Source organism: Macrobrachium nipponense, chromosome 3, assembly GCF_015104395.2.
Source record: "Macrobrachium nipponense isolate FS-2020 chromosome 3, ASM1510439v2, whole genome shotgun sequence".
Lineage (NCBI taxonomy): Eukaryota > Metazoa > Arthropoda > Malacostraca > Decapoda > Palaemonidae > Macrobrachium > Macrobrachium nipponense.
In genome coordinates, this window is record NC_087202.1 from 111,286,719 (window position 1) to 111,430,897 (window position 144,179).

Genomic DNA, 144,179 nt, shown 5'->3' on the forward strand with positions numbered 1-144,179 from the left:
ATTACGAGTGAATATTCTGCATTTATTTTATATTTATTTTTATATTTATTACAATTTTTTATATATCCGTATCTGTGCATGATAAAATAATAATAAGACATTTCATTGTATGCGAAAAGAGAAGTGTCACCTGCATTCCTTTTATTTATGTATTGGTACCAGAATCGAAAAATGTAATATATAATATTTTAATTTATAATATAGTATATATATATATATCATATATATAATATATATATAGATATATATATATATATATATCTATTATATTATATATATATATAGTATATATATAATATTATATATATAAACTATATATATATTATATATATATATATATATATGTATATTAATAATATTATATATATAATATATATATATATATATATATATCTATATATATATATATATATATATATAGTTAATATATATATATCTAGATTATATATTATAATATATTATATATATATATATATTATAAATATTGTTTTTTTTGGGTAAGCAAATTACTTACAGTCTAGGAATATTCAATCATTTATCTTCACTTTAAAACAAATTGCAAGTCTCTAGAACAATATCTCGATTTATGGTGAATATTTGAAAAAAATATTTTTATTCCCTCCGCGCGCCGATTCTCGGCCGAAAATCTCCGAAATGCGTAGGTCACATTCTCCTAATATTTGTGCCTTTTCATATTACGCTTTTGTTTAGAGTTTTATATATGAAAATGTGCGCAAAATCATGCACAATATAACAGAAAAATATTGGATGGTTGTAGCATTTCTCATTTCTGAAATATTTGCATATAAAGTACGATAAATAGGAAAAAAATTACGATCGGTCAACTTTGACTCAACCGAAATGGTCGAAAAACGCATTTTTAACATAAAAATCTTACAGTCTAGTAATATTCAATCATTTATCTTCACTTTAAAACAAATTGCAAGTCTCTAGAACAATATCTCGATTTATGGTGAATATTTGAAAAAAATATTATGATTCCCTCCACACGCCGATTCTCGGCCGAAAATCTCCGAAATGCGTAGGTCACATTCTCCTAATATTTGTGCCTTTTCATATTACGCTTTTTTTAGAGTTTTATATCTGAAAATGTGCGCAAGATCATGCACAATATAACAAAAAATATTGAAAGGTTGTAGCATTTCTCATTTTTAAATATTTGCATATAAAGTACGATAAATAGGAAAAAAACTACGATCGGTCAACTTTGACTCAACCGAAATGGTCGAAAAACGCATTTGTAACATAAAAATCTTACAGTCTAGTAATATTCAATCATATATCTTCACTTTAAAACAAATTGCAAGTCTCTAGAACAATATTTCGATTTATGGTGAATTTTTGAAAAAAATTATTTTATTCCGTCCTCGCGCCGATTCTCGGCAGCGAATCTCCGAAATGCGTAGGTCACATTCTCCTAATATTTGTGCCTTTTCATATTTACGCTTTTTTTTAGTTTTATATATGAAAATGTGCGCAAAAACATGCACAATATAAAAAAATATATTTGAAGGTTGTAGCATTTCTCATTATTTTTATATTTGCATATAAACAAAATTTTAAACAAAAATTTGACATTTGGTCAACTTTAACTGTCCGAAATGGTCGAAAACTGCAACTGTAAGCTAATACTCTTACAGTATCGTAACATAATTTACCTTCATTTTGAAACAAATTGCAAGTCTCTATAACAATATTTCGATTTATGGTGAATTTAAAAAAAATATATTTTTTTACGTCCGTGCGCTACGAATTCATGCATCATTTTGTGATAATATTTTCTCTGTGTTGCTTTTATCGTTTTACAATGTGTTATATACCAAAATGATTGCAATTTAGTGTACATTACAACGAAAAAAAAGTAACTTGTTACCTTTAACCGTTTTGTGCACAGCGCGATTTGAATACAATTATATATGAAATTTCGTTTTTGCACTATCATATATCGCATTATTTATATATGATAATGATAATTTTTTTCATTTCTGATGGTTGCATACTAAACTTCAAGCAATGACAAAAAAAGGAGCCAAAAATGAACTCTTAATCTTGAAAACTAAGCGCGCTGTGATTTTTTGAAAAAAATATTTTTTCCGCTTCCGCGCTCACTCCGAAACCCCTCCGGCATACGGGAGTCAATTTTTTATTTACCGCTCCGGCGTAAGAGGGTTAAAATAGTTTTATTATGAAAACTTCATGTTACATAATTTCTTTTGGCAAAACTTTTGTTTTTAGAATTTGTTTACTGGCCATAGGCTATTAGCAAGACACCAGTAAATAATTACCTTAAAGTAATTCTCAAGTGTTACACCATCCCTCTAGGCCAAAACTTTGGCATTTATGTTTTGCTTGCCGGGCTTAAGCTACGTGCAAGTCACCGGTTAATAATTGCACTAAAAACTGTTCTTGAATGTAACGCCATTCAATTATGACAGTTCTTTTGCATACATAATCACTCATGTGAAATAGAGTATTCGCAAACCAATGGTAAATGATTACCTTAAAGTAATTCTCAAATGTTATACGATTCCTTTATCCCAAAACTTTTGCGTTTACTGTCATTAGGCTACGTGTAAGTCACTGGTTAATAATTACCTTTAAAGTAATTCTTGGACGTTACATCATTCCATTAGGCCATACTTTGCTTTTGAGATTTTGTTTATCAGCCATAGGCTAGTCACAAGCAGCTGGTAAATATGATTACCTTGAAGTAATTTGTGAAAGTTAAGACATTCTTTTAAGCCAGATGTTTGCAATTAGGCCAACATATTTTGAGTTGTTTACTGTGCCTGCGATACACATCACTTTCTTTTGCAGAGACAAAGTGTGGAGGTTGAAAGAATGGTGTTAATGTTTGGCTGGGGGTGCCTTGGGTAGATATGTTAATGGTGTTAATGTTTGGTTGGGTGGGGGTGCCTTGGGTAGATATGTTCTCAACAGTCATGTATTAACACTGGGTTTTTGCTTCAGCAGTGCTTTGGAATGTTTCAGAGAAGGCTTGCAGGGCCTCAGTGTATGGGAGTTTTTTCCTGCTGTCACGCAATTTTGAACGTTCCACATCTTGGCTCCTAGCCTCCAACTCGCTTGGCGAGCTGAAGCACAAGCCACTCAAGTCAGTTAGCAGGGCAAGTAATCGGTTATTGGATTCAATTACTTTGAATTCCTGATAATTCTACTAATGATTGCTTTTATTAGTGTAACCTACCTAGAATTATATCGCTGTAGTTTCTACTCTATGGCAGCTTGAATTCCCGAGAATTTGTTGTCAAAAACATCTTCCTGTGTTCAGTAGGTGACCAGGCTCCTCCCACTACCTGGTAGAAAGAGGAACAACTACATGGAAATACATACCTTAATTTTGTTTCTGCCGTCCTAGGACTAACGTTGTAGGAGAGCTTTACCTTAATTTTTCACTGCGGTGAAGTATTTAGGTTTATAGCCTTTATTTTTTTTATTATTTTGCATCTAATTGTTGTGGTTTTTGTTAAATGTGGTCAATTGGTGTCTATTTTTGCTGATTGTTTGCTTGTTCGGCAATACTGTATTCGGTTTGTCAGCTTATGTTGGTTAATTTACTTTGAGTGGTTTATACTTACTATTACTAGAATGACTAAAGTTTCGTATGATGCGCATATTATTTGTGCTGCTTGCAGAGGTCAAGATTGTTCTATTAATAATACATGTCAAGAATGTGGAGGATGGGATGAGAAGACGTGGAAAAATTTGACTTCTTATCTTAACAAACTCGAAAGGGACTGGAAGAGGAAGTCAGCTGTTAGAGCAGAAAGTAAGGTATCTAACAATTTGACCTTGGATATGCAGATTCTGTATTCACCGCCTGCGCCGGAATCACAATCATTGGAGACAGATCGCATTAGGAGCCCAGAAAAAAGGATTGACAAGAAGTTTGGATTGATGGTGTCTACAATTACTCAATTAGGTGAGTCAGTGAGGTTCTTGATGAGTAAACTAAATAAAAGTAATGGTGAAGTGTTAGTGTAGGAGGTGGCTGCCTGGCCCGCTGACGCTTCTAGGCAAAGGTTGCTGCCAGACTTCCCTAAGTCAGGGAGGAGATATACTGGAGGCTCAAGGGAGGTTGGCGGGGTCTGCCTACTGTTAGTCGCCCCCTCAGTCAAACCTGTGCATTCCCAGATTGTGACAAAGACTGCGAGAGATGTCTATGAAGTTCATCGTCTCTCATCAAGCCCAGGAACCACCAGCCCTGATTTGGGGCGCCACCAGCATTATTCAAGGGAGTTGTGGCCATTGAAGAGACACCTCCCTTCAGTGGAGCACTCTCCTCCGCCTTTTAAAAGGCATAAGGGACCTGAGAGGAACCTTCAGCCTTCCTACAGTTTTTGGGGCAGTCCCGAATTGCTGTCTTTCGATCAAGATGATTGGGATGGTAAATTTTTTGCTCCTAAGCGACAAAGGTCGGTATTGAGGCGCCAAGTAGCGCCCAAGCGTCCAGCAGCTCCTGATCACCCATTGGCAGCATCTTCACACTATTCATACGAGCACCCAGTAGCACCCATTGGCACCATCATCCCGCTACTCTCAAGAGTGCCCGTGCCCGATAGCGCCCTTGAGCCTGCAGGCGCCCTTGCGCCAGAAAGCACCTAGGTGCCCAGCACCAGAAGAGGAAGAAGTTGATCCTTAGCTGGTACCATTTAAGAGACAGCTCGAGTATCACGGACTTGTTGAAGAAGCCTCCCATCCAGAAGTCAACTCCAGACACTACGGCCACATAGCCTTCTACTGATGATGAAGAAGCAGCGCAAGATAAGCCATGTACAACTTATGTGGTGCTCTTATCATACTTTTTAGAGGCTTATCCAGATTTTTTCTCTCTTGCGGCCCCATCTAAGCCATAATCAATATTTTCAATGGACAAAAACTCGGATTTTTCCAAGTTACCCAAGTTGGTACTTTCCTCGTCAGCCTCTTATGCTTTAGAGGAAATAGACAACTGAGCCTCTAATGCTTTAGAGGAAATAGACAACTGGCTTTCAGAGAAAATGCTTCAAGGAAAGCCTTCTTTTCACATTCCCCCATCTTGCCTTTCTAAGGTGGAGATTTCAGTCTTACTCGACTGGAGAATTTCCTTCTTTGGGATTGGCTGCCTCCTCCCAGGGGGACTTCTCAGGGTTAATTGACTAGGCTCATAGGTCTGCTTTTAATGCGGCCAAGGTTATGTTTTCGAATTCGGAGATGGATCATCTTTTGAAGAACATTTTCAAAACTAAGTAAGTAATTAGTTTATTGGATTGGTCCCTTTGGAGCTTTAGGTAAGAACATTACGGATTTCTCACCGATAGCGGAAGGTATTGCTGAAGACTACTGAAAATTATTTTTTGCTCAGACAGAGCAATTAGAGGTGCCTCCCATCAATTGGCCTCTTAGGTTTCAAATGGGAGTTTTAAGGAAGAGAGATTTGTGCTGTTCTTTTACTTCCAAGAATGTAACCTCTCATCAGAAGTCAGCTTTGCTCTTTTCACCCTTGGATAACCAACATCTCTGTCCTCGGTCAGTTCTTAATGAGATTATTGTAGAGCTTCAGAGGAATCCACTCGGTATCTGCTAGCTAATTCTGCAAGATGTCCTAGAGATTGGTCATCTTTTTTGACGAAGTCTGTTTATCCTTTACAGAGAACTCCCTTTCAAGGAAGAAACCAGAGAGCAAACAAGAGCGAGAGGCACTGTACGCTTCTTCTCTAAAGTGCTCAAGAAGTCAACTGTCAAGTCTACTCAGAAGAATTGAAAAGACAGTCCTCCATGTGCTCGTAGGCGCGAGACTCCAGTTCTTTAGGGAGATCTGGAAACAAGAAGGGCCAGAACCTTTGATAATACAGGTTCTGAAAGAAGGCCATTCTATCCTATTCACAGAGCAGCCACCGCTGTTGAACACTCCGATGAGATTAACAGCTTACTCCACAGGACCGGAGAAGTTTTTGGCCCTTGAAAGGGGCGATAGGAAAAATGCAAGATTTCAGGTCAAAGGGGTTCTACAAGCGGCTGTTTGTAGTACCAAGAGCCACAGAAGGATGGAGACCAGTTCTCGATGTAAGCACACTGCATTTCTTCATAGAAAAGACGAAATTCAAGATGGAATCAGACCACTCAGTACTAGCGGCCATCGATCAGGGAGACTAGATGATCTCCCTGGATATGCAAGATCGTATTTACACGTGCCGATTCATCCATCCTCGAGGAAATACCAGAGATTGGTTCACCAAGAAGAGGTCTTTCAATTCAAAGCGTTGCGCTTCGGCCTGCCAACTGCCCCACAGGTTTTCACCCGGGTTCTAGCTCTGTTAGCAACGTGGCTACATTTGATGGGTATAAGGATTATTCTGTACCTGGACGATTGGTTGATATGCTCTCCCACGAAGGAGAAAGGCACGGAGGACCTGCAGACACTAGAATTGACACATCATCTAGGTTTGTTGGCGAGTCTGCAGAAATTGAAATTGACCCCATCTCACAAGATTCTATATTTGGAAATTCAGATAGATTCTCTGAATTTTCAGGTTTTTCCATCCGCAAGAGAATCGAATCTTGCCTGATGAAAGTAAATAATTTTTTTTATCAATACAGAAATGTTAAGCAAACGAGTGGATGAGTGTAAACTCTGACACTATAGCTGAAATTTCGTGATACTGTACTTTCAGTATTTAGTTACTGTACTACTGCATACTACTTGGATTTAGACTTACAAAATTTAGACCTAAAAGCTAAGGACGGCGCAGGAAGCCCATCCACCAGTCAAATGTACGAGAGGAGTTCACTACCCTCAAGTCAGCAACCTCTCCCTCTGACTATATGGGACACTTTCAGAAGCCATGCAGCAATTAACACTGAAAAAAGGAAGTTGGAATGGAAGTACAAAGCTCTAAAGGTAGAACTAGGTGAAAATCCCGTTGCATTACGGATAAATAGTTGAAGAGGTTAGACAGCAAGACTGAAGAAAGGAACTGGAAATGGAGGTAAAGTAAAACAGCAAGAGGGTGTTGCAACTATGGCCCGAAGGGATGCTTCCAACACCCTTCAGTAATGCCCTACAGTGTACCGCGAGGAGCACTGACAGCAGGCACTATCTCCTATCGAGACTGGTAATGGATCATTCCTATCCCATAAGTACGATGTACAACTTAGAATATATTTCTAGAATATTTTTGTGCTCGCTTGGATAATTTCATCGTATGAATGTTTTTATTACATTATGGCAGAAGGGCTTCTAGACCATTTTTATACGGTTTATTTTTCAGAACTGTCCCTTTCTACATTGTATGCAGGATTTGTATGTAAATGTCAAAATTGTTTTCAGAGGAATATAAAAGCCTCCCACGTTACATTCCTTCAATTTGGGTTAATAAAACTGTAGACCTTTTTTGTATATGTCCTGGAGGTTTTTTTGTCATTTATTCCTTTAATTTCTTGGCTTTGTGTGGGTCATCATGATAAACTTTAGAATACTGTACTAGTTATTTCACTGTTCTGTATTTTAAGAAAACATCTGTATGCAAAGGTGATTTTAGTGCTGTAGTTAATAAATTTTGCTAGTTTTGAAGTGTTCAAGATATTTCTTCATTGAAAGACAACAGAATTAAACAGTAGTTTTCCCTACAGAATTTTTCCACAAGTTTCAAATGACAATGTTTATTGGCCCTGCCACATAGAATTACCCTTAGGCAAACTGCCAAATGTGTTTCATGTGAATAATAAAGGTTGTGGGTAAAGAATACTAAAGAAGCATTTCATAAACTTTTATTATAACATGGAATATTCACATTACATTATATACAAACTGTACAAGAGCATCATGGCAATGACATGTCATAATTGGTAGAAAGATCAGATTACAAACTATTTTCCCAAAATATACGATACCTAAACAGTGGCTTGAATACGCTAGTATTTATGATACTAAAACCTAAGAAGACCAAGTAAGCACAATTTTCAGCAAAAGAATGATCTATATAATCATTTTTAGGTATGTTACTTGATTCCTTTTTATTTTTTTATTTTTATTTTTTTCTGAAATATTGCCCATAGAGACAAATAGTTTTTGTCTGTTCCTTCAGTAAAATTTACGACACAAGCAGAGAACCCAAACTGAAATACTTGGAGAATTTAGTGAGCATTGTGTCAGCATTCTCAGAATTCCAGTCTCACACTGTCAATGAATAAATTAAGAAGATGAAAAAAGCAGACTCCAAGTCAATAGGTTCTCTAATGGTTGATACACAAGATGTTTGGTAGAAAAAAAAAGTACAAAAATGCCTTGCCAAACATACAGTACACCAAAGGATTATACCCAAAATACCTGTATTCTTTGCATGGATATGACAAGGGCTGCGCCACTCTCAAATATGCTACATACAATCATGTCAGGTTTTTTTTTTTCTTTTCTACAATCATCAAATGTGCAACACCACTAAAATTGTCAAAAAACCTATGCACAAGCTGAAGTACATTTTACACGGGGGATAGTTATAAAAAGAATCTATCAGAACATATTCTAACAAATTCACTGACATAATCACTGACCTCGTAAAAAATGCTTTAACATGTTAGCTATTTACGCGAAGAATATGATGATGTGCAAATGCATAGGTAGCTTTGGTCATGGTAATCTTCCTCAATAATCCTGAGGTTACAAATTAAGCTTAGAAACGATTATCAAGGCCGAAGATAATATGACTAAACTTAATAGTAACATGCTGATATCTAACACAACTCGAGTTTGGTTCTAGTCAGTAAGGGTTTCTGCAACAAAGCCAAGGAAACTGAACAATAATAAGCTTGACCAACTCAAAGAAAACTTAATTTGGTTTCTCGGACCTTTCTTTCCATCCACTTACCAGTTAAGAAAATGTGTACCATCTTATCATAAACGCCATCCTTTGGGGGTCAAAGAACGACCCTCTTTGAAAATAAATAATTTTTGCCTAAAACAAATTATACATAAATCACGTTACGTCAGGGGAGCACAACTTGTTTGAGTAGTTTAACTGATCATTTGTTCAACCTACTAAACTTGGCATTTCTACCTGTGTGAAGCGACTAGCACTGTAGTAAAAATGTCAACCAATACACAGTATTTGATGTAGTGCTACGATATAGGAGGACTTAGATATTGGTATGTATATATTTATTTATACGTATATATTACAAGTAACAGAGTATAAAAATAACTGACCAATCACTGTTGAAGCGTCTATCCCAACTCATTATGCATGCCCCCCCTGACAAGATCAATAACAGAAAAAAAACTAAATGACAATGCTGCTCCTTTCTTTCATCTCGCACTAAGCGTAACTATTTTGTCTCATGCCTGACGTGGAGAAGAGATGAGAAAAAAAAAAAGAAAAAAAAAAACGCCCAAAAGGGAAGATGCGTGGGAGAAGATTTGACACAATGACAATCAACCGTAGTCACTCGATGCGCGGAACAAACACACTGGGTCATTCCTTGCAGCAAACTCCTGAATAAACATGGCATGAAAGTCTCCCCTTAACTGAGTTATAATTAACCTAATTTTCCCCTATTCTTTTTAATCAAGACAAATATGGATATGTTTCAGTTAACTACCTCCTACGACAAACACTATATCGACCATGCAACCTTCTTGTGAGCAAGGAATGCCCGTAAGGTGAAAAGGAGAAAAGTTAGAAGAAGAAAAAAATTGACGTGACATCCCTATCAGGAGCAGCTCACCATACTATTTTCACTGGGTAAAATGATACATCCACAGACGCACAATCCAACGCACACTAAAGCTAATTAAATCCACAGAGGGGCTGGAATGCCCAAAAATTCCATATTGTTCCATAACAATTGATGCTTTGATCAGTAAACCAATTAATGTCATAAAGACAGGACAGACAGACGACATCGGATCCACTGGCAATGAAAATGAATAGTAGGTATAACAACAAGTGTGACTTTCACGTCAAAAGAAAAGTGCAACAAAGAAAGCTGTTAAGAGTAACTTTGCCAATCTGGAACCAATGACACCAACTCGACAAATGATTTCATGAAGACTGTTGCAATCCTAAGATGCTGTGTTTGCAATGTTAATCAACCGGTCTTCTGCATTCCTTAAGACATTTAACTAGACAATATCTGAACCACTGAAAACAATTGGAAATCCTGCAAGGGCTTTCCAGAAATGAATGATCAAACCTTTTGCATTATCCTTGAATGAACTGAATGACTGGAAATTTGTCAGAGCGTAATTAATGAGAAAGATTACATTTACGGTATTGCATTCAGCAGCTACTCTTCCTTCAAAGCCCATAATTATGCACACACAACTATATTTACATTCTACTATTTAATATTGTACTTTAACTTCATTGATAGAATAATTTATTTACTTTTTAAAGTTACAAAGAGGTACAGAACTTGTTTTGCCATTAATTCAGAGGCGAACCATAATGCTAAAAAATATCTGTAGAGATTATATTATCTTCTAAAACAAGTAACTCATCTTCAAGGTTGAAAAACGAATTGTGCGGAAAAAATAAATGAAACGAATGAAAAGTATAACAAGGAAAAGAAAAAACTAACAATTCTTTTTCAGATCAGCGTCCACCGATCGATGCCTTTGTAGCTACCACTTCAGGATAGACGCTCTGTGATATGGAATATTCTCAGTATCTAATGCACGTGTAAATGGAACCCAGAAACCTTGAAGACGTAGTTTTTTTATCACAGATTTCTACAGTGCTCCCAACTTAATTATGATGTTTGCGAGAGCATGCGTGCGCGTGTATATGCAAAAAAAAAAAAAAAAAAAAAAAAAAAAACCCGTGTACAAGTACTGTGTATGCTGATGCACGCACACAGACACGTAATAGTAAAATACACTGCAAGGATATTTTCCTTCTGTTTGTATCGAGATTAAATTCCATGAAAAATACCTGGTTTCCTTTTTTCGTTTTTTCTTTCTGATATTTTCCTAAGACTAAGGAAGGGGTAAACATTGCGTAGCAGACTATTAAACTGCCAAAAATATTTAGAAGTGAATTCTATTAGTATCATAGAAGTTGCACTGGTTTTGATATGGAAAGCACTTACAAAATATACACAGGGCACAATATGAAAAAATGTTCATGCAATTATTTCCACTTCATTTACACTTCAATATTCTTCATTCCGTATTTTAAACAAGTATACTTTATTCGAAAAGGCAAGGAAAGCACCTCCACCCATATTCTTGTGTCATTGGTGTATCAAGAATAAATTCAATGACAATTCTCATTCAACCCGGATAATTTCATCCACTTCAATTACGTTCAGCAGTTCACGATGTCGCATCTGGAGGCCCTTTGATACCCCACACAGTGACTGTACCATTGAACAACGACCAGCATGCAGGTCATGTAGGTGACCCAGCGTGAAAGACAAGAGATATAGAATGAAGTGTTTGGGACTCTTTTTAAGTGTGAAGTACGGAAAATGGTGGTTGTCAACCAAACCATAACCGCAAGGATCCCTCTCTCATCTGGCAGTCTATCGTACCAGCTCCATTTGGCTGCTGATAAGATGAAATGTAATGCAATGCATGGCACTTGTGTTTTACATCGTTCTCTTGTAACTGAAAACGAACTCTTTTTGGCATGGGAGGAACACTGCTATCAGTTGGAAGAGCTACTCGCTCTTTAACTCTCAAGAACAGGGTTGCCAACTCATAGCCTGTCTCCAATAGCTCCTCATTTAGAGAGAGAGAGAGAGAGAGAGAGAGAGAGAGAGAGAGAGAGAGAGAGAGAGAGAGAGAGAGAGAGAGAGAGAGAGAGAGAATGTCTGGCGATTTTACGAAGCAAAGGATATGCCATAGCTCTATGCAGTCTAGGAGAACTTTAATTAATATTTTACGTTTTACTTAAAGGCCAAAGAAACTTGGTGTATGGTTCATGGAAGAAGAAGAATGAGATGAAGAGGGAGAGGAGCTTAAGGATGACATTTTTTCAGGGTGACACAGATGATTTGATGGTTGAATAAACATGGTAGGGACGGTGTGATCGCTTGGGTCCCTGGGTGGATGGTCACGGGGGGGTCTGGTCAGCCAGGGATGCGACAAAACATCTTGAACAGCCAATCGGCGTGCAGGGTCTCGCCTTAATAGGGCTGTAATCAAGTGCCGTGCCCTAGAGCTTACCCATTCTGGAACTTTGAATTCACCACATCTGATTTTGGCAAACAATGATGACGTATCTGAATCATGGAATGGATACCTGAAATAAAAACGCACACATTAGGTAGGAACTTGGTATGACCAAATGCGATCTATCATTTCAGTACTCACTCTTGCTTATTAATTACTTACAAGGCGTGTAATTTTGATAAATAAAAATTCTTTCATCACTCTATCTACTACATTGCATAATTAAAAATTGTCATAACTCTATATCTATATTGCATATACAAAATGGTACACATGCATTGAATGTTGAAAATTCACACTGGAGACTTGTGTACATGGGAGGGAGAGGGACAATCTTACCTTCCCACAAGCATAGTGTAGAGCATGACTCCCAGCCCCCACATATCAGCTGCCTTTCCAGAATACGAAGATGAGGTAAGGATTTCCGGGGCGACATAGGCAGGACAACCGTGCTTATCCTGGAGCCAATCTTCATCGCCCACCAATACGCTGTCTTCTAAGCTTTCCAGCGACAACTGATGTCTGTAATGAAATGACCCTGGATTAGTACACGAAAAACAGACATCATAAATTACAAAATGCTTTTTACAAGGACATTCATAAACTGTTCTTTCATGAGTGAGTTGGGCCCATAAAATTTGACAAGAAAATGCTATTGCTATAGGCTTGTTCATATTTCTAGTATATCAATGCGAAAGGAAACCTACATAACATTCGTTTCTTATAAGGCGTTCCAGATTTACACAAGGAATCTGGTCTCTCGCTTATAGTATATATTATACACGTGCCTCAAGTCCTGCCGGCAAGACCTAACACAGGGGGGTTCTTCTAAGGGGATTCAAGAACGGCCCTGACACAATCGAAATGTTATTTAGTGATTCATGCCTTCGTTTGGCTTCCCCGATTTTTATGGTAAAAAATTAAGAGAATTACACGTCAAGTCACGGGAGTGTTTTTTTTTCCAAGATCCAAACCAAAACAAAATATTAACACTGGAATAAGTGTATGAAACACAAATGACTTGCAACCTCGGCTGTATATGGTCTGCTACTGTAGGATGTTATGTGTATCTTCGTTAAACCACACCACTGAGCTGATTACCAGCTCTCCTAGGGTTGGCCCTTAAATTTGGATATTTTTACGCGGCTAGGAACCAATTGGTTACGTAGAAACAGGACCCACAACGTATTGTGAGATCCAAACCACATATAGAGAAATTAATTTCTAATCACCATAAACGAATTCCTGATTCCACGTTGGCAAAACGGGGAAAAATGAGAGGAACCGTTCTCCTTTGCGGAGAGCATTTTTCGGTAAAGTCTTTAAAAGTTCGGCTGGTCATAAGAGACAGAAAGAAAGAAGTTAATGTATTTTATGAGTTTTTTCTGATTTGTCGGAACTCACAATGTACTCATCTATGCTTTTCTATTCAAATGAGATGCTAAATTCAACATTCGTATCCGCTGTGGCCCCTATTCCGTCATCGTCCAGCTACGTTACGCAACCTGCCTGTCACCTTGGTTCGTCGGCCCTGACATCCATATTATGCGTAATGATAATGATAATGACAGTGGTTGCGTTGCAAATTCCCATAAACAACTTCTTTCTCCGACCACAATTCCCTTCCCACCCCCCACCCCCCTCCCCGAAACGTGGGAAGCGTGAGGGTCCGACCTCTAAAAGCACTAAAAGTTGCATGCCCCACCTCACATGAGAGGTAGCCGTGACAGGTCCAAGGAAAGGATTCAAACCTCAGATATGGTAACAGATTCGGTATTAAAAATTTCTTATTAAACGTCCACTAGACATCATAAGCAGAAATTTGTGAAAATGCAGGGGAGTGATGTTCCGAGTAGTTTGGTATTCGACAGAAAGTTTCACTGTAAGACATTATTAAAACATTGCTTTTAGGGGAATTCATCTTTATTTCTGGGTATGGCATGTAGCATAAACGTACTTAATATTCAAATATTAAACTATATAAATTAACAAATAATCATTCATGCACTTGTGTCAAAATGACTATTTCGGCCGCTACAACAGAACTGCACAAGTCTACTGCCACATGAATTTCAAAGTTGTACTTTGGAACTAGAATATCTCTCTCTCTCTCTCTCTCTCTCTCTCTCTCTCTCTCTCTCTCCAGGAGCTAACGGTTTAGCGGGGGAGAAGTGACCCGAGGGAGCAATGCGGGGGGGGAAGGTGGCGCTGCCGTTAGAAGTTACACTTCTGACAATAGAAGCTCTTGATCAATACACTGAACAACCGAACGCCGATTCATCTCTCTCTCTCTCTCTCTCTCTCTCTCTCTCTCTCTATATATATATATAATATATATATAAATATACTATATATATCTATATATATCTAATATATATATAATTATATTTCTAAATATATAATATATAATCTATATTAATATATATACATATATAATAATATATTATTATATATATTATATTATTATAATTAATTTAAAAATTACTAAAATCCAGATAAACGTAATTACCATTACTTTATATAATGGCAGCTATCGCATCTCTAATAAAAATAAATAAGGCAGTGACACTTATAAAACAGTCCAAATTTTCAATGGATTCCACTCAAGTTGCCAGACGGTCGATGTTAATATAGGTTATTGTATATATTTTATCTACTGCTCCTCTTTGTCTACATTCTAGCTAATTTAAGAAAAATATTCCACGGATATCTAAAGCAGTAACCCATAACAAAATTCCATGATTTACACAAAAAAGGCAAAAACATGAAAATGAAGGCTAAGAAAGCGAAACTTAGACAAGACATCTTTGCCATCACGCAAAGAATTTGCGACAACTACCAGACTACCTTGCAACCCCCCTTCCCACGATCCCCCTCCTACCATGCACTTAACCATTCTCCACCTCCCTCCCCCCCCCCCCCACTCATTGACATTTGCTTTTCTAAGCGAGCTTTAGTGGCTACGTGTCACTATCACACAAGTCTCCCCCAGTTCCGACCTGCGAGGGAGTCTCCTCAAGGCTCAAAGGCACTTTACCTTACTGAAGGGGGAGGGGTGCTTAAAACATCCCCCTCCCCTCCTCAGGAACCCCTTCCCCGCGCTCCCGCAAAGAGCTTTCCTCTCTCAATCTACCTTGCCCTTGTCACTGCTAACTCAAGGCATTATAGCAGTCATTACACACGGGTGTGTCTTGAGGGGGAAGACCCCCCCCCCCCATCACCCGCCCCCTCCCCAGAAGGAAGGGAGGTCGCTCGATGACGCAATCGCCCAACAACACACAACACCGATTCTTCTCTACTTGACAGTACTGGGGTTGAAGTGCTATATGACAAAGAGCAATAATGCAGTCGGTATAGGGGGAGAAAGAGTTCATTTCTGCATGACTATCGGATCAATGCTATGACATTGCCACGGGCGACGTTTTCTCATGTGAGTTCTACACCACACACTGATATGTGATTTTTTTTGTATAATCTAATCTTATCGTTTTCCTGTTACTTAATCATCACCTCCCGTCTATGTGTTCGCTTGCACGACTAATTTTCTGTTACGACAAACTTATATTTCTGGCCTGACTAAAAACTATTTCACAATTCAAATATAAGTACATAACTATACGTAACTAGACAATATACACGTTTAATATATATATATATATAATATATATATATTATATATATATATATAATATATATATATATATATAATATATATATATATATATATATTATATATAAGTTGAGTGAGAGAGAACTTCTGTAGCGAGAGATAACTACTAGTATAGCAGGAACAACAACGTGATCTTATACACTACACGGCCACGGTGAATGTGAAACTACACAGTACAAGATCTTTCATTTTTACTCTTAGGCACTTAAAGAAAACAAAATTCTTGGAAATGCTTCAGAGTAAAGGCGAAAGATTTTCCTCCATTCTTTCATATCCCTCGTGGCCATATATATATATATATATATATATATATGCACACAAAGCTGAGTGTGCGTGTGCTTGAACGCAGAGAACTCCATATATAGGTGAAGGCTACATTTTCGGCCACCGAGGTCGCAAGTGTTAAACCGATACCACATAGCCATTGACACAGAAGTTTCCAGTACAATAATTATCATACACTTTCATCTGAACTGCCGTACACAGCCGAGCATAGCATGACGGTAGAGAAAGACCGACAGACCAAGAAAATAAAACCGACATTCGAATGAACACACAATCATACGAAAAGCAAAGCAATCACTGACTGAACTGATCTTGAGATGCTAAACGTCAGATGTTACAATGGCCAGAAATTTCGTGGATGGAACGAAATGGCAGCCGAGTGGCAAAAGAAATAATTAGTTTTGCTTCACATTTAAATGACACGTGGACGATGCGGCATCAGCGTTTCTCCGTAGCAATTACCGCGTACAATTTGATTTCTTGGAATGCTTTATGCATGGCATGAGTACGATTTCACGCCGATAATTGTAAAAAACATTTTTTGCCTTGACTTATATCACTACGAAAATCTTTCCCACTCTTTCGAGAAAGTTTAAATATAATGGGTCAAAGAACTAATTGCAAAATACTCCATTCTTTGAAACGGATCTTCACAAATTATTTTCAGTGCACCTTGCTAAGACATAACGCAATACAAAAACTGACTATAAATGACGCAATACAAAAACTGTCTCATGTACGTGATCCCCGTGCAAATTTGGCTGGCACTTGCTCAATATCGGGCAGACCATCAGAAAATGAGACTAAGGTGTATAAAAGAATGTGCATTTTTCCTTTCTTTAAATAATTTCATTCCTGAATTCAATAAGCAATGCACATTACACGCAACACTGTGAACCTAGCTAAATCAACTAAACCTATATACGTAACAGTTTGAGAGAGAATGAAGATGCGTTGGGTTTTTAATTTCGTAAAAATATATACCGTGTTGATGTTCAATTACACCCGTTGGCAAGAATAACTAGCAACAATACACAACTTGCTGTATATTATAGTTACTATACTATGACAACCGAATTACACCAGCAGACTGTTTATTCTGGATTCTTAAGGGTTTCATTTTCCCCTTGTCTTCTTCCAGTGTTGACCAGTGATTGCGTTGTTCTTTAATAATGCGTCAAATTATATGGGGTGGCTAACATGTAAATCTTACATCGTAATACTTGTTTTTATTATTCAATGTACTTTTTCTTTTAAACCTACACACCTTATATATATATATATAGTATATTATATAATATATTATATATATATATATATATATATATATATATAGATATATAAGATATAATATATATATATATATATATATTATATATAATATATAAGTATATATGTATAATATAACTGACAACGAAAATCATTAAGCGTATCCTCCACGAATTTCTTCCTACACGGCACATAATTCATTATGAATTCTAGCATAAACTACCTTCTTATCCATCGACCAGGCGTCGACTCAGCATCAGTTTCGTCACAAAGCCACGAGGCAATAAATACATCAGCCAGAAAAAGACCGAGAACGCACCTTACAATAACCACAAATATGAGTCTAAAAGTCAAATGTGATATTCATGTTTTTTTACCGTTAAAAACAGACAAATTCTATCTTCTGTTGACTTACACTACTATGTTAAAACGCTCATGTTTGGTAACCTTAGGTTACTTCACCTCTACAACATTAATAATTTCTGTTATATTTCAACGTCTGTCATCTCGCCTTAATGCTCTTCATAACCGGTGTAATCACCACTTTACTTTCACTGTCAAGTCGCGCCTTTTAAGGCAAGAAAACATTTCGCCATCAATAAAAAAACAAAAAAATCAAGTCACTGGCAATTTTTCAGCCTACACTAACCTATTCTCCTCCTACTCCTTCTCTACATCCTTGGAGGCCATGACAATGTGTTTATTTGCAAGTACGAAATAGATACACATTAATACCTTTCACTGCAACCTTGAATACGGCAAGTGTCAAGGGAGAGCCATGCGGGGAGTGCGTTCAGTAGAAATTGCAGAGCAACAGAAAACGATTGTCACCATTGCCTACCGTATAAAGATAAATAAACGCTTTTAATTCAAGTTAAAGTAATCCACACTTCTACCGTCACAGGAGTCTATAATGTCACTTGAAAATTACGGGATTATTCAAGAGTATCTGATAGAATTTTATGAGAGATTACTTAAGAGTATCAAGAAAGAATTTTATGTAAGGCACTAAATTAATGCTATGAGCGTGTATATAGACACAAGAAGAAACTGCTGAAGAGTGACTTGTAATTTCTAACGCAGTTCGTATTTAAAATAAAGAAGTATTGGCATAAAAAAATAACAAAAAAATAACAAAAGAAAAAAAAGTCAGTAAATGTCATCCAACTCTGGGGGATTCCTCCAAGTCGAAATAAAATCGAAAAGGCAAGAGAGAGAAAACGTTTCCTTGGAATAGGTGAAGTAATGGAGATGAACCAAGCCATGATGACGACAGCCTTTAAGAAAAAGGTCCAAGAACGCACACACAGGCGTCTGTGAAAGTCTGCTGCCTCTCATAAGGTAGGCGAGAATGCTGATGATAGGTAAGAGGGCAACTGTCCGGAGAGAGAGAGAGAGAGAGAGAGAGAGAGAGAGAGAGAGAGACGCAGATGCTACACCTGCCGACTGCCAGCACAACGCTAACGATAACAAAGGTTCTCTCTCCACTAGACTTGAGCCATGACCGAAATAATCATTAAATTGACCAATGGAATCCAGTCACGATCCATTGAATAGCAGAGTATCATTTATAGAACTCTATTTTCTTGTTCACTGCCCAGACTGATTTGCATTTCTATAGAGGCAACCCAAAACATCAAGAGCATCGATGAATGAAAAACAAGTCTATATACGGAATTAATCGAAGGATTCAAATGAGAGGAGAATTTTTATCCAGACTTTCAAGGCATAAGACCACCACCAACGCCCGACCATAATTGCAGTTGCGACAACCACACTAAGCATGTACGTGCGCTGTGCGTGTATGTATGTACGCGCGTTTCAACATCACCGTCTCCCCTCCTCCCACCCATTGCTTCCCGTTCCAATGGCCCCTGGTGAATGCGATGCCAATTCTCTCCTTACGCGCACAGGGATTAAGGGCCAAGATCCTGAGCAATTCAATATTTCTTTTAAAATTCTCATGTACGTCAAGTAAAATCTCTGGAGTACCTGGACCTATATAGAGGTCTTACCGGAATGACCACGTAACGAACGAAGAAATATTTGCAATTTTTCCAACTGAAATAATTTGCGAAATGTTGATAGTTAAGTGTGTGTGTGTGTGTGTGTGTCAGAACACAAAAGGAAAAATTTCTTCGGATGTAGAACCTACAGTAACAAGTTTTTCTTTGATGTATTTTACGTACTCAGTCAACAAGAAGTGTTCAGTTATCTTCTCTATTAAACAATAACCTTTATTCTTCTCACTCCACAAAAAAACACAAAAACAAGTTGACTATGCGAGACTGAAGGGATATAAGGCCGCTGCCAGTGGCTAGCGGAGCCTAGCTGGCTCCACGAACGCGGAATTGTTTTGGGAGCCCAAGGACGATAAAGGCGAACGGTCCGAAAATAGAAGGAAGAGAGACGAGAGGAACTGGTGCTGTGAATGTAATGAGGCAGAGCAGAAGGGAGGTCATGGTATGTAAAAACAGCAAAGAGAAACCCTGAAGGGCATGAACACTCTTCCCGCTTTTAGGAAGTGAACAGGTAAGGGGTCCCTATCTCCTTCCAGAAGGCACAAGGGACTGCAGAGGCTCCCTCCAAGGTAATGGGTCCTTCGGTCGAAGGACTTGCCTGGGTATGACTCTTCGGGGAGGGGGAGTAGCAGGAGAGATTGCACTAGTTTTAGCAGATAAACGAGAAATAGTTTCAGCAGATAAACGAGAAAAAAAAAGTCCAAAATTTTCTGATGATATTCTTGTAAGAAGCATATAACGTCACTGACATACAGTGTTTAGATCTTGTGAGTGTGTATCTAAAGACTTAAAAGCGAAGTTGGCATAGAGCCAACACGATCATCTTTGACATATCCAAATTTTTGCGCAAGGCATTTTGTTCCTGGCGCACAGGGTCAACTGGTCTATCAGGTAGTGGAATCCAAAGGTACCCGGAGGAGGAAACTCGGCCTCTTACCCGCAAGGACCCCCCCCCCCCCCCCCCTCCGTTGCTAAGCTGAACAAGGAAGGCTAGGGTACAGTTCAAAAACCGCTGCTGACAGTCCACTGAAACTTAAGTCGAACTGTTAAACCCGACTTTCCTCTGATCTGGAGGATCCTGATAAGACCAAACTGAATAATGAATATTGATTGAAAATCATGCCAAGTCCCCGAAATAGTAAAAGTCGGATGAACCACACTTAAGTCTTGAAACAGTCACAAAATTCCTGAAACTTGACACTTCACGGTTAAAACTCGCGTATGAAGGTAAGCAGGCATTCGATCAAATTCTTCCATGATTAACAGCAAAAAAGAAAAAAGAATATATATATATATATCTTATATACATATATATATATATCTATGTAATTATAATTATATGGTATATATAATATGTATGTATATATATCTATATTGCATTCTATATATATAAAGATTATTATAGTAAATTATAATATAATAATATATTTAATATATATTATTATACTATATACATATATTATATACTATATATATAATAATATTATATATAATATATATATTATATATATATATATATATATAAATTACTGCAAATCCTCCTTACAGAACTTTTTGATTACTTAAGAAAGGATAATCACAACAGCTTTTCAAAACGTCGAACAAAAAGGTTGCAATGTTTGTGGTAAAGTCTGAAAACAAATAAATATATAAATTTCATTACACATTCAATTCTGCAGTCATAAGTAGTCGTCAAATCTTTGAAACTAATCATTCTCGCCTGTAGAAGTAGAAAGAAAAATATAAGAATAATTACCGCAAAACAAGGGTACGAGTATAATATATATATATTATTATATATAATATATATATATAATATATATTATATATAATATATAATACTGTATATTAGTACACCATCTTTGAGCCAAATGGGTCCTTATAACATAAATGGAAAGCAAGCTTTCCTTATAAAAGTTAATTTAAGAACTGCTTACAGCATTAGTGCTTAAGCTTTGGTCTTTTCTATCCTGATGACGAAGTCAAAGCAAAGCATAAACGAATGAATTAATCTTACTAATGATAAGCCAAACCATTTCCAAAAGTTAACCTATCTCAGATATCACAATCAAAAACAAATTGCAGCGAGGGTCAAAGTTCTAAAGTAATCCTTTAAATATATAGAGAGCAAAGAATTGCATCTTGAATTTTATAAGGTGTTTAACACCCTAGTTCCAATTATACTTAAAAAAATAATAGTTTCTATTAAATAAATGTCAGCAAGATATCAAACGTGTAGAAACTCAAAAAACCGTTGTGGCAGAAACTAACAAAATAAAATGATGATCTAAGAGTAAAACTGGCGAAACTTAATTATACTTGTAGAGAGAAAGAGAGAGACCTGCCTTCCGACACTTTCTCTCTTTCGTATTGGCCTAAACACTTTGGTCTACGTACAACACTCGGGAATTCTCAAAATGCCAGTCCGAACTACACTCCTCGTCCTTTGTGTGCTCATAAGAGCAGATGTTGAAATTCCTGCTTTTCCGCTGCGCAAGAAATCACGAGATTACGTCAGTCCCGTACAATAATCGAGAAAGGAATATCATATCATATCTCCCGACATCAACAAGAAAATTCCTCTTCGTAGACGTCATAATCATAATGCGCTCATTTAATTGTAAAATGAACACACATAACAGCAACACAGTCCTTGCTTCTTGATGAATGGACAGACAACAGGTAAATACGAAAAACTAATGAACGCTATGACCGTGGCATTAAGCAAAAGCATGTCACACAAAGGCGTTTTCTTTCGCGTTCGTTCTCTCGACTGACGGCGCGTTTAAACAGCACGTTCTTTCTATTTTTTTTTAATCTGATTTTGCCGCGTCTTTGAACATATGGCTGTAAAACTGAGCTGCCTCTTTACTGCCACTGGCGACTAGTGCCAAATGAGGAATGAAAGGTTTGCAGGCGCTTGGGATGACGGCCACGTACTGATGAAATAGGGAGGGGGAGGGGGGGAGGAGATGATACAGTGAGGAAAACAAGTTGTGAAGTGGGCGCGAGACTAAGGGGGGAAGGGAGGAGGAGGAGGAGGAGAATAAAGAGGCTGGGCGGAGGGAGTTGCAAGGCGAGCAAGCGAGTGAAGTGAGGATGACGACACAGCAGGTGACAGGATGCGAGTTACCCAGAAGCTTCTCCTCTCTTACCTTTCCCTGCCAGCCCTGACATTCTGCTGTGACCCTCCAAAGGCTCCAGTCTGTCTTTCTCTTTCTTTTCTCTCCATTCCTCTCTTTCCCCTTCCTCTATCAAACCCTTTCGTTTTCCATCTGTGCCCCAATCCTCACTCCTTCCCCCATCCCTCCCTCCATACCCCGCCTCATCCCCAACCATGCCCAATCACCACTGCTAGCTACTCGTGCAACGACAGGTGTCATCGGTGCCACTCCTCTTCCTCCCTTCCACCATTCATGCCCATCCTATCACGTCGTCGCCTCTTCCCTTCTGTGGTCTACACAGTCCTACTGATCATCAGTAAACGATATGTTTTATTTTCCGCATAAGCGCCTCGAATAACTTTTCTTTCTTTTAAAATCTCACTTCCCATAGGAACCGGGCAGTGCCATAATAATTCCAGTAGCTGAACCTGGAAAAACCCTGCTTCCAGTGGAGACGAGTGTGAGGGCATTAAACACACTTGGAAAGATCCCCATATCGTTGACCACCTGGCACTCGTTTAATAACTTGAATCTAATATGACCATGATTTCATTAGTTTTTGGAAAGGAAGTTCCCAAAAGGATCTACACACGCTTACAGCGTCCATTGAACTTGGTTCGTAAGTTGCTCTGCTCTATCTACTGTTTCACAACTCATTAGCAAAATACTATGCACCAATAAATGCTTAACAATAATGTGGATGTGTACTTAGCAGCAAAACCCTCCAAGGGAGGAAATGCCTAAACATAAGCAATCTACGCATTAGTGTCCAACAGCTGCATTGTAACAGCCATGTACTTTTATTCCGGTTAGTGGCAAGTTGGCAACCAAGCAGAACACAAGGACAGATGGACAATTGTGACAAGCTTCGCAAATCGACACAACTGCCCATCTACCCCGAGACAGGAAATGCCCCGGGGTACACATCTGTCCGCTAGCGAGATGGCAATGACTGTGATAACACCATAAATGCTGACAACGCATTCGTTAAGAAGGTCGAATCTCAATGCAAATATTTCTTTCTGAGGACACCAGATAACACGATAGATTCCTTCAAGGAAAAAAAAACCCTGGAAACTATTGCGTCATCAAAATACATTCATACAAATTCTACCTAGCCTTTGTTTTTTCAAAATCCAAACTCATCTCTGTCTTAATCCGTTTCCTTTTATGTTTTGGCATTCTTTCAATGAAAAAAGCATAAGATCATAATCAACTGAATATAGTTTATATGAACCATGAAATAGCTTAAACTAGTCAAGCTTCAAGTGTACCTTACTGCAACGACACGCCGAAAAGGAAGAACAAGTCTATGAATAAGACACGAAATTAACTTGATAAACTCACTATACCTAAATCCTAAAAGAATATGCTGGTGTTGTCCACTTAGTAAACTAAACTGAACGAGCATATCCTGACGTGTCATGAACCCGTTCAGTATGACAAAATCGTAACTGATTTGGAAATATTCTTTAAAATAGGAATGAGCAAAACATAATAAAAAACAAAAAATCAACCTATTCAGGTCAATTTCGCTCCTGCAAGCCTATCTTTTACATGATACCAATCAGTCAAAATATTTAATTCCTCTCTGATGTTTACCATATATTTGGTTAAGCTAAGTAAATTATGAGGTTCTGTTAACACATATCTGATATGTAAACAAAATTCAAGAGTTCTTAGCAAGACAATTAAAAATTGCTTACAAATCGAAAAGACGATTCAACATTATTCAGTGAATACGGCTCTTCTCACACTGTCGTATACAAGACACCTCATCATACACGTTATGATAAAAGGGCGAACCAATATACTATACTATTCGCTGTCTATGACAAAGGGCTTGCAATGAAAACGCGGAAAACAAATTAAGATAGGATAAGAATCGGAGATACGAAACCAGTGTTGTAGTGATTCTCTAGTTCTGGTGTCAATATCAGATGCTAACACAAACTTGTATCGTGTTGTCGAGGCCAGCTGGGTTTCACAATATCACGGGATTGCTGAAGATCAGCTAAACAGTTTTCGTAACCTCACTCATCTCGATACGAGCTTACAGTGTAAACAAGAGTGAGTATTTGCAAATTAAACAAACTGCCTAATAAACTCGCTAACCCTGGCGCATTCCATACTATACAATGCTACTTTTTTATGGGCTACAATTAGTTGTCATGCCAATATGCCTTCCACTTAGATTCAAATTCAAAAGCCGAACAAGTGATGATGATGGCGACGCCATTGTTGAGAATGATATGGGGTAGCTCTCCAACGTTTCTGAATCTATGACAACGTTACATACACATCTGCAAATGTCTTAGTCAAATAATATAGCAAAATAATATATTTACAACAAACAAGGCGCTCTCTCTCTCTCTCTTCTCTCTCTCTCTCTCTCTCTCTCTCTCTCTCTGCTGCTCCTGTACACACACAATTTATATATATATATATATATATATATATATATATATATATAGATATATATATATATATACACACACGTAACCAAAAACAAAATAGCCCAACCGGGCACTGAGTCGAGTCCGTTTTAGTTTCGCTTACGCCCTGTCCACCTTAGGAAGAAGAAAGGAGCGTGGGGGCGATTAGTTCGAGTGTGAAGAAGCTTTCTATGATCCTATTGTTACCTGTATTGGTGTAACCTGTTGCTGTTACTGCTGCTATTTGTCGTGCTCATTGTTGGAGCAGCGTTCCGATTGTACTCTTTCATGCTCGAAGAAAGGACAGAGAGAGAGAGAGAGAGAGAGAGAGAGAGAGAGAGAGAGAGAGAGAGAGAGAGAGAGTCAGCACAGGAGGAGGAGGAGGACACAGCACGTGAGTTCGCCATCATGTGGTCATCATTTATCACGTGTCACTCCGTCGGTGGCTGGATGGAGGAGATGGCAAGTCACTTAAGCACCCGTCACAATCGCGCGTACACACACACACACACACGACAAACTTTCTTTCGATAGGTTGCGACACTACCAATAACATCTGGTACAAAGGCTTCATATATCTTCTTCATATGACTTGTTTTGCTTCGAGGTCAAATGTTGCGTTTTCCTGATCATTTGATCATAATTTCCCCTTTTCTTCCTGGACAAAGAAAACCAACTGCCTTCAAAGTGGTGACAAACGGAAAGCGGAGAGACTGACCTAACGTCAAAACAACCACCTAAAACAAACAGTCAAATAAATCTATGACAGGAATAGGGAACCATTAAGTAACCGCCAATCTTTGGCTACAAGATTCTAAACTCAATTATGCAATTTCACAACAGAGAAATGGAAAACGATGACATCTGCAAGTAATTTACAGAGAGAGAGAGAGAGAGAGAACGCAGGAAAAAATTAAGCGAAAGTAGTCACTGATGTAAGATGTTTACATTAACCTACAGAGAAGCGAAATGGTAGCTCACATACAGTCAAAAGACAAGAATTCACATATCTGACGTAGCAGATCTACGAAAAAAAATCGGGCGGTGAAACGTCAAGAAAGGGCGATGCCCTGGGCGAAAAACCCCGGGAGAAAGGAGGCTGGAAACAGATTATGGGGTCCAAATACAAAAAGCTGTTTTTATTGTATATAAAAAAGAACGCTGTTGTCACAATTTGACCTCTGCCTAAGGTAACGCGATTCGACTCTGGTGGGTCGAAATGACCTGAGACGAAACGCCACAGAAGCTATTGTCACAGAGTTGGCGGTCATTTGGGAGAGAAGCTCCATCGCAGCGAATGAGACGACCGGCAATTGTTACCATACACTTCTGGCGATGGAAAGAACCTTCCTCATATTAGCTCTCCACCCTTCTGCTTTCCGCTTTGGTAACACTGCTGCTGCAGCAAAATCACGGACCCTAACTTAATATAAAAGGAATTATTTCACCAATGAAATCTACCAGAAAGGAGAGGAGACGATATTATTACCGTCTACTTTCCTTTTGTTCTATTTCTATCTTATCATTAATCTTATGTTGCTCCATTTGAACGTAAGTACTCCTTTTTTTTTACGTGGAAGAATCTCATTCTCAATGAAAACGACGACAGTAACACAAGAATAAAATCTCAAGCACCTACAAATGTAAGATTCAGGGTCCTTGTAAACATCAAATGTTACATAACTCAAGACATTTAATTAGGCGTTCCTTTCGCAAGTTTTCCTATGTAGCAGGTGCCGGAGACTGTTTTCATTAAGGGACACTTGTCTCTTGAACGTCGCTTGTCCACAAAGTTAATGTTCAGCTTATGACACCTACATCAAAGAACAACTTTTCCTATGAAAAAAAAATCCAATGAAAAAAAAAAACTTTAATAAACACCAGGCTCAAACAGTTATGCGGAAATGGGTAAGTGCTCTAACCCGATCCATAAAAGCTGGAAACATTTACATACATACGTACACATATGCAGGAGTGAACGGAATGGTGTGGTATTAGATGTGAGGAAAGCATCACCAGGAGGAGGAGGAGGAGGAGGAGGAGGAGGAGGAGGAGGAGGAGGAGGAGGAGGAGGAGGAGGAGGAGGAGGAGGATCTATTAAGGGTGAAGTGCCTTTACAGCATGCCTTAAAACCTCTCTCTCTCTCTCGAGTTGCTATGGTCAGTGTTCCTGGCACTGAGTCGCCTGACCAGTGGACAGATCGCTGCACATCGCTGATGAACCTCACGACCTTTCCTAGGTAAAATTATTACAGCCACGAGATATCATTAACAACACAGGGCCTATTGATAAGAGGATGTTACCAAATGAATAGATTCTTCATCACTTCTGGCAAAGCCAAACAGGCAGGAATTCACCGATACACGTTCTCAAATTCAGACTACTTCCCTTCCTGTCAAGTCACTTCGCTTGAGGTTAGATGCAACTAATAACTGCCTACCATCTTGTCAGGTGAGAAACCTCTCAAGAAACACGTAGGGATGAGGATTACCTTATTGAAATATGGAGATGCGAGTCCGCAGACTATCAACTAATCCCGCAAAAAAAAAAATCTTAAATAGAAACTTCAGTCACCAGCTTCATGTCGAAGTAAGACTAGTCATCTTACTGACTTAATGAAGAAAAACTGAAAACAGCTTTCATTTATCTTGTAGAATCGAAAGTGCAACATATTTCACATATCTTAGTGAAACATACGACTGAGTGGACAAAAATGACAAGAGAAAAATAACTTTCTTTACCATAAAGGACGAAGAATATGAATTCCCGATATTTCCTTCAGTTATTTCCTACTCAGATTCAATTTCAGTTGCCTGACGTTGGCGATGACATTTGTGGCTTGAAAGACAAGATGGAATTTTTTGGCACGGAAGAGAACGAAGTGAAACGAGGTATCTTAACCATGTCACTCAGTTATTTTCAATGAGATAAAATAATTAAGATCACCCTAGATTCTTCAAACAAATACAATCATAAAGATAAACTAATTTTATGTTGACGCCATTATTAACAAAGAGCAAAAGAAAAATAGATAATGCGCTGTTGCGGAAGGTTTAATGTAGTTTGTCCTCGAAAAAGACGCTAAAAAGATGAGAGAGAGAGAGAGAGAGAGAGAGAGAGAGAGAGAGAGAGAGAGGGAGAGAGAGAGAGAGAGAGAGAGGCGGTGGAGTGAGTTGAGCTCATTGCGAAACAAGCTTCCAACAAAATCTATCCCCTGTTCTCCCCCCACCACGTACGTTAATGTCCCCCGTCCCTGTCCCCACCCATACCCCCTCCGCTGAATCCACTTGCGCAACGTCGACCCCGATACCACGTATATACCCGACCAAACGCCGACACTTTTCTCTCATTTGTTGGATGTACGCAATAGTCACAGTTTCGTCACAGCACATTCTTCGTCGGCTTCTTCTACTCATTCTTCTTATTCTTCTTCGACATCGACCTTTTTTATCATTTTTATTTTTATTTTAGTCTGGACGAAGGACGATCAAACTCTACTTCTAGGAATCTCTCATTTTCTGCAACAGGAGAAGATTCGCCCATTCAGAGAAAAAACGGCGAATGTGAAGACAGAGATGATGATGAAGGAGGGGTAGCAGAAGTGGCTGGACGACACACACACACACACACCCAGGTGGCGTTACGTGGGACCCACTGCAGCAGCTTTTAGTCCCGAGCTCCTCAGTTGCAACGAAATGTTTTTAGGAGAGAGAGAGAGAGAGAGAGAGAGAAGAGAGAGAGAGAATACTCAGTCAAGATAAAGGCGACATTAGCAGACTTGATACAAATGCAAGAAGTTTACTAAGGTGGAAATTACTAATCGTAAAAGGTTTATACGACCTAATTATTAGATTGCGTCATGGAATATCCAACAATAAAAGCACACACACACACATATATATATATATATATATATATATATAAATTATATATATATATATATATATATATATATATGTATATCATCCTAATAATTATATTAGATTTAATATAACAATATTATTTTAATATAATAATATAATAATATATTATATATATAGTATAGATTATTTATATCTATATACACACACACACCCATACACACTCCATCTCCTTCCACAGTTCTACGAATAATACAACCAGCAATGACCAAACTGAACTCTATCCCTTATGCACGCCTTGGGATCTTCATCTCCATCACATTTCTACCAACAGAGAAAATGATTTGTTCAATGTGAGAAAAAAAAAGCTGTCGTCAAACCAATGCAGTTTTAAACAATCATTATAAAATGGCACCCGCAAATTTACTAACAAGCGCCTTGCTATACTATTTTCAATTGTCAAACAGGCTTTACTGAGCTACTTTTTTTTTAATGAAAATACAGTATCACCTGTCACCAGAAGCTAATAAACACGAGAGAGAGAGAGAGAGAGAGAGAGAAGAGAGATGGAGAGGAGCCAGAGAGAGAGAGAGATCGAGAGAGAGGTTCAAAAGAACATTCCTGATGGACAAAAGTTTTAAGAAAATATTAAAGAGAATTTCAGATGGAAATGATCTGCCATGAAAAAAAATGGGTGTTAAGAGTTAAAGGTCTCCGACATTTACAGACACCCACGACAGCAACCAAATCAACCCATGTGAAAATGAAAGCAGTACAAATTAATACCTGTTCTATGCTTCGTGTTGATATGGACGAGCATTGCCCAAGGTAAAAGGCCTCACTCTTCGATAGAGAAAAATTCTTGGAAATATTTTGCCCTGAAAAACGTGTAGGCAATACTAGGCAGGTGGATCTCAATGACAGCGCGCTGACGAGAAAGAATGACGCATTGCTTACGGAATGAGCTCCCACGAAATTTCTCATTTCGAAATGCTGTCACAGCAGCAACAGCAGCAATGGGCTCAAGCGTCAAAATACAGTGCAAAAGTAAGAGAGTAAGGTCACTTATGAAGTACAAGTTTCACATTCGAACAATAACAAACCAAAAGGGCAGTATTGATCAAAGTTGCTTATAAATGTCATCCAATAAAAAATAAAAATAAAAATCTACTCCCCTCACTGTATCATACTAACGCTGACGCAAAGCGTAGGATGAGTAAGAGGATTCTGAAGAATATGAAATCACAAACTTTGCCCGGCTGACTTCAATAATAATAATAATAATAATAATAATTAATAATAATAATAATAAGAATAATAATAATATAATAATAATAATAATAATATAATAATAAGGAAGGAATGTCACTAAATTGGTGAAGAAATCCACAATGGTGTACATATAAATATATATTCTAAAATATATATTCACACCTACACACACCGCTGTGGCTTACTTCACCAATATAATAATAATAATAATAATAATAATAATAATAATAATAATAATAATAATAATAATAATAATAGTCACGACACCTTTCATTCGACTCGCCATGACTGAATAAGCACAGCATATCTCTGATACCCCGACGAGAGAGAGAGAGAGAGAGAGAGAGAGAGAGAGAGAGAGAGAGAGAGAGAGAGAGAGAGAGAGAGAGAGAGAGAGTTAGTTTCATTTGGACAATAGCAGCCTAAATCAGTGTCCTGAACCGCCGGTTGGATCAATACCAGACGTTATTTTGCCAGATATTTATTGCATAAGAAGGCATCTTTTCGATTTGCCAATACTCCGACCCGATAATGAATCTCTTATGACAAGCCATTATTTCTCTATACGTGTAAAAAATTAATATAAAACCGAAAACATTTAATACTCTAAGCGAATCACTGGTTTCCAGCCGCCCTAAGACCTCTCTCCGGCCTAAATTATGTAATTAAGACAGTCAGCTAACGTACAAAGAAGAATAAAAAAAAGTATAGCAACAACTCGGATGATCTTGGTGCCATTTAACATAAAAAAAAAAAACATAACCAACTGAATCATTATATGTCCTGCCCGTAGTATATAACAAGGCAATTATATACTTTTTAAGGCGAACTCCACGTAACGAAGTATATAAATAAAGTTTTTTTTCTTACCTCCAGTGAATAACATTCATGACAGCAAGATGCTACCTAACGCCGGGGTCAGCGACTAGCTGTACGGGGAATCCCATCGAACTCGAGGAAAAATTTAGAGTCGGTGTCAGCCGATGACAAGTGATGACGTTACAACTTTCTAAAGGAGCGGTTAGTCCAGGAGCATGGGATATCAATCCATATTAACAGCTTTCCCCACCCCCCAACCTCTCTCTCTCTCTCTTCTCTCTCTCTCTCTCTCTCTCTCTCAGTGCCATGAATACAACAGTGAGGCAAGATCTTCAAAAAATAATTTAGCACCGGAATGCATGATTCACAAAGGTAGGGCTTTTATCGATAGATAATCCATCTCTGACGTCTGAAGTCTGTGCCAAGAAACCGGGAATGACATCAAATTACGACGTTTCATGAATGACTAGACATTCCATGGAAAATAGAGATCTACAAAGAAGAGATGAATATTTAATTCAAGCCAGGGAAACTTCAACACTAGAGGTAACTCCGAAAAGCATTTCGTGACATTTAAACAGTCTCCGTTCGAAAGGTCACATATATATATATATATTATATATATATGTGTGTGTGTGTGTGTGTGTGTGTGAGAAATAATGTACAGACGCACAGCGGATGTACTACAAAAACAAACCATCATTATGGCCTTTTTTTTCTTAATAATCATCTGTCATTAGGTATGAATATGTTCATGTTTATTTCTTATATATAATTACAACGTGCTTCCATATTATGAGAGAGAGAGAGAGAGAGAGAGAGAGAGAGAGAGAGAGAGAGAGAGAGAGAGAGAGAGAGACTAATACTTATAGTTCGGACTCTTAACAGGATCTTCGATCCCTTAGTAAGTATTAATGGAAAATACAGATGGCGCTCAATATTTACGTGACTTAAAACATTACCTTCCCTCAAGTCTGAGTTAAAAGATCTGTCTCAACACACACTTGAAGTGAGTATTCAATGGTTAATTTCAAGTTGGAAATATAAATAAAGTTACACCGCAAAAGGCGGGCAAAACGAGTCGAACAAACAAGCAAACAACAGAAGTAAGGTACGAACTTACGTACCATCCTCGATTCGAGCTTTGCCGAGAACTCTGGTCTCAAGACTAGGAAATGCTTCTGACGTCACACGAGGACTGAACAACGACTGATATGGCTTTGTTTGGATGCGTCGCGAATCTACTCGTCCTCTTGTTCGTTGCCACACGAACCACTTTCTCGAAGGACCGGCCAGTCGATTTTATAAATTCTGAATTTTTACACATTTTTGGGTATCTCAGACAACAGAACGTCATTCCTAATGCAAGATACCAGAGAGAGAGAGAGAGAGAGAGAGAGAGAGAGAGAGAGAGAGAGAGAGACTGTCGATCGTTTTCTGAGCTAAGGATCGAATTTCATTTTCCTGCTGATCATTTACTGAGTACAGTGTAAGCTGCTACAACCAAGACGACTCCTGCGATAACTGTCTCCTTTCGTATCCTGGTCACGCCCGACAAGCTAAAGCAAAACATGTCTGTGACTAAGGGCTTCTTAAAAAAAACCATTCCCTCGTATCGAGACCCCACCTAGTCAGTCTTCCCAGAAAGTAAGAGCGATTTCTCAGAAGACGTCGTCGTGTAGTCGCGTAGGTGTCAAGTTTAAGGCGGGGAATGGCCGGGAAAGGGAGGGAGGGGGTGGCCGTGGTTAAATGGACTTGCAGCAGGGGGACTTGGGGGAATAACTAAGGATGTGGGACGAGGGGGGGTCGAGTAAATCGTGGATAGATAAAACAGCGACTCTGTAGGTCTGATCCCCAGACAGTTGATCGAGGCATCTGCAAACCCTTTGAGCTCCTTATGTTTGACGTCACTTGTTTGTTGAACACTGAGCTAAGATAAAGAAGTTCAGTCAATTGACACGAAGTGAAATTTACACGCGCATCCTCAAGGAAACTGATATAAGACTACGAGTTGGTAACGATCGCCTTATTATTCGACGATACCGCGATCTAAGTGCCAAGTATATCAATACAAAGATTGGGGGCAGTCATTAAGGAATTTGGTATATACTATTCTAACATTATTCCCAACCATTGAAGATGATCAAATCCACGGCCTAACTGAATCGCAGCGTCAATTCAGATTTTGCAATCCAAATACATGGAGGTTTTGTTCAGGGGGAGTCTCCGGTGCTTTCGTAGAAAAACTCGTCCAGGGACAAGAATTGGTTCCCAAAATATCCCACTACGTCATCATCCTTCGGCGCGACGACTCGTGGCTGTTTGCGTTTACACCCACGCTCGTCGTCTAGGTCGAGACGCACATGTGAACACTGAATTTTACTGCCGTTGCCATTATAAAGCCGAAGGCAATGCTTTTCTTCGTTTAACGTACAAAATAGCTCCCTTCATTTGATCAAAGGAATTGCCGATTCCAGTCCAAACACATCTCCGTGAACGCGTACGAGCATTTGCCATGTTTTCCATATTTCCTCCATGGTCTCCTAGCTCGCTATATCGACGCTATTGCGTAAGAAAGGAAGCGGATGCGGCCCTCAAGCGGCCCTGGAGAGAGAGAGAGAGAGAGAGAGAGAGAGAGAGAGAGAGAGAGAGAAGAAGTCAGTGGATAGGGTGTACAGAATACTACAGATTAGGGGGTAAAGACAAAAATCGTCGAACTGAAACATGCCAACCAATCTCTTCTCCGCTGGTGGAAAATACTGCTGCGTCTGCCTAACGCCTGCATTACTGTAGGGCACTGCCAGTAATCCGTGACACTGCATGAAGCAAGTGTTATGCGAACACACGCTACATTTTATCCTCGTCAAAATCCACCTCAAGCCACGCTGCCGAACGGTGGTGGAATCATTAACGTTCCTAGCCCATGCGTAAGAGTTCTTTCCCTATCCGTCTGTAAACTAAAAACATACAAAATAAATAACACCCAAGGATCGAAGGTTTGCTCTTTCTCTTTACGATTCTGATACTGATGTACTGGTAAATTAGACACTATTTATTGAAAGCAAAACACTGCGACTTGGAGAGGAGGCAGTACTTGTTAAAAATACGAGTATCATGAGAGGCGTGATGATGGGGGAACTGGCGAGCCGTTTCAGAGACAAACCCCTTTACTACTACTAAACTGGGGTGGGGATACCACATGCCACTGGGGCTAGCACCTGCGAACAACAGCTTGTCTGAACCAGGATTTCTTTTCCTACTTTAAAAAAGCGCCACGTATCCATCGACCAAGAATGTTAGACATTTAAAAACTGTGAATGTAAAATTCTCTGGACTTCATTTATGATAAATCATAAACGTTAAACATAACTGATACGCCGAATAGATATAAAGTGACAAACTTTAATGTGAAGGAGGAATTATCTTCATAATTAAGAACGTCTTTGACCAACGCACACAAACTTGTTTTGTGCAACACTCGAGTTGCGTGAACGGCTTATACTTGTGGTCGCTAGTTTTTTCTTCACTTTCTGGGTGTCCTTCAAATGATTACTGTAAAATAACTACGACAAAATGTTTTCTCCTCCATTTAAGAATGGGGCAATACAACAAGCAACACTTCCGATACAAAATTCAAATGTGATAATGATTTTCTTAATATTTTAATACTTTACACGCGAGTCCAACGTATATTTCCTGCAAGAATGACATTAGACCTTGAACCCAGACGCTAACATACTGACAAGACGAAATGCGATCTGACAAGACCAGGCATAAAGTAACTGCAAAAAACCAATTGTGAAGGAACTGGCTAAAATGATACCAAGTCATGAGGAGCGACTAACAGCAGAACGAGCCACGATTTAGGAATAATGAAACATGAACTCTCTGCACAAGGGAGAACCAAAAACTTCATTAACAAAGTAGTCGTTATTGAAGCACAATACAAAATAAGAATCTTGGAACCCCACCCCAACAAAAATGTCTGCACACTCAGGGCAAAACACAATGCAAGTACTCTGGGCGTATCCAGAGAGAGAGAGAGAGAGAGAGAGAGAGAGAGAAGAGAGAGAGAGAGAGAGAGAGAGAGGCATTGCATGGCGCCCGGGGCGTTTGGTGCTGAGCGCAACGTGGACGTATGATAGATATTCCCTTTTTAAGGACACAGGAAATGAACTCTATCTCCTAGAGCCGCGAGTCGTTCCAAGGCCTGGGGTCCGGGGACAAGGACATCAACTAACCTCAGAGATTGCACAACTTGAATGAAATTACCTTTCCACACTCGTTTACACAGACGTACACGAACATTCGACGGTGCTCCGTTAAACGAAATGACGACTATCTAAAATATATCTTTCTGACACCAACAACTAGGATATTTCTGTACTGACTCAATATTTGTATCAAACAAAATGGTGAACAACATACGGTCATTTTCTCCCTTTGTTCAGTCGTGCACTGGTAATCATTCATTTGCAAGACCCATCCGATAGTACTTTTGTTTTTTGGGAGAACATAATATGTTGTAATCATTACAAAGAGTAGACACGGTTTCCGTCGCCCCTTTGTTAGCCCATGGCAAAGGACGGGGAGAAATTTCATCAGAGAACGTTACTGGCAATACTGCAGTGAGAATGTCCTCATTTGACACCAGCCTTCATGGGAAGACCCCCCCCCCCCCCCCCCCCCCCCCCCCCCCCCCCCCCCCTTTCCTCTCTCACGTCGGTTATTGTCCTCTCTCTCTCTCTCTCTCTCTCTCTCTCTCTCCTGTGTTGAGTTTTGTCCTCAAGTTGTGCGTCTAGCCGTATACAGGTTGTATTGCATAATACACCAATTAAATTGCGTGACATTTCAGCAGAATCCTGTGTCCTGAATTATACAGCCGAAGGTCCAAAAATATTCCCAACTGGTATCAAGAAGTCAAAATACGAGAGAGAGAGAGAGAGAGAGAGAGAGAGAGAGAGAGAGAAATATCATAACAAACTGATGAAGCGAGATTTCCCATTTACCAACCGGTTTCCTCGAGTTCATGTGAAGCGAGGCTTCATGGAAGTTGAGCGAGGATTAACAAGAATATCAGAATACCCTGAAAGTTTGATGACAAAGAGGTAGATGTCCTTACAACATAACGCTTCTTCTCTTAATTAGAGTTCATCAGGCCATAACATGCAGCGTGGCATCAAATTTACAAAAACATGGATAGATCAGAGTCTTTCGACATCGGAATCCATTCGGGGTAAGGTTTGTTTCGTTGGAGCAGCAATCAAGTTGCTTACTGAAGTCGAAAGGGAACAGGAAAGGGAACTGGATAATTCAGGAGAATAAGCCTTTTTATGGATGGTTAAATGGCCCGACGGAGAAAAAGTAAAACCGTCAACATCCATTGTAAGAAACAGACAAGGAAGGAAAAGAACATTGTGCCTCTTACGTGGCAACTAGCAGTGACTTGAGGCTACGGGGCAAGGTTCCTACATTAGCAAAAGACGAAGAACGGGAATAGAGACAAAGGGAATGGAGGAGGATTCCCCGTCTACAGGGGATTCTCCGTTCAGACAACGCACTCATTATGAATGGGTGCAGATAAAGCAGCAGATGCAAAAATAACCATGGTCGTTAAACTGGAAGGAGGAAGCAAGTGGCGGCAACAACTGAAGGTCGCACTCTGAACAACTGCATGGATGGGTGAATGAGACGATTCATCAAGGTCCTCTAAAAAGAGGGTTTTCGAACGAGGGACGGGGATGGTGGTGTTGTAGTAGGGGGGGGGGGGTGATCTTGCAATTGGTGGATGGGAAGAGTTTGCCGGGTGGAGAGAGAGAGAGAGAGAGAGATTGATAAATGCAACACAGGCAGGGGGAGTAGCGGAGGCAGTGCTGCGAGTGTGAGCTGCCCTGCTATTGAGTGACCTTGGCAACTTGAGTGCAGTGCAGCCAGGGTAACAACAAGAAAAACGACAACATGAGCAGAGGAGTGCTCGTGCACCAGTGAAAGGGGCTCTTCAAAGAAGTCTCTGAATTGGGACGCATATTCTGAGGGCGTCCCTTGCAAAACGAGAGGCATTTTCGGAATTCTTGAGATGCACTTTGATAACTTCCAGATATACATTCTTCTGAAAGTTTTCCTAAGTTGTGCTTAGACGTTAAACCTGAACTCTTGAAATTTATTTCGCTAAAAGTAGCAGCTACAAAGACACTACAAATAAAAAGACTAAAACGGTAACACAAACAACCTTTGAGACATTTTAACTCATAAAAGCAAGGAAGTTTTATTTGAACCTCCCCAAAACATTTATCTCCCTCTCTCTCTCTCTCTCGTAAACATTGGTTGATAACAGCGACGAAGATTAAAGACAAGCCAATGTACAGGACAGAATAACAAAATATAGTGTAGATTCATGTACAACTAAGAATACTTGATTTAAAAGCAAAAACATCATACCATGATCCCTATATTATTTCTACGAAAACTTCAAAAACTCGAGACCAAAACCATATTGGTCTCTTTACCCACAACAGTTTGGCAATTGGTTTTCATACAGGAATGTCATGTTTATGCGATAAGTGAGATAAGGCAGACACACACGAATCTCAAAAGAGCTACAGTCACAGCAGAAGTCTGTCTGGCCCCAACCATAATAGAAACTGACGAGGGGAGCAGAAGGGCGTCGAGAAGATGATCCCAGACAAACAAGCACCACAACACTTCCAGTCACCAGGCGTCGTCCCACCCAACGAATGACTGAGAAGAAACAAAAATAGCCCAAACACGGCCATGAGACGGAAAGGCAGAATATGTATGTAGCGAATATACCTCAACTATTGAAAGATCTTTATAGAAAACATATAGAGTGAATCAGAAAACTAACAGGAACAACAGGAAACTAAGATGCGAGAGAAAACTGTGAAGAGGCGAAACCGAGTTTCGAATATGAAGGAAGAATGTTGTTGATCATCATGCCTGAAGACGGTTTGGCTCGGCCACCACTAACTCATTCTAGGAGCAAGAAGGGAGGAGGAGGAGGAGGAGGAGAGCCGAGGTGGGGGAGGGGGCGAAACGGGCAGAGGATGAGGGAGACATACCACGACGCTAAGATGCCTTTTCCTTCCCCCGAAGCAGCCTCCCTCCTCCTGAAGTAGTGAACAGACTACACACAGCAGACAGCATGTGTTCGACGAAACCGCCAGTACATACATGACTAAAGTGCTCTATTTGCCACTTGCGTTTTAGTTCCTTTAGTATATTTACCAGTTGCAATGTAACATTTGCTCTTCTTTCTCACGCAACATTCTTTCAAGAAAAAATAAAAGGGGGGAAATGTATATAATTAGATCATAGCAACGTCGTGACATTCCAAGCACTTTTACGCAATGCCACTCATCTGTAGTTATGTTGCTTGTTTTATTTCGTTGCAAAGAATGAGACAGATTTAAAACTTCAACCAGCTACGAGTGCAGAGTGTTAGAATACCTTTTCCTTGGCAGCACAGGGTCTTGTTTATTCAATAAACCCACACGTGCACAATTTTATAAACCTTTAGCACAGGACCCCTCTCTCTCTCTCTCTCTCTCTCTCTCTGTGCTTGAATAGAATGCGAAGATAAAGGAAACAAAGTAAGTGACAGATAAAGTCGTCGAAAGCTCAAGAATAAACGGCGGAGCAACGGAAACTCATTCCAGAAGTCAAAAGGTCAAACACGTCCATTTCTTTAATAAAAAGCAGCTGAGTGCGCTTGCTTGCTCGCTTCCTTTAAATGTCCCAGAACAAGAACAACTATTTTACAACCCATTCTGATGCCTGAAGTCCTATTCTTGAAAAATGTTTCAGAAAAATGGCGCAGAAGAGAGAGAGAGAGAGAGAGAGAGAGAGAGAGAGAGAGAGAGAATCGGCATCGAAACCGACCATAAACACCAGATTCAGATTAAGATATCAAGAGAAAAACGAGCCGGAAATGAAGGCGTGCCACCCTGAGCTAAATTTGCTACCGTCGAAAAGCGTTTTTCTCTCTTAACCTTTCTAATACGGGGACCAACGCCAAAACTGGCGTCCCTGGGACCCCGATTGTGTTATTTTCATCTCAAATTCAGGCCAATGACGTCATTTGCCGAGTCCCAGTCATATGGTTATCCCATCTCTCTCTCTCTGCTTCAAATGTATCCAAGAATGGCACAGAGGAAATTGATAAAACCTGGCGTAACCCATTTACGGAGAATGTGCGAGCGTGCGTTATATCATATACAGGAGGTGTATATTATACACCAAGCATAAAATATACAATACTACTTACATTAACCTAAAACATTGCCGTTAAGGTGATAAGCACAAAGTGCATGGTGTAAACAAATAAAGCAATGATATCAATCAAATATTCAATAAAGAGGAAACCGCAAGAAAAGAACAAGGAAAAAGCAGCACATAGTAAATAGTATATCTAAGGAGCTTACTCACACACCTTCGTAAATCTGCCAACAGCACACACTGAGCATTACCTGAAAAGGAAGGAAAACGGAGCTTATTTTCTTACTCAAACACTCACACACAAATGACAAAAAGTGGTTTTCCTGAATATGGAACCACATCAACTCAACCTGTGAGTTTTGGCACTTTTCTGAAAAGTGCTACAGTTGTCAAGTGTCTAATACCTTTGAAGTGTAGCCTCTGAGCACCACTCAATAATAAAGTTCCTAAACTTAGAGATAATCTCTTTCTTTGGATTCCTAAGGGCGATTACATTTATGAATGAAAATGATAAAGTTAATAAATTCGACCAGATAGTGAATCATGCAGCAAAATTATCATGAATACTCCAAGTGTCTACGAAGCGTATGTATATGGTTCCCAGTTTTCCAAATGGCCTCCGTCTGGCTCGGGAAGTTCAGAGTCACCTCAAATGTTTTAGATCATGCTGACAAGAGCCTCTGTATGATAAAACGAAGTTTTATAGCTGTTTCTGATTATGAACAAAGTACCGGGAACGAAATATATTTCACGGGATACCACTGATCTTCAGTTCACCCAGTGATGCAGAGTCCAATAGCAGACCTAATTTCAGCATGATCTAAAACATGACGACTAGGACGAAACCGATGTACGTCAGATAATTCAAGACAATTTCAACGGAGAGAGAGAGAAAGTCTCCATTTTGGAATATGGCGACGTAGGGTATTAAAAGGACCAGGCTATTTTCCTGTTACTGTGACCCTCGAAGATCATCCACGATAACAGACATGCAGGTGTGAACGTTTCAATGGCCTTATCCCCTTCTTCCAGTTAAAAACAATAATAATAATCAGCTGTTCCACTAACTGAAAGAACAACCAGTGAAAAGCAACCGAACCATTCCTAAAACATGTCAGAATACAAACCACACATAAAAGCGCTCGGCTAATTAAAATCTAAATCGACAGACAGTCATATGGCAACAAGACAGCATTGCGCATTTTATTCTTAAAAGATGCCGCTCATCAAAGACGATTCAAAAGAAAATCACAAGTCCCATATGAACCATCTCACTCCGCTTAATGCTGTTCTCAGAAATGTCTAATGAAAAACAAAACCCGCGACCCAAAGGAATATTTTTTCTTTTCACTTGGCGACATACAACACCGACGGTAACGGCATAATACTGCAAAGCATTAAAATGAAATCAAATGTGACAAGAAAAGAGCAAAATAAACTGTAAAGGCATACTTCCATAACCGCTCATAATTGCTCACAAACGCAATGCAAATGGCAAAAGAATTCTACTCAACCTCCACGATGAATAAGCTGCAGAGTAAATTTCCTCCAACATCTGAAGTCTAGCAAGTTTGAACTAGAAGTTTGCGAGGGATTCTTCAGCACCAGAGAACTTTCAATCAGTCAATCAAGCGTTTCATCAAGACAGAATTAAGGCAGTTACGTTAAAAGTCCCTTGAAATTTGCAACACTGTAATCCCCTGAGTTTGTTTCTCCTTCTCCTCCTGTTCTACTACTTCCTCCTCCTCCTTCCTCCTCCTCTTCTTCTTGCTCACTACTCCCACTTCTCCCTTCAAAGTCTATTTCCGTTCGCTTTCACCCGAGGATTTAAGGAGGGAGTGAAAAAGGGCAGTGAGGGAGAGGGGAAAGGAGGGGGGAGGGATGGTTAACTGAGTAATCCTGGGCAAGACAACCATTTCTTTTATCCTTCCTGGAAGGGGCAGGAGGGAGGGTATATGAAAGCTAAAATGAGGGAGAGGATTCACACAACACACACACACATACACACATACATATATATATATTATATATATATATATATATATATATATATATATATATATATATATATATATATATAATATATATCTATATATATAAGATATATATATATATATATATATATATACGTAATATAATGTAATCTGTATATATGATACATACATTATACACACAAATTGTGTCTAACTCCTTTTAGATTTCTGTCAGGGTAGTGTGCAACTATTTTGCTCTCATTTTTGAGAGAAATAATTGGCTTTTGAAAGTTTCGAGCCGCATTCAATAAAAGGAAGTTTGGAGCCATTCAAAGGTTTACAGCGTTAACGACGTGTGCGTGCGTGCGTGCGTGCGTGTGTGTGTGTGTGTGTGTGTGTGTGTGTGAGAGAGAGAGAGAGAGAGAGAAGAGAGAGAGAGAGAGAGAATCACCTATCAAATGTAAAAAACAATAACGTGAAAACAAGTGTGTACGGGAGAACAACGCTGAATATAATATATAATATCAGTGACAAGTGGGTAACAGAAAAACTTGGGTGCGTAAAACAGCCGTTAATTTTCCTCAACTGAATTTCGTTTCTCAAGGAAACTTGATTAACGCAAATTCTGAAATATTCTAAGTTAATAATGTTATGGCAATTTAATATAATATTTTTTTAGTTTCAGTGATATCAGCGTGACTGTATTGCTTTTAAAACTTCCATACACTTTCGCTAATTTAATCGTTATTTGCAGACAAGCAGTGGAAAACATGCTGATGACTCAGTAATAATAATAATAATAATATAATAATAATAATAATAATAATAATAATAATAATAATAATAATAATAATTAGTTAGTGTACTACACAGATGTCATAACATCACTTCCTTCTCAGCATTTAGCAAAGACATAGGAAAAAAAAAAAAAAGTCCATTTGATGCAACGTATAATTTTTTTTTTTTAACTTTTTTTGGTCGGCTTCATCATGCCCAGTAGCTTCCTAGACATTTCATAAAAGAAAAAAAAAAACCCCACTGGCGCTGAGTGATAAGCCATCTGTATTTGATGTCTGCTTATTTTCGTGTTCGTGGGAATTAATTCTGCGAGAGTGAAATGTCAAGAAGTATAAGATATTTTAGAACTTGTAGAAGAATTCACAGCTCTTTTAACAATTTTTCTTTTGGCGAGTTTTCAGGTAACCTTTCAAAGTTTAGCCTTCAAACTGCGCACCTGCGCCTCCCCACACCTGAGGAATGCTCAAGATTTGTCGATAAATTAAATCTTAGTGCAGTATGAATATAGTCTTAATCTTAAGGCCAAAGGTCAAGCGCTGGGACCTTGGAGGTCATTTAGCGATGAAACGGAAACTGAAAGTAGAAAGGTTTGAAAGGTGTAACAGAAGGAAAACCTCGTAGTTCCACTGCGAATCAATTGTTAGGAGAGGGTGGAGGGTGAGATGAAAGAGAATTGAATATGAAAGGAGGTACAGTTAAAGGAATAATAGGGTTGTTTGCTGGGGGCCGAAGGAACGGTAATAAGAACCTGAGGTAATGTCTACACTGACGGCACCACCGTCGTGTGTGTTTCATCCCAGTGCAGGAGGCGCAAATGAAATGATCGATAGATTTCTACGAGGCCTCTTCAAGTAAGCCCCTGAAATCCACCATCCCATAACAAAACTGAGGAAACGGAACTTGTCGTGTGTTGTTACCCAACACAACTGCAAACTGGACAAAAAGACTGGTAGCGAAAGACCATCCCGGGAATTGTTGCAAAAGTGCGGAAATGAAGCCGCAAGTGGTATGTTATTCACAGTCGCCTCGACTCTGAACAGACAAGACAGACAGACAGGCAAACGAGTGGATGATTGATGGTTTTAGACGAGAGCCAAAACAAGATTTTTCTTTTATTTATATACGAGTATAACCAACATGACCATGGCTATAACCAGCTGCAACATGACAGTGACCTCAACCAAACGGTGGACCAGCTGTCCTGAATTGAGCTCTTCCTGAATTATACACATTGTCTGGTGGGGTGCTCGGGGGGAAAGGAGCCGGGGATGCTGGGGGGGTTATAGCACTTCTAAAGCTGTGGTCAGGCCATCATCCGCATTCCAAAAAGCCCTCTTCAGCTGCATTCGGAAGAGGGGCAACTGCTTTGTTAATTACGTGCGATTATTTGCTAAATATCTAACTCTTCATTTTTGCTTTTCACTTTTTACATTCAGAATGGTCTATTGCCATATTTCATCAGTAGACTATTGCACTTAATTGCTTCTGATAATCAAGTTGAAAAGAAAGGAAAAGACTTTGAAAATGATGGAGGACTTCTTTACACAAACCTTTCATTTCTCGTCCTCGATATTCTGTCGAACCATCAACCCAATTATGGAAAAAATTAGTTTTACGATGCGTATGTTGTGCAATCCTCCCTCCCCCCTCCCTCCCTCACAAGGATCCTACACACCCAAGGTACAAAAAACCTCAATCCTCTTGAGAGGGGGGGGGGGGGGTGGGGTGGGGGGGGGGGGGTTGGTATCAGCTCCTTCTCTTCCTGGTTCGTAGTTCTCTACCAAATACTCTTAGTCTAGAGAAGTAGAAAGATGTTTGGGCTCCAACGAAGCACAAAACGAAGACAAGGATTCATTTATGACGAAAGGCTATCATTTGTATTTATGGAACAGGAGAAAGAGAGAGAGAAATCTCTCCGTTTCACTCATCTGTCCCACAAATTACCGAGGGCACCCAAGAGTGTTTCATTCATTCACTTTTAACTGAAGAAGTACTAATGTCTGCACAAATGTCGTAATTGCATAATGCATTTTACTTGACAAACTCAGACTACCACACCCACATTCTTGTGTGCTCAGGGTCGTGTGGGCATCTGAACTTCGTTAAGCCCACAATCTCTCTCTCTCTCTCTCTCTCTCTCTCTCCTCTCTCTCTCTCTCTCTCTCTGCACACACACACACACACACACACTTAGATGAGAGAGAGAGAGAGAGAGAGAGAGAGAGAGAGAGAGAGTGGGCCACTTGCACCCTAACGTAACCTACCCTGAGGAATGTGAACAGGTGTGGCTTACAAGGGAGGGCAAGAAAATTGCTGTAAACAAACAGTCCACAAGATGCCTCAAGTAAGTACAAGATCTATTTGAGTTCAAACATACAAGTGGGATCTGTGGAAAAATATTAAATGCTGAAAAATCGAGAACATGTAAAGAGTAAAATCACATCACTTTGAATACTAAGTGACCTAGTGAGAACTAAACATTGTGGCTTGATTTATTCAATAGGAAACCTAGAACGAAGACCAGCAGTGGTAGGTGTCCGAAATGGAATGAATGAACAGAGGTCAGTCAAATTGAGCATTGGGATCAATCTACAAACTTATCGGACGAGTCACTTCAGCAACTATCCCAAAGAAATCTCATAGTTCGCTCAATGGGATAATACTGGAAGACAAAGAATGTTCAATGGGAATAGAACGAAAACTCTCCAGCTGACCTTTTCTGGGTCACGTTAGACCTTGAAGTTCGGACAAGAGAAAAAAAAAACTTCTTGGGACCATTTATAAATTACGCTGCAACTGTGCTGAACCAGCTCAGAGAGAGAGAGAGAGAGAGAGAGAGAGAGAGAGAGAGAGAGAGAGAGAGAGAGAGAATCATGACCTGGCATAACAATGGTATCAGCGCCAAAAATACACTCCCCTCTGTCTAGACAATTCTGTAAGAATAGGCAGTAATTTAAAAGGGTACAACTGAATCTCCTAACATTGGTTAAGGTGTCTTAATTGTAATCTTTCAGTCTCCACTGGAACAAAGGAGCTATATAAAACAAAGGAGTAATCTAGAATCTAGTGGTGTGGCCAAAAATAAATATCTCATGAGTTAACGAATGGTTCTTTGACTCCCTGCAGAGCACACACCAGAGGACCAGCCATCAGCAGCCTGAAAACTGGGTCTATACCAACACAATTATCTGAGAGAAACAGGAAGGACATTCTGACGGTCCATCGGAAATAAAGCAATATGATGAAATATCCGCTCCAGGAGTAGAAAGGCTACATAGCAATAATCCTTTCTGTGACCTGTATTTCTCTCTGGTATACCTTGTCTATTGTGAATAGAACTTTTTTTCTAGTGTTGCATTTTTCTTGTTATTAAAGGTTGGTTTGTTGACTGAAGATGAGATTTTATAATAATGATGGCCTCTGCAAACTCTCTTTTATAACAAAAGGACTTGTGGACTACAGACAATGGCACCAGTTTTGCGTCAGAAAGGAACCTTAGTTCTTTAGGTCTCAATGTTAAAAAGACTTTATCAAATGAACGTCGGTGGTCTTTCTGGTCCGAGGCCCAACGTGGGCCCCTTCCTTCCTCCTACACATTTGGCAGGGTAAGGATCCTCGTCCCACTCAAGAACTCGCTCTCTTACTCAATTTACAAACACTCCCGGTACACCCTTTGCTTTCCACTGACGTGTTGTGTTTACAAGTCGAGAAATTTGGCAAAGGAAATACTAAGGGATGGGGAGGGGGGGGGGGGGCCTTAGATTTTATCCCACGATGCTGGTATTATATCTGCAAGCTTCAACACATCTCCAGTTATTATGAGAGATGGTGGAGAAGTAGAGAGATTTTCCGTTACAATTACCATCTCGACTTCAATTATAACGTAGAAAACTAGTTTGCCCTTGAAAAGGTACATCTCGACTACACTTAAAACTTTCGGGATGATTGTATGAGTTGGATTCTTTTCGAAAGTTTACTTTCACATGGTATGTGACCCAAATTCTCAACGACGTATTCAATATTGCTATCTTGCAATGATATACGTATATGAAAACTTTAAAAATAAACTGGCTCGAAAATATATATGCAGGACAGTTTCTTGACATGAATATTTATTCTATTTTCAGCATTATCAGAGATATACTATCACACGACAGTTATTAAACATTTCACACCGAATAGTAAAGCAACATCCAAGAGATCCTACCAGATATCTTTAAAATGAATTCCTAGGCGGACGATCGACATCATATTTTTCTATCTAGTTTAGTCACGATATCGATATCGAACCTACTACTGATGATGACCTTTGTTTGATAGAAATGTTTCGCGTCGGGTGTACTTGATCAAAAGGAAGGAGGAACATGATAATGGAGTATAAATTCTACCTATATCAATCGTATCAGAGCAAAGCAATGCTAGGTTCATATTCCTATTAAGTAACTACAATGCAATGCCCCTATAGGAGTCAGGCAATGCGCAAGAATACTCAATTTCACTTTCAGGTCCGAGAACATCATAAATCTAATTAGGAAATCATTTCATCTACGGTGACGGCTCCCTGCCATACCCCTTCCCCCCAACCACCCTTACAATCATCAAAGGAGGATCGTCCTCTCATGGGAATTTCATCAGCCCTTCGAAAGGTAACTAAATTACCGTCGATATCATGTGATCTCGCATAAACATGACGCCAAATAAAATGTATTTGCACAAAATATTTTCAATCCAAAGATACCACACATACTTGACAGTGTGTGTGAGAGAGAGAGAGAGAGAGAGAGAGAGAGAGAGAGAGAGAGAGAGAGAGAGAGAGAGAGAGAGTCTTCAGTGTTTGTGATTAACGCCTTCCGTCTATTTAGGATTCCTTAACATGATTTGGCCTATTGTGATACAAGGCAAAATAAGATTCATGTACTTGACTATCCGTCTCTTTACCCGAGTAGTCACAGCCTCCTGCAACACATGACCAAGGTTAAAGGGCTCTGACTAAAAGGATAATAACGTTATAAGTTAACTTATTTTAAAATCTTTACAAAATACATCATTTAAGTATATGTGGCAGACTGGTTTTCACATTTCAACTTTATACCAAAAAAAGAAAACAGGAAAAATCTTTGATAGTCTAAGTCCTTGAATCGATCAGTCTTTTTATGGCTATATTCATGGAATGGGGTTAATCAGCGAGACAACTAACATACTGGTAAAGTGTGACTATAAAACCTAAGCAAAATAGTCTGAAAAAAGCAACTCACTGAACAGGTTAAATATATAGATGAAACCATCCTACGCCTCTACAAAAACCATTTTACCCCGTGCGAAAAGAAAAAAATATCTGACGTATTTGACACCTAATTAAAGGATGATTCCTTTTTCAGGACAAAACATCCAATAATGAAGAGAGTGCGTAGTTTGTATTAGTATCAAGTCCAAGCGACGAGTCACGTTGTCAATCGAGGTATAGTCGTCACTTGATGAGGAGAAATAAACAGCTCCTCTGATGACGTCAAAGCTTCCCACTGCAATGACACTGCAGCCAAAAAGAGAATCCTCTTCTGGAAGCCTTGTCACGTCCCGGCAGCTGGCGTTAGCCACCAAAGGCGAATGGTAATAATCCAATCCTTATGCCGCCATGATATCAATAGTGATGAAACGGAGGGTGACCTGAATCATATGACGAGCAGAGCTTCCTCCTTCATTTGGCACCAGCCGGAGATAAATGAAGGCGGTCTCGCACGAAGGCCCTTCTGGGCACCTCTCACAACCCTCGCCGCCGCCAGCGTGCATGAATACATCATCTCTTCAACCAACGTAGCAAAACCTTTCATGTTTTTGCTCGGGCGACATTATTGCACTTAACTTTCCTTTTGCAGCAACAGACAAAAACGCTGTTGTTTTTCTGCAGCAACATGAAGAAAGATGTCCCGCAGACGTGCTCTTATGGCACCTACATCACCGCGTATCGTTTTCTGGCGAAAACATCGCCAGGGAAGAAGGTGGGGAAGCAACCGAGCAGGGAAAGAGCTGGAAGACGCAGCCATGTGCTCACGTGTGATTTACTTTCCCGAGAGCGTACACGCACCCACGCACGTGCCACTTCTTTTGTTGGAAATAGGTCGATGGTCAGTGCTTTTGAGAGAGAGAGAGAGAGAGAGCTGCAGATTATGTACAATTCCTGTCACACTTAGGATTAGGATATCTCATATTCTTAAGTAACGTCTTCTTGAACAAACAAACATTTTTTGCGAAAGTTCCTCTCAAATGAATAAAAATATACTTGACATGAAGGCATGCCCGAACACTAAAATGACATTTTCCCTACATACTGCTGACCTTATAATCAGGTTAGGATATTTAACCACTGGACTTTAATAATCACCGCGTTCCCTTTGCCCTTTCATCGGGATTAAATCTCGTCTCTATCAGCGTCCAAAAGAAATAATGAAATGAGCAGCAAATATGAGGATTAAGTTTAATGATAAAAATTATATCTCGTCAAGTTCCCGAGTGACAATGACGACTGAAGGGGATGGAAATACGCTAAAAGTAGGCCATACTCAAGGAAGCCAAAGCATTATCCTACTCTCACGACAGCTCGGCCGCCGGCGGCACGATGGTTGCCATGGCAACGTGACGTCACTTTGAACGGCACAACCGAGCACACGTGCGACTGGTCAATAAATAACCATATCGCCTTCTCGCTGAGAAATCTATCTTCGCCAACCATAGGGCAAAAGCACATTAAAGAGGTCTGGTTCATGAAACGAACTGATGATCAAATTTCTCTCTCTCTTATATATAATATAATATATATATAAATATAATATTATTATATAATATTATATATATATATATATATATATATATATATATATATATACACATTATGTAAATATTGGTTTTGAAAGGGTAAAAATACTTTTTATCTAACGCATTCAGCGACGAACCCGCTCACCACCTGGCACAAGTCCCACAGACGAGGGAAGAGCGATAGGCTAATACCTGAGAGCAATGATGCATCGGGTTTATTTTTAGGAAGTTGTGAAGTTATACATACTGCAAAGGCTTTCCTATTTCTACAAGCGCTCAATCACCCGCCACTTTAAGACGCATTTTTGGAGTGAAGTCATTGGCGTGCAAAGGGGTCTTTTATCAAATCTAATGATACACACACACACAGTGATGCTGCACTGCTCTCATAAAGAGCAGACAGCTTCGTCTTTTTTATTTCACATTTTTCACGAGAGAGAGAGAGAGAGGAGAGAGAGAGAGAGAGAGAGAGAGAGATTGACGCAAAGGTCACATCTGACGTCATAGACTACAGCTTCTACTCCCATCTTGCGTTTTAAGTTTTCTGACATCGAGCGTTGAAATGCACACACCATCGCTGAAAATGTTGACCCCAGAACAAAAAACAAATGACTGGGAAAGTTCGATTGGGCCAGATGCAACATTTCTGCCCTTTTCCTAATGAGGCTTTCAGTTGTCAAGCGTCTGCAAAATGGCTGATTTAAGACTCTTTACGATGGTTTTCACCGTCACAAATCATGAGTGGCTATTCCATCATAAGTTGCCTGAAAAATGGGGGGGGGGGTTGGGGGGGGTTAAAGGTCCTTCGTCATGCCCAAGCTCATCAATTATTAAATAAATACATTATCTTTTGAAATTCAAAGGTCCCTAGAAGCGGCAACTAAATCGTGACAGTGGGAGGTGATAGTCTGCTTTAATGTTGAGTGGATTAGACGACACAGTTCGCGCAATTCATTTTACAGCTAAATGTTTTTCTCGCGTCGCACAAGATCTTGTCCCTTCCACAAGAACATATTACACTATTTAGCCCACCTTTCAAAGCATTTGACCTACTCTGTCCTCTGGCGTATCGACAGTGTTACCTTCTGGATCTCACTTCTGCGTTTCTTATTTAGATCTTTACATTCACGTTTACAGGAAATCCTGACAGGAGCAAAATGTTTCGGCAACAAAAATACCAATTAGACACAATTTATACATTTCTATTTGCAAGGCAAGAAACATTATCTAATGTACTTTTCTTTCCTTCGTCTCATCTTCAAGCTGTAAACTCTTTTACTGATAGAGTCAACAGACTATAGTCAGCAAAGAGAGAAGTTGCAGGAAAAGGTGGTCAATAAATAAACAAATAAATGAATTGGGGTATAGGAAATGCAAACCACTCCCGTGAAATTGATTGAAAATCAGAAGCAGCCAGGAATGAAGTGGCTCCTCGCTTCATTATTTGGAGATCAGAAGGTTCCACATCTGCACCAGGCAAACTACAGTAAAGAAGAGCAAGCACAAATGGGAAACGGACACCGAACCGTACTAAACACAGCCATTCCACCTGCAAAGCCGGGCTAGATAACCTTCTCGCCAAACAATAACAACATCAGGGAAGCCAGGAGAGTCGTGGCACAGGTAGTGCTACGATCTCGCCCCGAGGGTACGCCACCCTTGCACGACATCCACGTCATCTCCGGATGGCTTCGGGAGACTTTCCCCAAGAGAGCCAATGCCAACGGTGCAGAGCTACTGCTGGTACACAGCGCCGAGCGGCCAGGGATCAAGTTCGCACTGGGAAGCGGCCGCAAGAACTCCCCAAGTGGAGGAGTCGACGACATCGCCGATTGTCGGGGTAAGGAGGCATCTGGTGGAGGAACGACGGAAGGAAGTGGAAGTATGGAATGAAAGAAAGAAAGATAGAAAGAAGAAGAAAGGCAGCCTTTCATCGTCCTGAAGGGATTTAATGACCCTCTTCTGCGGTGCCATGCTTTTCCCGGTCCCAAGTCACCTACCTCATCACGTAACCCCTTCGTCAGGACTTGCGTTGCGTCACGTAACGACGAGTGTGACGTCGCGTCTCTCTCTCTCTCTCTCTCTCTCTCTCTCTCCTCACACAGGGCTAAGTACAAAATAATACTGCGAACACTTGCATTTCCTAGGCGGCCTGAAAATGACATACTGGCCGGTAACGGCTGTTATCATGATAGGTACTTGATGATGACGTTAGATAGATAACCAAGCTACCGATCTTTACCTTATTCAAAGAAATTAATGGAAAATATAAACAGAAAAATCTGAGATACGTAAACCTCACAGATATATATATATATAAAACAATACGTATAAAACTGTTCCACCAAAAACAACTTTTTCTCTCATCGTGAAATTTTATATACAGCCTCATCTATTCTATATAATAAAAGCTTTCATTACAGGCTTCAAATTAAATCGAAACCGGTCAGGACCTATAACAGTCTTATTTTTCTCACCGCTGGTGACGTGTGACACATAAATCACGTGTTCATGTGAATTTTAATAATATATATATATATATAGATATATATATATATATATATATATATATATATATATATATATAAAGTTAAGATTTGTTTAATTAGCTCGCTGGCATTGCATTGTGGTATATAACACCCGAAACAGGAAATTAATGACGAAATAACATTCAAGGTGGGGTTGTGGGGGGGGGGGGTTGGGGGGGGGGGGCTAATAAGTGGGTGGAGGGTGGGGTGGAAGTAGAGAGGGGGAGGGGGGGGGGGGAGGGGAGGAGATATGATAGGGACTTTGTGTTCGGTAGACGGTGTGTTACGTTATGCTACGTGTTGTGTATTTAAGCCAAGCCACCAACTCTCCCTCGGTCGACACTTTAGAAGAGCGATTATGGGGTTTAGCAATCTAACCTTGGACTGACAGACACCGAGTTCTCTGGCTGGAAAGAAATGCAATGGTCGCCAACACATTCCTGTCGGAGACAGACAAGAGTGGGCCAACTTCTACTTGCTCCACCGATTCCTGATTTCTGAAAAGTTTCGAAATAATAGAAAATAAAAGAGTAAAAGTACGAATGGATAATCCGAACATCACCGAAAAACTAACGACTATAGGGAAGATCTAGACTATCGCCTTGAGTTTACAGCCACGACTGATCTCAGAACAGGTATGGCATAAAAATGGCATAAAAATGGGGACTTGGTGTGATGGCAACACCGAGTCCGTGACACCCTAGCCTCGTTGTGCGCGGCTGCGAGTTCAACGTACATTCCGACGACGCACGCGCACAGTCACTCGTATGAGCACACGTACACGTACGTCCACATACATCTACGAAGCACCTTCAGTCAAGAGAGGTTCCAAGGGCTTTCACACGTGCATCCAGTGACCTTCGCTGGAACCAATGACGGTTTCCTTACGCACGGTGACCTTCCCATAGCTGGCTGACCCACGAGCGAATTTCTTGCTTCTTACTTATGGTTGGGGGAACCTTCGGCCACACTCATTCATGGTTTGACACTGCAGTTTCTAACTTTCTCTTTCTGAGTATTTGACAGTTCGAGAAATTGATTTATTTGAGCTTTTTTCTGACTCCTTCATTCTTGGCGTTTTATGTACTTTTTCAAGATTATTTATTACACAATTGATTTTCTGGTGCCGATGAATTTTACTTATGGGAATATAGAGTGAAGTTTAATATTTACTAATAATTTTGGCGAACAGTTCCTTCATATGTCTACAGTCTCTCCTTGATGTAGACTATTGGTAAGAAATTTTACGTCACACTACAGAGCAGAGAAACCTCTCTTCCTTTATTTACATCAACACAATCCCTTTTTTTTTGTATGGGTATCTCTTTTGTATGTATAACATGAAAATCACCATATATGATCCTATTTATACTATATTTGAAACCTAAACTTGAAATGAAATGTAATACAATTCGACTAATATTAAATATAAAAAGAAATAAAAAGAGGCTTGTATATAAATAAGTAGAGGTTTGTATATAAATAAGTAGAAAGACAAATAAATGAGTACATAAATGAATACACAGATTCCTCTGACACCAACACATGAAACTACCGTTACCAAATGACGAGGCGGAGAACAGCCAAGGCCGTACGAGCGAACCCTCTACCTCACATCCACTTCATATGGATATCTACAGCTATTGAAGGCGGGCGCGCGCGCTCCTGTGTGTGTGTGTGTGTGTGTGTGTGTTTTGTGTGTGACCAAGGAGCTGTGTAGGCGGGCGTATACGCAAAATAAAAGAGACTTCAGTTAAAAACACATCCTCCAGACTACTACATCAAAAGGCCAGAAGATGCAGAAAAATAATTTCCCCAAAACTTTTGGTTCTACCACAACGAGGAGAAGCCAGCCAGCAGTCCTCCTCCTCCTCCAGTCCCAAAGCAGAGAGAGAGAGAGAGAGAGAGAGAGAGAGAGAGAGAGAGAGCCAGCCCATTTCAACAGCAGTGCCAACAGCAACAGCATTAGTTGCACAAATTGTGATCGGGTCCGACATGATCGCCTCAGTAATCCGTTGCAAATGTTGCCACACATCTTCCCCGGCCCCATAACCCCCACATTCTCCAGCGTTGACTCCGCCGTCTAGTAACTAAATTGTGAATACTTTTTTTTCGAGGCTGTTAAGTGTTGAGATTCTTGAGAGGAGTCAATCAAAATGTGGGTTGAAATGATAAACATTTATGATCGTGTATATGTATATATATATATATATATATATATATATATATATATATATATATATATATATATTATATATATATATATATATGTTACATACACACAAACTAAGGGTTATAAACCAAGAAACATGAATGACTAGACGAAGGACAAGAAAAAAAGAAAAATAAATTCCTTAAGTCCCCTAGACCGCACTGCGCAAGTCCTTCATGTAACATAATCTAAGCTAACCATTTATAGCTTTAATCTCCTATTGCACAACAGGAAAAATCGGTTATTAAAAAAAGGAAAAAAAACCTAGAGTATGGTTTCTAAGTATAACCTGACGCCGAGGTCAAAACTAAGAACTGCGTTTTCTCACATATTCCTAACTCCTATACTTTTAAAACCCTTTAAAGACTACGAAATTCTGCGCACGACTGCGCGTGGCAGCGGCTTTGCCATGTAGGTAGGTTGCATGGCACCATAACTCGCCCATGCTTCACGGTGGGCATCCCTGCCCCACGCAAAACTCACGCAAACTAACCATTATAGGAGGCGATTCGCCGGAGAACTGCACCTTTCTCCTTATTAACATATTCATCGCTTGCTCGTCAATTTGCATAGCTTCCCACAACGCTGACGCCTATCACTAAAAAAAAAAAAAAAAAAAAAAATCTTGTAACTAGGTATTTGCTGCCTACTCGTTTGCTGGGTATGATGGGAAGGGGAAAAAACTCAGTCATTTTTTCATTATTCTGAGATGGTAACTTCTTGGGCTGCTTCTAATTTCACATCTTATGCCAATCGCTTTTAGGTTTACACCATATTCTGTCATGTGTTTCATAACCAATCTCATACCATTTTACGAAGGAACATCTCCAGTAAAAGAACTACAGAGGTAACATACCTCCCTAAGATCTTTATGGATATGCATGCATATGTGAATGCGCCTACGTGCAGCACACTTTTATCTGAGAATGCGCATGAGAAGAGCACGTAATGAAAACGAGGGAATCATGCAGTAATAGACAATATACTAACACCTCTCCGGTTCTGTTAGGTTGAACTTTGGCACACAGGTAACAGCCTCAACACATTCATATTATAATCATGTTAGTTGTGTGTGTTACTACGAGGTAGAGCCCAGATCGTGTCTCAACGTTCAGAACCAATACGTCTTCTCGCGGTTTGTTAAAGTATGCTGTTAGTCAATCAGCTCTGTACTCGACTCACGTCGGTCAAGTTGTTTTCTTAAAATTAATATCTGAATAAAAAAAATACCTATTATTTTATCTAAACTCGAAACATGCTTTGCAGTTTCTTTGTTAGTTTTCTAGTAATAATTAAATGGAAATTACACAGGTTTCATAGGTCACGAGTTCAATGGAACGAATGCATACGAGTTAACATAAATCAGTGCATACAGATACACTTAAGTAATACATTCAAGTATTACAAGCTGCGTGTAAATGCGACTTATCGCGCCCTGTTGAGTTGACACATCGAATCATTAAGGATCCAGCACGACGCCTGGGAAGAAAGTCTGCGAACTTAATCGAAACCAGGCGGCAAGACCGAGGAAAAGTTGCGTCATCATCAACTTTAAGACTTATTTGTGAAGTAAATTCCCCCCACCTCTCTCTCTCTCTCTTAGCTCGTTTACAAGAAACAGGTGGAGTCTAGAGTTGCTAGCCAGATATCAAGTCATTTGCTTAATGCGATGCTCACCGTCAGGTTACGGAAAAATTCAGTTCAACATAAAACTTCAACTGGTTCCTCATAAAAAAAAAAAAAAAAAAAAAAAACTAAATCCAGCCAAACTACGAACACTGGTTTAACGACTAATTCCGAAAATATTAAAAGAAAGATGCTACTTTACAACCTGGACAATTTCATTCTACAAAAGTCTACAGAAAATTTCTCTTTTAGAAGGGAATTTCTTCCACCGACCTTAGACCTTGGCCCTTCAAGTTAGTTATGATTGCTATATACTAGTTTCGCTGACTGTCAGAATACTTATTGTCCAGATGACAAGATATCACACTACACAACAACATTAGTTGTTTCCTCTCGTCTCCATAAGCTACTGAGTGTATACGTCCCCAGATGATCACTAGGGTGTGTAAATGATATTTTAAAACACCAAGTACATCCACCGCTTTTGGTTTGGACGTTTTGAACTGCTGTTTACTATGAATATAAAACACACCTCATCCTTGGGGATTTGAACCGTTGACCACTGAAACAAAATGCAAACTACCCACTCAGCCACAGGCCTCTGCAAACACGACTTCTCACTGCATAAACTGCTCTGCTAAGAATGACTTTCAATGAAGACTTCCTATTGGCAACATGTTCGCAATAAGCACGGAGCGAGTATTTGCAATGAGAATCACTGCGTTGCGTTACCGCAGTAAAAACCGGACCTGTTTATGCCTTTGCTTGCTCAGTTATTGTGTCAATACACTGCAATTTCATGAGGAGGTTTAATACGGTATACCATTAGTCCATCACCAAGTCGATAACACACTGAGCGATTCTTGCCCTGTGGCAGTTGTTCTCAATCTGTGACGACGTCAAAATATGGCACACTGAGATGGCACTTGTCACAATGGATCTATCAATGCCCCAAACCAACGTCATTGCGACAAATTTGAAATGAAATAGATTTGGTTTTTGTTTCTTACGCTGGAACTTTGAAATGACTCATACTTTCGTAGACGACATCCGAGACATTAGGAATTGCTTTAAAAAATTATAATCTACTTGATAAACGGAGAGAAATTTTGCAAGAATGGATGCTTCAAGGCAAGGTAAGAGCAAAGTTCATTGGGAACAGATACACCTAAATAAGGCTAGCATTAAAATCAAGAAATGAGAGACTATACAGATATATGCACTGCAAAAAGTTGATATGATTACGAGTAGGCACGAAGAATATATTCATTTAAAAGTCGTCCCTCTGATTTCCTTATTCAGGATCCTTAGTGAGAAGGATCTTTTCCCACTGGTATTGTGAAAATACCTCTACAACAGTCCCTTAAACTGGGGCACACACAAACATACACAAACACACAATAGGGTGATGATCACTCGTGTTCCACCTCCCAGGTGAACCCTTCTCTGCCAAACTGACACAAACACACACAAAAACACACGCCCTGCGGAACATATCTGACTGGCATCGAAGCCGACAAAAACTTGCAGCAGCAGCAAAGGTTCGTCTGCAGAAGGAGGCAAACCAAGCGAGTCGTGGATGGGTGGGATGAAGAGCTTTCCTCCCTTGGATGTTAACGTGGATGTGGTGCAAATCCTTTTCATGACAATAACATCCCTCCACCCCTCACATGAACTGTTACCCCCCCACATGAAATATGGCATAAGAGCTACTTCTGTACTTAATCGTCGGCTTTTCGAATACTTGAATAATAATTTCCAGACACTGTTGAGTATATGACTCCTGGTGGTCGTTTTTGGTTATGCTGGCCTTATGCCAGGACGGGCTCTTCCTCATAGAGCCGCCCGTTAGAAAGTGACTCCTGGATGCAAGAATCTAATGAGATGGTGTAGTTAGTTTGTTCCTAATGGCAATAGTGAAAGTTTCCTTAAGAGCCCAATAAAATTGAGTGCCTGGCAACCAACCGCACTCCAAAATGATGAATATGGAGGAATGGTTACAAAAAACATTAAATTTTCGGTTTACTGAAAGTTTTTGAATGAGTCTGCGAGCCATACGCCTTCTGTCCACCCAAAAGGGGTTCTGCGGAGTCCAGCAGAACTTGCCCATAGTGTCCCAGCCCGCACGGAAATCGAACCCTTTTAGGACCTTTCGCTAGTTTTATCTCACACACACACACAATATATATATATATATATATATAATATATATATATATATATATACACAAAATTATGCATGCATGCATACATACATACACACACATGCATACATACATACATATACATATATATATATATATATAATATATATATTATATAATATATATATATATATATATATATATATATATATATATATATATATATATATATTCAATAGTCACAATCACAACAAAATAAAAATCTCTCTCTCTCCTCTCTCTCTCTCTCTCTCTCTCTCTCTCTCTCTCTCTCTTCCCGCCTGAGTTTCGCAATGGATGCATTTTGGAGAATTTCCAATTTCCCAAGCTCCATTTTATTCTTTAGCAATGAAACCTCAAATCCTACATCAATTCTCCTTCGGCCGACTCGGCCAAAATTTCACGAAATATCCTGCTTTCGCAAGAGGATCGTTATTACACGGGGCCCTTCTTCTTTGTTTGGCTGCCACGCAATTACATTCAATTCAACCGTTTCCTCCTCTGGCTGGATATGGACCAATATTGCTGTTAGCTAACAGGTGTTGTGTGCGTTGCGCTAACAATACACCGTGAACCAGAGTTAAAAATGCAAGCGAGTCATTGTAAAAGAAGGCCATAAAATGGCAGGCACAACAACGCTTCCTTTCCAAAGAGGTGTGAAAGTTATCTTTCGACAATAACAAAGAAGTCGGTCCAGAAGCCAAAAAGAATCGTTCCTCGATCGGAGGACGTTACGCAGCCGCCTGAGCGAAGTCTAATGCAATACTTTCACGAGCCAATGAAAACTCGTACCGTCGCTCTTTCGTTCCACAGAGAAAGTCAGTCTCTCTCTCTCTCTCTCTCTCTCTCTCTCTCTCTCTCTCTCTCTCTCTCTCTCTCTCTGGTTTACCGTCTCCTGCATTACGAGATATACAAGTAACTCTTCTTTAACTTCGTGTTCCCTCCCCCACCATTCTTCCCCCTATCCCTAAATCTCTCTCCCAAGGATAAATTCAATGACGAAATACGACAATACTTCAGCTGGTGCTGGTGTTCCGGTTTCCTTTCCCCGAATCCTTCAAATTGTTTACCTCCTCCTAATCCTCTTCTTGATCATCTATCTTCCTTCTCTTCTCGGTGCAAACTTGCTTTGAGTCACCTGCAACAAGTACGGTATTCCCAAACACAAAGGCCCGTGAAGAATGGGGCAGCCAATAGGCTGCTTGTTGCAAAACCGATCTTCGTTACGTATGCAAAGGCCTCAGTGTAACAAAAGGACATGATCGAAAGAACAAAACTCAAATGACACGCTTGGCGAGGAGAATAAACCTTGAGTTAATTCTCGAACAGAAGCTGGGAGTGCATACAATGACATTGCGCCATCGCGAATACCGAGTCTCTCTCTACCTGTTTGTGCGAGAGGACACTTTTTCAGTGTTGGCATGATAGAGCAACAACATAACTACACCTCTTGCCAGCCTCGGGCAGGACCAGCTTCTCCTGCTGTTGCTACTGCTGCCAGTGTTGTTTCAGCGGGGAATTTCGCAACACGACTCGGCGACTACAACTCAAGGATACCCGTTTACCAAATCACTGACGTGCTCCAATAATACTCTTGGACGAGGTCTCATGACGGCCTCTGAATCCTCTAGTGCCCAATACACCACATGTCCCCTTTCGAAAATAAATGGCAGAGGCTCTCATTCATATTTCAACTTGGGCAGCTAGCTTTTCCTCTACAGTTGTGTAACGACAATCCACTTGGACTTCAGAGCTGCTTACTCGACACTGGAAATATTTGCTTTGATGTTTAGGCCTGTGTGTGTACCTTGCATTTTAATCGAAAAGGAAGCAACGAAATTTTAATAATAATAATAATAATAATAATAATAACATCAGCTACCTTAGCAGTAATAAGTGGTACGAGCACCAACCTGAAGGAGTGATAGAAAACGATCAGGCAAAGATCCTCTGGGACTATGGTATCAGAAACAGATAGGGTGATACGTGGCAAACAGACCAGACGTGACGTTGATTGACAAAGTCAAGAAGAAAGTATCACTCATTGATGTCGCAATACCATGGGACACCAGAGTTGAAGAGAAAGAAAGGGAAAACATGGATAAGTATCAAGACCTGAAAATAGAAATAAGAAGATATAGGATATGCCAGTGGAAATCGTACCCATAATCATAGGAGCACTAGGCACGATCCCAAGATCCCTTAAAAGGAATCTAGAAAACTAGAGGCTGAAGTAGCTCCAGGACTCATGCAGAGAGTGTGATCCTAGAAACGGCACACATAGTAAGAAAAGTGATGGACTCCTAAGAGGCAGGATGCAACCCGGAACCCCACACTATAAATACCACCCAGTCGAATTGGAGGACTATGATAGAGCAAAAAAAAAAATAATAACATAACAACAACATAATAATAATAAAACCTTCAGCAATCTGGTCAAAACCGGACATATCATAACCTTCATCGATTCTTCCTCCCTGTCAACCACCAATTGCGACACCCACAGCAGTATCACATCATTAATTCTGTTCACCAATTAAGATTTTTTTCTCTTATTTGCAACTCCCCAGAAGGTGAAAAGGATTGGGAGAACTGTGACGAAATAACCAGCTTATCATCAAGGCGGCGAAAATATTCAAAATGATTAACTACCTCAACTGTACAAATAACATCAGAACAACTCCAGATGTGGCTCCCGCCACCGAGATACTATTGGTATGATGGTATCACACAGGGGACCATTTTCACGTGAGGATGATCAGGGAAGGTTTTCAACACAGACCATAATATCGTACAGAAGTCACGTATGTCAGTCAGGTTAAGTGTTACCAGAAAGTACAAGAGGATTCCTACAAAGGCAAAGGACCTTCTGCCATAAGCTGGTGATGAATGAAGCTGGCTTTCGTGGAAGGTAAAACCTAAATCATGGACTCAACAATTCTTTGAGAATCAGCAAACTACTGCTACCACTGACGACAAAACTGATTCTTCGGAACCTGCAGACAAGAGTCACTCTGTGCGAGAACGTCGACCGTAAAAAATTTATTGGGAGACGCACCTCGCATTGCTTGATGGTCTTATCTCTAGCTTAGGCAACACTGGTCTTACAGCTGACCAAACAATGGCGAAAGTTTGAAGTCTGACTGTTTACACGATGCTTTCGTTAACCTAATACACTATTTTTGTCAATAAAAAAAATTGTCATCACCGTCGTCAAAAGTCTTTGAATGAAAATTCAAGGGCCACGACAAGAACAAGCCAGCTTCTGCTTAAAATTAATTCTGAAATGAAACTATAGCAGGTTTGCCATGGATCTGTGGCGACCCGTCTGCAAAAGTTGCTTATTCACATCAAAGTCAACGTCGGCTCAGGTGTTAACAAAAATATTCCCAAACTCGCCGCCCTCTCAACATAATGAAGACAAGATTACACGGCCGCTTTGCAAGAAAAACTGCACATAGATGAGCAAGAGTGCATTTTATGGTTCGAGTCTTTTTTTTTTTTTTTTTTTAAATAAACGACCGATCTTACAATTTATATGAATTACATCACTTGCTGGATGTCGCTCAGTTAAAAATTTTTACACGTACGACTTTTCGCTGCATTCTTATAAATGAGAGTATTCTATGAAGATGGAGATTGAGTATGTCTGAATTTCTAACTGTTACAATAATGAGGCCAACCCTTCGTTAATCTATCCCAGTGCATAAGAACTACCGATTTTCGACACACGACACAACCTATGAACTCTCGCGGACGACTTTTCTATTTAGCCAGCAAGAATTTCCCCTTTTGGCAACATACCAAAATCAATAAGGGCAAGTCATGTGTATATTCACCGAGAACAGGAAGCTTTGAAAGACCCTCGCGCACACACAGGCGGCGGCGGCGGCGGCAGCAAGGAACATCAAAAGCAGCGAGGTTCCGGTCAAACCAACCCATTCCTCCCACATAACCGTTAGTTTCGGAAGAACGGAAAGGGGCGGAGGCGACTCTTTTTAAGGTGCCAAAAATGAAAAACAGATTAGTTGGACGATCTAAATATGGAATAGTTACCTAACCTTAAAAAGGGATAGTTAGATCTAGTTCCCTATCGCTCATTCAATCTAAATGTAGAGATGCAAAACGAGATAACTATTTTGTCTCCTTGCACATGGAATCGATGATCAGAAAGAGGCATAACAACTACTCTAAGGGGCTGAATGCATCTTCGACGAGACGGGAAATCGACAAAATCCAGGAACCTTTTCACGTTGGGTGTTAAGTACACAATGACCCTCGTTCGAGGTCAAAACATGTGTTGTATTCGTTCCGTCGACGTAACCAAACGAAGGGCGTGGGTGAGGTAAGAAGAGGTAAGACGAGGGACTGGGCGTGGCGGAAGGGCGTGGTGGATTCATCAACGAACCTCCGGAGAGGATACTGACCTTATAACCAATAACAACAACAACGCGGGTCAAACATTGCTGGAAATCTCTACGTGTCGACCTCAATGAAACTGCATTCTTTGTAGCCATGGGAAATAAGGAAACTACAGAGTAGGTTACGTAGAACCATATTTTATGAGCAATACCTTAATTGCGGAACTATGGTCCAATAATATATACCATAGTTTAACATACATTCAACACTCGTACATCAAATAAGCAAGAGGTTACATTGGGTTCCGCCAGACTCACTCTGGTCTAGTTCGAATGCAGAAGACAATGAAGGAAATGAAAACGCGGGTGAAAGAAGGAAAATGATCATGCAGACAGACATGGGAGACTGACTGCCTGCGCTGCAATACTTTCATTCGCTGCTGCTCTTCGTCTCCTTTCAACAGCATCATTACATTCTGCAAAGAGGTAGTCGACCTTCCGGGGAAAGTCTGACAGTTCGTTGAACCACCAATACACCGAGAGAGTTGGAAGAAGAAGAAGAAGAAGAAGAAGAAGAAGAAGAAGAAGAAAGAAGAAGAAGGCATATGGACGGAGAGAGCGTTGGGATTTTCTTACGGTCTATCCGAGAAGTGAATCTAGAAAGCGGAAGTGTGTGTCCAACAGGATATGACCGGGGGGGGAGGAGCGGAAAGGACGATTCTAATCTTAGCTCGTCGACTAGAAGCTCCGTTTTGGCAAAGAAACCGGAAGGTTCCTTGAACAGCAAGGAATGTCATCAAGTGTGGACACGTGGCATCCACTCTTTGACAAGTGTGTGCACTGTCGCATCTGGTGGCCACAGGAAAAAGTGTATGACACTGGCCAGACGCTGAGTCAGTCAAAAGGGAATGCATTGGTGTCCCAACTGCGGTTATTGGGAGATGAATACATTTTTCCAAGAAGCAGGATGTTACGACGACAGATATTCTAAACAGCTAATAGTTCTATTATACATCTACATCTCTGATGAATGAAATGCATCTGATGCAAGAGAGCGGCAGTGACGAAACCTTTTTTGAAGGCGACCTCTGTCCACCATGCATCTGTTTCGTAACAGTATTGAGGAACAGTAATGAATAAATGAAACTGTTAGCTGATCCCATAAATCCAGTCAATTACGAACTGAAAGGCCATAAATAGATGAAACTATAAACATCTTTTCAAGAATACTTTCACACAGCAAAAATCAAATATCTCCGAGCATGAATGAAGTGGCGAATGCACTGCTGAATAAGCAAACAAAACGCGCGGGACGGGAAACATGAAAGGCGACCGAGAAAGATTCAGAATAAGACCTGCCATAGGAAAGAGCAAAGAAGATCATTGATGGTTATTACACTGCTTGCAACAACCGGAGTCCATCATGCAAGTCGATTTCTAGGATCTCCTGGTTTCTTTGTGAATGCAACTCCACCTACAATTGACGTTTCACAGTTGCATCAATGCACGTCTCATCTGGTATTCTTTCGGCAGGTGATGTTGTTACACTCTGGTGGTCCCAACAATGAATAATAAGAGCTGCTCCGCTGATGCAAGTTTATGTCATTTCCATATAATCATCTGACGATATTAGCCAGTAATGAACGATGAGGTCTCATGAATGCCAGTGCATTGGTTCGAACCAGAATTTTCCCAGAGAGACAGAAATTTCCATTAAATCTCTCTCTCTCTCTCTCTCTCTCTCTCTCTCTCTCTCTCTCTCTCGTGTCACTTTAACCTGTTCGTGATGACTGATCAATCGGTTGCTGGCGAAGAAAGCTTTTATTCTCCCTCACAGGAGCACAGGAGATTGGTGGGTCCTCCGCCCACAGGGACCCCCCTCCCCCCACAACCCCTCTTCCGCCCTAAGCCACAACCGGCCGCCCACCCTCCTGATACCTTCGGATGTCATCAACCCCGTTCTGCTCCAAGGCTCCGTTTTCTCCAAATCGCCGTCTAAGAAAGATTTACATGTTCTCAGAACTGCTGGCATGGCATGGCTTTTGTCCCTGTTTGTCTAATAAGCCATAGCAGACAAGACAACGATCAAAGTTCTTAACGGTAGGTCAGTCTTCATGATTCACAAAGACATGACTCACTTTCGAACAAAGCTTTCTACCGACAGACCCGTGAAACGAAATAAGGGAATCCCCGTTTCACATCGGTGGTTCACTCGTATTAGTTTTCCTTGTTTCAACTACCGGTCGTCGTCCTTCTAAACTGCAACACGCTGTGTTTGGTAGAAACAAGACTTGCCAAAGTGCTAAGAAAACTCAACATCACATAATACAGTCACGAAATGAGTACAATGTAGCTTTTAGTCATCTGAGTTTTGAAATGGAATAATTTCCAAAAATCTGGTTTCAATTATTTCGCTGACATCACTTAAGCGAATAAGGATCTTACTCTTACCATTGCAATCAATCCAAATAACGCAAATCCCAACAACTATATCTGATTTCTGAGGAGACTGGAATTTGCAATGAATCTTCTCTAAGCAACGTTCAATTGCTTTCAGACAAGATGATCATCTGACTGTTGAAAAGAATTCACCTTCCTTCACGCTGTTTTATCTAAGGATACGAATAAAAGCTACGATAAGACCGATTCATTATTCTGCTTCAAATTCAGGGAGACTCGAGTTCGTATATTCTGACCTTGATATTCTTTACCCAACTTTTCTTTTGCAACTTTTTTTTTTTTACTAAGGTGCCGAACAGAATCTGCGGAGGAGTACATACGAACGCCCGAATTTTCTAAAGTATTTGATCTACTCTATTTTTTTTTAACACACGTCTGTTTAAACCCGTTCTCTGAACCCAATCGCAGGCGGCGCTCTCACCTCATGGTGTCTAGGGACCAAATGCAGCCGATTCACGTCCGAAAACAGCAGAGCCTCTGAAACAAAGGCCTCTTCCTCCTCGATCCCCACAATTCATCAGAAGTCCCATTCCAAGACGGCCCCTCCCTACACAAACACGCGATTCGAAGAAACCTCTCCAACGCTAAATGAAGACCCTGACTCTCTCCGAAAATATGGCGGCCACGTGATGGGAGGAGAAACGCAAGTTATTTGGGGAAGCCTCCTCCTCTCTTCCGGCTGTTGCTTCGAACGTTCTTGCTTTTCCTCTCGCCAAATCACGTCCCGTCATTACGTCCGGTCATTATTACCAAGGGTTTGGCTGGCCGAGTCTGGTTTCCTCAACAGGGAAGACGCTTGTTTAGAGTTGATCCTTATAAGAACTTGACTCAGATGAAAAAGGAGGCTTAGGACGCTTAGAATTTCCGGCTTGGGGTTTCTAAAATTACTTTAGTCTTGTGTGTCTTAATATTTCCCTTTTGTGGACACCAAGGACAACTGAAAATACCTCAGCTATAACCGTTGTAAATAGACACTTCCACAATACAGACACACAAACATAATATATATATATATATATATATATATATATATATATATATATATATATATATATATATATATATATATATATATATATATATAACTATTAACGGCCCAAGTCTTTTTTTTAGATGGCCACGCCCCCTTGCAGCCATGACAGGAAGCAGTTAAGAGACGTACAATAATTCCCTACCTCCGGCCCTTTCAATGTTCATCTTCTTTGCTTCCTCTTCTATTTACTGTACATCATTCAACCGACGTCTTCCTCCTCCTCCTCCTCTTTAGTCCTGTCGACGATGCAGGAACATTCCCATCCCGCCTGCCTGAGTTCATAATAAGATCTTGCCGCTTCCGTCCACCTTGAAACACTAATGCATACAATACCAAACTACAATGCAACACTAAAACTAAGTCCAATAAACTTCCCACCATTCTTCAACGTATTTCCTCATTTCTGAAACCAGTTTTTGTCACTTCTCCGTTCACTTTCCTCATGTTTCCTCAGGGATTCTCGTCAGTTATTTCCTTCTACTAAACGTCTCAATTTGTTTCAAGACCAAAAATGAAAATAAAGGGCGAAAGTGAACCTCACACCTGAAGTTCCGAAAAAAACAACTTGAACCGAAGGATTTCGGGGAGAGAGAAATAGGGATGATAGTAAAGAGAGGGTGATGAAATAGCAACGATCACAGCACGTAGACAAATCAATAGAATTCAATTAATTACAACAAAACCAACGAATGACAGATGAATTTGTAATAAGAATGTAGATCTAAACAAGACAAGAGAAGGAGTGCCCAAGATCAAGAACTCTAGATGTAATTGTACTGATGTATGGAACACAAACCTCACTTTTGATATAAGAGCACGAAAGTTATTTACAACGAGTAACGCATTTTGACGTCACCAAAGGCAATCCCTCTATGTAACTAAAAGAACTGTATTTTTAGTAACCTGAATAAAAAAAAATAAGTGCCTTGACTTAGCCAAGGTTTCTCAGGATTCTGCAGTCGCCAAGAAAAGGAATGGAATGGTTGGAAGGGGGTTAAGGGGTTCTTTGAACTAAAGTCTCTCGGGGGTGAGGGTGACGGGTGAAGGTATTAACACAGGAATCTCCAATGACCTCCTCTACACCTCGAAAATACCTTCGTAATGGAGAGAAGGGGGAGGTGTAGGGGGGGGGGGGGGGGAGTGGGGGGGGGGGGTGGGGGGGGGGGGGAGGGGGTGAAAGGAGAGAGATGCCAACAGGCTGAGTTGGATTTCGAGTGGGTTGCATAAGGTGGTAAAATGTGGTCAGTTGGGAACTGCAGTTTTCCTCGGTCCTTGGTCCAACTTTTTTTTTCTATTTCACATGAAATCATCATTCTCTTTGTTTTAAAGGCCATTTTTATCACATCAAGCCATTTCTGGAGAATATTTCAGTGCCATAGAAATGTTTTCTGCGCTGCTCTAAGTTCATCACTAATCGTTTTTTTCTGAAAGCTTCAATAACTTCAATTCGCACAGATTTACGGGCAATTAATAAAAAATATAGGGCTTTACATTTTCTACATGAAGCAGTGCCACCTAATAGGGAGTGACTTTAGAGAAAACACGTGGTCATTTGTTAATAATAATAAAAAAAAAAAAAAAAAAAAAAAAAAAAAGAAGAAGAAGAAGTCCATTTTATGCACTAGGACATAAGGCTCATCGCCACCTCAACAAGCCCTTAGACATATTGGGCCATGCATCCCTATCTTGCAAACACTACCAGCTTGCTGGCTGCTAAGCTACTTTCGTTCCCATACATCTTTCACTCCATCCATCCATCCAACTCTTGATAAGCAGTCTTCTCCTTATCCTTTCATGATTTCCGAATAATGACCACTTTTCCCCAACAGGACTCTTTCTCTCCACTCTCACCAGGCCACCTCGGAAAACCTGAAACGTTCTGTCAAGTGCCAACTGCGCTAACCTTTTCATCACTTCCACTTACAGCCATTGGAACTTGTCACTTCAGGGAACAGCGTCAGAGTTGTTGTACTCGGCCGTTATTATCGTGAAAGTAACTTGAAAGTCTGAACCACCACAAGCAAATACAATACAGCAGCACAACCGGTGAAGCCATCAAACTTTCACAGTCCCCAAACATTACATAAACCAAACCAGCTCTCCGTCACCAGGCGACAGAAGAGAACTTTCTTCCATTCAGTCTTTTTGAGAACTACACTTTCCTTTAATTTGGTGGCGTCAAAACTTTTAATGAACATCGCAACATGGTTAACTTTGTGATGCAGATCAACTTCCTATGGAAACTACTCAAAACGAGGCTTCACAAAGTGTCCATCCTCACAAATGAAACTCCTCACGCATAGTATAAAATATGCATGGAAACTGATGATGATCTCTGCATACATCAACTGTGGCGAGCCTACCGGATGCTTAGTTAAAACCTGTTACCCTTGTCATTACATTCCAGAGAGAGAGAGAGAGAGAGAGAGAGAGAGAGAGAGAGAGAGAGAGAGAGAGAGGATACTTTCAGTGGGCAAATACCTTTCTGGCTGGCAGGTCGACCTCTTACGCCACCAATACGCACGTATAAACGAACCCACGCACCTCTGTAAACAGGTCATTTGCTACCCACTTACGACATGTCTATATATTATCCCTTTTACAATAGCCTCATCCAGTCCCGACGATTCCCACATCCCAACCTCATCATCCCACTAGTCAGGGAAAGATGACTGGTCATGTGGATCCGCTTGGGTGGATCCGCTTGGGTTTGCTGTAATTCAGTGGCAAAGTTGTCATAGTACAACACGCCAACTCCCAATTCAAAACTACTCATTCACAAGGGAAAGGAAAGGAAGAAAAGGGCTTCGACTAATGCAAGTTAGAAATGGCAATTCCAATCAGAAATTCTGTCGAGTCACGGCTCACCGAGACATAAAAGAGAGACCCAGTGCTGGGGATGAAGGAAGGGGAGGGGAGGGGAGGGGAGAGGAGGGAGGGTGAGAAAATGAAAGGGCAACAGCAGCAACAATGGCCGTTCGACCTACGTCATCTAAATCCATCGACATTTGTCGACGCGACGTACTGGAAGATTAACGACGCACAGACTGCTGTTCCCTTTGTTATCCTCTCGACATCACAGATGCGGTCCACTCCAACCTATCCAGGAATGAGAGTTGACTGATCACGTCCTTTGTTTGGGAGACAAACTGCTCTGCGTCAAATTCTGGGGAGCATTCCGTAAGTCTACACAAGACGTAAATGAGCATACTTCAGCTGAGCATGCCAACAATCTACTATTTCGAAATGCGGAGATTCTTGACTGCCATTCCCCTCACGGTCTGATGAAAGCGATCAGTACAACATTAATGACACTTTAAGAACTACAGCTTTCTACTGATCCCAAGCTATGTAAAGCTATTCTGTGAATGATTGCATAACGCAGTTAAAGGCACAATAAGCACAAGTTCACTGTGCACTTCCTAAATATAAGTAGCGGATATTCAGTTAAACACAAACAAACCAGAATAATCTCCAAAAGTTGACTCAAGACAACTTCTCAATGAACAGGAGCGAGTCGTTCAGTAACGTTCTTCTATGAGCATTGTTTTGCAAGAAAGTCTATTTGGTCACCTTGGCACCTATTCAGTGCCAATGACGCAAGAACATTCCCACGAGCTTCTAGAGAAACCTCGTCACTTCCACAAATAGTCAGATACTAAAAGGCAGAGGTAAGAAACTCAGAAGTGTTTTGGTGCGACTTATAAACGGTGCTAACGCCTGACCTTTTTGTAATTCATGAAAGGAGTTAATCAAGTTATAGCCAGTGTTGGCGTCAAGTGTCGACAGCGGCTGATCATTGCTTCAGATATCATCTTAGTTTTGGTTAGTCCCCGAAAGATCCTACTGAATGAAAATGAAAGGCCATCCTCAAAACGTAATGGTCTCATTAATGTGACCTTTGGCGCTTCCGATATTTAGGTCACTCGTTCCGAGTTTGGATTTTGTCGGCGATTCTCCAAACGAGGAACTTCCGCACGGATCATCACGGACTTCCATTCCAATGACGAACGCTCGCATTTACATCAAGTCCTCCTAGGGAAAAGAACAACAACAACTACACTCGACGAATGTTGACGATACGGGAAAAATACTGAGTGAGCACAGCCAGACTTTCTTTGCTTGCGAAACCCTTTGCTATCGTCAGCTCACAATGGCCCCACAGCTGCACGCTGGAGCTACATTCTGCTTCTGCTGTTGCTGCAGCTGCTGCTGCTGTCTGTGATTATCCGCAAATTCGAAGGAGCATCACACGAAGCCCCATTTGTCTTCTTGACCGACATCCTTGATCCTCCTCATGAAATCACGATCATGCCCACATGGAGGTAATGCCATTCGGGAGTTTAGCACATGATCGATCTGTATCTTCATTGACTTCACCAGAGAGAGAGAGAGAGAGAGAGAGAGAGAGAGAGAGAGAGAGAGAGAGAGAGAGAGAGAGAGGTTCTAATCAGCATAACTATATTCATGTGAAAAGGTGAAGCTCTTAGTAATCCCGATAAAAACGAGTCATTTCGGATTAATTCCAATCGCATTTTTATAGATAACACTGTCGTCTTTGCGTCAAAGAATTAAATTCTTACAAGGTAGTCATCAATATAATTTGCCTTAGCGTTTTTATTCCCTTTCGCCTAAAAGGAGAAGAGACAAACATGTGATTAAGTCAAAAGCTTCCAGGGTCAAGAAGGGACGGTCCCTCTGACAATATTTCACTTCGAAGATTACACGAGAGAAGAGGAGAGAGAGAGTGAGAGAGAGAGAGAGAGAGAGAGAGAGAGAGAGAGAGAGAATGTCTATTTATATGTATATCTGATGACTGGACAGCAACAAACCCTTTGTATTAGCCGCACTGCAATGCAGGTTTTCCGTCTTTTGGAATCTGCAACACTGCTATCACTTTGTGTACCATGTTCATCCGGAATTTGCGTATTTGGTTAGACAGACAGATAGCTAGACATATAATATATATATATATATATATATATAATATATATATATATATATATATATATATGTGTGTGTTGTGTGTGTGTGTGTGTGTGTGTGTGTACATACACACGTGTATATATAATTTGGCAAACATGAGAATGAATCGCGACTCACGCAAATTCATCTTAATCTGACCACAAATTCAACGTAGATTGATAAGATGTGCTGATGACCCAAGTTAGTCGTTTCACTGTCTGCGAATATCAAATTTCCTGAGTGGTCAAACAGTTACGAAGATGTCAATAGAAAAATATTGGCTATATAAATAATACAACATTATAAATTCCCGCAACTGAGCCTTGAGCAACGACAGTTATTTCCACAATTGCAATGATGTCATCTCCTGGCCAAAAAACATTCTCCTCCGAAGTGCTTAGAATGGCGAGGTCAACAACGGCAAAATGGGCAATGCCATGCACACCTGCCGCTTACTGCTGCTGCTTCTACTACCACCACCACTACCAACTATCCCATCGGGGGAGTTACCTAGTATCTACCAGCCTACCTACCTAGCCTCGTCTCCGTGCCGGGTGAAGTCACCACCGCCAGATAGAAGGCTCGTGTTGCAACAGTCCAGTGGTCCCCCCTTACCGACTTGTGCCCCCGAGGGCAGGGATCATACGACACTGCTCGGATGCAGTTAGCTCCCTAACGGATTCACTTTGAGTCCAGACAAGATCATTCTGCAGATATATCATTTTCTTCTGTGGATGCCAGAAAGCGAAGCGAACTTGAGGTATGGTATAGGTCAAGTCGAGCTGGGTCTTTTACATGCAAATTGGTTGGGTGCGGAGGCGTCACACGAAACGTCCGCTAGAGAATTTTCGTCGAGAAGCTTGGCAGGAAAGTTGCTAGGCCTAAACCCCGATACTACATCTGCGCGACGAGGCTGAGATCGGATAACAACGGCCTGTGCCACATCATCTTAACCAACGACAACTATCACCAAGTTGACGTTGAATATGGATAAACCTGAGTATTTGGTTGTGGGGGGAAAAGGGTGATCCGAGAAGACTGGGCAATATTCAAAGCCTAGTGGTTAATGGGTCTTCACTGACTGTAAGGAGCTCTGTCAAAGATTTGGGTGTCATGCCGGATCACAATCTTTCATTCAGTATGCAAATTAACAGTTACGAAGACTGCTGGGTACCATCGCTTTGACTCTAAGGAAAGACATAAACGAGTCGTTCATGAGAATGCTAATTCAGAGCTATGTTATTAGTAGACTTAATCACTGCAATTCAATTTATTATGGACTTAGTAGTTATCAACTGAGGAAAATGCAAAGTATTATTAAGAGCTAGAATGATTAAAGGCATATTTCCCCGAGACAGAATAATGCCTGTTCTTAAGGAATGACATTAGCCGCCCATTAAACGAGGATCGAGTTTAAATTATGTGTTGCGTTTCAAGCATTGCAGTAAGAGACGTCTGTATACGTCAACCAATTACTGCGTCACTTTCACACGGTTTCAGTTGTAACCGAGACTTAACACCGCACAACGAAGATTGGAAGAACCGAGATTTAAGTTACAGACTAGTTTTCGAACCTTTGAGATCGCTACGCTTAGACTGTTCAATAGGCTGCCTCATGAGATCAGATCGTTGGACAACATTGCTTCATTCAAGAGGAGACTGAAGACTTACTTGTTCAACCTCTGCTACACTACTGATGATAATATTTTTGAGACAATTTTGAACTCTAGTGCGGTTTAACGTTCTGGGGAGTCCTACACAGCGTCCATATGGGGCGGGTAGGGCCTTGGAATGTCCTTCAACAATAAACAACAATAAATGTTTCGTCGACGAAGAAAAACGTACTATGTGCAAAACTTTTTTTAAAACCTCCCATTTCTCGGTAACCTTCATGAAATATACACCACTTTTTCCCGAAAAGTCAACATCAAGAGCTAAAGGTCGCGCAAGAAATTGCTTCTCAAATTTCGGAAGCTATTTACCTTTCCATCTGGGTACAAAATGATAGGCAGAGCACACGCACACACACACACACATCGAACGCGCGCGCGAACACACAATGACGTCATGACTCCATCGATGACGTCATCCTCCCGGGAGAAAACCCTGTGCCAATTTTACCAGGCTGGTGGCAAATCCTGGCAAATATCAAAGGTCGGTTCAAATGTCAACGATTCACGAAGTACGCGGCATGCAGGATTTTTGTTTTTAATTATTCTTTCTGAACCATAAACGGAGAACATTAACTTCTCCTTTTAAGGGAAGTTCTCCTCGTCCACTTGAAATGAGCTACAACTCCGCTAGGAGTCGAACCAATGGGAATGGGATGGGGGAGGGGGAGGGGGAATATACGTAACAAGTAAAGAAGCCAAAGCATATCACGTCTCTGGCAGTCCTGACGACACTGAATAATGACGGCATGGGAATTTCCATCTCTATGATTTAAGGGGTCCGGAATCCGACCTCATCCGGAATAGGCGAAAATAGATTTGCTGACGAGAGAGAGAGAGAGAGAGAGAGAGAGAGAGAGAGAGAGAGAGAGAGAGAGAGAGAGAGAGAGAGAGAGAGAGACTATCCCTGGGTTTGCCTTCCCTAAAAGGAAACAAAATTCAGTGGCCGTTCCAGTTTAGTAACACCGTTATCAATCAGTAACGCAGCATCGTTACTTCTACAAAACACAAAACTGACACTACACTAAAACCAAAGAAAAACTAGACTTCATCCAACAACCTCGTTCAATCACAAACCTCATTACAAGATCGTGTGAAACATTTCCTAGCGAGAACCTCTGGGACATCAAAGGTTTCGAGTAAATGACTGACTTCTGAGAATGGTTGCTTCCCCTGGCAGTTAGTTCCTCTTTTACGAATGCTACTATTCAAGAAATCTATTTACTTAATTAAGCTAATGAATATAACTACAAGACTAATTTATCTTTAAGAATTTACATTTATTCCAGCACTAAAAGGGCTTCACAAATACGTATACTATATATATATATATATATATATATATATATATATATATATATATATATATATATATATATATATAAAAGCGAGCCCATAAAAAAGCCTTTTATTAGATGGAATTATGTTGTAACAACATTTTTACCGTTCAAATATATATATATATACACATATATATATATATATATATATATATATATATATATTATATATATATATATATATATATATATATATATACTATATATATATATATATAATATACATATATATACATATATATATATAATATATATATATATTATACATAGGTACATACATGTATAATGCATAAATTTTACGCCTCTTAACGCTGGCTCCATCTGGGCTATTTCGAATCTAGTGACTTCTCTCATAAGGCATATGGCATTACCTGTAACAACAGACAAGGTTGGTTTCGTAATACAACAATTTCCTGGTTTTTCTTCGGTACAAATAAGTCCTTGCGAACCTCCCTTTGTGGCACGATCGCCGGCTTTCACAAACAAACACACACACACACACACACACCCCTTTCGCTCTCGGAATTTCCTTCCAAGATGCAACCACCTGCTCACTAACGCACTCACTACCAATCACCCGTTAGAATTCGGATGGTTTTTATTTTCATTTTTTCACCTCCAAGCCATTTCCTCTTTCAAGGTTCATTTGTCATTAAGACAGGTCTTTTTAAAAGGTGACACTACTCAGAAATTATAGAGAAGTGAAGCCGCTTTCATAAGTCGTGGATGACTAAATCTAAAGATTTTCTACATTTTTGAAATCAAATTATAGTGATGATTTCATCAATAATCCCATAATCTAATTCCCAATTGGTATTTGCAGAAAAATAAACATATGTACCATAATTATTAGACTTACACACACACGGCCGACCTGTCATAACTGACAACAATACACAAAACTTTCTTAAAAAAATAACTGTACCAGTCATTAACCTCACACACATGGGACAGCTGACTGAACTGACAATAACATACAAATACTTTTGTACCACACGACCTTATATGACCATCCAAACAAACCTTCATGGCGCCCAATTTCCACGTAAACCCTATTATAGGATACAGACGACGACAAGCAGTCGCATAGACGCAAAGGGGGTCCCCACTATGCTCGGACGCACACAACAAAGATGACACTTCTAAGAAGTTGCCTTCACTACGTCTTAACCGAAGAGGCTGCTGAAGGTAGCAACACCCTGCATCACGACCATGCCCAGGAACTGCCATCATACCAACAACACGTTTGTCCTTCTTACTGCGTTAAAGAACGGAGCCGAAGGAACTTTCCATAATTAGGAAAATTCCACCACGAACTGGGAGATACGAGACGACATCCAAACCTCCTTCCCTCCCTTCGTCACCATAACACCCCACCCAAAGGCGTAAACCTACCTCTCTCCAGTCTTTCCTTAAAATAGTGTCTATATACAAAGCTCGCAATATGCTGGCCCCCCTCTCTCTCTCTCTCAACCCTTCCCCACCCTGCTTATTGCCTGGAGTCGATTCATTCACCTTGAAACCAAATTAATGACTGCCAACTCCGCACTTAGTATAGGCCCAAGCTCTGGTGGCGGTCATGACACACGCTAGCTTTTGATGGGGGAGTGTGGGGTGTGGGGTGTTAGGAGTGGTGTGGAGTGGGGAAGAGAGAGGGGGGGGGGGGTGAGGGGGGGTGTGTGCGCTGCCTTCCACGTCAACCAGGCCTCTACCGCAGACGAGCAGCCACAACGAAGCTAAGTGCACACATGCGAAGCTTTTCTTTACATTGCGCAGACGCTTTACAGCGCTTTTAAATTCCCGACCGAAAGTAAACAACGACGCCCTTGTAAGTATATCTTTCCCGAGGTCCTATGACATCCATTTTCTAAATGTAAGAGCAACAAAAGCCTTTCCGAATCACATGAATTTCCAACTCGCCATCTAACCTTTAAGCAAAACAAAGGAAAAGTTACGACATTAGACGCTCTTGATAAGATGGACCCCTTGAGCTGATAAGTCACTTGTTGACGAGCGTAATCTCCACGTAACTGTCAACATAAAAAAATTTAAGCTGGTTGCATAAACAAACTTTCGTGATTACTAAAAACAATTTTCTATTTAGGGACGTGACGAGATCATCCAGATTCACACAAGTGTAGATTAGAGAGCAAAATGAAAATAAGGTATTTATAAAATCCGTTACATTTGGTAAAAAATTATTTTTTTTTAAAAATACATGTTTTAGGACGTTAATATCTAATACCTTTATTGACGATTATATGTTGGATTTCCCTCAAAATAAAATTCGTCAATAAAACAAAAACAGAAATAACTCAGTAACTAACCGAATTATTATTGCATAAAGTATCAGAAAAAAAAATGACCGTATGCATTGAAAAAAAAAACGGCTTATTCAGTCTACACCTGTTAATCGTTAAATGCCCGGTAAGGATGACACCGTTCGCCATTTGGAAAGAGGATGAGCTGAACCCAACAGAAGTTGTGCAATCATGTGATTGCAGCAATGCTGAAGTAACCTTAAAATCCCCTCAACAACAACTTGATCCCCCCCCTTCCCCAACCCCTCACCACGCTCCTCCTCTTATAGTTTCGCAACGCTGATAAGCTTTATCTAAAAGCTTTATCCATCCGCTGTCGAAGAAAAAAAAAATGCTTTACCAAGCAGGAAAATCATGAATAACTTTCGATTGAATAGACTTTCGAAACAGTGCATATTAATGCTCATATCATCGGCCATGATTAAAATCTAATACATAATAAATTGGTTTTCAGATAAAAAGGGGTCAACGATTATAAATGGAGTAAATTCATAATATATATGAATATTATATATAGAGAGAGAGATTTTATGTACATATAATATACCGTACATTTCATATATATATTATTTATATATATATATATCATATATAAATTTATATATATATATATATATGAGAGAGAGAGGAGAGAGAGCGAGAGAGAGTGAGAGAGAGAGAAGAGAGGGAGTAGAAGAGGAAGAGAGAGAGGGGCTGGCACTGGCACTGCACTGCATAGCCGATAACGCTATCATCATGACCTTCTGGCCTGACGTCACCATCGTCATCTCCAGTACAGTTTATGAAGTCTCTCCAACGTAAACATTAATATTCAAGGCGGCAAGACTGTCACCCCCATAAAGTAAATATACAATAAAGAAACTATACATGAAAATCATATTTACTTCAAGGCGGACAATCATAATCAGAACTAGATACGCCCTGCCTAGCACAACGAATTGGTGAAATGCCATTTTTTTTTCAAATTAATGAAAGCAATGTTCAGTTCATTAAACGGAATAAATTACTGCCAATTTCAATTCATTACATTATATAAAGCTTTTGAAAATCTCTCTCGATAAGAGTGAACAAATGTGAAGAAATTATTCTTGAGGTCTTAAAATTTTAGTTGAACGACTGGAAATCTACCTAGTACGTTTGAAATTCTGCATGTTATGCGTTTGAAATACTGTAGATTACAAGTGTGAAATCCTGTACATTATACGATTTAAATTCTGTATATCAAAAGTTTGAAATGCTGTATATCAAACGTTTTAACTTTTGTATACTTATACGCTGAAAATTCTGTATAATAATATACGTTAGAAATTCTGTACATTATCGCCAGCAAGGCTCGTTCGCATTCTTCACACCAAGGAATGCAAACAATTCTTCCCATCACCAAAAAGGTCTCGAGAAAAGGAAGAGTGATAAAATTGGAGCAACAGTTTTCCCTTAAAGGTCATACTACTCTTCTCCTGAGGGGGGGGGGGGGGGGGGGGTGAGAGCAGAACGCACAGCTGCATTAAAAGCAAGCAAACAAGACACAATGCAAAGGCAAAAAGAACGTCTTTTGAAATCATGACTACTCAGAGAAAGGCTTCAGTAGACTATTCATGTTGAAATGACCTTTTGTGTCTATCATTTCGGAAAGCAAAAGACTTTAGAACAAAGGCAAACCTCAGAAAATATCTTATGAGAGACAGTTTCTGATTCATTGCGTATTTAGACACCTAGGCTTTATAAGGAAGCGACGCAGATATTCTCTCTCCACAGTATTGGTACAGAGAGAGAGAGAGAGAGAGAGAGAGAGAGAGACGATGAACGACGGAGAGGAAGAGAAGAACTAAGGAAGAGGAGAAGAGAGAATTATATTCGTGTGAATCATTATTAAGATTCCACTCGTCCTCCAGACATCAGTTTATAATTCTGTAAATTCTGTGAGCGCACTTATTGCTTTGTAGGCCCACCAGAAATAAACTCCCATCATTAGACAATGCTAAGATATTTGCATAAAAAAGGGTGGGGCGATTGTGGAATGTATTAACGGTTCTTCATTTAAACAAAATATACGGGAATGAACAGTAAAGGTTCGCTTCGTCTGAGCAGCACAAAGAGAAAACCACAACAAAACTGGCAATGAATCAATTGCCAAATGTCATGACGTCAGAAGAATTTGACCATGACGTCAGTGACATCATCAATCCATTGCCACGGTACTTGATTCATTTGGGATTAGTACATGATTCCAAAAATAGACACATTCGCAGCGCATGCTCAAGTCATCTTCGCTTGTGTTTAACAAGCAAACGAACGAAACCTGCCAGACTGCACGCATCTCCGTTAAGGTAAGGCGACTAAGACCACGACGTGACGAAGTGTGCGTTCTCTTCGGCAACGCCGTTCGCCGCCGCTTCCCCCCCCTCCTCCTTCCCTAAAACCAAAGCCTAGCCCTGGAGGCCAGATAACAGGTGGGTGTGGCCTCAGGTCGAAGGACACGCTAAGGACACTCAATTTGGCCCAAAGGGAATGTTATTTTAAGGATGGAGTTTTTTTGTACAGTTTAGATGGTTTCAAGGTTTCTCTCTCCACACCGGTGGACAAAAAAAACGCAACAGACTAGACTGCGACTCAGGATGAGAGATTCAAGCTGGGCCAACCCATATCACTTCCCCAATTTAAACCTAATATCATCATCCGTGTCTCCCTTCACCCTAACCTCACCCATGCAACCAGCCATCTTGTTTCTGAGCATCCGCTCCGCAGCAGCAGCAGCAGCAGCTGACGCCATCAGTCCAGTATGGGCATGTAGGGGCATTTTCGGGAAGCCTTCGCCTCTCTTTTATATATATAGTCTGTGAAATTGTCCGGCGTAACCGCAGACGTCTGGTGACCCACATGGTGTCCTATGACGGTCCAGACCCTTTTCCTTCCTTGACGTTGTTATGTAAGCAGATGGTTGGCGGCATAAGCAGCGACCTTGGTCAAGGAGTGCAGCTGAAGGGTGATTGTACAAATGCTAAAGCTTTGGCGTTGGGAATTGAAGGAATGGCGGAGGAGCTTCGGGAGGGATGATGGAGGGTGGTGGGAGGAGGAGGAGGAGAGGGGGGGAGGGGCAGCTGTGGTTGTTCGTTCATAGATCTGTCTTGGTATGAGGGAGCGGCAGAGGAGGCAAGGCAGGCAGGGCGCAACCATCGTCAACTTAGTAACTAACATCGCCGTCAAACAATGACCTCGGCATCTTCTCTCTCGCTTTCCTCCACTCCACAAACGCACACATTCATTCCCAGACGCAACCAAACAAACAGACAGGAGACTTCTCATCCTCTGCGGCCACAAACGAGATGGTCACGATGTGAGGAGCATCAGCAGCAGAAGAAGAAAGAGCACCAGACTGACTTACCTTTCTGGATCCGTGAAGACGAATTTCCGTAGTTTGAGGTCCCTGAGCACAAGGCCGGCGTCGTGGCAGGCGGCCACGGTCACAGCCACCTTGGTGAATAACCTCTGGGCTTCCACCTCCCGCAGCCGACGCCTCACTCGGACGTAGGAATGGAGGTCCCCGTGGTGGGCGGCATACACCACCCACGCCCTCCGTCTGCACCCCGACACGACCATCTCTATGGGGGAACGTACGCCATCACACCCACCCATTAGGGCGTGGTGAGCTACCAGTTCATGGGCTGCTCTGCCATCTAGGGGCTGGAAGAGAGGGAGATAAAGGGAGCTGTTAAAATCAAGTGGAAGGAATGATTCAAAAATACAAGTCTGAGTTTCGTTGGAATTAAAATGACGATTCCCATAAATGTACTCTACTGCCAGATTCTTTGAATTTCAAGCACAACTCGACGTGAGAGGATACAAACACTAACTAATATAGGCAACAAGCTCAAAATCATCCTAAGACTTAGTTCCAAAGTGAGAATTATTACCATTATTATGATTTTCATTAAACCTACCACCATTGCTGTTACTGATATTATTATGGGTGACTTACTACTGAAATGAGAATTAAATCTGGCTTTTTCCCATTTTAAGTCTTCGCTAAGACATCAAATGGTGGCTTGTGAACTCACTATGTCAAATTATGATGAAACGAATCTGATACAGATAACATGTGATAATTCGGTGAGATAACACACCGTCCGCATGCATAGCGTGTGATGAGATAATCGAGTTCGATTGTTCACAATAGGATATATATATATATATATACATATATATATATATATATATACCATATATATATATATATATATATATATATAGATATATTATATTAAAATATATATATATTAATATATATATATATTTCTCTCTCTCTCTCTCCTGTCTGTTTCAAGATCCAAGTTGGCGAAACATGAAGCCATTCAAAATGAAGAGCGGACTGTTGTTCAAGGCTGCCCAGCAACAATGAGGGTATCGGATATACGCCATGAGTCTAGACTGCCATCTCATCTCTAACTGAAGCTTAACGAAATCATTATGTATTGTTATTGTTACGACACAGTGATAGAATTTACTTTAAAAAGCTACATCACTGGATCTGAATTAGTAATGGGGAATAACTAGACTGCAATAATTGGCCAGACATCGTGCAAAATATTTCTGTATTGAATTATGGTTTGCCAAGTCTACTGAGGAGTTGCATCTTTTGAGCGAGTGTAAGTATAGGCTAATTGATGCAACCATATACAGATCATCCATAAACATTTCGAAATGAGAACTGATTATCTACTCAACACTGAAGAAAATAACAACAATTACAATATTATTAATGATAATAATAAAAAGATTTCTTTGTACAGCCAGACTGTGATGGCTCAATGACTGATGGCTGGTGCTGCTGTAACTCCAATAAATGCTGGAAGGTTTGACATGAAACACCGTGACGGTCAGGTTACAGAACGGTCTTGGTCAACATTGGCTGAACTGATGGCTTCGCTGCTCGCCTAAGCTCTCACCAACAGGAGACACTACAGTGCACTTACAATTTTAACATGTTGACCATGTTATCCTTGAAAACAGAAAGGGTATGCTACAGTGCTCACATGTAAATATGGAAATAACGTCGTTTACTGACTCCGATAATTTGATGGAACCCAGGAAAAAATTAAACAAGTGACTCAGGGGAAGTTATGGACTAGCATGAGTGACTGCCCGTTATGTAAGGACACTAATGGACACACATGATTACGACTTATCATGACCTCAGTGAGTAATGGAGAGCTATTTCTCAACATGGTTTTTTTTTATGGCACTGCTATGTAACAATAACTGAGTGTTCAAAGGTGGGTCTAAATATTAATTCATTGTTGGAGTCTGCAAGCATATGCTTGCAACTGTTCTTTGTACTTGCTTATTTTACTTAACTAAATAATTTATGTTTTGCAGATTTCACTTACTACATTTTTATCCACGTTAAGATTATTTAACTACTTGTTCAGTCAGTAATAAAATAAGTGTAAAAAAAGTTTCAATAATTATTCTTTTGTATAAAGTTATATATTTTTCAATTCATGCACGAAGATTATTTAGTTTTCCACCTCTTCACGCATGAAAGAAGAATCTATTGCTCAAGAGCATTTTGACAAAGGCTTCTTTTGTAACTACTTTGCTGTTATGCCCGCACTAATAATGGGAATTATTCTACTATATAATATTGTAGCAGAACTGCTATAACACCCATGCACTAATGTATTGTACAGTTTATTTATGCCTCGTCTCACACTTGACGCGGGCGGCCAGATTATTTTGAGGAGCAAAATTCAAAAAATGCTTTTAGTTTTAACAACACGAACACCCAGACACCATGAGGCTATCATTCTGTTTTTCGTGTTGACGAGATACCACCTCCCAGTACTCCCATACCCTCCATGCCTACCCCTCACATGGTGAAGGTGACGTTTATCTGGGACTAAAGGTCCCTGGAGTTTCGAAACGCCAACATAGTATTATCATACGAGATGGGATGGGGAAGCCGGGGGGGGGAATGAGGCCCCTGGTAACCAGTTGTTCTCACGATAGTGCTAAGTGGTTTAAAAAAGGCACTGCTTCCAAATAGGTACATGCACGTATTGCGGAAGCTGCAATCTGAAGTCATTCAACTGTAAGCCAGTTAAACAAGCGATAGATCAAATACAAAGTGAACCCAAGTTTATCTTTTGAATTTTGTGGGATAACTTAATGCAATATAGATCTAAAATACTGTCTTACACCTCGCCACACTATGCAAACAAGCGCCACAGATGTTTCCACGTTCTAAATACAATTGAACATGAAAAGTTGGGTCATATGTAACATTTTAAAAATTACGGAATACGGATATACTTTTGAACTTGACAACCGCCCCCCCCCCCCTCCCCACAATCTAAAAATGTTTAAAGGTTATCAACGTCACTGAACGCAGTCTGTATCGAGGGAACTCCCACAAGAAGCGAAGGAACTGCAACGACCCTAAATTCTTTTCGGTCATTGGCGGAACATAACTGAATCCCTCGACAGGGCGATAACCAACAAAGAGCTGTAATGGCGGTTAAATTTCCGGGTTTTTGTCTTCTGCAGCTCCGACAAAGTCAATACTCTTGTCATGCGAATATATAACTGTAAGTCTATTACCTGTGTCACCTCCCTGTAATTTTACAGTAGGTTCATCTGTAGCAGGAAGCCATCTACCGAAGCCACTTTCATTTCAAGCAGCTGTGTAAAATAAAAATAAAATAAAAAAATAAAATAATCTTCATACCAGAACTATCATCCTCTTGCCCTGACAACCGTCACCCACCCACCCACCTACCTACCCTTCATCCTCCCTGAGCAGAACTTTGGCTGATTATACGGCTTCTGGGAAACGGCCGGGCCAAAGCTGCCTTGCTCATGCAACAGAGCTTTTGACAACAAAATTATATCACTGCAACAGTAACTTCCTGGAACCCCCGTCGGATTAACACCTACCATTCTCGTATGATGACAGTCAACGCTAAGTGTGAGCGCTTGCCAGCTCCTCGATCTGTGATATAATATGATTAAACAAGTCCTGGAATAATGAGTAGGCCTAAGGTCACTATCATCACTGTTAACAACTGTGGTCACTGCGAGCGTTATAATTTTGATAATGAAGAAAGAATGAGAGATAGAGAGAGACGGGGGGGGGGGGGGGGGGGGGGGGGGATTTTCCGAGTAATACTTTACTTAAACTGTTGGGTAAAGTAACTTGGTTCTTGCAGTGTGTATTATGAAACTCGCTATTATCGATTATTGTTCATAGGACAACCTTGCGATTTCTTTTGAAACTAAATAATCCCTTTGAGGTACAATTCACATTTTCTTTCACGTTAACTAGAAATTTTAAGTGCTGAAATGACATCATCATCTACACAAATGAAATTATTATAATACATACAAAGTTCTGATCCCACCCTCTAAAATATATCAATATTAACATATACTGTTAAATATATCGATAAACATACATTAAATATCTTTATAAACCACTAACTAGAATTCGAACTTGATTTCTTCAATCTAAAATTGCCACAGTGCAAGCGGAGTACACTGCAAGTTGGAGGTGCCATTCGCAAAATGGTAATCACTCTCTGGTTCATATTCATATACCCCCCATCTCTCTCTCTCTCTCTCTCTGTGACACCAACTTACCTTCACCAGTAAATTCTGCCTTGTGTGGATGTGTGTGGCGTGGCACGCGGAATGGTCTAGAGGTCGAGTCAAGAGATATTTGCCTGCCACTAACGTTGGCACTGGGGGGAATGTAGGGACAGAGCTTGGGGAGGTCGTGGGGGATAATGCTCCACCATTGGTAGCGCCACATGCTCCGGTCGCCGCCGTCGCCGTCGCCGCCGCCGCTGCCGCCACCGCTGCTGCTGCCGCTGTCGCCCCTCCTCGCACCACCATGGGCGCTACCAAGGGGCTGACATCCTCCTTGGGCGTAGTGTGGGAAGAGTTTGTTTCCTCGTTCGGGCACAGATCGGGCACCGTCTTGTGCCTCGAGTCGAAAGGTTCCAAGCGAGGTCCATGACGGAAACCTACCACACCATGACGCATGTTTTCCTGAATTTCATTCATTTTAACTTAATTTTTTATCTTTGTTATTTCACTTACTCACTTTTCACAATTCACTTTCAAATATCACAATTTACAACTCCTCTTACGCTCGTACTTCACTGCTTTATTTCTTTGTAATCCAGCACGGCAAATCTCAACCTGATTGAAGAAGGAAAATGAAAAAAATAATCATTAAAAAAAATACTCTAATATTCTTCGTGCACATTACTCTTATCCCAACAGGAAATGTTGGTAAAAAAAAGTTGTAAAACAAGATAAACCAAAATATTGTTCATTAAAGCAAACATTCAGTGCCCTAAGTAAAGATAGAATAAGGTACTTATACTGTTCATAAACTACTATTACAAACTATGACCTTTACTACTCTTTCTACAGCAAATGATAGGGATAATAGTCAAATGATGGCATATGAGACGTTACATACAAATGGAAAACAAATTAAACAGTTCTTTCAACTAGTAAAATTAAAATTTTGTTGGATTCAGCCGCAATAATATCGAAGGATATTTATTCCAAGCTTTTCTACGAAATGATACTGCGTGAATGTAGCGAAGGCCCATGAAGGAAGGACCTTCATTAAACAGGAATGCATAACGACCGTTCAGACAGATCAGGTGAGCCACCAACATACCCAGCAATTTACCGGGAACGCTGGCTCTGCATGCAATTCCTCTTATCGGAATCAAGGTACAGAAACAGAAGGAATGTCCTTCGAATTACGTGGTATACGAACGAGTAAGTACGTCGTGAGAAGGGACGAAAAATTACAAATACCATGTAATGTGAGGTTAGGACTTGGTGACAAGACACAAATATGAGCTGTATTTATCTACATACTGAACCCCAATGCTTTATAAATCTTTGACTGTAAAACCATAACATTTTCCGAAAATGACCAGATAATGGAATTACAGAATGTCTGTCTTGCAGTGACATTAAAAACAAAAATAGTTCGTGATATGTCCATTTTGTGTCTGGACTTGTCCTTGAGTATACCAAACAATGGCAGGTCAAGAAGCAATTTCAACATAACCAGTATGCAACAGACAAAGTCCGCACAGTAGTAATAAACATCGGGGCAAACCAAAGTGTCAATTGACCACTCCCTCAAGAAGGTATGACATCTTACTCGTAGCTCAATCTGGAACTTGGGAAGGAGAGAGAAAAGTCGAGTTAATTTACTGGGTAGAGCAACCATGTCGGTTACAAGAGCCCTGCTGCTGGGTAGTGGTATGGTCACGCAGCCCAGGAATGCACACAGCAAATAAGCGAGTATCAACACACTTGACATGAGCCACAGACAGGGAATGTGAGCAAGGGTGGAGGGGGAGGGCGTATATTTACGGGTAGGTAGGGAGCTGTTGAAATGGGGGTTTGGGAGTTGGATGTGAGGGGTTACACGGTGCAACCTGCATCGCCCCTGTCCACCTGTTTTACAGAACAAAACACTCAACAATGTACTCGAGGTTACCTTTCAATGGTTTCCATACATCCCCCACGGAGAGCTATAAAGAGCACAGTCTCGCAAAAGCCAAGATTTCTGGGGTACTCAACTGTGATAGCTTAGAGAGAGCATTACACCTGTCCAACCTTCTTCCTCCTCGTTCTTATCAACGATGTTGCACGACGTTTCGCTGCAATCTTCTGACGCTTACCTATTGCTTAACATGACTGAAGGTAATTTGACCCATAGATAAATTTATTACTTGGGCTCTTTATCAATCAACATCTTTTGGAAACTAACCCCCTTACTCTTCAAACAGACACACTGGGTGTCGCAGGAGCCAAATATAAACAGCTTATGTTAGAAACATACTTCTATGTAATTATCGTACATCACAGAGAGCTGGGAATCTGGGATGTGCTCATTCATTAGGCAACTGTCAAGTGTTGCCTACGCTCAACGTGAGTTTATTTAATTCTATGTTTCGTTTCACGTTATGTAAAAACAAATAAATCCCATCACAACGAATAACACTAGATCAGAATGAACGAAGAACAACTTAGGGAAACGATATAAATAGAAAGAAAATTATTCGGGAAAGATACTATAGTTGCCAACTCGACCAAGGTATAAGCAATATTTACAAAACCTTTGCTGCAATGCATTCTCTGATATTGTAAATACAACCGCGAAAATACACAATAATAACCTATGTTAGTTTTATATACATATCTCAAAATTAAATTATATTTCCAAAAAAAAAACTTATAATGAATAAAAAATACGGTCAACATACGTCTGACAAACAAATGCATCACCTCGCCATTAACGCAAACGGTTTCAAAAGTGCCGTTTGCGACACTATGAGAAAAGACCTTGTGAAACATACACGGTTAAAACATCAAGTTCGGAGAGAGAGAGAGAGAGGAGGAGAGAGAGAGAGAGAGAGAGAGAGAGAGAGAGAGCGTATAAGTTCTCTTAAGTCAATTTGAAGGAATATTCTTGTGTAAGGATTTGTTAAAAATTGCTGATGATGGTAATATTGTGTTTTGGTTTCAAAACACACACACAAACAAACATACATACATACACACACGCATATATGTATGTATATATATATGTATATTTAATGTATATATATATATATGATATATATATATATATATATATACGATATTATAATTTCATATGCTGTGATAGGAATCCCTATCCAGCAAGAATTGTGATTAACGTTCATCTTGATTATGCCTTTCCAATTACCCAAACTTTTTCACTTCATCTAAAAGCTCAAAATACGGCTGAACTACCTACCGTAAAAGAAACCACCTATAAACAGCCCTCACGCAACACACTTACGTTGTAAAACCCATTCAACTGGAATAATCTTTAAGAACTGCCACACTATCAATATTAACCAAAATTGTATACACATACACAAGCATTTTTCAACAAATCACTTTTCATTACGACAAACATTACAAAACCACGAATACAGTTTTTAAATGTCCAACAGTTCTAGCCATATATTATCATCTCGAGCTTTCTTTCTCTTTCCTTTATGACGAACACTCCCGGTCAATTAATCAATAAAGCCGGCAGGCCATTTTAGGCCTATCTAGTAGAGAGGTACATCCAAAGTAAAACTTACTTAGCCTATTGTGAGGATATATTACTTCTGAGTAATGCATCTATACTCATACACCTTGAGTGGAAAAGGAGATACACTATTGTCTTGAAATGATCCGTATTTTAGGTAAAAATCTTGAGGTATTTAGTCACTGTCGTTTCTTGGCGAATATTCTTTAACAAGGCGTTGAGAAACAGTCACTGACAACTAACGCTCTCGCGACACGGACGTACCAGCGTTCACAGCCATGGCTCAAGCAGCACTGAAGCCACGGTACGAGAACGCCGCCATTATAAGCGGGGGCCTTGGCTTCCACACAAATATACCGTCCACACTCGCACGGCGCATAATCACGCTAACTCCAGCAGGTCTTTTTAGAAAATGTTTACCGCTGTAAATCTCTGTGGCCTTAAACTTCCATTTCCATAGGAGAGGTCACCGGCACTTCGTTTGAAAAGGTTTTAAATAATATGTTATCCGTAGGCACTAGTTGCAGGCGCGCAGCAGCATTAATGGGAAGGGTCACGTCTCATCACATTCACAAGGGACTTAAGTTATCGTACACAAGTTTTCCTTGTGTGTCTGCCGTAGCGGCTGGCGGTACTCAACATCATTTTGCTTGGAGAGCAAGCGCTTGGTTTTGCAGTGATTATGTATACATAAAATATGCCGCCTTTTTTTAAAGCATGGTTACAGATGTTATTTACGCAATCATTTTAACACTATTGCGGCTATATATTTTTATACTGCTGATATTTACACTTCTTTTAAAAGGGGACCGTCCAATTCTATCATAGCATTGGTCAATGCCACGTGTATACCATACCTACTGTTACTTGTTGACCGTTTATCCAGATCCCGCACCACTTCCATAGCGCTCGTAGGACCCCGATTATCAAATTAACTGCTTATTCATCGGATGTATTTAATCACGCTGCAAATTCCACATTCACTATTTGATCTTCCATATCATAGCAGCCCTACAAAATTTAAACCATCTGTAACTAGCCTTGTAGTACCATGTCGATTTATTGGTTGTATAAACTGCAGTAGATCTCTCAAATACCAAGGAGAGCACAACTTGATTGGTCAGAACACATAACTTGAATGTTATTCTGGCCTTCAGCGGGAGCCAGTGCAAATCGATTGAGACACGGGTAATCCTGTCCCGTGGTGCAACACCCGTTGTTAGTCTAGCAGCTCTATTCATAATTTTCTGTAGATTCTGTTCTAGTTGTTGAATAGAGAATGCAAGTTCCGCGCAGAAAATTTCCATTGCCATTATCCACCTCCTAACCGTACACGGAATGTTCATTAGCGTCACGTCAAACTATATATACCACCCAAACGACCGCATTTTTGTCATTCATCACAATTTTCCATACATATTAACACTTGCTCACCAAAGCAATCTCTCGGAGCCATCCTATTTCGTCTACCAACTCGGATCAATATGTACTGCTTCAGTTTCTTTAAACCTGAAATGAATATCGCCATCAGACATACAAGTGAAATAGGCAACTTGGACCTAGAACAAATTGTAAGCCAGGTGAGAGAGCATTTGAACAGTGCGCCCCAAGACCATATAACAAAATATCGCCTGAAGCGAAGATCATACAAGAGAGCAAATTTAAAAAAAGAACTAAAGGTTCTCCTATTCTTCAGGAGCTACGATGCTGATGAGAAAACACTAAAAGGCAGTTGTTAAAATAATAAGAAGCAACTTATTTGGAAAACGTACAAGGGCCCGCCAGAGGGAATCTTCCCTGTGGGGGGTTGTACATAAAACCAAACAAAAGAAACAAAACACTGATCTCGGAACTTTTGACTTCCATGTATTCATATATATATATATATATATATATATATATATATATATAATATTATATATATATATATATATATATATATAATATATATATATACATATACATAATATATATATATATATAGCTTATATATACATACAATAATATATATATATATATATATATATATATATATATATATATATATATATATATATATATATATATATATATAATCGCCGCACGTTACTTCCATAATGGAGAGTTGTTTAGCAGTCCATTTATATATGCCAAGTAAATCAACAACTATTTTTCTACCAACTTGGTATATTTGCATTTGGTGATACCGTTTGCTATGCAAACTCTCTGGAAATTGTACAGAGGCCGACAATCTCGAATAAGTCATCAGACCTACGATTCACAGACACCCACTCGTATGGGAACCTAAAAATAAAAAATATGCTTGCTGAACATTCTCAGATTATTACTATAATAAATGGTTAGAGGTGTAAGTTAAAATTGATCAAAATACGAGAAGCTCTGAAAGAATCCCTACAAGTTATCGTTTCTGTTTTCTTAAGTGACATATCTTCCTTCCACCATTACTGCACCTTCATACAGGTCATATGTAAAAGACTGAAATGCAGCTTGGCATGGGCCCACTGCATTCCATTTCTGGGAAACTGCCTCGAGCAATCTGCTTGCATTCATATTTAAGGTCGTTAAGCTGCTTACCTTCTCCAACCGAAAAGGCTGTGGCGTTTTAGGGTTTCTCTTTAGACCGGCAACGAGTGAAAATGAAGAGACGAGATTGAAAGGAAGAGTCTCAGACGTTAAAGTAAATAAACAAGCTCGTAGAAAAAAAAAAAACATTTTGTCATTCTTATATTAATAATACGGAGGGAACACTGAATAGCCAGGCAAGTTTCTTGTTAGATCTTAAACCGAGGAACCTGATCTCTGTCACACAAAGGATTCTCCCTCCATTTATTTACAAGTGTGGATCTGGGCGAACGAACACCTTTTATGCGACAGAAATGGACAACAACCTTTTTCATTACGGAGAGCTTATGGCCACTCGTTTCTGCTCACTTTTATTTATGAATATATGAGTGGGATTATCTCTCCTCAACAACTATCCAATAAAGCGACGAAGGATAAAGCTAAACAACCATTATTATTATTATTATTATTATTATTATTATTATTATTATTATTATTATTATTTTTATTATTAAATTTACATTTAAAGCAATAAAAAGGGACCAAGGACTTGCTTAGCATGCTTCCACAGGATAATCTCTTCAGTGATGAAATTAAAAGAAATTATAATAAGAAGAAAAGAACAGCGGCAATTAAATATAATGAATGAGAACAGGATATATATAATTATAGAGAATACATAACAATAACGAATAGAAAATGTATAATTTACAAGCCGTAACAAACAAGTCAATAGGAGTTACATTGTTGAATGTAAATCCTGCAAGGAATCCAAGACCGTGGAAACGTTTTGTAAAGACTGAATAACCGTGGACACTCCATAACACCACCTTGGGGAATTCCTGTCTCTCGATATCTCACTCTTGATAACGTAACCCTACATGCAGCTGAGATTTTCGCGGCACCTAACAGGCTTTCATGAGAAGTAGCCAGTTTCCTCTTGACTCACAAGGAGAGAGAGAGAGAGAGAGAGAGAGAGAGAGAGAGAGAGAGAGAGAGAGGAGAGAGGAGAGAGAGAGGGAGGGGGGGGGGGGGGGAATTAAACCATAATTATCAGGTGAAGAACAGGAGTTTGGACCTTGGCACACTTGTTGACTTCTAGGGCGACGGTATCAGGTTTTGAAAGAATTGTCGCCCCCCCTCTCTCTCTCTCTCCCTATGTGTGTGTGTGTGTCTCTCTCTACCCTCTTCTCGAGTGGTTAGGGGCTTACTTGGATGAGTTGGAGAATGATGAACACCTCAAGGAACTTTACTATTAAGTGAATGTCAGGCGATATCGATTAATCTAAGATTGGAAGTTAGCAGTCAGTATTAGACCCCGTCTTGAAACTGAACTTATTTTTTCCAGTTTGGGTAATCATTCATTTTCTAAATAAAACAGTTATTATTATTATTATTGATTATTGGTATTATTATTATTATTATTATTATTATTATTATTATTATTATTATTAATTTTGTTACTGAAATTCAGTTGGAAAAAATTTGAAGAGGAAAAAGTAAAACAAAAAACACATGGGGTGAATACATAAATGCATATATATATATATGCAGAAGCCAGGTACTATGTCGTACCTCTAAGTAAATGGGGATACAATCCACAATGAAGTAAATTCCTCTTGTAGTTTAAAACTACAAGAGGAATTTTACTTCATGGTGGATTGTATCCCCATATATATATATATATATAATATATATATATATATATATATATATACACATATATATATATAGAAATATATAAAACAAAATGATAAATGACCAAAAATGAATCAGTCGTACAGGGAAACAAGAGATAAACCAGAAAGTGCAATTCAAAGATTATAGAGGTTTGTGGGACAGGTGCTAAGAGACGATCAAATCCTCATTCATTTTGCTTTATTGCTTTTGTTTTTCGTGTCGTGTGTTCGTGCGTTTGTCCGTGCCAGTGAGATGACGCGAGGACCGCACACGTTTCTCTTCTGCCTCCGACAAATACCCAAGAGTCGGCCGCAGTCACGACTGCAGCTACAAAGTCAGGAATAGTATTCATTCCTTGGATCTCTCACCAGGATATTCGTCATGAGAAACATCGATCGCCCAGATCTGCCAATTCAGCGACGCGCTGGGGACGAATTTGAGTCATTGAGGAAGCGTCACTATGATTAAGATGAAAATAAAAAGCTTTGCACTGGATACCGATAAGTAGATAAAAAATGCCCCACTTGTCATTCCGATAATTAAAACTCGACTCAGGAATTTCCAAGTATCTGGAGAATATTAAGGTCGTTGCTACGAGTGTTTTGGTGGAACAACTGTTCCTAAAGTTGGTCCACGAGGACGGGACTGTGCTCACGTATATTTCTCTCTCTCTCTCTCTCTCTCTCTTTATACTCTTTATATATATATATATATATATATATATATATATATATATATATATATAGAGAGAGAGAGAGAGAGAGAAGGAGAGAGAGAGAGAGAGAGAGAGAGGAAATACGAACATCAATCACACACTCACACACACACACACACACACATATATATATATATATATATATATATATATATATATATATATGTGTGTGTGTGTGTGTGTGTGTGTGTGTGTGTGTGTAGAGAGAGAGAGAGAGATACGTGAGCCCTGTCCCGTCATGGCGGATTTAGTTAGTGACCATTAATTTTATCGCGCCGCCCACTTCTTGTCAAGAATTGAAAACGTCAAAATAAAGTTATACAGTTGTTGACATCTTCGTACAACAAATAAGCGTCATGCACATACACATAAATATATACGTATATATATGTATATGCTGTTGCATGTGCCAAAATAATTACGTACATACTAAAGTAGAAAATAATTCAGAAATCAGTTGATTTTTAAATCGCTAACTCATATAAGGAATTATTCATTACAAGGAAAACTTCACTCATATTATTCAATTTTCCCTGTAGGTTATGACTTTTTTAGTGAAGATATTGCGTCAGACTTCCTTTCCTTACCTTTCCTTTCCTTCTCTCTCTCTCTCTCTCTCAAAGAAAAGGTCGTTTCCCCAGCCAATCAGGACACCGTAGATGATGACGAAGCGTCGTCCTTTCCCTAGTCTCACCCACGCAGCAAATTCAGGCCTATTCGTATAATATATCCTGGCACTTCTTTGCATATATGGCAACAATAAATGACCCATACCTTTCCGCATTGCCATTCAACAGGCAGCTCGTATAAACAAACTCGAACGACAACAACCTCATCGTAATTCGATTCCTAATTGCCATATGATAAGGAAGTCGCCAAAATTTGGGGCCCGATGCCTCGGTCGAGAGGGCGAACACAATGAAAGGGTGGGGGGAGGGCTTGGGCCGGGGAAGTGGTTGTGTTAGGGCTAGAGGGGGTAGGTGGGTTCCTCCAGGTGGAATAATAATTCCGCCCATTGCCTCTTGGACCGCAGTAGGTCTACCATCTTTCCCACTCTTCTAAATTGTCCGTAGGAGGCTAGTGCTCTTACTGCACTTTACGTGGTGCTCTGTTGGCATGAAAGAAGGTGTTTGTAACGTCCCTTCGGACCCTAGTTGCACCCACGTTCTAAAGTCTCTTACTTTGACTCCCTCCATTCCTGCTCCGTCTCTCAAGTCTTGCTGCGCAACTTCTCTGACTATTTTAGTCAGGGACCACTTGAGGCCACTGTGCAAAAAATTAAGTTTTGTTGGACCCACCATATAAACGTTTGTAGTATCTTAGATGTTGAGAGGGATGCCTAAGCTATCTCTGAAAGTAAGATACTTCTCAAAACCTCGTTGCCAAACTACTTTTTAAAGCATTTAACGCAAAAATACACGGTTTTCTCAAAATCCATTGATTTACTAAAAATATAATTTTGAATGGTCAGATCAAGTCCAAATTTGGCCCCTCATTGCCAACTGTATTGTAGACAACTTATATAAAATAGAAAAAGGATATATAATTAGCAAAATAAGTTTTACTCAAAATTTCCTATCTAAAAGGCGATTTTGAGTAAGAGTAAAAAAATTCAAACAGCTTGAAACTCAGTTTTTTCTCAATAGAATTTTTTTCTTATCTTTTTATATACTTCAGATTGATAAGAGGATAATAAAATTATAAATGGTAGTCCTCTATGGGAGAAAACTATAATAAAAATCCTTTTTACTTCAGGTTAAATGTCATAAACGGAATTGACAGCAGTTAGAAATGGCTCCTCTTTGGGAAGCTGAAACAAGTCAAACTAGTACTAGCTTCACATTCCAAAAAACTTCTACAAAACCTCTCACAAAACTAACAGCAAGAGGATTTTTTAGTTTTAGGTCTGCTCTGCTTACCAGGCAGGATGAGGTTTACCATAGATTATCTCAATACATTGATGATGAAGAGGATCTCCTCAAGAATGATCCTAAATGTCACAAAGAGTGTAAAAGTGTACATACAAACAGAAATAAGATTGAAGTTCTTAAAAACAGACAGGAACAGGAAGCAGAAGAACCCGGCAGTTTTTTTTCATTGAATAAATCTGGTTGTGTGTCGAACTACCTTACCAACAACATTAGATGCTAAAACTTGTTGCCTCATTTGTGGAAAGTCGTGATCCTAAAGGTAAGCACGCGCTTGTCTCAGTGATTTCGTTTGATATGCAGCATTCTATACAGACAAAAGCTAAAGAACTGGGTGATGAATCCATTTTGGTAAAGACTGAAGGGCATGAAGACTCCTCAGTTGACATGATTGCAAAAGATTTTAGGTATCACAGACTCTGTATGACACGATTTCTGAATAGGAGAAAAGAAGAGGAATGCTCTTCAACACATACGACTAGTCCATACACTTGGCTTCGAACAGCTTTGTGGTGAGATTTCTGATCCCCTTCTGGAATAGTATTCAGCATTTTATTTGAGACACATTCTAAAGAAATACCTTAATAGTTTAGCTAAGAAAGGAACTGCAAATGCACTTCGTTACAAATCTGGTAGACTTAAAGACAAACTAAAGGAGTTTCATGGAAATGAAATACAATTCATTCCCCAAAGAAAACACACCAGCAAAATAGGCTCATCCCACATTACAGTTAGTGAAATGTGCAGCTTGATAACAACGTTACACAACGAATTAAATAAATCACAGTTACCGAGTCATACTGCAGTGATGAAGAAATGATGAGTAAAGAACCTCCAACGTAAACATATATGGTAGCAAAACGGCTCCAGATGGAAATGAAAAACAAAACAAAAGAGCAGAGCTCAAAATGTTTTTATATTCTTGGGGGGAAAAAGCAAGTATCTTATAAATATGCAGAAAATTTAATCCCAAGTACATTGAAAAATCTTATTGCATGGATGATGACCAAAACAGTTTTCATTATCAGATGAAACAGAGAGGGTACCTCTTCCACTAAAAGATCATGAAAAGGTTGTGAATATAGCCCAAGATCTGATTTTTTGTGTATTTAGAGTACTTATGCCCAAACAAATAGGCCTGGCCTTTCATATTCTGAGTCAAACTAGAAGAAAGATTTAGTAAGAACTCTTAATAGCTTTAAGCATAGTATAAGCTATGACGATGCACAGCGACACATAACATCAATGGCTAACCTTGTGAATAACAAAATTGAAATTGACAAGATATTCATTCCAATCAATCTAATCCAAGGTAATTTCTTACAATGTGCACTTCATAACCTAGATTTTTTAGAGGACACACGCAATGGAAGAACACATCATGCCTCAACACATACATTGTACCAATTTCAAAACAGAGATGGAGACTTAACACGTGAAATCTCTGTTAAAAGAAGAAAGAAAACAAATGATCCAACTACTTCACAACTCACAGCCTCGGAGCGTCATCTGTCATTAGGACATGCCACTAGTCACTTATGGGTCTGAAGCAAACTCAAAGACATCTTGTTAGACGATGAAAGTTTTGTTTGGTCACTGACAAGATTCATGCAGAACAAGAGGGAATAAAATTGATATATTGGAATAAATTTTTTATAAATTATTTGTGACGCAAAATCCAAAACTGTAATTGCCTATGGCCCAACCTCTCCAGAATCTCCAACGAAACCCGATGTTGTTCAAGCATCACTAGATTACTTTATCAGGGTAACTGAAAAACTTGGCCAAGAAAATACAATAGTTACATGTGATCAAGCTATATATGACATTGTTAAAGGATTTAAACATAATATCTTGAAATATATAAGCATCTTATAGTACATATAGGAGGATTTCATGTCACTGAAAACGTTCTCTCATCAATTGGTTTTTTCATGTGAGGAAGCAGTATTGAGGACATCCTTAAGAGTGAGATTTGCTTGCCAGGCACAGCAAATAAGATCAGTGGAAAATACTACTGCAAAATGTTCCGACACCACTCTCTAGTATGCGAGGCTATGATGCAACTTAAATGGAATGCATTCCAGCAGTGGTTGAACACTCAGTCAATCAGATGCTCTACTGTGTTGATGAGTTGTCTCAAACTTTGGAATCTTCAGTCAAGGAAGATATACTAACAAAAATTAATCAGGCTAAACAGTCTTCCCACCTTCTTCATCCCATGTGGGTAGCATTTGAAGAAACTCTTGGCCCAACAACAAATTCTGGTTTATGTTTACAAGAGAATATATTGCAGTTGAGAGGTCAGGTGCGTGGCATGGAGTGTTCACTTGGCAGAGGTGCAGTCCATGCTTCCATATGTTATCTCTTCCAAATATTTTAAATATTCTAACTGCTTGCCAGCATATCTATATGGCGTGCAAATGCTAGAGAAGTCACTCATCCAGAAGACTTCCGGAAGTTTTCTGAAGGGTTATGTACAGCTTGTCAATCAGGAAGGGCTTTCTGCAGAACACAGACCGATTTAGCCCTGGAACAGACTTATAATAGAGGGGGAGAATCCTCTTTTGTTTAAAGGCATCTCACAGAACCGAGCAATTCGTGACAAATACATCAAGGCTTTGACACTATTAACCAAAGGTTCGGCGGCAATTAAAAGCATGGTCCACATAAAGGCACATCTGGAGGCTGTCATAGAAGTTCAAATAAACAAGTCAAGGAGGATGCTGATTTGATTGAAAAGGTGAAGCGCACAGTTTCAACTGCGATGATTAATCCAAGAGCCTATGTTGTCATATTATATATTCTGAGATAAAAGGGTTGATACAATGTCCCTGGAGGCTATTTCAGAAACACTAGTCAGACATAGGCGTATCTTTTTTTTTTTTTTTTTTTTTTTTTGTAAACCTTATATTGTTGTGTGTATTTGCAATGACACTGGAGATAACGTTAAGTTCTGTGTCAGTACCAGTAGTCATACCGTATGAAATTCCATTTATTGAGTGCCTTTTAGTTGAGGTAATATTTCATATTTTGTTTATGTGTCTCCCATTAGATAAATACAATAATCACAACAGAATTCTCCCTCTATGGGAAAGCCATTTTACGTTATTTTGTATGGAAAGTAAAATTATGAGTTTGAGGTATTATAAGGACCTATGTTGCCATAGATATTAACTAATACTGTAGTTATCATTCCAAAGACCACCAGCAATTGTATATCCTGTGATAAAGAGGTAATACAAAGTACCTGGAGGCTGTTTCAGACATACTAATAAGAAACATGCATATTTTTTGCATGTATTTTTGTAATAACACTGGAGTATACGTTAGTTTTATAGAAATATCTTTATTCAGCTGGCTTAACAGAAGTGTATGTTGAACATTTAAGCAACAAAAATAATACTATAAGGATAAAACACTACTGTTTTTCAGAAATGGTGTTTCTCTCTTGAACGCGTTTGACGCGAAGAGTTACTCCTGGTCTCTGCTTCATTCCATAGATTTCGCAACGAAATTTTTAACATTACCTTACATTCCCATGCCCCTGGAATGTTGTAGTTTACAAAAATATAAGATACAAAAGTTTATCTTTCAGGGACCCATTTTCCTAAATTTTAGTGGCTGGCTTCCTGACTAATTGCTTCTTCTTGCAACTGCTGGCTTTTAACCCAGTTTCTAGTTCCACGCTGGACGGGTGGTTTTCGAGCTCGGGCTGCCAATCCGGTGGTCCGATGTTCGATTCCCTGCTCTGCCAACGCGAAATCAGAGGAATATATTTCTGGTGATAGAAATTAGTATCTCGATATAGTGTGGTTCGGATCCCACAATAAACTGTAGGTCCCGTAAGAATATCTAATCCTTCGGGCCAGCCCTAGGAGAGCTGTTAATCAGCTCAGTGGTCTGGTTAAACTAAGATATATTTAACTTAACTTAAGCCAGTGTCTAAATGCCAGCTTTATATTCTTATAATTCACCAACAACTCTGGCTCACTCCTTTTAGTCTTATCGCTGAATAGCCGAAAGTGCCCAGTGTTTGGTTTGACAGCCTAAATTCCAAAAACGTCCATCTTTTGCAGGACTCACTCTTGACGTTTCCTCTGTTAATCACCGCAGTTTATCTTTTTACCCTGCCCCTCCTGGCGATGTTTTCCTTTATAGTCATACCTTCATTCCTTTAACATCAACGCTCTTACATTTAGACGTTTGGGTCTATAGTGTTTTCCAAGGTATAACCAATTACCCACCTTGGTGTTCTCAAGTATTATGGCCTGTCCACACAAGCGGAAATGCCCGTCTCGCACTTCCAGCTGTTTAGATTTTCTCTCATTGTAGTACATCCTATTTTGGAGCTTCGTGTTAACATCATTAAAACTGTTGGATGTATATTTTTTCTTATATTTACATAAAATCTGATGTGTTGACATCATCTGAATGTCATTCATACTGTCAAGTCATTATTTTAAGTTTTAACCTGTTACAAAGTAAAACATTGCTCATTATTAACTCCATAGTATATCACATGTTACTCCGTAGGAATTGTGTATCTCAACAGAAACCTGATAAAATGTGTATCTTGTGTAGCAGACATTCAAATAATTCTTTATATTGAAAAAATGTATAAAAGTTCCATATCTTGTAATACTTAAGACAAAGTATACAGTGTAATACTACCTGAGTACCATATCAGCCCTGATGAATGACGTTTGTCTAGTAATCAATAGGGTGGAAAAGGTATGTATAATACCACAGCCAATGCCATTCATTCAAGAGGGCTTTCCCCTACACGCATACCGCGTCCGGGTTGCCTGTTGTGCGGTGCTTTGTAAGCTTTTTTTTGCACAATAAATTGTTTTCTCTCTCTCGCTTCTGAAGCAGTGTTACCAGGCAATCGCATCCAAGGTGGAAGAAGTACTTTTCTTCCACCTTGATCGCATCGTTCTGGGATGCCATACTCGGTAGGTTAGTACTATAGAGGAACTGGTTATGGGAACAGTGTGGAAAAGGCCTTAAACGTGGTAAAGCATCTGATCCGAATCATATTCATGCCCAGTTATCTAAGGATAGGATGACCATTCGTCCCCCTTTGAGGGGGACAGTCCCTCTTTTTGACTCTTTATCCCCCAAAAATTGCAGTCTTGGGGGGACGCCCTAATGTCCCCCTTTCAACCTTTCTTTTTTTATGTAATTACTACAGTTGCCCTTAAAAATTAGAGACTAATTTTTTGTTTAAAATGTCAGCAAAAAATAACGTCTGAATAAAAACAATGTCATTGATAAACCTAATTTATCATTTCCTGTTATTGCATATACTTAATAAAGATCAAATCAAGCCAAAAATACGCCAAAGAATGACGTAAGAATTTTTTTCCTTACAATTTAAAGAATAATTTTCTGTTTAAAATGTCAGCAATAATATCTGAATAAAAACACTAATTGATAGACCTTAAAATGTCAGCGATAATCTCTGAATAAAAACACCGATTGACAGACTTTCTCATTTATCATCACCTGTAATTGAATATATTTATGTATTAAACTTCCAAATTTATAACGACTCGACATTAGTGCAAGTGCGCATGGGCTTACTATATACCTTTGTCTCCCTTTCGCAAGTCAAATAAATGGTCACCCTATCTAAGGAACCTGCAGAACTGCCTCTTGTACTTTGTCAGTTTCTTTGGCCAGTAGTCAAGACTTGCATATACACATTCCCTTGGAAAAGTGGACTAAATAGTTCAGCCTATCTCTTAAAATGAATGACACCCCTAACCGCTCTGACTACTGTCCAGTTGCTTAAACTCCTGCTGTAGCCGAAGTATCCAAAGTTTTATTAGAGTCTCCTTTTTCTTTTCTTTTTTTTCAGTTCACCAGTAAGGTTATCACAAAGCTAGACCTATATGCAACCTTATTGTGTTTCTTGTTGATGATTGTTCATTTTCTCCGCAGGATTTCTGAGAGTCAATAATAGTCATTCTTGATATCAAAACGATATTTGACAGTCGGCCAAAATACTGCTTCCGACTTTAATGCTGCCTTATTTCGAGATTATAATTTAACTGCTTTATATTTGCTGTTGTTGACTGAATAACACGCAGTCCATTCTTCGAGTCCAGTGATTTTCGCGAAGTTGCTTTCTTTCATTTTCCTTGAATTACTTTTTTTCATTCAATTCAAATCTTGTGATCTTCCAAATGCAGCTCTTGCATTTTATCAAATTCAGTGCCTCGGAGACACGTCTTTATCTGTTCTTTTCTTAAGGAGATAAGGAGATTGGAAATCAGAGATCTCTATTGGGCTGAAGTTCATAGTTCTGGAATCAGTAACCCTCATTATATCCCAGGGTAGGTACTTTGGCTGAAAAGGTAACCATCTGTGCTCTTGATGATTTTTGTCTTGGAATGTAGCTAAGTTCTTTTAATTCTGTCCTGAAATATCCGTACATCTGCCTTGACAATTCTGCATAGTTAAATTTTTATCCTCGAAATCGCAGATGGTCAAATTTTCAACCAATGCCCCTGACAGAGTTGAGCTTCAATATGTATCAATTTGGGTATGATGTGGTTTATCACTTCCAGGATTGTAAATTCCAGCCCAGTGGAGACCTGTCGTTTCCTCTTTCCCACTCTCTCCCTGCCCCCCCCCCCCTTTTTTTTTTATTTTGCTTTCTATTGGTTCATTCTATGTCCTTTGCCAAAAAAGGTTTTCATTCTTTTTATCTCTTGTCTTATAATTGCTTTCATTTAACATTTTTTCCACAGCGATATCTTATTCACATCTCTTTTCTTTTCTTAGTTTTTTTCCCAAACGCAGTTTAATATAAAAGTTACAAATTATTGTGACCTGGAAATAATGATTTTCAATTTAAGTTAAAAGGAATGACTTAAAATCAACATGGCTAAGTATCAAACTCTTTAACAAATTTAATGTAAGTCGCCAATATGGAAGATTATAAAATATATGTATACGAGCATGCAGCAAGAAAATATGTAATTAAACGTAAATATGGCAATGGCCTGTGTTCTTGACATAGGTACTATATTTCAACTGATCACCGACGGATGATGGCAGTGAAGTGAAAGTTGGTTCTGAAGTGAGGACATACTAGACCTGTCGGTCCTCACTGGTTTGATGAGACTGACTGGATTTGCATCAACGACTAGTTACTAGTTGGATGTGTGGCTAACGTGCTCGCCTACTGATTCGGTAATCCGAAGTTCGATCACCCCCCCCCTCCCCCCTCTGCCAACGTGGAATCAGATGTATTTATTTCTGGCGATTAGAAATTCATTTCTAAATATAAATGTGGTTCGGATCCCACAATAAGCTAAAGGTCCTGTTGCTGAGTAACCATTTGGTTCCTAGCCACGTACAAATATCTTATCCTTCGAACCAGCCCTAGGAGAGCTGTTATTCTTTTCAGTGGTCTGATTAAAGAGCAGAGCAGAGCAAAGGTGCCTTTTATTTGGCGACGACGACTCCTCGCGAAACTGGAATGGTCTGGCGGGCGGCACAGATAGAAGACAACTAAGATGTCGCAAGATAAGAATAGATGGCGTGAGCGGCCTCGCCAGTTCTTTTACGACACTTGACCTTTCAAATAAGCGTAAAGGACGAATTCGGTGGATGAAGGACAAGTTCAAAGAAAGGTGAGGCAGGCTGACTCGCTCGCTCGCCAGGTGGCGTGATGTCGCTCTTACAGTACAGAGCCTCTTTTCAAGCGAAGCAGTTTTTATTTATTTTTTTCTTTAAACAAAGTATTGGATCTTACAAAATCATAGAAATGTTATATATATATATATAAATATATATATATATATATATAAATCTATATAAATATATATATATATATCTATAATATATATATATATATATGTATATATTGTGACGAAGTGTCAAGTATCTGGTTACTACACTTACCATTCATTAATTGTTACCTCACAACTGCAAGACACCTGAACCTTCATCACAGGTGCTAAACGACTGAATACTCTAAAGGCAACAGTGATCCCTTAAACAACTTACCAGTATTGCAGAAAATCAGACTAAGTTCATTAAAACAGGTGTGAGGTAATCTTATGCGTAAGTAAATTAATTAAAGGGCATCACTCCATCAACAACTTTAAAAGTCAAAGTATTTCACTGATTTCAGAAGTTTAAGTCCTTCCCTGGTTCTAACTCACTTCAAGTAAATTGAAGGAAAACAACTCAATTACCACTCTATGTTTCTACCTAAATAAATCATATAATCACTAATATACTGGTATAAAAGAAATCAATTATAAAAATTTAAAATATAAAAATTTATTATCAAACTCAAAATTATAAGTGAAATTCACAATATCAGGGAAAATTACTGTTACTTGAAAACAAAGCAAAGTTTAATTAATTCTTGAATTAAGTAAAACTAAATCAAAATTAATTAATCACAAATTCAAGAAAATTGATTAATTAATCGAAATTCAAAAGTGTTAGGGAATAATTAAAATTTCGAAATTAATTCAAGTGCTAAACAACACTAAAACTTGAAAAGAATTCTAAGTAAATGCAAATTAATTCACAAGTGTTAAATTCAATTAAATGTGCAATGATTAATTAATGGAAACAACTAAGTTAATCAAATTGTGAATACAAATGAAAACAAAGAAAAAGGTATAAAATACCAAAATTGTAAAAAGTACCAATCACACAGAACATAAAAATAAAAACACACTTCAATAAGAAAATGGATAAATGCACCAAAAAAAAAAACTTCAATAAGAAAATGAAACAAACACAAAACACAAGAATCTGCAATGTGTAAAAATTGAAATAATTTCATTCAAACCATTGTAACTATTAGTTGCAACTAATGAAAATACAACACTTTACCTAGGTACTAATTGTCTTTCTGCTGCAGTTTGTTTCACAATTTCACCACAATTCACAATATTACTCTAAAAAAAGGCGCCGTTACACACTTGTACAATGTTTGTTCAGATTCTACAAAAAGCACTAAATAATACTAAATAACTCTAAGAAATTGGAAATCTAAAAGTTACGAGTGACCAATTTACATTACGTTAATATGAACTCAAAAGTGGCATGCGAGGGAGAGAGAGGGAGAAGGGAGATCTAAGCGCCTGGAATTCAAAGTCTGTAATGAAATCTTTTGCTCTCTCCTTGTATGGGCAACTTCAAGAGACTGGCGGGCTCAAAATGTTTTGGACACGTGACAGATGATGCAATCTTTCTAGAAGCTTCTAATATGACGTAACTTTACAGAAAAAAACCGTGAAATCTTCATGCGCTATTTGGCAAAGATATACATGTATGAAATCAGTCATGACGCTGTATGCTCAACAAAGACACATATTCGATCAAGACAGAAGTCCCTTATCAGACATGATGACAGGATTCCAAAACACAACAGAGACCTCGAGATCTCTTAATCTGAGGTGATGACAAGTTGGGGAAACAATTCTATCTGGGAATGGACAAAGTTAATCTCTCTCTTTTCACATTCTACGTTATATATTCTTTTACATCATGTTATGCGAGATCTGAACATACATTTTAGACGTCCTATAACTCTAAGCTAACTAAGGAATCTGAGAAATGTTGCAAAACTCTATGTAACATTTCATACAGTCAAAGAGAATATAGTATATGCGTTAATAAAATTTCAGCATATAATGATATATATATATTATATATTACATTATATATATAATATATATTATATTATTATGCTGAAATTTCATCAATGCTGTCTTTTGATGTTACTGGTTTCTTCATAAAACAACAACATTTGAATACAGCGAAAATTGATACCGGTCACGCAACTGATTTCTTTATGCATGAACAAAATCATCTTTGGCTCCGCTATCGCCCATAACTCATGAAGTTAAGCTTTCATGTGATCAGGAATACCACCAAATCGAAATTTTAATTGATGGAAATTCAAAGCTCAAAGTGTTGCAGGATCTATCCCGTTTCGTCATCTGGGTGTGGATGCATTGCTGTAATATTTCTCTGTATTTACATAAGCTTCTGTATGTATGCATGTTAGTGTGGTTTTTTTGTGTACAGCAAAATGATAATGTAGTAACATATCTAAATTTTTATTAGCTAATATCACGCAGCTAAGGCGCAGCCTTCATCCATAGAAAACAAATTAAAAATCTGGAATCCAAGCAATAATTAGCACTAAAGTATCAAAAACAGATATTTGGTAGTACCTAGGAGAGGTTATTGTTTCCGCAGGTATTTGCCACTGAAAGATATTCCAGGTAGAGGAGATGGTCAGACACGACATCCTTCGGCGATGGTCTGAATCCCAATCACCAAGGTAAAAAGGTGGGCTGTCGTCACTCTGTCTGTCTATTCTGCAGATGACCTTCCTGCCTGTCCTGGATGACTGTTGTTGCATGTTTACAACTCTCTGCAGGTAACTTCAAATCAGTATTGAGGCGATGCATTTCTGTTTTTCTTTGATGGTAAATTTTACGTGGATTAAAGTTCATCCCGGGTTTCCTGGTCAGTAGAAAAATGACCAGAGAATCTTGAGTTAGAATAGAATCCAAAAATAGAACTTGACAAAAAGGAGAGCATGTGATACTGAATGAAATAAGGTCAGGATAATTGTCGGCCGCAAGCAGAACCGACCTGCGCCCCAATCAGGGGATTCTCCGAAATCGTGTGCAAGATTGCTTGGAATTCCTCGGAATCTAATCCGCCTCGTTAAATGTGACATGGAAAGGGCTTACGCCAACCAAGCTTCATAATCGAAGAAGCTTCACATAGTCAGTCAATCATCCTCTCATTATGATGATTGCAGGTCCTGAGGAACAAAAAAAAGGTCACAAAACGAAGGGTTGATTTCATTTCATCTCAGAAAGGAAATTACCGATGTTTACGTAATTGTCTTATGGTCTAGGTTTTTTTAACACACACACACACACACACACACACACACACACCACACACACACACACACACACACACATATATATATATATCGAGCTACAATGTCCTTAATATCTAATTCGCTCTACCTCGGAATTAATATATTTTCATATATGCTTAACCGAAGGGGAATTTTTCTCAATAATAGATTTACCTGTACTTGGGCGCGAACGCAGGTACATTAAAATCCAGGAAACGTCAGGGAAGCTATACCACCCCACCACCGCGAGAGGTGGGGTGGTATAGCTTCCCTGACGTTCCTGGATTTTAATGTACCTGCGTTCGGCGCCCAAGTACAGGTAAATCTATTATCGAGAAAAAATTCCCCTTCGGTTAAGCATATATGAAAATATATTAATTCCGAGGTAGAGCGAATTAGATATTAAAGGACATTGTAGCTCGATATATGTATATGAATCACGGTAATGTGATATGACATATATATATATATATATATATATATATATATATATATATATATATTATATATATATATAATCATGTAAACTCGACTTATCACTTGTTACCTGTTACGCATGTAATTGTAATAACGCCTCGATTTCTTCATACTCTGGATACGCTTGTCGCGTGATCGGTATAGTCTTGACCTGCCACCTTGTGGGCCTTGAGTTCGATTCTCGGGCATTTCATTGAGGTGTGAGAGATGTGTATTTCTGGTGAGAGAAATTTACTACGTGGTTCGGAAGTCAGGTAAAGCCGTTGGTACCGTTGCTGAATAACCCACTTGTTCTATGCAACGTAAAAACACCATACAGACAAACAAACAAACAAACAAGCTACAGAGCGTAAGATCCAAATGGAAGAATATGAAGCAATTCTGACGACGTCATTAGCAGGATTCGAACTTGCATCACGAGTATCGAATTGGAATCAAATTACCGACCTGGCAAGAGAAGGATTAAAAACTTCATTGCCATCCATACATAGTACATATACCCATCAAATTCAGATACACTTATTAGAGCTGGAATAAACCCAACGAGACGTTAAGAGGGCATTGTGGTCAAAAGTGACCAGTCGATTCTATCACACACCAATGTGTACATATTTATATGTATTATATATACACGTATATATAACACGCATACAAAGCAATAAAAACGATGACACCCTTAAGATGGTGAGATGGTGTGGCGGGATCACAAGCTAGAAAAGACAAGTGCAAAACCCTCCCCACATTAACCTAATCCACCCTCAGTCACACTTTCTTCTTAACAAGACAAATACAGCAGGACAATTGACCTACACCTATAAAGAAAAAAAAACAAAAAAGCAAAACACATGTACCTACCAACACTAAACAAAAACAAAACAAAAAAGCAAAACACATGTACCTACCAACACTAAACAAAAACAAAACAAAAAAGCAAAACACATGTACCTACCAACACTAAACAAAAACAAAACACATCTACCTACCAACTCCAGATATTCCAGGGCTATCCTGTGCTGTCCGCTGGTTAAGGTCACAGAAATACCAACAACAACAACAACCAAGAACCACAACCCAATAACACAACAACCAAGGACCATAACAACACAACAACCATGGAACACAACCACCAACACAAAAACAGCACAAAAAGGCAACACACACACCCACTAACAACACCAAGGAATCACAACAGCTCACCAATAACAACCTTCAACAACTTACAACCCACAAAGAAACCATAACAGCTCCCAACAACAACCCTCAACCATAACAACTCACAATAACTCAACAACCCCTCACAAGCACAACAAATCCAACAACACAGCTCTAAGTCAATTAACATCAGACTTAATAATAACCAACAACAAATCAACAACACACAACTCTAACGAATTTCAATGCCTTTAATATACTGCTCCTGACACTACTGACTGTCACTAGCTCTCACTAAAGACTGACTCAAAAACACCAAAAACACAGAACTCTAACAATCAACAGCACCAGCAGACAGCCCAGAACCCACCAACAACCAATTCAGTCATTAACTATCCATACAGCAATTACACTCTCTCTCTCTCTCTCTCTCTCACACACAGACGTTGTCAAATGGAACTCCATAACTCCTCCATAATGGGTCTATTCCAGTAGTAATAAATGTATCTAACTTCGACAGGCATATGTATGGATGAGTGGCAATAAACTTTTTAATCCTTCTCATGGTCAAGTGGGTAACGTGACCTCAGAACGTTCTGATGTTTTGGATGCGAGTCTGAATCCTGCTACTGTGCTACTGGAGACGGAAGTGTTTCATATACTCCCTTTTGGATCCTAGGCTTTGTGGTGACAAGCGTATCCAAAAAGTGTGGGAGGATATCGAGAAATTAACAGGGCATTGATGCTACTACAATCTCTCTCTCTCTCTCTTACACACACACACACATACACACACAGTAGGAAAATTTAAGATGTTTTTGCTTGAATATGCCCAACCGTTTCGTCCTCCAACGGACCTCTTCTTGGAGCGTTTATTAAGGAAAACCCTTGAAGAAGAGGGCCATTGGAGAACGAAACTGTTGGACATATTCTAATAAGCACACCTGTGATTATCCGATGTGGAATAGAACTGAATAATATATATATATCTATATATATATATATATATATATATATTATATATATATATATTATGATATATATATAATGTGTGTGCGCGCTTGTACCTATAGATTTTGGTAAATGAATCTCTGCCATCAACTTCAAGAAAATATCAGACAAACGCATGCTATGTGGTCTGTATTTACAATTTATAAGTAAACCATCAAAGTAGAACTTGGTTGTAAATCCTAGCTTTATTCATAAACAAGATTCCTCACATCCTGGTGTTACTGTCTCTTCAGTTCTGTAAATCATTACTCATTTTCACTACTCTGTAATCACGGAAATGAATGACAGTATGCAATTATACTGAATGATATGCAATATAGATTTTAGGCTAAAGGCCTAATTAACGTTGGGACTGATGAGGGAAACTGAAAGGCTTGAAAGGTGTAATAGGAGGAAAAACCTCAAAGCAGTTGCACTTTCAAACAAATGTCAGGACAGGGGGCGATAGCAAGATGGAAGTAAGAGAATATGAAAGGAGTTACAGTAAAAGGAATGAAAGGGGGTGCAGCTAAGGGCCGAGGGGACGCTGCAAGACCTTGAGTAATGCCGGTGCACTGACCGCATTACCCCATACGGTGGGAATTATAAGATGGAATTACACTTTCTTGACTTCAATTTGGTTTCGCTGAATTATACTTTCTTTGCCTAAATTTTGTTATGTTTATCACCATCATCTAGTAGCTATTAAAGAAATTTGACATCCAAATACTGTTTTAAAAGAACTATCATTATCATTACGGCTTCCTGAGCAAATGTCTCCTCCAAGTTTTAATCACCGTGCATTGAAATAAGACTGTAGGCAAAGGCTAATCATTAGCAGGTGCTCAATCGGTTTCAAGTTGCGACATCATATACAAGCAAGAGAAAGTATTCGTCACTATTGAAGGTTCAAAAGTTTCTATCAACTTTTCAATCGAGACTTTCTTCTTAACAGATTTAACATTTGAAAATACTTCGGTCTCAGAGTGCTTTTTTTTTTCATCCATGCAAAAGCTAAGAGGTACACAATGTCAAAATACTTTTCAGGATTTGAGCTGATATTCATGTTCTTTCTTTAAGAGATATATTTGAACGATTAATTTTGATATATAGTCACCACTGTGATACAAAGGTTCTCTCTCTCTCTCTCCACGACTGGCAAATCTATTAGTGTCCTTTTTCTTCAAAGCAGATATCTTAAATAATATTTTTGTTTATGGTGTAACAACCTTTCCGCCGTTTTAAATGTCAACCTCTTTATTGTCACAGTCCATCCTTTGGAAAGCTTCACTGGCGACCTGAACTTTTGCAACAACAAAGGATTAGGACTGCAACTCTTGAGCAACATCCGGTTCGTTCGGTACATGCGTCTTTCCATTCATATCTCTAGAGCTATGAATTTTTAGTTTTCTGTAAAGGAAAACCATTGAGATGCTTTTTGTCTGTCCGGTCGCCCTCAGATCTTGAACACTACTGAAGCTAGCCGCTGGAGGGCTGCAAATTGCTATGTTGATCATCCATCCTCTAATCACCAAATGTGGCAAATTGCAGCCCTCTAGCCTCAGTAGTTTTTATTTTATTCAAGGTTAAAGTTGGTCACTATCGTGCGTCTGGGCCAACAACAAAGGCCACCACCAGGCAGTGGCTGAAAGTTTCACGAGCCGAGGCTGAGAGTTTCATAAAGCATTATACGCTGTACAGAAGACTCGATTTCGCCGAAGGAACTTTAGCTCCTTTCTTACACGTTTTTCTTTTAAACAAGAATTTTGACGAAGGACTTGTACAGATAGGACAAAAAGCGCAGTACCTATACTTCCCCTTTGCAGCTTTCCACAGTCATCGCACCTTTATCCCGAGAGGCAAAACTCGAGAGAGCTCCTGGGTAATGACGCTCGCTCGTAGCAATCAATAATCATTCTTTATGGCCGCAGCCGCCTCTCTCGTCTGAAATTGGAACGGCATAACACTTTTCATTAATGATGCAATGAAATGAGACTTTTCTGTCGTGCAGTTCATCGGGTCTTTTCCCTTGAAATGGCAACCATCAGGGAAACTGCAATACAGAAACGATCATCTCAGACGAGGTGCGTATCAAGCTTTCGTCTTTCAGCTCTGAGCTTGAAGTGAGTCTACCTGGTTTCCATAACGTGTTGTGATTTCTATAACATATTAGAGAGAAATGACACGCGTCATTGGCGAGCAAAAAATCGCTAGAAATAAAAAGAAATTGCCTTTGATTTCCAGAGTTCATGAAAAAAGGCTAAAAAGATCTTGTGATTCCGGAGAGGCGAAGTAAATAATAGAAAGTTATTTTTGATCTTGAAATCGCGTGCTCCATATTTCAGAATCGTTTAAAACGGAGAAATATTAGCAGAGGCAAGACATCGGCTTTAAATTCTGCTCTACGTAGAGAAGCCTGGAATACTTTCGCTCATTCTGTCCACATTATTCAACAGCAGCCTGTCGAAACAATCTCAGCTATCTTTTGCCTCGCCATCAAAGAGGAATTTGGATTTGGATTTCACACCTGTTGCTCTTACTTCACTGAATATAGTCCGAATAAGAAGGGATACAATGTGTAGGTATGTGAGGAGAGGTCACAAAAAAAAATAAAATCTTGTCTGAATCATTGAGAACGATCGAGAGTTAGGTGAGAAATGAATTCAGTTCAATCCCTTTTACGAGGCTCGAGCGATAAACATTCGGCGTGCGCAACGAGATTCATCTTATCTTTTGTCTCTCGCCTTCTTTTTCTCCTTCCTGTTTCTCGCCTTCTATCCCCTAACATGTGTAACCAGGTAACCAAGCAACGAAAGAGAGAGAGAGAGAGAGAGAGAGAGAGAGAGAGAGAGAGAGAGAAGAGGGGGGGCTGGGATTGGAAGGGAAGACAGTATTGATTTCCCGACGAAGTCGTTTTCTTGGAAGTCCCCCTATTTAAGGTGGACGTCCGGATGACAGCTACTAAGGCCGTTTCCACCCACTCGGAAGGGAGGGCCTTATGATATCCATCTTAGTAGGTCACCATCTCTGGCTGCATCCCCGGCATAGCTGTTGTCATCATGCTTGTCATTGTTGCAGGAGTTTATTCTTGCGGGAAACAGTTTCACCCAATTCATCTTATGCGTTTACGTTCAATGTTTCGAGACTTTTCTTCTCCGAGTGTTTCGCCTCCTCAGTTTGTTTATGAATAAAAGTCTGTTTACATTTACTTGCGTGAGGAATGTGGAGTGTCACCTGTCCCTTCTTAATTCATTTTTCACTTTCCTCATTACGAAAGCATCGATCATGAAAAGATTACGGTACGCCATTTGTCATAGTTAATCTCTGAAGGCGACACGTTTACAGTCTCATATTCTTATATTCTAATGGTACTACAATAAACAGCTGAACAACCATAACACTTAAATAGGAATATATATATATATATATATATATATATATATATATATATATGATGTATGTATATATATATATATATATATATATATATATATATATAACCATAACACTCCAATAGGAATATATATATATATATATATATATATATATATATATATATATAATCACCAAGAGCTTCATAAAGAAAGAATGTCAGCAAGTTGCATCATCAACCTGGTTACGTCAATTCCTGGCATTAACAATTCCAAGGTAATACATGATGGCAACATTGACTCACCTGAGTTCCAGTTGCGACTCGGCAGATGATTTTCCCCTCGCCTTTTCGTCTCTGGACAAAACTCAATGAGATCAGTTCTAGAGCTTTCAAACTCATGTCTTCTGAAGCCTCGAAACCCTCTGTTTTCTAGACAGCTTTTGAAACAACTCATTTGCCAGGGCTCAAGTGAAAGGCGATTATGCGCGAATTCATACTTATTATTTCTTGCTTACCTTCTACCATGAAAGGATAACAGTATCTCGGAAATTCGACGGAAGTTTAAAAACATTTCTTGTTTCAATTTGTTAATCACATCTTATTTATTCGAAGATGGCACACCTGACTGAAGGATCGGTTTTCTTGCTTGGGTAAGTTAGGTGAACGATAACAAATCATCTAATTGCTCGCCAGGTAGGTGAACTGTATCGCTTCCAAAAATCGATTCGAAAAGGTCATGCGAAATTCGTCCTGCCTCCAACGCGCAAATAAGTATCATCTTTCAATTTTTGTGGAACAATGTTAAGAGTCAAATCAGACTCATTAATCATGAATATCCTCGTGCACTATCTGAAAAGAGAAAGTATACAAGCTTTCGTTCCAGCTGCAGGATGTCAAACAACATACTCAGTTTTATTAGCTAACAAGACGTCATTCTCAAGCAATAAAATGGGATCTCAAGTGCCTTAGACCATCAACATTTAGGTAGTACTGAAACCCAGAAGCCCAATGCTATTAGTAAAACGTTGATGCAGACTTTGTCAAAAAGCAAAAAAAAGATTGCGATTTCATTGAATCCACTCATGCTGGCGCGCGCGAGCGAGCGCGCACACACACATATATACATTCATTTATATATAACAGTTGACGTGCGCGTCTGCTAAGAAGTTAAACTTGTTAGTGTTGCGTTCCTAATATATTTATAATTGCCGTGTCCCCACCTCACAACTTCAGGGCAGATGTTAGTGTACATCTGCTGCTGTGAGATGGGGCTTGCCTAATGCTCTCTTCGTGGGCTCTTGCCTCATCGGCGGCTGCCCGTATGAAAAGTAGATCGATTTTTGTTGAGAAATACCAACGGAAAAGTCCTTCTAACGTGGCATGACGCAGCTTGTGATTAGGTAAAAGCCACCCACCCACTCGATCAACAGATGTTTCTCCTCTTCTACAGCAGGAAGTTATGTGCCATTAATACAACTCAAATTTTGTGTAAACGGTGACACAGATTACTAATGTTAATTGAAATTTAGTAGTGAGTAATGACCATGATAAAATTGTGATGCTTCTTTCTTTCAAGACAGAAGAGGCCTAAAACGTTGTGACCACTCAGCTCTTGCAACTTTCATATGGGAAGTCTTTTGTCTATCTAGTCCTCCGTTTTTGTCTGTTAAAGTTCTGGATACAAATGCCGATTTCTTTCATTGGCGGTGCTACCCTGGTGTCGGTTTCCTGTGAGCATTTTGAATCGGCTAGTTCAGGGTGAGTCCCATGAGAGGATCTCTGAAGCATTTGATGCTACATTCTGTCTCCATAGACGCGACCTGTTATTACCATTCACGATGTGGTGCTCGAGTTTTCAGCGTTTAGACCTCATACTGAATCGGACATCAACTGATGAAGAGAGAGAGAGAGAGAGAGAGAGAGAGAGAGAGAGAGAGAGAGAGAGAGATGATCTCCCGTGCCAGCTGTTGCGTCAGATTCGTTGCCGCTGACGCAATGTCGTGGCATCGAGAGAGCGCAATTGAATGTCTCTGTAGTCTGCTAATTGATCTTTTGTGACCTATGTTTTCGCAATCATCAACATCATTCCGTTTTGTCCTTCATAGACGCTTTTTGACTGTTTTGATTAAGCAGGCAGTTTGTGAGTCTACATCAGTCCTGGTGAGTTCAGATTCCGTGTGGGGAAATCTAAATCAAACCTGTAGTTTTATGGATATTTAGGCTGTTTTCCTCGTACTCGTTTTGTGCTTCTGGTTAAGCAGATTCGTATTGCTATCAAAACATGACTTACTTTCGCCAAACTCCTCCTAAAGTCTGTCCATTATATATGTAAAGAAGATATAATCGGAATAAAGACAAAGAAAGAAAGCGCCCCAGTGTGATGCGTATTTCAACCGCTAGGATCCAGCCAGTCATTCCACAGATCTAAAAATACGTGTCTATGAAAATATTTTCGTAATAGGTAAAAAAAAATGCCTTAGCTCTGTTGAAAAAAGAAAGAAAGAAAAAAAATCTGGTGTGTGTTTATACGATCCGGGATCAATAGACTCCAGAAAGCATTTCAGTCTGTAAGAGCTTCTTATACCTTGATGTCCTTTGAACATCAAAGCTGTATTTTAGAGCATATTGCAAATTAGCCTTAGGGACAGTTCCATGGGATAAGTCAGCCCACCCACACACACACACACACACACACACACCATCTGAATGTCCCTTCTTACAACGTACTTGATAACACCTGATACTTAATTAAAACCTCCTTTTGTTTTCTCTTGTCAGGTGTTGCAATCATGTCTCTTGTCTGTAGAAGTAATGGAAAGAACTGCGTGGAATGGAATAAAGTTTTGGCCAAAAGCAAACCACTGGGACCTATGAGGTCATTCAACGCTGGAAGGGTAATGGAGAGTAAGTAAGGTGAAAGGTGTAACAGGGGGGAAACCTCGCAGACCCACTATGAGGCAATTGTTAAGAGAAGGCGGCTAGAAAGATGGAAGAGATAATACGCATGGAGGTACAGTAAAAGGAAGGAAGGGTTGCATCTCATGGCCTAAGGGACGCTGCAAAGACCCTTTGGGAATGTCCATAGTGCACCCAGTGAGGTGCACTGAAGGCACTAGCCCCCCTAGGGCCGTACCTCTGATTTTAGAAGATGAAATCCCGTGTCAGAAAACAGAAAAGAACCGAGAGAGGAACATTCGTGAAAGATCAGACAACCATGAAGCCCCGGAAATCTACTTCCGCTAATGGGCCTCAGAGATGGCCAGAGAGAGATGAACATCTCGTTCGCCTGGTAATTGAATCTTTTCCTGGGCACCCTATTATCAAATGAAGACCATCTTTCTTTGCCAGTGTATTTTCATAACAGAGAGAGAGAGAGAGAGAGAGAGAGAGAGAGAGAGAGAGAGAGAGAGAGAGAGCTCTTACGCTAAGAAAAGTTCAGTAATCATCTTGACAATATGGAGACGAGTATTTTTACCTGAGGAGTAGCTTACAGGTTTAACAAAAAATATATATTTTCCAACAAAGAGGACACTTCTCAGCAAAGTATCAAGCAGTTGATGTCAGAAGTTTGTTCTGAGCAAAATAAGATTAATTTTCTTTTAAATAGACTTAAGCAGTAAACAATGTTTTTCTGTGGGAGAAAGGATGATGCAATCAAGGCAAAATGATTGCGTTATAGACAGGAAAATGAACAACTGTTTATATTTGTGAATCTAATTCTGGATTTAAATCCAGGATCTGCTCCTATTATTCTTTTATTCTTATTGTCATTGATGCGCTTTTATAAGAAACAATTATATACCTGTTGCTTATAAAATAAGATGAAAATACACCGAGTATCTGGATGACTAAGCTAATTGCATTCTTTTACTCATGAAAGAAAACTGACAGAGAGTATTCGAGTAATTATAACTGTTAAGGTGGAAGTTTGCAATTCCTGACTGCCCTCATTCTGTCTGTGATGGTAATAGGTTTTCATTGTTCTCTTTGATATTGTGTCTTATTTCTATCCTTTCAGATAAAGGATGTGGAAGAGCACGGAGAAAGGCACAGAGAAGGCAAGGAAGATAAAAACGACGATCTGAAGGGCGGAAGGGATATTTAAAGCCCTCCCTAAAGTAACTAATCGAAGAGGGTTGGGCCAATATCCCGATTTTGCGCTGAAAGCCTCCCCCCTATTTCCGAGGGGAATAAAAAATAATTGCATGACTTTTTTTTTCACATGGAAAAAGAATAAAAAACGAAAAAAAAAATACCAAACTCCCCACCCAATAAACTTTTCGATAAAATTCCCAATGACACGGGGTAAACATCGCTAGCTAATCGATATCCTCCTTCCTTTGTGGAGGGGGAACTGTCAAACATCACCGAAGAAAGATCGGTTGGCAAGTCTGGTTTTCTATCTCCCGGCGGGGTCCCTCCCCTCCCTTTACTGTCACTATGGTGGGTCCCGCACCCATCCCCCTGACCTCCTTGGCATGTGCCGTACATGACGTCAAAGTTATTGATCGGCGGGCAGGGGGATGGGAGAGGCGGGGGGGGGGGGAGGGGGGGGGGGGGGGGGGGGGGGTGTTTGCTGAGGGGGAAGGACAACCAAAGCCCCAGAACGTCACTATCATTTCAAGGACTTTTCTCTTGTTTTAAAATGGCCAGACATACTTCTCTCTCTCTCTCTCTCTCTCTCTCTCTCTCTTTCCTTGGAAGTCTCTGCTTTACAAAAGAACTCGGAGGGCAAAGACCAGCAGTAGAATGACAAGTAACAGAGATGCAAATGATTCACAAAGACTACGAGTGATAATTCTTTTTCGAAACAAAGACCATAGCTTTAGACTGAAAGAGGGGCGTGCGAGGACATATATCTATACATACATTTTGAAATGGTAGACATTACCCTGGATGCGAGCGGCGTACGTAGGAGTTACCTTGGATAGCAACCGGTTTGAAATAGAACCTTGAGCGTGAAACACTTTTGGAAACCCTTTTCAAAAGCGTGTGTTCAGGAGTCATTGCATGCTTAAACCTCGCTAAACGGGGCAAGTTTCGAAGAGTTCAATGATTCTTTCGCATAATGCTGTGCGATTCTCAAGGTTTGGTTGATATAATTCACTTTAGTTCTGGGTCTTTTTATAGCGAAAGGGCAAAGGTAAAATAACGTCGTCTGAATAAAGCATCAATAGTTACAGGAATCTATGAAGAGGCGAATATCATTACGGAAAATTAAATGAAAGTATATTTGTCAAAGAGAAGTATCAAAATTAGTATTTAGTTCATTCAAAGTATGTTCTACTGCAATGTCGTTATCACGGTAACAGAGTGATAAAAAATACAAAGGTAATTTTTTTGTTAAAAACATCAATAACTTATGATACATCGTGGCCACAGCAACAAACACACACACATACGATATTATATATATGTATGTATGTATGTATATAATATATATATATATATATATATATATATATATATATATATATATAAATTTATGTATATACATGGGCGCGCGTATCTAAATAAAACAAATGCTGGCATTAACCTGAAAGGTCAGGAGTATAGTGGAGTGCATCTAAATCTTATTATGATCAGCGGATAATCGATTCGTGTGAATGAAATGACTGAATATAAAAACAAATAATAGTAACAGAGATAAAATCTATGAATTAATCATGATGGCAACAATAACAGCGTGAGAAGTATCCCGATAATTTGCTGAGTAACGAACTCTTATAAATGAAACACACGAGCATCGTATATAAGTTATGAGAAAATGTGTTTGAAATACACGACACATTCTGAAATCTACAGAATATCAAAGGTTATCGCTACGTGACGTCATTCAGCCACCCACTCTCTGGATCATCTTTCTGGAGTCACTGGAATCAGGGTCATTTTGGAGGGTGGGGGTGGGGGTGTGTGTGTAAATCTTTGATTCATCAGCATCCAATCATGTCGTGTGTACACTCTCAGATTCGAACTTAAATAATTTTGTTATTTTCAGCGGGAATAAACAGGGAAAATGGATCACTAAAGGAAGGTCAACAGCTTAACTCAATAATTATTAATGTGTCCCGTGGAACTCCATAATAATTAATCGAGTTTGATGCTAATTTTGCAGTTTATGTATTGTGGGGTTGGATTACGTCTGCTTATTTTCTTCGTTTTTGCCTTTCAGTTTTCTACAAAGTTTTGAATGCGACTGAAAAAAAGAAGATAAAATAATGACTATCCACAAAGAACAGATAAGGCATTTCTAGAGCATTAATGAAGGCGTAGATTTTATTTGCAAATATTGAACACAGCTGAACCAGTATCTTAAAGGCTTTTGAACTGACCATTCCAAATATCATTTTATTTTATTCTGTTTACTTATCTACTTCAAAAGACCACACAGCTTAAACTGATGGGAAACGAGTAAAGAAATCTTGGTAGCAGATGGAAAGAAACAATTAGTGAGTGTAAGTCCGGGATTGTGTTAGACCTACCAGCGTTACATCATAGCTGTCAAGGAGGAGGAGGATGGATAAACAGGCGTTTCCGTTAAGATAAATGGAGTAGTGACTGAGATAGTACCTGTAAAAAAAGGCAGTACAGGCAGCAGTCGACAGAGAGGAAGATCTAAGAAGAGTGAAAGCAGGGTCGTTAATTAAAAGAACTCACTTATACATAAACAAAACAACAAAATATTGTCACGCAAATCTGAAGAGAATGTGAGAGAATCTGTAAATTCAGGCTGCAAAATGTATTCAAAATGGCCACTTTCCCTGCTATTTCTGCTATTTATTCTTTAGAAGAATTTCTAAGAGATGAAAGTGTCTTAGGCCAGGGAGTGCAATCTTCAGCGCTCACTTGAACTTGTGGAAAACTTCCTAATTAAATTACCTTAAATATCTCCATGAGGTCCGTGTTTCGGCACTTCAAAGACCTTCACTGCAGCATGTCACAGTACAGGTGTATATAAGTATGAAAAGCTATTTGATAGGTATGGTAAATAGCTATTTGATAAGCACAGTAAGGCATGCTTGTATGACGTGGTTTTTATTATTATTATCATTTATTATTATTATTATTTTTTTTTTTTTGGAATTTCAAAGGTAGTAAATGAAACAATGGGTACAACTATATTTGCAAAAAGGTAATTTTGGCTTTATGGTTCTTACATTGGCATGTTTTCGTATTTATCCATTAATTTCATATATTTTAAGAACGAAGAAAATAAATTTTGGTTGAATTTTCTTATCATGTCGCTTTTCTGTTCTAAATCTCCTTCTGTGATGTGCAAGAAAATATATATTACAGCAGCAGTTACTGAATGATATTCGTTGACAACACTGAAGTTCCCTAGAGAAATTTTTCTTTGGAAAAATCACGGAAGTGGTCGGGGTCAGTCTTCGAGACGGCAACAGTACTAACCTCGACGTGAGATGACGACTTTCGCTCCCGCTCTCATTCTTTCCTTTTGAATCCCGCCTTTCCTTCCTTGTCAACAAGATCCTGATTCTCATATAGAAAGAAGGGCCAACAATGTACAGTTTCGGTTATCACAGGCTTCCTGTGGATGACGTCAGTGATCTAACTTCCCAGTTTCACGCTTGATAGGAAGTAGATATATTACTATATCTATGATAGCTATCTCTTATCATTATCAGCAGTGAGCCTATTGATCACATAACGGATGATCCTGGACTATACTTCGCAATTCAGCTGACATGACACATGTCTGGGATTTGGGCGCGCTTCCTATCTTTTTTCTTTTAAATACACTTACTTATCTACTTAGTATTACTATCTGACAAAATTCCAGTTTGTAAAGGTTACAGGTAACGGAGAAAACATTTAATAATTTACTCCTTTTAGATTAAACATCATCTGTCTCTGAAATGTGTCACCACGTCATGACACTCATACCTGTTTATCCCTTTCCTCAGAAAGGCTGAGCATAGTGTTCGCGGAACTGCGTATCCAATCGTACTACCGTGAACTGCTGAAGCAACGTGGGGCGATTCCGTTTATTCTCGAGAGACTCTGCTTAGAGGCCTCTTTTCACTTTCTCTATCACGTTCACTGAAGGAGAAAATACTTTATGTGTTTCACAAGTTCGTATTTTTGTTTTAATCTGAATGATTTAAAGCTGAGGGAGTCCAGTGCAGACTTGGGTAGCTTGCAGCTGTTTTGCAGCTAGAATTTAACATTCCATTCATGAATATCATTATCTGAATTTACACATATGATTTGCATTTATAATATATAAGCGGGGAAACACACATTCACCGCGCGCGCGCGCGCACACACACATATACACACACACACACACACACATATATATATATACTATATATATCTATATATATTATATATATATTTTATACATATATATAGATATAATATATATAAGTATCAGATATATAACTATATATATATATACAACGACTATATATATAATATATATATAGATATATATATTTATATCTATATATACACAATATCTAGTATATATATATAATTATATATATATTTCTATAATATATAATATTTATTATATATATATATATATATTTATATATATATATATATATATATATATATTTATATATTTAAATCTAACAGATTTATTCATCAAGTTTCCTGACTCGGTTCATTTTCAATCCAAGTGTAAAAACACTGAATAAACTTTGGAGAGTAATGAAAAAGAATATATAAGTATACACAGACACACACACACACATATATATATATAATATATATATATATATATATATATATATATGTGTGTGTGTGTGTGTGTGTGTGTGTGTGTGTGTGTGTGTATACTTATATATTCTTTTTCATTACTCTCCAAAGTTTATTCAGTGTTTTTACACTTAGATTGAAAATGAACCGAGTCAGGAAACTTGAATTATTCATCGGCGCATCAATTAACCATAAAAGTTAAAGGAAATGCTCAATATCAGTTACAAATTCCAATTGTGCAAATGTGAAGAATAAATCTGTTAGAGATTTCCCTCCACTCAGGGCCTCTGGAACTGGTAATAATGTGTTTAACTTGTTTCAGGAGTCTACTTCCTTTTGGAACTGAAGAAAAACGCGCTAGGGGCATAACCTTCGCCGTCTATTAATAATTTCTAATGTTTTAAGACGAGAAACAGCCTCCCTGAGGAGGTCGAGAGACTGAAGCTCCAGAAGTTCCAGCGAAGATGCAATGCATTACTGCATTGATACAATTCCCCTTGTATCGTCATAATTTGCTTACTTTTTTATGAATTTTTTAAACAATTTGTTAATTTACCTGTTTTTCGCAAAAGTGTTCTCTTTCTGTATTTCCCATTACCTTCTGTTACTTCATTCGAATGAACGCCATATTCTTTGGAAGCTTGAATTGCAAGTCTATGGCCTTTGTCAACTTGTTCCATATGAATAGGTCTCATATTCTGAATAATAAGTTATAATAAAAATAGCTTTGATATAAGGTTTTTCATCTCATATATTCGGTGGCCCCGTTCGCCAGACATTATTAGAAAGTATGTCCTGACTCGTCGTTGAGGAAATACGAGCAAAGATACTGAGCTCCTTGCCTAATTTCCTATAGCAATTTTAAAAATGCTGTATATAGAAAGAGAGTCGTTTCGGACCATTGGATTTTAATGAGTTAGGAAATGCCTTTGACCAAATGTTGAAAATATATATTACAGATACTCACAGAAATTTCCTAAGGCATTTCTTGAACGAAAGGAAAGCGGGGCTGGTGTAATCGACTTCGCATTTCGATAATGAGCGTTTTAGATGCGTTCAAATGTAGTACTATAGAGAATGAAGTCTGTAGTGGAACTCGTTTCTTCCATTCAGCTGCGACAGAATAATTGCATCGAGTGTTAGTTTTCCATTACTGAAAACTTGAAAGGCAAACTGAAGGACTTCTGTGTTTTATGGAAAACTAACAACTGGCTAATTATCTCCAATAGTAAAATAAAGACATTTAAACGCTGAGATCTAAACTGTGAACTCTTTGTTGCGCAGATAAACTACGGTCTTGCAGCAGAAGCGTGAGCACCAAAAGCCTAATTTTCCTTAATCAACGGCGGTGAACATCTTATACAGTCCAAGGAAGGCACAGCATTATCAAGCACCTTTCTCACATAAATTTGTGCCAAAAACTCTCGTGAATTATATTAACAGCTGATTCTCGTTGTAAAAATCCATGATGAATGAAATCCACAAGTTACTACATTAGGGAAGCAGTCCCTAATGAGGTTAATTAATACTGCTTCACTTTGGTTTTCTGTACAGCTCCACAGGGATGATTCCATCTCTGGCGGTCCCTTGGGCGTTTTCCAAAGAAGTTGCTTCTTATATTTCATAATTGTCTTTTTAGTCAGTATCGTAGCTCCTGCGGAATAGGAGCGCCTTTGGTCCCTTATTGAATTTGCTTTCTTCTTGTATGATCTTCACTCCAGGCGGTATTTTGTTGTATAGCCTCAGTGCGCAATGTTCAAATGCTCTCTCACCTGGCTTACAATTTGTTCTAGTTCAAAGTACCTATATGCTTTACTTGCGTGTCTGATTAGTACAATGTACATTTAATGCTGCATGTATTGCAGTTTCCCTATTTGTTTTAAACTCAATCTTGTCATGCGGAAACAATTCATACCACTGTTATGTAGTTGTGAGAAGTAATTACCAGGCATATCGTTTTTTTATGAATATATATAATAACTGACATCGAACTCCTTACACTTTCGTATCGACTAATCCTGAGCTATATATGGGCACAGTCTATATAACTAGACCGTGGATATGGGGGCAGTTTCGTTACAACTAATATCATTAAAGGAGTGGAATTTCAGTCAATGGCCCTGTAAGCTGAATAGGGTTGATCACTTTAATAATATAATAATAATATTTATTATTATTATTATTATTATTATTATTATTATTATTATTCCTTATTATTATTATTATTATTATTATCCTTAATACATAAAAATCTCATCATAGTATGAGTCACTAAAATGGTGAAGAAATCCATGGTGGCGTTTAATATAAACACCGATGGGGGCTAGTGCCGTCAGTGTGCCTCATGCAGTGCACTGTAGGCTTTACTTAAGGTTCTTTACAACGTCCCCTCGGTCCCTAGCTGCAACTCTTTTCATTCCTTTTACTGTACCTCCGTTCATATTCTCTTTCTTCCATCTTCCTTTTTTCCACCCTCTCCTAACAATTTATCATGGAGCCACTGCGAGGTTTTCCTCCTGTTACACCTTTCAAACCTGTTTACCGTCAGTTTCCATTTCAGCGCGGAATGATCTCATAAGTCCCAGCGCTTGGCCTCTGACCTAATTCCTATGTTCTATTCTCTGTAAATGTAAATGCATATTAGAAACGAGAGCTTTCGAGAACTTGCTCGAGTCTCCTTCTCAACTGAGAAGGAGAATTGAGGAGGTTCTCATAAGCTCTCATTTATATATCTTTTCCTAATGTATATATTTACATTTGCACTGCTGTCCATTCCTTCAACAATAATAATGATAATAATAATGATAATAATAATAAATAAGCTTTATCACACAAACACGTTAAATCAGTTAAACTAATGATCATCTCCCTAGTTTGAAATTAATATCGATTTTGCTTGCACTTGTAAAAACGTGATCTACTTTGATTAGTTAATATATCGCTAACTATAATGTCACACACTCATGAGATGAAAAAGAAAATGTAAGAAAAGGAAAAGAATTTTCAAGATACGAAAAATAATAAACAAGATATTCAAAGCAAAAATCAAACAAAATATTTTCAAGATACGGAACTATTATGAAAAAAGATATTAAAAGTATTTCTAAAGCTGGATGAAGCAATTCAATTGAAACCAAGATGGATTAAATACGCTTTGCGGAAATACCCCAGAACCACCAAATACTGGATTTTTTTCCCCCTTGTTTTGATAGTGTATAAATGTATAACATTACCAGCAGGAGACTATACAAACTACTTGGGCAGGTAGTAAGGGAGATGAATTTTGAATCTTTTTTGCGGATAATACTAACCAATAGATTAATATCAGTTAAAACTACCACTATGTTTCACAGAAAATGAGATGTCTTGAAATCAACCCACACCCCCACCAACCCGGCACCAGCCTTCTCTCTCTTAAAAAGAAATAACTGAAAAATACACATGACAACACAACAGATGTCACCCAAGTTTTACGCAACATTGATCACTCTTGTTATCGTGGAAGATAACTGCTCTGAGGTGATCGACAGTTATCGATAGCAATCTTCTTATCATCCCCTTAGAATAGGACCGGAAGCAGCTATTTATTTCCGTCGAATCGTAAGTCACGAGAAAAGGGAAACAGACCAGAATGATCAAAACCAACAGTTTATTAAAAGTGTTTCAGGATTAAATCGATACAAGATACAAATCTGAGGTCTCAAACTATTATAGGCTTAATCGACGACAATGAGGTTTGTTTCCCAGGCCGTATAAAGACCATCTGTCTTTCAGGGGATTCTCTTTGGATGCATTGTATTACAAATTAAAAAAAAAAGGAGAGAAAAAAGAAGAGGGAAACGAGAAGCAGAAAAGACCGCAAAATGTGATAAAGAGAAATATAATGCACCGGAGGAAATGAAGGAATGACTTTCTTCTTCTCCAGAACAGCTGTACTTCACTCAGGCGGGCCAAGTCGTGGGATCAGGAAATGCTTCGCTAAATAATATTTCTTCATGCTTAAGATCTCTCTCTCTCTCTATATCTCTCTCTCTCTCTCTCTCCATCATTGCTGCGTTATCTTCCGCGTCCTCATATATTCTTAAACTTTTTAAGAAGAGCCCTTTTCTCAACAATTTCTTACACTGTTTAAGATTTCTCTCTCTCTCTCTCTCTCTCTCTCTCTCTCTCTCTCTCTCTCTCATTACTGCGTTTTCTTGCCCGTGTCCTCAACATATTCTTGAACAAATGATGATGACAACCTTCTTATCTCTGGAGGTCATCGAAGACGAGACCGACTTTCAGAATCACATTACACCGTCATGGCCGAGATGCGTGAGAAATCACTTGTTGAAAGTCTGGTAAATATTTTTCAGTGCGTCCTGTTTTTCTCTCTTTTTTTATTTTTTGAAAAAAAAAAAAAAAAAAAAACATAAAACTTTTCTTATCAGAAGAAATCAACTGAAGACTGACTGAAATGTTTGGAAATTAATTCATTTTTACAAAATCCTCGTGAGAAAGCATAATACGTAGATTCTCAACAAAGTGGAAAACGTGTCTCCCAGAATTCTATGAAATAACTGAAAATTATGGCTCGTCTTTATAATTGCATTAACGGTAAAGGTAAAGAATTAGCTGTTTCCTCTTCTTCATATCATTCATCGCTCAGTCCCTAACATGACTTCACCGAAAGGATCTAAATAAATAACATCTGTCTTACAATCAATTTTCAATAACTCGTTAGTTTGATGCCTTTTGGATTCATAGCGGTGATGCATGGGATACTAGTAAATGTATGAAAATCTTCATGACCTCTTCTGCAAATGTAGCGCTGCGCAGATCTTCACATTTTATCGCCATACTACGAAGTGCCACCTTTTGGTAATTACACTATACTCACGAATACAATCGCTTTCGCTTTATGTTGAAAGTGTTGGCTGGAGATAAGTGAAAGCCATTGCAGAAAGCATGACCAACTTCTAAATTATGCCTTTAAGGACTCTTGCTCTCGCGCAGCCCGTAAGAAACATAATCAGCTGCCGTTGAGATGATCTTTCCCTTCGTGGAAATCAGTATTTACTCTCATGAGATCTTATGAAACGTTTTCCACTAACCTCATTCTAATCGGAAGGCTGCTAAAGAACTGAAGACAAGGTTGCTCTATGAGCCATCTGAGGAGATGCTGTGCGGATTCGGTTATGACCTCTTATGAAAGTTTGGGTGTCAAGCCAAGAACTGGGCCACTTTCGGCCATTCAGCGAAAACAGTGAAAAGAGGGAATTGAAGAGGTTGGACAGCAAGATAAAGAGGTACAGAAAATAAATATGAACTAAAAGGATCTAACGTCATAACTGGAAGACGCCCCCAAACTTGCACCAAGAGGTAATATAATTAAAGAGCCTGCATGGTCAGCAAAATTGAAGAAAGGAAGCGGAAATGGAGGTAGAAGGTGTAACTATGGGCCAAAGGAAGTAGAAATAGAGGTAAAAAAAAGGAAGAAAAAATGGTGCAGCTGTGGGTCGAAGGAAAAGGAGGAAAAAAAAGTGCAGCTATGGGCCGAAGGAAGCGGAAAAAAAGAAAAGAAAAAAAAAATGGAAGGCTAAAGGCCGAAGGAAGCGGAGGGAGAGAGAGAGAGAGAGAGAGAAAAAAAAGGGGGGGGGGGCAGCTATGGGCTGAAGGAACGCTGCAAACACCTTAGTAATGCCTACAGCGATCCAGGTGAAGGTGCACTGACGGCACAGTCAATGGATTTGTTTATCAAAAGGTTTCAAAAGGTTAGGATAATTATATCAACCATATCTAAAATATTTATTGCCTGTAATATACCGTCATATGTAATGCAGAACAATAATGTTACCTTTAACACATGTTCAGGAATCTATAACAGTACAGCATCCAATTCATAAGTTTTATCTTAAATAAAGTTGATTGAAAACAGTCACCTCGTTGGGCTATGAGGTCATGACCTCACTTGGTGACTGAGTAGAATAGCATTCATGTACGAAGCTGGAGGGTCATGGCATCTGGGATACAATAGGTCTTGAGAAAATATAACTCACAGGTGTCAATGGCCCACCGCCAGTATGCGAGGCTTAAATGACAACCTCATGGGGAAAGTAGACATCGAAGTGGACTTTACTGGGCTGCATTTGTAATCGTATTCTTTTTCGTTTTGAAATCGTTAGTCCCAATCTTTCATAGATCAAAAAGGAAGTGCTCCATTTTTAGTCCTACTCCCGGTGAGATATGATCACATACGCAGCTGGCTGCCTACGTTGGCGTCCAATCTCACCGATTAATTCGTCCACCGTGGTAGGAGAGAGGCAGACCTTTCCCTCACTTTACAGACCCAGCTGAATATTTTTTTTTTTTTTTTTTTTTTTTTTTATGTAGCGACAACACAAACCGATGACGGAATTTTTTTGTGCCTCATATTAATTGTGGTTAAATCTGCAACTTTCAGCAGAACTGTCATATGAAAATGAAAAAGAAAAAAAAAAAGGCTTAAAGAATACCTACAAAAACAAGCAAACCTATTCCGTATGGCTTCGTGAGATAGACATGTGAAACCGTTTTTCCTGATTGAGCCAGCCTGCTTCTCTTGCACTGCAATCGTCCACCAGTATTGAATACATTCATTGTATGAGAAGAAAAATACCATATGTTTCAAACTAATTTCCCTTCTATGACGCAATGATGATATTTGTACAAATATATTTCAAATTTTTATTACCTGGTGGCTTTAGTATTGGTGAAGTTCGGTCTACATATCGAAGAAGCATATCAAAAGGCCTGATAATGATTAAGGTCTATGAAAAAAACATCTCAAATAATTTCATAGGTCTCTTGAACCACAGACAACCAGATAACACGTAGTGCATCAGGAAAGTAATTCGTGCAAAAACCAAATCTGAAAACTTTACTTAAATATCGTTTTTTTGAATTTATATTTTGCGAAATTGATTATGAGATAAAGGCAGTGCATTAAAGCAATCTTGCTAAAATCTTTTGATTAACCACAATTTTTAAAAATCCCATAAACACGTATTTTCATGAATACTCGAATAAAAGACGTAATCAGGGTTCATTTGCCCTGACCAGTATTCGAACATACGCCCTCTGGGTTGATACAGCGATGGCAATGACAGATCCATTTAGCCCGCAAGAGAAATCTTAGTTTAATTCGACCCTGCTGCTGATATTCCTGTCGAATTCAGGTTCACTACTAGGAAATGATAGCCACCCATCTCCACTTTCACGGCCCAGTGGACAGGTCCCTGACATCTGTAAATCAAACCCAAAAGGCATAGGTTCGAATTCTGGCAAGGGCATGACCGGCTGTCAAATATAATTCTCTCTGGGTTTAAATCAGTCCCAGGTTAAAGGGAATTCTATATATTGACATATTAAGGAGTATTTGAGGGTTTATACATTATATACACACACACACACATACACACACATATATATATATATATATGTGTGTGTGTGTGTATATATGATATTTACGAACCTTTATCATATTATATCCCTGCTCGGCCAACGCGGAATCAGAGGAATTTATTTCTGGTGATAGAAATTCATTTCTCTATATAGTGTGGTTCGGATCCCACAATAAGCTGTAGGTCCAGTTGCTAGGTGACCAATTGGTTCTTAGCCACGTAAACATATCTAATCCTTCGGGCCAGCCCTTGGAGAGCTGTTAATCAGCTCAGTGGTCTGGTAAAACTATCATATAGTTAACTTAACGAAGCTTCATCACATCACCGCAACATTTTAACAGTCACAAACATTACGTTCTAAATGTCGCCCAATATCCAGTCGGCTCCACCTTGGCAATAATACCACTTACCAGTTATAATGCTTCATCGGGGTTACTGTCGAGATACAGCGAATTGGATATTAAACAACTTTTGTAGCTCAACGTTTGACAAAGTGTATGAATATATACATACATACATACATATATATATATATATATGTATATATATATATATATATATATATATAATATATATATATATATATATATAAGCGAATATCACAGGATAATGATAAACGGAAAGTGAGTACCAAGCGCTTTCGCCTTTATTCAGACATTGTCGAGGCACAATGCCTGATAAAGGTGATAACGTTTGGTATTTACTTTCTGCCTATCTTTTTCCTATGGTGTTCGCTTTTATAATGAAGTTACTTGCTTCTTTTGTGATTTTTTAACCATAGACATGTGTAATATATGTAGAGAACATCTCAAAGGGCACCTGGGTTTCAGATATTATTGATAAAATCTTCAGTTATCCAACGCTTAAGAAGATTAAGGAATAATTATCAGAACGGGTGACTTAGAAAAACGTGCTTCCTATTAACAGATGGATCTCTTGGTTTGTTTGTATAGTGTTTTTACGTTGCACGGAATCGGTGGTTATTCAGCAACGGTAACAACGGCTTTACGTAACTTCCGAACCACGTCAAGAGTGAACGTCTATCGCCAGAAATACACATCTCTCACACCTCTATGGACTGACCAAGAATCGAACTCACGGCCACCGAGGTGGCAGGCCAAGACCATACTGATCTCGCCACCGAAGCGCTTATGAAACTTTGGTATAAATACCGTCTTTTCTGTAACTTTTCTCATTTATTACTTACCTGAAGAGGGAGACAGCAATCTCTGAAATACAGTACATATTTTCTATATTTTGGCATTTTTACGGGTTCCTTTTATTAGATAGAATTCTGTTATAAGAGAACATGTTTACCAGTCATTCATATATATATATATATATATATATATATATATATATATATAATATATATATATATATATATATAGATATATATATATCTATATATATATATCTAAATGTATATATAATATATATATATATATACATATATATAAATATATATATATATACATATATATATATATATATATATATATATATATATATATATATATATATATATAAATGGATGCAACTGTTATATTGATAAATTCAGAACGTCCCACATGGCGAAATTTTTTTAGCTTATGAGCAAGGACATCGATATGAATAAAAATATCTTACTCTTTTATTGCTTGAAATTAAAAAACTGTTCCATTTTACGAATGCCAATTAGTCATACGTACACTCTTATCTCTCTCTCTCTCTCTCTCTCTCTCTCTCTGTAAGGCAGAGATAAATTATAACGACTTTATGGTCATTATGATGTCACCATACGGACACCACCTCCTCGTTCTTGAAAGTTTGGCAATTAAGAAACTGGTAGCTTCAGTTAACAGCCATACTACCTCAGCACCTTTGTATATAGCGTAAAGCCTCGTCACTTTGTTCTTTGCCTCTTCTTGACTTATTTCAACCGTCCTCACACGGAACGGCTGGACTCAGCTTGAGCAAGGTATTTTCCTCATTTCTTAATATTTTTTGTATATTTTGTTAATGTTTTTATTCGTAATTTTACTTAGAAATATTTCAATTGTTTATGATTTTACATTAACCTTTCTTAAATGTGTTATGTGTTGATGTAATACTCATAGATTTTTTATTCGTAATTTTAGTTAGAAATAATTTAATTTATAATAATTTTACGTTAACTTGCTTAATTGTTTTGTATTGATGTAACATTTATTTCTTTCCTTTAACCTGAAGATGGGACTTTGTCTCGAAACGTCGCTAGCAATAAAGAATCCTATGCAATGTGCTATGTCCTTCCGTATCCCCATGCCTATATATATATATATATATATATATATATATATATATATATATATATATATATATATATATATTCAGACATCTGTATATATACATATTCATATATATATTGCTACGTTTATTGATCGCCTCATCTACCCAGTATTTAGTTCATTATTTTGATTTGTAAAACGGCAGCCATATTCCTCCAAATATCAGCTGATTTAGGCGGGAAACCAAAGCTAGCCAGCCAGAGATAGGCATTTCCTGTTGGAAGAGGGAGAAAATAGACTCTTGTCAGCTTTAGGGACGTATCCCAAAGGGAAGGATGTAGGCAGACTAGTACTTCTTAGGCCTATATCTTAAGCTCTTTTTCCTGTGAACCCTCTGCTGGCTGTATGTTCTGTTTCCAGGATTGCCTTGCTTGTGGGGGTTAAGCTGACCCCCAACACCCAGGAAAAACACCTGCATTCGCCCTCAGTCTGCTCCAGTCGTGACCTCAGACGGATGTCCGCAGCCAGCCTTCCACACTTAGGCCTAACGGCGTTACTGGCGCGCCCAGATCTGACACAAAGCCGGACGCCTCATTTCTACAAAGATCCACTGATCATGGCATCCAGGTACGTCTTGTGAAACAGCATATTGCCAGTTCCTTACATCCTAGTGTCTATTTACTCCCAATTTTCCCAATTCAAACTTCTAAATCAAAAGAACTCATCCCTTTGTTTCCTCTCATGGCCACATGCTTCCCTTGTGTGATCGTCCCAGACAAATGAAGTCATTGCATACCTCGGTTAAACACTAGAGTTCCTTTTCCCCAGTGTTAGAGACTGAATAATCGTAACTTGTGCAAGAAGTCCTTTTTTTTTATCTTGTCTAATCTGGGATCTTTTTCCAGATTCACGTGTCCGAGTCTGTTCGCCCGCAAATGTTGCATTACCGCAAGATTTCGAAACCAGCTTTTACTGAATTTCATTTTGAGCCAGCTATCATCCACTTGAGAGATATTATTAGTCCATGTGGGGACCAGTTGCATTTACTTAACCCTGGCTGTTAAGCAGCCTCTTGTAAATAAATAGATGTAAAGTAATTAGCTGAGTTTCTGGCGACCTTTTCCTCTAGAGTAAATGTTCACTTTAAATCCTTTTTACGGTAAGTTCAAGTAATTTACTCTTTTTCCCTGAACTATTCCTATTTACGTATTGGAACCTCATTCAAGGCCAGGCCCATACGTAACAATATATATGAATATATATACATATACATATATATATATATTCATTAATGAGATACGAAGGTGCGCATGACTAATTGACATTGGTAAAAGGGGATATTTACATAACTGCAGGCAATATTCTTATTAAAACAACTTTATTCATATCGATGTCCTCATAAGCTCATAAGCTACAAAAATATCGGTGTGTGGGAAGGAGACGGATCTGAAATATCGCAATTGCTCAAGATCCTGAATGAAATTCGTACACCACGAAAAACGTTAGACAACTTCATTAGCTGAACCAATTGCATGTCATTAACAAGTATTAATGCACCAAAGTTTCTTCGGCGCAATCGAATTTTCTGTACACAGCAGAATGGCTGTATAAAACCATTATCTATGATGACCGGCAGCTCTCCCGATGCTCACCAGTTGCGGTAGAGTGAAGGTGGGTTGCATGGCTCCGGAAAGCGCTGCCAGATGCACGATACATGGCTAACTTTAACCTTGAATAAAATAAAAACTACTTAGGCTAGAGGGTTGCAATTTGGTATGATCAAAATACGGATTTGCAGCACTCTATCCTCAGTAGTTATTTTTTTTTATTTTTTTTTTAATCTGAAGGTCGACAGAATAAAGAGCGGGCGGACGGACAGACAAAGGAAAAATATCATCTCTAAAAACTGAGTCTCCTGTTAGCGTATACCTAGTACCCATTAGCGTATACCTAGTATCCATTGTTTAACAACAATTAAACATGATCATTTATAACTTCTTTATTTCGTAATAAATATAAAAAACTACACTAGCATATCCAGTGTGGCGTATGTAAATCACTTGGAAATAGAGTACTATAACTGGTTCACTTAAGGTAGATTCTTGGATGAGCCCTATGCCTACGAGACGTTAGTTTGGCGACCGCTGATTGGCTGGGAGCTGCCCACCTCCCGGTACCAGCCAATCAGCGGCCGCCAAACAAACGTCTCGTAAGAATAGGGCTCATCCAAGAATCTTCCTTAAGTGAACCAGCTATGTATTCTCACATGAGTTTTTAAAAAAATAGCTTAATGTCATTTGATACATGATAATGATTCACGAACTCCAGAATTTTTTTGCATAGTAACGTAGTTGTTAATAGGTACATGTTGATTCTTGTGAATGTTTTTGTTTTCTTTTTTTTTAGATATATTGTCCATATGTGAAATGCTATTTATGAATTATGTTTTTTTTTTCTTATCACCTGTTCGATTTCTTTATGATACTAAGAAGTCGATATCAGTTTTGGAATGAACAGAGTCATTTCAGTTATGTCCAAAAACCTAATTCTGAATGTTCTATTTCTTAACAAACGAGAGAGAGAGAGAGAGAGAGAGAGAGAGAGAGAGAGAGAGAGAGAGAGAGCGTATACTTCCACCAACGTCAAGTCCTTCCAAGCACTTATTTATATTGATAGGAAACAGTTTGTTGCCAGAATTCAAACGGAATCTTACAGGCAAAGAACAGCATTCTGTTCGCAAGGAAGATCTCCACAGTAGAAGAATGATCAAATTTAGTTACCAAATTTACGGTAATGGTGCACATGGTGTCGGTTTCCTTAACCTGACACATTATGAACAAGATTGAGTTATGGTACTAACACAAAATGGTCCCAACACCCCAAGCGTTATGCTCTGATCTGTCCTAAATCAGAGTTCGCTCCCGGTTCTGCCAACGCGGAATCAGAGAAATTGTTTCCGGCGATTAGAAGTTCATTTCCGACACAATGTGGTTCGGATCCCACAATAAGCTGTAGGTCCCGTTGCTAAGTAACCAATTGGACCTAGCCCCGTAAAAATATCTAATCCTTAGGACCAGCCCTAGGAGAGCTGTTAATCAGCTCAGTGGTCTGGCCTGGTTAAACTAAGAAATACTCAACTTTTAACTTTGTCCTAAAATCTAACAATTTTTTGGCGGTGGCTTGGCACACCCTCTGTAGAATTTTGGCAAATGTGCAAACAATGTTTTATTGCAAAACCCTGCTGACATGCAGACAAAAAAGAAAAACATGCACGAACAAAAAAAGAAAAAAAATTAAAACAATCTTGTCGGAGGTAGAAAGAGGAGCAGTCCTTATTGATTAAGCGTAGACTTTCATCGAACTGCCAGACAATGGTGACTGAGGAATAAGTTCCAGGCCAACAGACAGATAGCTGGTGCAGTGCACAGGCCGCAGAGGCTTTTGTATATTGCGAATTTTGTCCCACTTCTTTCTAACTAAATCCGAACTAGGTTTTTGGAAATGGCATGACTGAAATGACTGTTCATTCGAAAACTGATATCGGCGTCTCAGCATGATACATATATCGAACAGGGGATTAGAACTCAACGAAAAAAAAACACGATCATTCATAAGCAGCATTTCGCATATGGCCAATATATCTAAAAAAAAAAAAAAAAAACACACACACACACATTCACAAGAATTAAAATGTATTAACAACTATTTTACTATGAGAAAAATTCTGGAGTTCGTGAATCATTATCATGTATCAAATGACATTAAAACAGTTAAAAAAACCATCTTGAACATGATATCATAACAATGCAACGTGACAGTATATCTAAGCAGTTGATTTTCCAGAACAAAATGAAATCTAATTATTTTCCATGCTAAAGGGCTTCCCATAACCTTCACAACCCGCCGCCCCCTGCCCCCCGCCACCCCCAACTCCCAGCGATCCCCCATATGGCAGATAGACATTCAAACCCTCATCCAACCATTCCGTGATATCGCTTGGTTTCAGTGAAGGTCATAGTACCAGTCCACGTTGCCTTCATGAGAGGAGTAGGGCAAACAGAATATATTTGCTTCTGTTGCCTCATTTTCCTGATACGAAATTTTATTCTACGGTTTTACGAACGAAATTAAAAAAGGCGATTTTATTTCCTTTTCAGATATGAACGATTGAAAAAATGCGATTTTATTTCCCTTTCAGATATGAATGATTAAAAAAGGCTATTGTATTTCACTTTCAGATATGAAGGATTAAAACAAGGCGATTTTATTTGCCTTTCAGATATGAAGGCTTAAAAAATGCGATTTTATTTCTCTTTCAGATATGAAGGCTTAAAAAATGCGATTTTATTTCCCTTTCAGATATGAACGATTGAAAAAATGCGATTTTATTTCCCTTTCAGATATGAAGAATTAAAAAAGGGGATTGTATTTCACTTTCAGATATGAAGGATTAAAAAAAGGCGAATTATTTCCCTTTCAGATATGAAGGATTAAAACAAGGCGATATTATTTTCGTGTCAGATACGAACGATTAAAAAGAGGAGATTTTATTTTCCTATCAGTTATGAACGATAAAAAATTGGGTTTATTTTCCCATCAAATATGAACGATAAAAATAAGAGTGATTTTATTTTCCTGTCAGATATGAACGATGAAAAAGGGTGGTTTTATTTTCTTATCAAATATGAACGATAAAAAAGTGATTTTATTTTTCAGTTAGATATGAAGGATAAAAAAAAAAGGGGGGGGGGGGGGGGGGCAAGCTTGATTTTCGTAACGGCCAGAGATTAAATGGAAGGGCGGGAGAGACCGACCAGCCAGGGCAATGAATGCTTACGCAATATCCTGCCTTGGTTATGAGGCTTTCGAACAGAGCAGTAAATACGCTCCTTGGATAAAGGCCCTTTCGGTTGAAGGGACCTTTCATCTATTTATATATTTTTTTGCACATTGATGATCAAATGGGAAACGTGACAAGATTATTAAATGGGGGTTGAATGTGGGAATGACAGAATTACTAAATGACGTCTTAATTTGGAATTCTTGGCGAAAATATTATGTGACGGTTGAATTTGACAAGGTGACAGAATACTGGTTGAATCTGGAAATCTAGACAAGATTTTAAAGGTCAAACTGATAAGCTGTTTAGGCAGTTTCTTCCTTCATTCCCCTTTGCAATTGACGACAGTTTTCTTGACATCAACATCGATCATGATATCTGGCAGCCTGAAAAGACAATGGAATCCACTTGGTTGCTCTCGCTTTCTCACTGCTTGCTTTCTCACCGAAGAATTTTCATTTTGCAGGTAAACGCTGGGAAAACCTTCTAAAGGCATTGCGTCATCTGTACCGAGGCAGCCCTGCAATGACTGCAAGCGCTCTTTGTGTACACAGTTAATCAAAGCGTTGGCGAGCGAATCGTTTGAACTTTGCCGAAACACCTGGGTGTGTGTGTGTGTTGTGTGGTGTGTGTGCGCTTTTTGAGCTATTCAGGCGAAATTCAGAACTGAGGCAATGTTCGCCGTGTTTCCTAATCGCTTATCCTTTCCTTTCCTTTTACCGCTCGACCGTTCCGAGTCTTTTTTTTTTCATCTTTTTTTTCCCATGGCCAACACTGAACTCATAGAAAAAGACTCACATTGCGTCATCCTACCAACATCCGCAACGTTTCGACACATCGCTCGTTTGAATATCTCTCTCTCTCTCTCTCTCTCTCTCTCTCCACTTAACGTTTGAATTCCCAATTGGTGCACATTATCGTCTTTTCTCTTCCCTTCTTTTTATTTGTAAATTGGATGAGAAGGATAATATCAACGCTGTCACCCGCGGATGCTGGATCATCTTAGAAGCCGCATTCAGCTGTCTCGTGACGGATGGAGGAGACCTTGTAAACGAGTTCCCAGACCTTGGACTACGCAAATGGACAGATTGGGATTCTCATCTGCCACCCTGCGCCATCATGAGAGAGAGAGAGAGAGAGAGAGAGAGAGAGAGAGAGAGAATAAGCGTTGCTCCGCTTTGCAAGTTCGTCTACGATCTCGAGAAAGCTATGTTATATCCTTACCTATCGATCTTGTGCACTTCAAAGAGGCCAGACAGCTTCAAAAGATGGAGGCTCAGGAAGGGGCTAATTCACCAGACCGTGGGCCAATTAGACCTTAGTAAGCAGCTAGTGACCGGAAGTTTACAGTTGACTATGTGGTGGGGACATCGGGATCTACAGCTACTGAAATCACTCCCAACCTAATAAGTAATCTGACGGCTATACAAGGCCTCCCCCTCCCAAACCCTTCAACTGCTATATTTGCTTTACTTTGGCTGTGGAATTGGACTAAGAGAGAGAACGGTGATTCGGTAAACTTCAAAATCAAAATAAATATATACCTCGCTCTCTATTTCCTTTACCATGTATTATGAATAAGAGGCCCAAAAACAGGGGACGAGATTGTGACTCATTTCTATTTATCAACGACCACCGAGAAAGTTTGAGCTTTTTACTAAATTCAGTTCAATATCAATACCTAAAATTTCAAATGGAATTAAAAATTGACTAAGAAGTACCAATTGAAGTTGAGAATTACGATCAAAACTAGTCAAGGAATATATACATATATATATATATATATATCATATATATATATATATATATATATATATATATATATATATATATATATTCCTTGACTATTTTCTATCGTCATTTTCAAACTTCAATTGGTACTTCTTAGTCAATTTTTTTATTCCTTGCAAATATTGCCACTCAGGACAAATGTGATTTACTGTGTTGACAGGTCTTTAACTGCGACTCTGGCAAGGGAATAGGGATAGCCACAAACGGTAAATACACACACACCACACACACACACACACACACACACACACATATATATATATATATATATATATATATATATATATATATATATATATATATATATTAAGAAATCACAAAAGTAAGCACGTGATTTTGTTTATTAGCTGAAGCCACGGGAAAATTTAAAAAAGAGACAGTGCTAAGTACTTTCGTGTATTTAACACATCTTCGGGGCACAATGTAATAAGAAAACATAAAAATTAGTGAGCAAGAAAGCTCTCACAAAAGCAAAGTGTATGTATCTGTCCGTTTGCGCCTATTCCTATTCCCTTGCGAGAGTGGCAGTTAAAGTCCTGTCAACACACAGTAAATCACATTTGTCCTGAGTGGCAATATTATTCTTCATCTTGAAATATGACTGCTCTATTGTGTAGCTCCGTCTAGGCTGAAGATAACTGTTGCAGGGCATACCACAACAGTCCGTCTCGCGTACGCGTCTGGTCATGGTTTAGGAGTCTTCGTTGTATCCTTCAACATTTACCAAGACAAAAACCATGATAAAAACCTCCGTGCTTGTTTTCAACTTGGAAATTGATATCAAGAATAATTCATATTCGTGAATACAAACCTCTTTCATATAACAACAGTCCCCCATGAAGGTCAGCTGCATACCCAAGTTTGCAACAACACATTTGAGCCAGAGAGAGAGAGAGAGAGAGGAAAGTCAAATCATGCAGCACTCGAGTTCTATTTAGAGATGAATAAATTGTCGCTTAGTAACAGATCTCTTAGTAACAGTTCTCAGAAAAGCAGACCCATGACAGACTGATACGGGGGAGTAGGACTCCCTCTCTCTCTCCCTCTCTCTATCTCTCTCTCTCTCTCCTGTTCTGTTTGTTCACGTTCGAAGCGGCGTTCATTAGCGAACGTACTGGGTAGCGCGCTGAAATTTATGATCCAGAGGCACATTCCAAGAGACACACTGAGGTTTCAGAAGTTACAGTAAATTGTGTTTTCGCGATTTCATCTTCACTACAGCCATTGGCATTTATAAACAAGGAAAACTGAAGATGCTTTTACTTGTTATGGGATAGCAATTGCAGCAATAAAACTTCATTAGCTTTCTTAGAAGAAGACGAACGTGGCACCGGGTTTCACGAACGTTCCAAAATCTCGCTTGGCATTTTGTTTATCATTCCTTTTCTTAAGCTCGCGTAATTTAATATATGAAAAAAGGTTATGTTAATGTTTCAGGCTAGCTGCCAAAGATGGTTCCCAGACCTTCTGTTGATATGTATCTAAAGAATTCTTAGTTATCTCCTAACGAGGAGAGAGAGAGAGAGAGAGAGAGAGAGAGAGAGAGATTACAATCACCAGATTAAATTTCGAAAAAGGCAGAGCTCTCCGTACTTCACTTAGAGCTTTACTGGAGCTGAACGTTGAGATATCAAAAGCTAAACCTCACATCACACCTAATCCAAAGAACAGGGAGACACCTAAAAGCATCCGCATATCTACAAAGCCTGTGTGGATTTTAATATTTCCTCACAGACAAAGTTAAAATGTATCTATTAGACAACTTGTTTCATCGTGCATTTTCTTGTGATAAACTTTTGCGATGAAGACTGAAGTTTATGAAGCTCTGATTGTATGGTGTTTAAACGTTGTACGGTAGTTTTAACTTTGTATGGTGTTTAAACGTTGTACGGTGTTTAAATGTTGTATGGTGTTTTAACTTTGTATGGTTGTAAAAACGTGTAAAACGTTTTAATTTTAAAACTTGTTTAAAATGGTTGTTTTAAAACGTTTTGTACGTTTGTTTTTTAAATGTTTGTATGGTGTTTTTAAACTTTGTATGGTGTTTTAAACGGTGTTTTAAACGGTGTTTTAAAGTTTTGTATGGTGTTTTAAAACTTGTTTAATGTTTGTTTTAAACGTTAAAGTACGTTTAAAACGTTGTACGTGTGTTAAATTGTTTGCTTTTACCTTTGTGGTGTTTAAAACGTATCGGTGTTTAAAGTTTTTGTACTTTTAACTTTGTATGTTGTTTAAAAACGTTGTACGTGTTTACGTTGTACTTTTTTAACGGTTGTTAAAACCTAGTGTTTAAACGGTCTTTTAACTTTGTTGGTGTTTAAACGTTGTTACAGTGCGGTTTGTATGGTGTTTTTAAACTTTTTACTGTAAACGGTGTTTAAACGGTTTTGTACTTTTAAATATGGTGTTTAAACTTTGTATGTACGGTTTGTTTAAACGGTTGTTTGTAACTTTGGGGTACGTTTCGTTTACGGTGTTTAAACGGTGTATTTTTAAAGTTGCATGTTTTGTACTTTGTTTTAAGGTGTGTAAATGTTGTACGGTTGTTTACGGTTGTTTTAACTTGTATAACTTTGTATGGTGTTTTAACGTTGTACAGTTGTTTAAATGCTTGATGGTGTTTTAAAGTTGTATGGTGTTTAAACGTTGTACGGTGTTTTAACGTTGTATGGTGTTTTAAATTTGCCTTATCTGTACGTTGGTTTTAATCCTTTGTTTTAAACTTTGGATGGTGTTTTAAAAAGTTAATCGGTGTTTAAATGTTGTTACTTTTAAGGTGTTTAAATGTTGTTACGTTTAACTTTGTAGGGTGTTTTAAAGTGTACGGTTTTGTTTAAACGTTGTATTTGTACGGTTGGTACGGTTTTAAACTTTGTACGGTTTTTTTACTTTGTATGGTGTTTTAACGGTGTTCAACGTTGTTATGGTGTTTTAAATTTGAGGGTGTTTTAAACGTTTGTATGTTGTTTAAAGGTGTTTCAAAAACGTTATACAGTTTAAATGTTGTACGTGTTTAACTTTGTATGGTGTTTCAACGTGTACGGTTTTGTTTAAACGTTGTACGGTATTTTAACTTTGTATGGTGTTTAAACATTGTACGGTGTTTAAATGTTGTATGGTGTTTTAACTTTGTATGGTGTTTAAACGTTGTACGGTGTTTAAATGTTGTACTTTTAACTTTGTATGGTGTTTAAACGTTGTACGGTTTTTAAACTTTGTACGGTGTTTTACTTTGTATGGTGTTTTAACGTTTGTACGGTTTGTTTAAATTGTTTGTTTTACGGTGTTTTAACTTTGCATGGTGTTTTTAACAATTTGTAGGTGTTAAACGTGTTTATGGGGTGTTTTAACTTTTTGTATGGTTTTTTTGTTTAAATGGTTTGTTTAAATGGTTGTTTTAAAACTTTGTTTTAATGGTGTTTAAAACGTTTTAACGGGGTTTTAAATGGTTGTACGGTGTTTTAAACTTTGTAGGTGTTTATTGTTTTAAACGTTATAGAAAACCGTTATAGAGTTTAAACGTTGTATGTGTATAAACGTTGTTTACAGTGTTTTAACGTGTTTTTATGTGTACGTTGTATGTTTGTATTTGTATTTTTGTGTAAATTGTATTGTTTGTACGTTTTTAAATACGTTTGTTTAAACATGTATGGTGTTTTAAACATTTTGTATTTTGTGTACGTTGTACGGTGTTTTAAACGGTGTTTTAAACAGTGTGTTTTAGTTTGTATAGTGTAAACGTTGTATGTGGTAACGTGTATGGTGTTTTAACTTTGTATTTGTTGTACGTTATATGGTAAACGTTATAAACGGTGTTTACAAATTGTATGGTGTTTAAACAAATTGTATGTTTGTACGTGTTTAAACGGTGTTTACGTTGTACGGTGTTTAAACATGTTTTAAAATTGGTGTTTAAAAGTATGTGTTTAAACATTGTACGGTGTTTTAACGTTGTATGGTTCTTAAACGTTGTATGGTGTTTTAACGTTGTATGGTGTTTAAACGTTGTATTGTGTTTAAATGTTGTACGGTGTTTAAGCGTTGTACTTTTAACTTTGTATGGTGTTTTAACGTTGTATGGTGTTTAAATGTTGTATGGTGTTTTAACTTTGTATGGTGTTTTAACGTTGTACGATGTTTAAACGTTGTATGGTGTTTTAACTTTGTATGGTGTTTAAACGTTGTATGGTGTTTTAACTTTGTATGGTGTTTAAACGTTATACGGTGTTTAAATGTTGTACTTTTAATGGTGTTTAAATGTTGTACTTTTAACTTTGTATGGTGTTTTAACGCTGTACGGTGTTTAAACGTTGTATGGTTGTTTTAATTGACGGTTGTAACGTTTTTATTTTGTGTACGGTTTTTAAACTTTGTACGGTGTTTAAATGTTGTACGATGTTTTAACTTTGTATGGTGTTTAAACGTTGTACGGTGTTTAAATATTGTATGGTGTTTTAACTTTGTATGGTGTTTAAACATTGTACGGTGTTTTAACTTTGTATGGTGTTTAAACGTTGTATGGTGTTTAAATGTTGTATGGTGTTTTAACTTTGTATGGTGTTTTTTAAACGTTGTTTTACGGTGTTTAAATGGTTGTACTTTTAAACTTTGACGTGTTTTAACGTTGTACGGTGTTTAAACATTGTACGGTGTTTAAATGTTGTACGGTGTTTTAACTTTGTATGGTGTTTTAACGTTGTACGGTGTTTAAACGTTGTATGGTGTTTTAACTTTGTATGGTGTTTAAACGTTGTATGGTGTTTTAACTTTGTATGGTGTTTAAACGTTATACGGTGTTTAAACGTTGTACGGTGTTTTAACTTTGTATGGTGTTTAAACGTTGTACGGTGTTTAAACGTTGTATGGTGTTTTAACTTTGTATGGTGTTTTTGTTTTAAACTTGTGTTTAAACAAAGCGTTTAAACGTGTACGGTGTAAACGTTTGGAACGGTCTGTTTAACACGGTTGGTTAAATGTTGTAAACGCTTTGGTAGTGTTTTTAACGATCGTATGGTTTTTAAAACTGTTTTAAACGTTGTATGGTGTTTTTACAAGGTTGGTTTAAACGTGTATGGTGTTTAAACGTTATAATTGGCAAACCTTTGTTTAAATGGTCCCAAACTATGGTGACGATTTTTTTTTTTTAAACGTGTTTAAACGTTGTATGGTGTTTAAACATTGTATGGTGTTTAAACGTTGTACGGTGTTTTAACGTTGTACGGTGTTTAAACGTTGTATGGTGTTTAAAAGTTGTATGGTGTTTAAACATTGTACGGTGTTTTAACGTTGTATGGTTCTTAAACGTTGTATGGTGTTTTAACGTTGTATGGTGTTTAAACGTTGTATTGTGTTTAAATGTTGTACGGTGTTTAAGCGTTGTACGGTATTTTAACGTTGTATGGTGTTTAAACGTTGTGTTTAAACATTGTACGGTGTTTAAACGTTGTTCGGTGTTTAAACATTGTATGGTGTTTAAACGTTGTACGGTGTTTAAACGTTGTATGGGGTTTAAACGTTGTATGGCGTTTAAAAGTTGTATGGTGTTTTAACGTTGTATGGTGTTTAAATGTTGTATGGATCCAGTGGTTATTCAGCAACGGTATCAACGGCTTTACGTAACTTCCGAACCACGTCGTGAACTTCTATCACCAGAAATACACATCTCTCACACCTTAATGGAATGCCCGAGAATCGAACTCGCGGCCACCGAGGTGGCAGGCCAATACCATACCGATCACGCCACTGAGGCGCTATGAACCTTGTTATCGATTGTGTATATGCAACTATTCATTGCTATTAATCTGTGTCAAAATCTTCTCTTGCTGTTTCTTACTTTACTCTTTTCTCTTGTTTTATTAAATGCCATGCACTAATGATAGTGATTATCTTTATAATAAATAATTATTATTGTTCAGAGAATGAGTTCCTCGTTGGATGAGTGGTTTTCGCGCTCGGCTACCAATCCGGTGGTCCGAAGTTCAATTCTCGGCTCGGCCAACGCGGAATCAAAGGAATTTATTTCTTGCGATAGAAATTCATTTCTCGATAGAATGTGGTTCGGATTCCACAATAAGCTGTAGGTCTCGTTGCTAGGTGACCAATTGGTTCTTAGCCACGTCAAAATATCTAATCCTTCGGGCCAGCCCTAGGAGAGCTGTTAATCAGCTGACTGGTCTGGTAAAACTAAGATATACTTATTCAGAAGATGAAGCCTATTCATATGGAACAAGCCCACTAAAGGGGACATTGACTTGAAATTAAATCTTCCAAAGAATAAAGTGTTCATCAAGGTTCTAGAATTTAGAGAAGTTAAAGGGAAATACAGAAAGATCTCACTTATAAAAACGAAAAAATTAATTAATTAATTACATAAAAAAGTATTAAAACGCAAGGAGAAGAATATTAGCGCAGTAAAACATTACATCTTCATTTGAACTTTTAATTTTCAAGTTTATGTAAGTTATCTGCCTAAAATAACTATGAGTCATCCATCTCCCCGCCCCCCATGATTTACACATTTCTGGACTTGAAAAATCTGTATCTCTTGCCGCCTTTTCCAGACCTTCACTGGCTAGCCTCTGCCTCCCATTTCTTATCTGATCCAGATTGGTCTCTGACAGTCTGGCTCTCGTGTACACCTTATCTAACAGAACCAATAAGTCGGCACTACATGGCGAGGTTCCCCACTTCCATTAATTTTCTCAAAAGCCATTGGAAGAAGAAGATAAACCCAACTGCGTAAACATCGCCCAGGAATGCGAGAGAGAACGCCTTCGCCAGGCTCGACCTGTTTTCAGAAGGACTGTACTGATGCCAGCTCATTTTTATCCCCCTGTCAGATGACGTCATGTATCGTATAATGTTCCAACATATTCTAATGTATAAATAATTCTTATAATTCTTTACGATTATTATTGAAGCTGTTTAAACCTGACCGACTCTCTCTCTCTCTCTCTCTCTCTCTTCTCTCTCTCTCTCTCTCTCTCTTTCAATTTAAGACTATCCATACAGAATATAAAATGGGAGAAGCCAATAGTATATTGGCATTTAATGACGCTCTCTACAAGATTAATCTTATGCTAAATTATTCATGCATATACGTATATATATATATGTGTGTGTGTGTGTGTGTGTGTCTGTGTGTGTGCAGGCGCCAGTGGTAAAAGTTATATGTGAGCCCTGCCTTGATAGTGATTGTACTGAGGCCGCAGGGAGAGAGCGGATAGCTGTAAATGAAGAATAGAGTAAAGCTAATGGAATTTTGTTGATACATTTAGACGAAAGGCATCATTTTGTTTTCTTCGCTTTTTTATTTCTATTTCATGCTTTCTTTTACTTTTATCAATTTCCAAAATTTTAAGTATTTCACCTACTTTAGAATCTTTAGAATATACTACAATTTTGCTTCAAATACTGATCATGCTAACTGGCACATATTCAGGTTTTCATACTGACTATAATTATCTGCTCTCGTTTCTATATATCTATAATTTTACATTTGACATTAGTGTACTTGAGATTAATGTTGTGTGCATTTTAGACGCCTTTATGTACTATTTGCTTTCAAGGTTGAGTGTCATTTCCTCGGCAGCTCACAACGGAATGAATAAAAAGTTGCGCTACATTGAAATTTGATATTTAATGTAATCGGCTCATCTTCAGGGACCTTGCTACAAATGGATTTTATCTGTTCTTTATTAGAGATATTTAGTTTTTATGTTTTTAAAGTGTAATATGGAAGACTAAAGCTTCAAATACTGTAAGGCTTGAGAAAAAAAATATACCATTAAAAATATTTTGTAAGATATGAGAGGTAAGGAATATGATCCTTACTTATTAGACATAAGATCGTGATATAGAGATTTGCATTTTGGAGAGGAAAGATGATGCTCTGAAACAGACTTATAACAACTCCTACTAAACTTAAATTCAAGTGCATAAACGGAAAAGAGGTGCGGTTGACTATCTCCTGAACAGTTCCTTAGACCTGACAGTCTACTCTATGACCAGGACCAGTACTTGGCAAGAGAAAGTATTTCCATAGAATGAGACACGTTTCAATGCCCCAGGGCTATTATATGATCTCTGCAACAACCCAAGGGTCTGCCATCTCAAGGTTTCCATTACCATGGCAATAATTATCCTAACAAAAAATGAAGGAAAAATAAAATAGAAATGATGATGTATGGGTCAGGTAAGAACTTTCAACATGCAATGGGAAGGCATTACGAAGAAGGGATCCTCGGGGCAAAGCATATACTCGGAGAAAAACTAGATTTCGTTAAATGACTTTCGAAAGGGATGTCTGCTGACCTGTTACTATGCTTAACAATGTCCTTTCTCACTAGCATTAGACAATCCCCAGTCTTCCACTTTTACTCTCACCGTGTTATCCTTTCATCGTACATTTTCTCTATCCTTCCATCTTCATAATGTCTGTTAATGAACACTCTTTGTCTTGAAACCGCCGCTCTCTCTCTCTCTCTCTCTCTCTCGTTCCTCTCTCTCTCTCTCTCTCTCTGCTGAGTGTGTGTGTGTGTCCCTGAGTGAAAATAAAGGAAGGTTAGATTTTACCCAGGTAATCGAGACTGCATGGCATGAAGTAGAAATTATTTCATATATTTAAAGAGAAGTTATTTGAAGGTCACTTTTGCTCTCAGGAATGGGACAAGTATTTGATCGGCATACGGAATTATTTAATTTTGGGAACTAGGTGGTTTTTGCGAAGAGATTTAGCGAATAAT

The 144,179-nt window shown here is 38.9% G+C and overlaps 1 protein-coding gene across 2 annotated transcripts; it reads right to left on the reverse strand.

Annotated features, from left to right (window-relative positions):
* Positions 1–7,773: 7,773 nt before the first annotated feature.
* LOC135221960 (tribbles homolog 2-like) lies at positions 7,774–87,059 on the reverse strand. 2 transcript variants are annotated; one of them, XM_064260016.1, is made up of 5 exons: positions 86,656–87,059; positions 83,138–83,701; positions 78,885–79,183; positions 12,533–12,715; positions 7,774–12,263 (listed from the first exon to the last, which is right to left on the reverse strand). In XM_064260016.1, exons 2-5 carry the CDS (start codon positions 83,561–83,563, stop codon positions 11,912–11,914), a joined length of 1,260 nt encoding a protein of 419 aa, XP_064116086.1. In that variant the 5' UTR covers positions 83,564–83,701; positions 86,656–87,059; the 3' UTR covers positions 7,774–11,911. The 2 variants fall into 2 exon arrangements, with proteins under 2 accessions (XP_064116086.1, XP_064116087.1); XM_064260017.1 differs by lacking the exon at positions 86,656–87,059 and adding an exon at positions 85,035–85,052.
* Between the last annotated feature and the right edge of the window lie 57,120 nt (positions 87,060–144,179).

What these genes read in the sequence shown, in the direction of transcription:
- LOC135221960 (XM_064260016.1), bottom strand. Translation starts at nt 83,563, where the DNA reads ATGAATGAAATTCAGGAAAACATGCGTCATGGTGTGGTAGGTTTCCGT. An exon ending in GGCAGAATTTACTGGTGAAG is followed by an intron (nt 79,184 to 83,137) that starts GTAAGTTGGTGT and finishes CCTCTCTTCCAG; the next exon opens with CCCCTAGATGGCAGAGCAGC. An exon ending in TACACTATGCTTGTGGGAAG is followed by an intron (nt 12,264 to 12,532) that starts GTAAGATTGTCC and finishes TTTTTATTTCAG; the next exon opens with GTATCCATTCCATGATTCAG.